Source organism: Euphorbia lathyris, chromosome 1, assembly GCF_963576675.1.
Source record: "Euphorbia lathyris chromosome 1, ddEupLath1.1, whole genome shotgun sequence".
NCBI lineage: Eukaryota > Viridiplantae > Streptophyta > Magnoliopsida > Malpighiales > Euphorbiaceae > Euphorbia > Euphorbia lathyris.
Window position 1 is genome coordinate 13,792,006 of NC_088910.1, and position 144,179 is coordinate 13,936,184.

At 36.5% G+C, this 144,179-nt stretch overlaps 3 protein-coding genes and 2 non-coding genes across 14 annotated transcripts; 2 read left to right on the forward strand and 3 right to left on the reverse strand.

Annotated features, from left to right (window-relative positions):
• Positions 1-37,918: 37,918 nt before the first annotated feature.
• On the forward strand, positions 37,919-60,853 carry LOC136222335 (uncharacterized). 5 transcript variants are annotated; one of them, XR_010685602.1, is made up of 12 exons: positions 37,919-38,375; positions 39,789-40,151; positions 41,176-41,354; positions 41,760-44,744; positions 45,949-48,481; positions 49,471-49,761; positions 49,861-50,200; positions 50,289-50,389; positions 59,372-59,486; positions 59,611-59,839; positions 59,927-60,267; positions 60,728-60,853. XR_010685602.1 is itself a non-coding variant. In XM_066009991.1 (5 exons), exons 1-5 carry the CDS (start codon positions 38,084-38,086, stop codon positions 48,535-48,537), a joined length of 6,408 nt encoding a protein of 2,135 aa, XP_065866063.1. In that variant the 5' UTR covers positions 37,919-38,083; the 3' UTR covers positions 48,538-49,447. The 5 variants fall into 5 exon arrangements, 1 of the variants encoding a protein (XP_065866063.1); XR_010685601.1 differs by having other exon boundaries at positions 49,471-50,200; XR_010685603.1 differs by lacking the exon at positions 59,927-60,267 and having other exon boundaries at positions 49,471-50,200; positions 60,828-60,852.
• LOC136222360 (putative UPF0481 protein At3g02645) lies at positions 57,076-60,962 on the reverse strand. Of its 3 annotated transcripts, none has more exons than XM_066010040.1 (3): positions 60,754-60,962; positions 59,402-59,917; positions 57,076-58,524 (listed from the first exon to the last, which is right to left on the reverse strand). In XM_066010040.1, the coding sequence occupies exons 1-3, from the start codon at positions 60,864-60,866 to the stop codon at positions 57,702-57,704; spliced, it is 1,452 nt and encodes a 483-aa protein (XP_065866112.1). In that variant the 5' UTR covers positions 60,867-60,962; the 3' UTR covers positions 57,076-57,701. The 3 variants fall into 3 exon arrangements, with proteins under 3 accessions (XP_065866112.1, XP_065866130.1, XP_065866119.1); XM_066010058.1 differs by having other exon boundaries at positions 59,402-59,910; positions 60,754-60,894; XM_066010047.1 differs by having other exon boundaries at positions 59,402-59,932; positions 60,754-60,869.
• An 8,183-nt stretch (positions 60,963-69,145) lies between these two features.
• On the reverse strand, positions 69,146-69,252 carry LOC136216234 (small nucleolar RNA R71). The gene has a single exon (XR_010683228.1). It is a non-coding gene; the product is annotated as a small nucleolar RNA R71 (small nucleolar RNA).
• A 14,242-nt stretch (positions 69,253-83,494) lies between these two features.
• LOC136217063 (putative UPF0481 protein At3g02645) lies at positions 83,495-86,512 on the reverse strand. Of its 4 annotated transcripts, none has more exons than XM_066003865.1 (3): positions 86,379-86,512; positions 84,931-85,418; positions 83,495-84,327 (listed from the first exon to the last, which is right to left on the reverse strand). In XM_066003865.1, the coding sequence occupies exons 2-3, from the start codon at positions 85,413-85,415 to the stop codon at positions 83,520-83,522; spliced, it is 1,293 nt and encodes a 430-aa protein (XP_065859937.1). In that variant the 5' UTR covers positions 85,416-85,418; positions 86,379-86,512; the 3' UTR covers positions 83,495-83,519. The 4 variants fall into 4 exon arrangements, with proteins under 4 accessions (XP_065859937.1, XP_065859812.1, XP_065859749.1 ...); XM_066003740.1 differs by having other exon boundaries at positions 84,931-85,421; XM_066003677.1 differs by having other exon boundaries at positions 84,931-85,428.
• A 44,989-nt stretch (positions 86,513-131,501) lies between these two features.
• Positions 131,502-131,608, forward strand: LOC136216183 (small nucleolar RNA R71). Its single transcript, XR_010683173.1, has one exon. It is a non-coding gene; the product is annotated as a small nucleolar RNA R71 (small nucleolar RNA).
• Positions 131,609-144,179: the final 12,571 nt, after the last annotated feature.

The following is a 144,179-nucleotide window of genomic DNA, read 5'->3' on the forward strand; positions in this document are numbered from 1 at the left end:
CACCCAAAACGGTGGAGCTGCCCTATTTTTGGTGGTGGTTGAAGGTGGAGGAGAAAGGAGAGAAAATGGAGAAAGAACAATGTAGAAGCTCAATGTTTATGATCTAAATGATCATAATTCACAAAATAAGGCTTTATATAGCCCACTATAATGATTGTAAAATATCATTTTTGGTCCCCCAAAGTCTAATTTCTTTTTAAAATTCACTTTAAACTTATAATCACTTCTAAAAATATGCAATTACCCTCTAAACTATACCCGTAACATCCAATTAATCGACTAATCCTAAAACGAATATAATATAACTTAGGTTTCGGGGTATAATAAATAACAAATTAAGGACACGGACGTGACAATTCTCCCCACCTTAGAGAATTTCGTCCTCGAAATTTTACTTACCCGAAGAAGTCAACAAATGAGGGTATTGGTGTTTCATATCCGCTTCTCTTTCCCACGTTGCTTCCTCCCGAGAATGTCTGTGCCATAATACTTTCACTAGTGGTACTGTTTTATTCCTTAACACTTTTTTCTCTCTAGCCAAGATTGCTACTAGTTCTTCTTTATAAGTCAAATCCTCTGAAAGTTCGATTGGTTGCTCCTGGATAATGTGATTTGGATCACTTCTATATCTCCGCAACATTGACATGTGAAATACATCATGAATGTTTGAAAGATTTTGAGGCAACTTCAAACGATATGCAACAGGTCCAATTATTTCCACAATTTCATACGGACCAATAAATCTAGGGCTCAACTTTCCTTTCTTGCCAAATCGGAGTAAACCTTTCCACGGTGATACTTTCAGAAATACTTTATCTCCCACACTGTACTCAATCGGTCTACGTTTCAAATCTGCATAACTCTTTTGTCTGTCTTGAGCTTCTTTCAGTTTTTGTTGGATAATTTGTACCTTTTCAGTCGTCAATTGCACTATCTCAGGGCCCAATAACTGTCTTTCACCCATTTCAGACCAACATAGCGGAGTCCTACACCTTCTTCCATACAATGCCTCATAAGGTGCCATATCAATGCTAGACTGATAACTGTTATTATATGCAAACTCCATCAAAGGCAAATGCACATCCCAACTACTTTGGAAATTCAGAATACTAGCTCTTAACATATCCTCCAAAGTTTGAATGGTACGCTCACTTTGACCGTCTGATTGTGGATGGAAGGCAGTACTGAAGTTCAATTTAGTTCCCAATGCATCTTGAAAACTAGGCCAAAATCTTGATGTAAAATAAGGATCCCTATCAGACACAATAGAAACTGGCACACCATGAAGTCTCACAATTTCTTTGACATACAATTGTACCAACTTTTCTAAAGAGAAAGTTACCTTTACTGGCAGAAAATGGGCTGATTTCGTCAATCTATCTACAATTACTCATATAGCATCATTACCATGTTGCGTACGAGGCAATCCACTAACAAAATCCATTGTAATATGCTCCCACTTCCATTCCGGAATAGGAAGTGGTTGCAAAGTACCAGCAGGTCGTTGATGTTCGGCTTTGACTTGTTGGCAACTCAAACATCTGCTCACATATTCAGCTATCTCTCTTTTCATCCCTTTCCACCAAAAATGATCACGGAGGTTTCTGTACATCTTTGTACTCCCAGGGTGAATTGCATAGGAGGAATCATGAGCTTCTTCTAATATCTCCTTCTTAATATCACTAATATTTGGAACACACATTCTATCTCCAAACATTAGCATGCCATCTATTGAAATCTTGTAATCAGCACACCTTCCTTGCACAACTTCATCTTTAATCCGCTCCAAGAACTCATCTTGACTCTGAGCTTCTCTGATTGTATCCATAAGAATTGGTCTCACTTTCAACATTGCACATAACACTCCTTCATTTTCACAATTCAACTCTACATTCAAAGCCCTCATTTCAAGTAACAAAGGCATTTTTACAGATTTAATATAACTCAAACTTCCAACATTCTTGCGACTCAAAGCATCAGCTACAACATTAGCTTTACCAGGATGATATTCAACTGTCAGATCATAATCTTTCAGTAGCTCAATCCATCTTCTTTGCCTCAAATTTAATTCCTTCTGACTCATTATGTACTTTAAACTCTTGTGATCAGTGAAAATGCGACATTTCTCACCATAAAGATAGTGTCTCCAAATCTTCAAAGCAAACACAACAGCAACTAATTCAAGATCATGTGTCGGGTAATTCAATTCATGCGGTCTTAACTGTCGTGATGCATAAGCAATTACTTTATCATTCTTCATCAACACAATTCCAAGACCTTGCCTTGAAGCATCACTATATATTGTATACCCTTCACCCACTACAGGTAGTGTCAACACTGGAGCACTAATAAGTCTTGACTTCAAAGTATCAAAACTGTTCTGACACTTGGGTGTCCACTTGAATTTTACTCCCTTTCTCAGCAACTGCGTCATTGGAGAAGCTATAAGTGAGAATCCATTCACAAACCTTCTGTAATACCCTGCTAACCCCAGAAAACTGCGCACTTCATGTACATTCGATGGTGCTTTCCAATTAGCTACAACTTCAACTTTCTTAGGATCCACTAGAATTCCCTTAGCCGATACCACATGCCCCAAGAACATAATTTCATCAAGCCAAAACTCACATTTACTAAATTTGGCATACAACTGCTTCTCTCTCAGAATCTGCAAAACTGTTCTCAAATGCTTACTGTGGTCTTCCTTACTCTTAGAGTACACAAGAATATCATCAATAAACACAATTACAAATGTATCTAAGTAAGGTTTAAATATTCGGTTCATCAGATCCATAAATGCAGCAGGTGCATTAGTTAACCCGAATGGCATTACCAAAAACTCATAATGCCCATACCGAGTTCTAAAAGCCGTTTTCTGAACATCTCCTTCTCTGATCTTCAACTGATGATATCCGGTTCTCAGATCAATTTTTGAAAATATTGTTGCCCCTTGCAGCTGATCAAACAAATCATCGATTCTAGGCAACGGATACTTATTACGGATTGTAACCTTATTCAACTGACGGTAATCTATACACAACCGCATTGTTCCATCCTTTTTCTTCACAAACAACACTGGAGCTCCCCAGGGTGATACACTAGGTCGTATATATCCCTTATCTAACAACTCTTGCAACTGTATCTTTAATTCTTTCATTTCTGCCGGTGCCATTCTATATGGTGCTAAGGATATAGGAGCAGTACCCGGTTGTAAGTCAATTGCAAACTCTACTTCTCTTTCTGGTGGTAACCCTGGTATCTCATCTGGGAACACATCTGGATATTCATTCACAATTGGCACATCTTCTAATTTAGGAGGTTTTTCCCTGCTGTCTATCACATACGCCAAGAAAGATTCACACCCCTTCCTTAACATTTTTAAAGCTGTCATAACCGAGACTATATTTCTATGTACACCTCTCTCACCTTGAAACACATATTTTTCCCCATTAGCTAATAACATATTAACTTTCTTCCTACAACAGTCTACCAAGGCTTGACACTTAGATAATGAATCCATGCCTAATATCACATCAAATGTTTGAACCATTAAAGGTACCAAATCAGCATGTATAAAGGACTCTCCTAATTTTACTTCACAATCAGGATAGACATGTGTACATACTAAAGATTCTTCCATAGGCATGCTAACAACTAAACATTCAGGCATCAATTTTGACTCCCACATTACATCAGACATAAATAAAGGCGACACAAAGGAATGCGTAGCACCAGGATCAATAAGCACATAAGCATCTTTTCCAAATAAAGAAATCATACCAGTGATAACTTCTGCAGATGCAACAGCTTCTTGTGGAGTCATAGCAAAAACTCGAGGTTGAGTTGCAGCTCTATCCGACTGAGTACCCTGATTTCTAGCTCCCTGAGAAGTATTACCAGCTCCTCTAGCCATATTGGTACCTCTACCATTACCACGACCATTTCCCCTTCCAACTGAATTACCTCCACTTGTTCTGTCACCCTGTGATCCTCGACCTCTCCCAACAGTGTTCAATTTAGGACAATTAGTACGTACATGCCCTTCTTCACCACACTCATAACATGAAATTCTTCTTTTAGATTCTGTTATCCTCCTTGATGACAGGCAATCCTTTTTCAAGTGACCCCTTCCTTCACACTGATAACATCCCAGAGATCTTTTCCTACATTCTCCAGAATGAAATTTCCCACACTGAACACATTTTGGACCATTACCACTACTAGCAATGGAAGGACTATACGAAGCTTGGCTAATAGTATCAGATGCTCGGAAATTAGTATGGCTCACATGTGCTCCTCTTGTGTTCTGACTCTGGGTTTGACCACCTTGAAACTGAGATGATCCCCCTTTCACAAACTTGGATCTCATAATATCCCCTGACTGCTTCTGACTATTCTCAGATTCTAACTTGCCTTTCAGCTTTTCTTTCTGCAATGCTTTTTCCACCCAGCCTCGGTAATGTGTACCTTCATACAAACTCAGTTCATTCTGATAAAATGCACTCAGACCATCTTTGAACCTTTCACATTTAACTTCCTTAGTAGGAAACCACTGACTTGCATAACGGTATAAATCATCGAACTTGTCCACATACTCCCTCACAGTCATAGTTCCCTGTTTCAAATTAAAGAACTCATTCCTCTTCGCTTTCTAAAATGATTCAGTCAGATATTCTTTCATGAATTCACGTTTGAAAACATCCCAGTTCAAACCTTCAGGATACAAACCCCTAACTCTAGTTAACCATGTATCTGCTGGCCCATGTAATAAACCAAACACGGTCTTTACTTTATCTTCAGTACTTAACTGCATAGTACTAAAGGCTTTTTCTATAGCTTTTAGCCAATTATCAGCTTCCTCAAGTTCAATTGTGCCCCTGAAATCAAATGCCCCACAGTTTTTGGCATCTTCAATTAACTCACTAGGCCTTCGACGTGCCTCACGTGTTTCCATCATAGTTACTAAAGCTTCAACCAATGTTCGGGGTTCAAGCTGCAAAATTTGTGCAACTTGTGGCATTGCAGCTTGTGGAGCCACATGTGGTACACGATGTTCAGGTTCGGGTGGTATTGGTGGGGGATTAACAGGTTGATTTTTTGGTGGTTGTCTTTGAGGTTGGGAAACAGGTGGAACCCTAGCATCAGAGGCTACACTATCCTCTGTGCTTTCTGGACCCCATCGCAATTCTCTCTCTTCTGCATTTCTACCTCTACCCCTATTTAGAGGTGGTCGGCCACGTCGTCATCTTGGATGCATCTATATGATAAACAAACTATTACAATTATATTTTTAATATGTGTTATGCATGAATACTATTTGTTGGCCTTATCAATGTACTTTAGTAAGTTATATACTTGACACATATATACCTATATTCATATACCTATGGACCAACCTATGGCTCTGATACCAAAATGTCAAACCCGATCCAAAATAGAATCGGATATGACAGTGAGACATTACCACAGACATGAACGAGTCGGAAGTAACATCTCACAATCAAATGTTAAGAATTACAAATCATGTTTGAACTTAAAAACATTTTCTACATATACTTTTACATTTGTAAAAGGTCGAAAATCATTTATAATTTCCAATTACGAATCATTTTCTCGTGCGTTTTACCAAAACGAGTTCGAAACATAGAAAATTACTCCAATTCTAACATGTTAACTTTTAATTTGCCTAATCTCATAAATTAACACCATAATTGGACATTCAAACCAAAATCCGGCATACCACAACTTCTTTATCCTTCCAAAATTGGCAACTCGGGTGCCTAAACATTCACAAGCACAAAACAAATCTATATCTACATGTACAAAATGGTATGCAATACCCTAGAAGATGACTTGGACAATCATGGCCGTATCCAATCCTCGTCCTAGTGTCGAACACTTCCCTCAGTAACTCGTACTTCTTCGCCTAAAAACATTAAAATATTTAAAAATATGAGACAAAAATTTCAGTAAGCAACTATCAACTATAGAAACTAGTTTTTACGTAAAATAGCTATATGTATACATTTGTGAAAACATTTAACCAAACCAAACCTTAAACTTATTAACTTGTAAACAACATCGAATTAAAACGGAATCTTGATCAATAATCTCAAATCAAACTTAATAAAAATGTAATGATTCTTATATAAACGTTTACTAAAAATCAAAGTTCGAATCAAATTCAACATCGTACCCATCACCGAGTATCCCCTCGTAAATCGATCCACAACACGTAAACATAATCGAGACGTCTCTTTAACCATGCCTAATCCCGTATTGGTCTTACCCAACACTTCGCTGCCAATACCCGACTAGGTCTTTAGACTGTGTATATAGGTCATGTTCCTCACTGAACATGGTCTTCAAATATCAAACCACCCGTCCGGACTACTCCTGATGGATACAAACTTTACCCAAAATCCAACCAAACTTCAATTGTATACATTTTCTCATCAAATAGATCAAACTTTACTTCAATCATCAATAAATTGAAATCCAACGTTTACTGAACCAAAATAGCAATTGAACCCCTGAAGAAATCCAATTTAACACTAATTGACCAAAATATCATTAAAACCCTTAAAGAAATCCAATTGAACACTAATTGAACCAAAATAACATTAAAACCCTTAAACAAATCCAATTGAACACTAATTGAACCAAAATAACATTCAAACTCTTAAAGAAATTCAAATCAACATCAATTGAACCCAAATAGCACTTAAACCCTTAGAGAAACCAATTTCAACATCAATTGAACTAAATCATAATCAAACTCTTAAGAAAACCAATTCAACATCAAGGTATGAATCAAAATAGTCCAAAAATTACCATTGTGAACTCATTTTCTTCAAACTTGAACACAAACTCAAATCAATAACCAATACTCAAATCATTTCTAGAAAAACCCTTAGAAGACAAATTCAAGAAAATTTATAGCTCAATATACATATATTTATACATGCAAACCAAAAACTAGTTGATAGTTACTTACCTTAGCCTAAATTTGAGAACAACACCACTAAAACCCTAAATCTGCCTAGCCCTTATTCTTTGTACACTACTCCAACTCAAAATCCCTCCAGTCAGAAGTTGCTTCTATGTGTCTAGAGTCTCCAGTTAAAATTTGAGGTGATTTGGACGGTTAGATCTCCGGCAACACCCAAAACGGTGGAGCTGCCCTATTTTTGGTGGTGGTTGAAGGTGGAGGAGAAAGGAGAGAAAATGGAGAAAGAACAATGTAGAAGCTCAATGTTTATGATCTAAATGATCATAATTCACAAAATAAGGCTTTATATAGCCCACTATAATGATTGTAAAATATCATTTTTGGTCCCCCAAAGTCTAATTTCTTTTTAAAATTCACTCTAAACTTATAATCACTTCTAAAAATATGCAATTACCCTCTAAACTATACCCGTAACATCCAATTAATCGACTAATCCTAAAACGAATATAATATAACTTAGGTTTCGGGGTATAATAAATAACAAATTAAGGACACGGACGTGACAGTATGGGCTATCCGTTCGGACCTAGATCCGAACGGGTAGTTCATACTACCGGTCCATGGACCGGACCGTATGGCCCATCCGTTTAGAGCAAATTCAACGAAAAAAAATTTCGTTTCAATTTAAATTCGTTAAATTTTAAATTATTGGTAAATACGAAACTTAGATGTTCAAGTATTTTTCCTTTTCCTTTTACTTGTTTTGGAGGCATGATTTTTCTTGGTGTTGTTCTTCGGGGTTTTTGAATTCTTTTGATATTTGAGAGAATTTGACTTTTTTAAATGAAAAATGAAAAAGGCAAAAGTGTCAAAGAGGAGGCGACAATAAGTAAAATAGGGGCGACATATAGCAAAACCCTTAATTTATTAGGCTTGAAATGAGTTAAGGAAAAAAAAATCAATGCCTTGGAGCATTTAAACCCGTTATGCTATCTTTATATCAAACTTATCATTTTTCAAACATTAAATCTTATTTTTCATTCTCTAAAAAAAAAATTATTTTTCTTTCAATCCGCTACACTATTTATTAGAGCATCTTTATTGGGTATAATGAACTACTCATTATGCTTCATTGCACTATACAGTTAAATCTCGATGAATAAATGTTCGATAAAGTAATAACCTCGTTTATATAATAAATCCTTCCGGTTCCGACTTGGACCAATGGATTAAAGTAATAACCTCCCTAAATGCATTAAGTAATAAAAATATTTAAATCCTTAAGGGCCCAATAAAAATATAAATTAATAATTATTGAATTTTATATATATATATATACCAAAACATTTCAATAAATTAACTAGAAGTAATTTTTTCTGAAAAATGCAAATGCATTAAGTATCAATTAATTATAGTTGATTGTTTTTTCTTTCCACCTAAACCAAAATGAACACCATCCTTAACTTTTTGTAGTGCAAACACAACTTCTGATATATTTTGCTCATGTTGTAGTAAGTAGTTGTTTAAGGTGACCATTGCTTGAAATGCCCTTTTTGACGATACATTTGCGACAATGCAACTATCATCTGGCTCTGGATCATTTCCATCATACAATGTATGCATTTTACAATGAAAAATTATCTATAAAATAATAAATATTGATTTATCAATAAATAAATAATTTATTCATTTATCGATAAATAAATAATCTCGTTTAATGAATATTTTTTTCGGTTCCAAGGATATGCATTTATCGAGGTTTTACTGTACTCTCATATTGGGGAGAGTATAATGCAAAACAAATTTTATCAATCAGCTAATAAATAACTTTTTGCTGTTTACGGCAGTTTTTTTAAGTGCGGATGGCAGCAAAAAAAAATAACAATTTACTTTTTTTTTTTTAATCTCATGTTACGGTTTATTAATAGAGGAAATAACATCAAAAGTCAGATTTTAATTTTTATTTATAATTATGAAAATCGTTTTTATGTATTTTATTATTATATGATTTTAAATCTTAAAATATTATAATATCAAAACTTTATTTTTGTTTTTGTTAGATTTTCAGTTAATTAGTTGTAGAAAAAAAACAGTTTTCTTTAAAAAAAAAACAGTTTTAGAAAAACCACTAAATTTGACATTTAAATAGAATTTATTTTAGAGTTTGAGACGTATTGTGTAATTTACCCTTATTAGTATGATACCCAACATTACAGGCAATGGACCGTTTGTGGTTTGATTTGCCTAGATGGGCTTCTTCTTTGAGTGAGAGTGAGCCCATCCGTAACACTAAATTATTATTTTTAGGACAAAGCAATTATTTGTTGGGAAATTTATATATAAATTCTTAAAAAACTATCTATAGTTATATAGTTATATGAAGTAATGATTTTAAATTATGTCAAACTAGCAAAATCAGTATTTTTAATATATTTTAAGAATTAAAATTTATAAATTAGAAGTCTAGAATATATTTTCTAGGATTTATAATTTATGAATTTAAATTATGGTATACAATCATAAAATATAGAAAATAATGACATATTAAAAATTAAGTTTGGTGATATGATTTAGTTGTAATTTTGTAGTTAATTATGATATTCATGTATTTGACCTTTATTTGTAATGGTTGTTATGAAATAGGCCCTAAATTTACATAGAAATTCAGTTTTAAAAATTTATTTATAATTATATCAAATAATAATTTAAATTATATCAAATTAAATAAATTATTAAATATTAAAATTTATAAATTAAATATCTAAAATATTTTTTTAGAGTTTGGGATTTATGAATTAGGATTTGCGATTTACAAAGTATATTTTATTTATGATATTTGTGATATTTTTAATATAAAAAAAATAGTGAGATATTATAACTTATTTTTGATAATATGATATAATTGTAATTTTATAATTAATTATGACTTTTGTATGTAAAAAGCTAAAATTAATTTTTTTAGGAAAAAACAATTATTTGTATGGTTGCTATAAAACATGCCAAAATTTATTAAGTAACAATTTCATCTCATTAGTTTTCATCTAATTAGTGATTAATTAAATAAATGTATTCGATAATAGTTAGATTTAGGTTTATTAAAATATTAGAATGTAGATTAAAATTTAAATCTAACAAGCATAAATCTAACAAAGACTGAACATGTCAACATCACTGCTCGTCAGTGTACATCAGTTCTAACATGTTTTTTTTGTTAACATTTGTCGCCCAGAACAAATAAAAAAAACCAATTACTTAATTTAGTTAAGGGTTAATACACATATTTGCCCCTATGTTTTCGCGGAAAAACAGATTTGCCCTTAAATCAAATAAACCTACAAAACTATCCCTGAATTTTCCATAAACCTGCAATTATACCCTAATCTAACAGAACTGCTAAACGGCGATGACCTCAAACCTTCTTGTCTCCAAAAAAATTGGATGACGACAATCAAAATTCATTTGGTTTCTTATTGTTTTCTATTGCTATTGCTTTTGGATTAATTAGGAGGTTTAGACGCCGTTTTATTAGATTGATTGAGCTTTTATGAAAATGAAATTTGACCAATCTGTTCTTCTAACTTGCTTTTAATCGAAATTGAATGTGCATATTTTTTTCTGTTTGTGATTGGTTGTTCTTTTTTGAAGTTTTTCTGGAGACAAGCAGGTTTGATGTGAACGCTGTTTAACAGCTCTGTTAGATTAGGGTATAATTATAGGTTTGTGAAAAATTCAGGAATAGTTTTGTGGGTTTATTTGATTTAAGGGCAAATCTGTTTTTCCGAGAAAATACAGGGGCAAATATGTGTATTAACCCATTTAGTTAACCAGCACATGGCACAAGTCACATGTCTAAGGTACTATTCGATAAAACTGAGTGAATTTTATGTGTTGAATATTATAAATGCTGAAAGTATTAAACGATTTAACTGTTTAATAAATATTAAAAATATATATTACATGTCTTTCTAGAGATTTGTTTTTGTTTCATGATACATGTCATTTTCATATGATCATGACACATTATGTCACTTTCTTTCTGCTATAAAACTTGAGTTTATGTAGAGTAATTAGAATAATTAACTTATTAGTGGAATCAATAAATAAGAGTAGCAAAGTCGTTTTCTTAATATTTTTAATTTCTGTGAAAATATCTAGAAAGATATAAAATATGAAACGGAAGGAGTAGTTGATAATGTTTAACTTAAAATGTTAAGTTAAATATTTTGATTTATTAAAATAAATGACTAAAAATTTAAGGGTAAATTCTAAAAACAACCACTGTGGTTTCATGTATTTCACAAAAAAACCTATGTGGTTTGTTTTTACCAAAAAAAAAGGACCGTATTATACGCCGTTACCCAAAAAACAGAAGATGACTTAACAGTGTTAAAAGTGATGATGTGGCAAAGGGTAAAACGGAAAAACCATTTTTTTTTATTTTTCTTTCTCCCTCTATTCCTTCTCTCTCCTCCTCCTTTCTTCTTCTTCTTCCTCTCTCTTCCTGAGCATTCTTCTTCTTCTTCTTCTTCTATCAAAATTAGAAGTGATGATGTGGCAAAGGGTAAAACGGGAAAAACCATTTTTTTATTTTTTTATTTTTCTTTCTCCTTCTCTTCCTTCTCTCTCCTCCTCCTTTCTTCTTCTTCTTCCTCTCTCTTCCTGAGCATTCTTCTTCTTCTTCTATCAAGAAGAAGAAGAAGAAGAAGAAGAAAAAGAAGAATTAATTTTTCCTGGTTTTACCTTTTGCCACGTCATCCAATTTAACGGTGTTAAGCTATTTTTAGTTTTTCGGGTAACGGCGTATAACACGGTCCTTTTTTTGGTAAACTAAGTCATAATTAAGTATAAAATTACAACTAAGTCATATCACCAAACTTAATTCTTAATATGTCATTATTCTCTATATATTATGATTTCAAACCATAATTTAAAAATTCTAGACTCCAATTCATAAATCATAAATCCTAGAAAATATATTCTAGACTTCTAATTTATAAATTCTAATCGTTAAAATATATTAAAAATATTGATTTTATTAGTTTGATATAATCCAAAATCATGATTTGACATAGTTGTAAATAATTTTTAAAAGATGAATTTCTATGTAATTTTCTCTTTTTATATGTCCGATTTAGCATTCATAAAAATAAAATAGCCCAATCCAGTTTATTATATCAATTAATATATTAATATCATTTATAAAATTAAAATAGCACATGCCGGTCCAGTTCGGTCCGTCTGTTGATATTAATTAATAAATATATATTTATATATTAAAAATTTATATTAAGTATAAATTTTATTTTTTATAATTAAAAATTATATATATATTTTTAGGTGAGTTTATATAAACTGAGTTTAAAATTTGATTTTTAAGTCCGTTTGGATCCACCTAAATTAATAGCGGGTCAAATACATAAATATCATAATTAAGTACAAAATTACAACTAAGTCATATCACCAAAATTAATTCTTAATATATCATTATTCTCTATATATTATGATTTTAATCCATAATTTAAAGATTCTAGACTTCAATTCATAAATCATAAACCTAGAAAATATATTAAAGACTTTTAATTTATAAATTCTAATCCTTAAAATATATTAAAAGTACCGATTTTACTAGTTTGAAATAATCCAAAATTATAATTTGATATAGTTGTAAATAGTTTTTGAAAGATGAATTTCTGTGTAATTTTCCCATTAATAGCGGACTAAACTTGAACTGAATATTTTTACATAAAAGTTCATTAAACATGGCCCGGCCCGGTCATAGACAAGTCTAACCGATAAAAAGAAGTAAGCATCTAATTTAACATTAGAAAAGATAGAAAACACTAAACAATAAGAAAATTAAATAAGAGACAAGACTCATTCCCATATAGAAAATTACTCTTTTATCTCTGTCTGAAAATGGAATATATATAATACATAACACTTGATCATCCATGACTAGTTTAGATGTGATGGTGCAACTATTACAAGTATGGTGCAACTATTACAAGTATGGTTGTATTCAAACCTCAAGTGGGAGATTTTGAAGCTTAGTCCCTCTCAAATTTGACTTGGAAATATCTAATTAAAGGAAGTTTAATTGTGTTACAAAACAACCTAATTGCCTTAGCTAACACTTTTTTTTAACAACCTTTTGTATATATATTTGAATTTATATTTCCAATTTAATTCAATTGAATCAAAATTTTTATTCAAACAATTCTGCCATTTAATTTGTTTAATTTGGATTCTTTCGTTCACTTGGACCCACATAACACTGATATAATGCTTTTAGACCCCATTTGGTACGTCGTAATGGAATGCCCATTACAATGGGAGGCCTATTACCATGTTTGGAAATACATCACTAAATTTTTCTTTACAAATTTATGTAATGAGCATTACAAACAAAATAGGTATGAATCCTCAATACGATTGACTCTTGTATTTTTATTACTAATAGCGAATGACGGAAAAAAACATGAAAATATAAAAACTGAAAAAATGTGAAAAAAGCCGAAAACGAAAAAATTCAAAAAATGAAGAAACACAAAAAGGCAAAACACATGAAAACGAGAAAAAGTGTGAAAAACACGAAAAACGGAAAATGCAAAAAACGGAAAAGACGAAAAATGAGAAAAACAACGAAAACGGAAAAACCCAAAAAATGAAAAAAAAATGGAACAAAACATGAAAAGAAAAAACGGAAAAATGCAAAAAGCGAAAAAAAAATGAAAAAACCGCAAAAAAACAGGAAAATTACATTTAACTAATATAAATTACATTTAACTAATATAAATATATGTACTTATATTCACTCCTTATTTATTATTTTATTATTAAGATTATTATTTATTGTTATATTTACAAATAGTGTGAAGAGAGACTCCTCAATAATAAATTATTAATAAAAAATGAAGTTAAAAGGCACTAAGAGGTGGAGAGAGGTTCTCTATTAATAGAGAGGATGGAGAGGCTCTTAGGGTGCGTTTGATATGCTGTAATGTAATCTAATGTAATCAAGATTGTAATGTAATCAAGGTTGTAATGGAATGAAATAACCATTACATTACCATGTTTGGTTAGTAAAATTTTACAATTGATGTAATGTAATTACCATTGCATTATCATTAGGAGGTGTGCATCAGTGCAAAATCGAACCGAACCAAACCGAAAAACCAAATACCAAAATGATCAAAATAATTCGTACCGACACCGAACCGAATAATAGGTAAAACCGAATTAAAATCGAATACAAATAAAAAACACTATATTTTCTCATTAAATTTACCTCAACAACAACAAAAATTGAAATATTTTCAAAATATATCTATATTGGGTTGTTATCTCAACAATAATAAAACAAAATTAAACTTGTATAATCAAATATATGTATATATATATATATATAAAAATGTAAAATATGTGTAATTCGGTGCGGTTCAGTTTTTTTACATTTTATGTCAAACCGAACCGAATCGAACCGAATACCGAAATAAACTTAAAATTAAAACCGATGCCGAACCGAATTGTTAAAAAACCGAACCGATAAAACGAATTCACTCGGTTCGGTATGCGGTTTAAACCGAACTGATGCACATCTCTAATTATCATGTTTGTTTTGCTATGTATAATCATAAATTTCTATTTACTCTTATAAATATATATATATATATATATATAACAATAGTAATAATAAAAAAATTAATAATAATGTGATGTAAAAAATGGAGGAAATGTTAAAGGAACTAGGAATACATATTGGAATGTAATGGGAATTCCTATTGATTTCTTTGGTAATCCTCATTACAAAACTTATTGAAGAAAATTGAAATCATGGAATTCTCATTACATTCCAATAAAACTATAAAGAGCATCCAAACATAATAATGGGCTTTTAATGTAATGAGCATTCCATTACAAAGCCCATTACGTCTTACCAAACGTACCCTTAGGGTCCGTTTGGTATGCCGTAATGCAATGTAATGTAATCAAGGTCGTAATGTAATCAAAGTTGTAATGGAATGGAATGGAATGGTAATTCCATTACCATGTTTGGTTGACAATCATGATGTAATGTAATGACCATTACAATATTTATATTTTCCTAATTCAATGTAATCATAAAATTTTATTTACATAATTAAAATCGACGAAAAACATGAAAAGCACGAAAAATGTGAAAAATCGAATCGAAATCAAATACAAAATTAGATTAACCGAAATCAATAAATTAGTATATAGTTTTCGTTTTTTCTTGTTTTTTTTTACATTTTTCTCGTTTCTTTTAATTTCCATTTTCAACAATTTTCACCGTTTTTTTAATTTTCATTTTTTGCAACATTTTTCATCGTTTTTCTATTTTCTCTTTTTTCCGGTTTTTCATTTTTCGCATTTTTTCGGTTTTTCGCATTTTTTTCATTTTTCTCGTTTTCAATTTTCATGTTTTCTACTTTTTGAGACGTGAGTAGGGGTGTGCATCGGTTCGGTTTAAACCGCATACCGAACCGAGTGAATTCGGTTTTTCGATTCGGTTTTTTAACAATTCGGTTCGCCATCGGTTTTAATTTTAAATGTATTTCGGTATTCGGTTCGGTTTGATAGAAAATGTAAAAAAACCGAACCACACCGAATTACACATATTTTACATATATATATATATTACAAGTTTATCGGTTTGAATTATTTTGATCATTTCGGTATTCGTTTTTTTTTATTCGGTTCGGTTCGGTTTTGTACCGATGCACGCCCCTAGACGTGAGATTTGAAAAATGAGAGGTTAGATGACAATGTAATGAGAATTCAAGTCATTTTTCTATGTAATGGGGATTACAAGATTTCTTCAACAAAATTTAACTCAAGGTTTTCTCATTCCATTACAATGAAATTGTAATATGCAACCAAACATGGTAATGAGCTTTCAATGTAATGGCCATTCCATTACGAAGCTCATTACGTCTTACCAAACGGCACCTTAGTGATTTGAGGAGCCACTAAAAGACTGTTGGATAGGGGTGGGCAAAAAAACCAGTCAAATCGGTAACCAAACCAAAAACCGGTAATCCGAACCGGAAAAAATAGTTAACCGAGCTGGTAGTTTTCTTAATGGTTAAAAAAATAGATAGGTACCGGTTTCGGTTTCGGTTTCGGTTTCGGGTTAGAGTGTTCAAAAACCGCGGTTAACAGTTAACCGAACCGTTTAATAAATATAAATTTAAAAAATATATATATAGGCCATTTGACGAAAAATGCAAAACAAATATAAATATAAATACATAGATTATACTGTTTTATGTTGTAATACGTATTTTGACGAAATATTATTTATATTTTTTTTTTATGTTTTAAATGTAAACTTGATGGATTGTTTTTTAATTCGGTACTTATGTTTGAATTCTAAATTTTTATATGAATTCGTTTCGTTTAAATTTTTGAAATTATGTGTATTTTAATATTGTTTAAAAATTTAGGTTTGGGTAAAAATTTAACCGTTGATTTTTGATTAACTAATGATAATTGGTTAAAAACTGTTAACCGAAAAACCTAACCAAAATTAATGGTTAACCGGTTGATGGTTAACCGATTGATATGGACCGGTTTCGGTTTGGATGGTTAAAAAACCGTTGATATTTTAACTTAAGAGTTAAGAGCCAATTTAAGAGGCTGTTGGAGATGCTGTAAGTTGGCTCTTAAGTTAAAATTTGAGGAGGGATAATGAAAAATGAGCTCAAACAGCCTTTTAGTTGCTCTTCAAATCACTAAGAGCATCTACATCATTTCTATTAATAGAGAGCCTCTTTCCATCTCTTAGTGCATCTTAATTTATTATTTATAATTTTAAAAAAAAAAATCAATTATTTATATTATTTTTATAAAGTACACTAAAAGTTTTAGAGATGCTCTTAACATTTGAAATTTAGATTTAACTCATCTAAAAAACACATTTGCTTTACACATATGAAAGACCTATTACCTTTATAACTAGCCATAGTGGGATATTCAATGGACCCCATACCTCTAGAGCTGAATATATGAAGCGCGAAGTTTGTTGGACAAGATATCTATAGATACCGCTGTTTAACAATAGACGAAGATATCTATAGATACCACTGTTTAACAATAGACTAGTAGACTTTGATATTATTTTATACCCACTGTAGGATGTGATTAACCAAAAACAAAAAAAATACGGAAAAATATATTAACAGTAAATAGAAAATCAAAAGAATGGAGTTAGACAAATCTGAGGCCTGTATTAACAGTTTCCTTAAGACAGATGTCGTCGCTATTGACGATCGTCTCCCAGGATACAACAGATTATGCAAGCGAACTCAAACCGTGTGTAGCCTAGTTATCACCGGAGTAGGAAAACAAGACACTGTGAACAGACAGAGAGTTTTTTCATAAACTTTTTCAACAACTTTCAACTTACTGTGAATTTGACAATCCATTCTATATAAATAGAACTCGAAAGGATATGTCTTTTCACGAACGAACACGACTGTACACTGACAGACACGACTGTTCACATACGAACACGACTGTTCACAACGGACACGACTGTTCATGAAAGGAGGTGTTTGTTGGTATTTAAATTACTAAATAATTTTATTCAAAATTTTCCAACAATCCCCCACATGAATAAAATTAGAAACGGGACGATTAAAATGTGGTGATAACTTTCTACAGAAGGTATCTGCATAGGATAGGTAGCTAATGTGCCTTGAACCTTCCCTTGTGAAGGTATATTTACTTTACTGGCTGATTAGTAGACGCGATGCTTTGAACTATTCTGCCGTTTGTGTAAACAGTGATATACCCCCACACAGATATCAACATAACACGGTATGGTTCTCATGGTTATGTTCGTTATGGTCATGAACATCGCCTGGTTCTGCGAGAGTTTAAGATAACTAGGCCCCACTAGTCTCCATCGAAGCGACCCCACTTCACTCTAACATAGGTGATTTATTTACTCAGAATACCTGACGCACAATGTATCATTAAAAGCGTATAGCTTAACCTTTTCCCGTTGGTGTCACTGTTTACATCTAGGAATGGACTTGGGTTTAACCCCCAGAATGAACGCATAAGGTTTATGCAATTAGGTTGTCCCTTTGAACCTAGATCTTGGGATCTCCAGTCAACTAGGTAGGGTTTTCCTTCACATAACGCCTCTTCTCTATGGGCTTTAGTCCCATTCCTTTCGATGGTTTTTCAATTTGATCTTGGTTTAACCTCTAGGTTAGCGGATCCGCTGTGTTATTATTTGATTCTACAAAATCAACAAGGATGACACTCCGTTGAGATCAATTGACTAACGGTGTTATCACACGAAAGCTTTTCTACCTGTAACTCATCATACAGAAGCTTTTTATACCGTATATTCACCGACTGATATGATATTTTTCTTCGATTCCAACATTGAGACGTACTTATTTTAAGGCGGTTTGATTTCTACATTTTTAGTTACTTTCATAAATTAAATCTAGCCAACTAATGTTCATCTACCAGTAGCTAACTCGGCTAGATAACATCATTGCTCAGATTTGTCGATTTATGAAATTTCACATTTCTAATGTAAATCCACCTTACGCGCGAGAATATCAAATATGGAATTTTCGCATATCATCATCATTTCTAAAGAAAACATATTTTCTTTTATCTCCAAGTCTTTAAAGTTCATATCAATGAATTTTTCTAGACTTTTAATGTGGCTTACACGTTGCCACTGGTACAAGTAGGCCTAAAGCCTCTGGAGTGACCGTGTTCTTAAAACCGGATCCATCTTCAATTAACACATGTACCAACATATGCCAAAAGGCAATTAATCTGTTTAGAAACCAGACAATAATTGACAACTTTTTCTTCCTGGAATTCCAAACAAACCAAGTTAGAATCAGAAAATTATAATCTGTTTAAACAAACAGATATATAACAAATAATTAACAACAAAATATAAACTATATATATTAAGTTGTCCTCCAATTTGTCCGAATACAATTTCAAATTATAATCTGTTCATCAAGACAATTGATCATGAACGTATTCCTGTTCGTCAAAACAATCCATCAACATATTTCTGTACATCAAATCAACTATAAAAGTTGCAGGGATAAAAAAAAAAAAACACAAAGCAATAATAACTTTAGAAATAACAAGTCTTCTCCACATCCTGTGTATTTGGAAAAGATTATATATCATTTTCTGCACAGATACAAGTTCCTTTTCCTTGTAAGTACACTTCCCATAAATATGAAAATATATACATTAAGTATATAACCATTAAAATTAAATATTTACCAAACTAAACATGAGACCTTATTAAACTTTTCAAAAGGAGAATAACCAATTTAATAAAAGGTTAATAACCTGTTGCCATAATCACACGGCATAGTTGAAAGAATAATATCAAGAATATCAACTATAACTTGAATGTATGTGCCAGCAAAGGTACTTATAATAATTCGTTATAAATAATCAAATTCCTGATACTCCAGGAGACATAAAACAAACTTGCTAACAATAATAAAAACACTTAGCTTTGTTAATCTCTTCTGTCTTTCCTGATCGATATTGTATCCATTTTAAATGAACAGCTATCTTCTTTTTCTTGTGTATTTTTTAAAATCACAAACAATGATGTCGTCGCTATTGACGATCGTTTCCCAGAATACAACAGACTACGCAAGTGAACTCAAACCGTGTGTAGCCTAGTTATCACCGGAGTAGGAAAACAAGACACTGTGAACAGACAGAGAGTTTTTTCATAAACTTTTTCAACAACTTTCAACTTACTTTGAATTTGACAATCCATTCTATATAAATAGAACTCGAAAGGATATGTCTTTTCACGAATGAACACGACTGTACACTGACAGACACGACTGTTCACATACGAACACGACTGTTCACAACGGACACGACTGTTCATGAAAGGAGGTGTTTGTTGGTATTTAAATTACTAAATAATTTTATTCAAAATTTTCCAACACATACACTAGTTTTTTATCCGTGCGATGCACGGATTCATCTTAATATATAAATATTAGCAAAAATATAATTTAATAATTACAATTAATAATATAAAGGTGCTATATAAATTAAATATTATTATTTTATTTTCACATTTAATTTAAATAATCTTTTTATAGATAAGTATAATAATATAATTAAAATTAATATATTATATTTTTTATCAGTAAAAAAACAATGAAGTGACACTTCAGCTCCATCGTTACTGTTTTATATTATATATAGATATATAGATATGCAGAGAATTAGATAGATTTTAGGGATTAATTTAAATTATGTAGAACTTTTAGATATAGATATGCAGAGAATTAGAGAGATTTTAGGGATTAATTTAAATTTTGTAGAACTCTTAGATATAGTACGGATAAAATAATCTTGTTATAAATAAATATAATAATATAACTAAAGTTAATATATTATATTTTATATTATATTTTTTATCAGTAAAAAAGGAGTAAGTGACACCTCAGCTCCATCGTTACTGTTTTATATTATATATAGATATATAGATATTCAGAGAATTAGAGAGATTTTAGGGATTAATTTAAATTATGTAGAACTTTTAGATATAGATATGCAGAGAATTAGAGAGATTTTAGGGATTAATTTAAATTCTGTAGAACTCTTAGATATAGTACGGATAAAATAATCTTTTTATAAATAAATATAATAATATAACTAAAGTTAATATATTATATTTTATATTATATTTTTTATCAGTAAAAAAGGAGGAAGTGACACATCAGCTCCATCGTTACTGCTTTATATTATATATAAATGGATATGCAGAGAATTAGAGAGATTTTAGGGATTAATTTGAATTATGTAGAACTTTTAGATATAGATATGCAGAGAATTAGAGAGATTTTAGAGATTAATTTAAATTCTGTAGAACTCTTAGATATAGTATGGATAAAATAATCTTTTTATAAATAAATATAATAATATAACTAAAGTTAATATATTATATTTTTTATCAGTAAAAAAGGAGGAAGTGACACCCAAGCTCCATCGTTACTGTTTTATATTATATATAGATGACCAGGGGCAGAACCAGGGGAGTTGGGGTGGGCTCGAGCCTCGGCAGGCCGCCGGAGAATTGGGAAATTTTTTTTTTATTAATACTGTCTAGTAATATTTTGTAGAGAATTATATGGGTATTGCTATATACCGCCCCTAAATTCCGGTTCACCGCACCGTTTTGACCATTTTACCCTTCTCTTTTTTTTCCCCAAAACCTTCAAAACTCTCTCTACTTTTCTCTCCCGAGCACAAATCCCGGATTTGACAAAAATGGATCAAAGCATTCCCGAAGACAATGAGTTCGAACACGAGGTAATATTACGATTATTAAAAACGTTATTTAGGTTTTTTTTTTTTAATTCGGTTTTTGCCTGGGCGAGTGGCGCATACCACCATTTCCTTAGGCCGAACGGATGAACTACCCGTTCGGCCTAAGGAACGGGTGGTACGCGCCACCCGCTCCACCCATGGAACGGGTGGTACGCGCCACCCGCTCCACCTTTGGAACGGGCAGTACACGCTGCCCATTTCCACCTATGGTGAAACGGGCAGCCTGCCCGTTCAGGCCAAAATGGGCAGAAATTGCCCCGAATTAATTTTGAACGGGAGAAATAGCCCCGAAGTATTTTTTTTTAATTTTAATGTCAATTTTTCTTATATTCAGGTACCGATAGAAGATTGGAACCCCGATAACATTGATTATAGTTCGCGTTTCATAACGGATACCGTTTTTCCCTCAAGTCAGGATGCTATTGATTGGGCAAAAAAGATAGCTATTCAGAATGGGTTTGAGATTGTAATATCTTCGCACAAACATGGGGGAAAACAGAAGTTGTTGCGATGTTCACGGGGTGAACGATATAGAGGTGTTGTGAAAATTGATGAAGATCCTGCAATTAGGAAAAGTAAAACTAAAGCGTGCCGCTGTAAATTTTAGATTAAAGCCTATCAACATGCAGACCTTTCTGGATGGGGGATAAAGGCTAAGGCTGAGTTAACTGGAATGCATAACCATACAATGCGTATGTATCCAGAGGGAAGTCGGCAAATGAGCGGACTCAGTATCGCATCTAAACAAATTGTGCGTGATATGACTTCAGCTCAAGCAAAGCCTTGTGCTATTTTAGCAGCAGTTAAAGAAAAACACCCAGAGGACAACTCAGTAATTAAACACATATATAATTACAGGGACAAAATAAGGAGGGACGCGTTTGAAGGTAGAGACCTGGCTAGTCAATTCTACCATATTGCTGTGGAGAAAAAATATGTCAATTACACACAGGCTGATTCAGGTGTGATAACGCATGTGTTCATGGGACATCCAGAGTCAGTTGATATGTTCAGGACTTACCACTGGTACATCGGCATTGATTCAACGTACAAAACAAACAAGTACAAAATGCCGTTTGTTGAGATTGTTGGGATGACGCCATGCAATAATAACTTCAAGATAGCGTATGCTATTGTTAAAGACGAGACCGAAGGGAGCTATCGTTGGATTTTGCAAAGGCTGAAGATTTTGCTTGGGGATGATCTTAACCCGAACGTTGTTGTTAGTGACAGGGAGCTTGGGTTATTAAAGCCGATCCAAGAAGTTTTTCCACAAGCAGCGCACTTGCTATGCACTTGGCATATAAATAAGGATGTGGAAGATCGTGTGTATAGAATCATTGGAGATAAAGGCCTTGCCTCTAAATTCAAGAATGGCAAATGGAGAACAATATTAGAATCATTAACCATTGAGGAGTACGAGACCAATCTTATGATGATGAAGGAAAAAATGAGCAGGTTCAAAGGAGTTATCTCGTATGTTGAGGAGACGTGGTTGGTGCATAAGGAGAAGTTTGTTGTTGCTTGGACAAAGGAGTTCCTAAATTTTGGCAACATAACCACTTGTCGAGTGGAGAGCGAACATGCTAGTCTAAAGCAATGGCTCAATACGGCAACTGGGTCCCTTGACACGGTATGGCAGAAGGTTCACAAGCAACCAATATAAGGTATTTGCAATTTCTTCTACTGCAATTTTGGAATTTGCATTTATGGTTGTATCATTTCACTAACTAATAATAATTTTGTCTTCGTATCAGGTACATGCTTGAGCAGTCCCGGCTTCGTCAAGCAGTCACTTTCGCCGGACGCCCATTAAGCCAACTTGTATTCAAAGTCTCTCACTACTGTCTGCAGTTGTTGAATCAAGAGTTAGAGCGCATGAGAGGGTTGAGCCATGAAGTGTACGTGCGTTGCGGTTGTGTATTGAGAACATCGCATCAGATACCATGTGCATGTGAGCTGAAACGAGCTTGTGATCTGGAACAAATGATCAGTACTGAGAGTGTTCACGTGTTTTGGAGAACACTTTTAATCAATCATGGTCACACTGATGAAAATGACGGGCGTAATGATCTGAACGAGGAGCAGCGATATTTTAAGTCCTTAGTGGACCAAGTCTCTAAAGCCGACCCATCCTTAATGCGTAATATTTCAATGTTTATCTATGATCAACTACACCCTGATCAAGCTCAGTACACCGAACCCGATGTCAAAATTAACGTGTGAGGGAGACCTAAGGTGAGCAAATCCATAAAACGTATGCCGAGTTCTTGGGAATACAATGAAACTCGTCGTGGATGGGCTCGTTCTACTAGTTCATTTAGGAGTCGTGGTAGAAGTGGCAAAATTAGCTCGTCATCCTCGGTACATAATGCTGCCTCATCAGGTAATGTTTATCTGATAAACCTAACTTTTTTTATAACTATTTTGCAATATAGAGTTGTTTTACACTAATATACATGAATGCAGATGGAAAAACGTATTATGGTTCTGACTTCGTACATTCCGATAAAATAGTTGGCATAATTAAACCATACGTCGAATCATACTACGACGTTGTAGGTGATGGAAATTGTGGTTTCCATACGGTAGCAACTTACATTTTTGGTGACGAAGAAGCGTGGCAGACAGTTAGGCATCACATTCGAAATGAAGTAATTGTTAACCGTTGTCTGTATCAAAGAGTGTTTGTTGATACTGTTGATGCAGCTCTTCGTAGAGTAAGTTGGGACGGTGCAGGTTGTACGCCGGATTATTGGATGATCGTTTGGGATGACTTGTGGCCGGTTGCTACAATGTACAATTCTGCTATCATGTTATTTGGTTTCTCAGGTGGGGACACATTAGCGTTGTGTGGTACTATCTTACCATTGTATGCCGCATCCACTGCTACAAGACCATCACGTGAGATTTGTATAGCTCATTTAGGGAATCACTGCCAGTACTACATACGTTTAAATTTATCGCCTAACTTTCCGGTGCCCCCTATAGTACACTGGTGGTTTGTGCACCGAGGCCAAAGCGTTGTAGGATGAGAGCGCTTCTATCAGGATAGGGTGACACAGTGGACCAGATTGTCCAAACTTAGGGGATATTAGTATTTGATATTGTGTGGTTCTGTAATGTTACAGGTGAATTTTGATTAATTCTGTGTGGTTCTGTAATGTTACAGGTTGAATTCTGATTAATTCTGTGTGGTTCTGTAATATTACAGGTTGAATTCTGATTAATTCTGTATGGTTCTGTAATGTTACAGGTTGAATTCTGATTAATTCTGTGTGGTTCTGTAATGTTATAGGTGAATTCTGATTAATTCTGTGTGGTTCTGTAATGTTACAGGTTGAATTCTGATTAATTCCGTGTGGTTCTGTAATGTTACAGGTTAATTCTGATTAATTATGTGTGGTTCTGTAATGTTACAGGTGAATTCTGATTAATTCTGTGTGGTTCTGTAATGTTACAGGTTGAATTCTGATTAATTCTGTGTGATTCTGTAATGTTACAGGTTAATTCTGATTAATTCTGTGTGGTTCTGTAATGTTATAGATTAATTCTGATTAATTCTGTGTGGTTCTGTAATGTTACAGGTTAATTCTGATTAATTTTGTGTGGTTCTGTAATGTTACAGGTTGAATTTTGATAAATTCTGTGTGGTTCTGTAATGTTACAGGTTAATTCTGATTAATTCTGTGTGGTTCTGTAATGTTACAGGTTAATTCTGATTAATTCTGTGTGGTTTTGTAATGTTATAGGTTAATTCTGATTAATTCTGTGTGGTTCTGTAATGTTACAGGTTAATTCTGATTAATTCTGTGTGGTTTTGTAATGTTACAGGTTAATTCTGATTAATTCTGTGTGGTTCTGTAATGTTACAGGTTAATTCTGATTAATTCTGTGTGGTTCTGTAATGTTACAGGTTGAATTCTGATTAATTCTGTGTGGTTCTGTAATGTTACAGGTGAATTCTGATTAATTCTGTGTTGTTCTGTAATGTTACAGGTTAATTCTGATTAATATATTCGAACAGCATAGTATTCCAACGGCTATATTCAAACGGATATATTCCAACGGCTATATTCTCCATCTATAAAATTAAACAATTTTTCTACTTCAGTTATCCACATTTACTCTTTAAATTCATTTCAACGAAAACTCTCAAACATAAATGGCTTCATCTGATTTTACCAATGAGTTCCCTAATTTTCCTCCCGAGAAAAGCATAGTGTCAACTTTGAATAAGTCTGATTGCACGACGAAGATGCTTGATTACCAATACTACGCAATCCGTGTATATGGAGAGACATTTGCGAGTCCAGCAATGTTCCATCCTGAAACTCCATTTATGTTTTGCTTCAAGCTTCCGTCTGCTGGTGAGTTTCCAATATACTCACTACACATGCTATGGTTCTTATGTTATATGTATTACATGCCTTTTGAATTTGCTCTAGAGGAATGGTTGAACACTTTGAATGAAGGAAATATTCCTAGTCATATTCAAACATTTCTGAAGTGGTTTATGCCTATTGATGACTGGAAAGCTATGTTCGCCAGACTACTGCGTGATAATCAGAGCGGAATTATCCCTAAAAAAAATTTCAAGTCCATCATCTTTTTAAGATGGACAGAGTCTGAAATTTCTCATGAGGTTCATCGAACTTATCCTTACTCAATCGTGAAAAATTGGGATCGCTATAAATTAGAGGTTCGAGTACTACAGAGTATCAGCGCTTCAAAGAACGATTACCTTCCAGAACGAGCTTGGCCAAGAAATAGAGGAAATGCTCCATGGAACATTTTTCCTGTGGAATATGAGACGAATATTGCAGAGGAGAAAGAGATATACCTTGCAATACAGTCAGGTGTACCAGCGACATCTTCACCAAACATTGACGAGTACGAAGAAGATAGTGACTAATGTATTTTTTTTTTCCGTTTATGTCGTTGTAATGTATTTTTTCAGTTTATGTCGTTGTAATGTATTTTTCCAGTTTATGCCGTTTATGTCGTTCTAATGTATTCTTAAATTTGCAATAATAACAAAACGTACCACAAAAAAAACGATAATATCAAAATACCAAATTCAGTCATAATAGTACTAAAATACTTCAAAATACAGTCATAACTCACTTGGCCAAATGCCAAGCACCCATAATCTGCTCTAACGACTGCCTATATACAATCGCAACATCCTCGTCCAGATGACTCATGTGATCCAACACAGTTTCACCCCAGCCAGCTAATCGACTAACCCACTGTAAAAAGTAAGGAACAAAAAACAAAGTTAATATCACTTCACATTTCAGTAAATATCATTTCACATTAGTAGACCAGTAAAGAAAAACCAAAAATAACTTACAATCTCACTGTTCGAGCGAGTATAAACAGTCGGTCCGGGTGCAACAATCTCCGGAAGTAGACGAGGGTGTGAGTGACGGGTGTACCAATGCATGTACTGATCCTCACAATCTGATGGAGTATGTGCTGGAGTGAATACAGACAATATAAGGACGGACAACTGGGGAAAAGAGTCCCAAATACCCTGCACCATCACAGCTGGCACCTCTACACGATACTTCAAACTGGTCCACGGGCGAACAACCTTAGAAGGCTGCAATATCGGTCTAGGAATGGTCTGCACATGTCCAAGCTGTCGAAGGCATCGCCCCGGCATGTACGGCTCGATCACATCCCGATACCGTATCCATCCAGCGTATAGAGTCATCGGGGTCTCCGTAATGGCATCAGGGCTATACGGCATCCACATGACCTACAGATGTATAAAATTACATTAACACATACCAGTAATACAAATTTGTTTTAATTGAACAGTATTTATAATTATATAGCAAGTATACCTCATCTGCTGTCAACACATCAAGCCGGGCACGAAATGCTCTCAGCCGCTCATCGCTCTTCTCCATCGATATAGATGGCCACAACGAAGCCCTAGGAAGATCCGGGTCAACTGTAACTGCCTCTCGATGTGGCCTGAAGCAAGGAAAATACTCGTAAATCCAGGACTGGAGCAATGTCATACAACCCGTCATCTGCCCGCAATCTCCTCTGGTAGCAATACCAAGATGACGGTATAGATATGCTAGTGCAGCTGATCCCCAAGAAAGTCCAACGGCTCCAGCCGCCGAGTCCTGCACCTCTAACAAACAAGAAGGTCGGATGCGGTCACCACTCTTGTCTACGAACAAGGTGGAACCGAGCATCAACCACGTCCAAGCTATAGCCTGGGTCTCAGGAATCCGATCACCTCCACAGTGCTCCATGACGGAAGCGGCTCGTATACCACCAGAAGAATAATGACGGGCATCTAACTGAACCCGAGTCATCCCAAACAAATCCATCACGCACTCCTTAAGCTCATCAATAGTCGCATCAGTAGTCACCATGTCACCATCTACGGGGATGCGCAATATCTCCCACACATCATGCATCAAAATGGTCATCTCGCCAAATGGCATGTGAAATGATGACGTGTCTGGCTGCCACCGCTCTACAAATGCCGTGATCAGAGTAGCATCTATGTGACTGTGCATAATACCAGGTAAATGGAACATGCCAGATGACTCGATACGCGACTGAATCGTCCTGGAAGAACCACTGTACCATGATCTCAGCTTCGAGCAATACCCTGATCTGGTATGACACCTAAGGACGCCCCTATCCTGACCGGCCCAGATAGCACATGCAATATGTCCCAGAAAGCTCGGGATCACAGCACCATCAAATGGACCCCCGGGTACGGGGTCCTTCACAACCCAGTCATCCTCTACACTCCTCGATCGTTTGCTGCTACCTGAAATTACAGCAAACGGTTTACATTAAATTTTTGGTATATTTTTCAATAATCACGATTAAAACAAATACAAATAAACACATTTTTAAATTTCTCTTACCAGAAGAAGATGCTGCGGTAGAAGAAAATCGTCCGTCTCGACCCCTCGTCACGATGCCACGATGTATGGGGATAGTATCAAAACTAGGACGATGCCTAGAGGTATCCCCGTCCATGTCTATATCAGCCGCCTCATCCTGTCCCCCAGCACGCTCCGCCTGTGCTGCATGTGCCCTCCGGGCGTCCGCCATGAACCGCTGCTGCTCCGCCCGCTCCCGCCGAGCAGATGCAGTAACAGGACGTGAAGACGTGTGTCTGGGGTCAGATCCCTCATGATCCTGTAATATTATTTATTTATTATATTCAATTTACCATATTTTTTTTATATATGTTCGGGTCTGCCTACGCCCGGTCCGTACAAATTTAAAAAAAAAAAATCAAAATTTGGCCCTTTTTGGCCTGGGCGGGTGGCTTACACCACCTGCCCTAAGGCCCAAACGGGTGCGACGCACCAGTCAGCCTTAGGGCCGACTAGTGCGCCGTAAACGTTTGGCCCGTAGGCCAAACGGGCGCGACGTGTGCTCCACCACAAGGTGGAGCGCACGTCTTGTACGCGTTCCACCTTAGGTGGAACGCGTACGACGAGCGATCCACCATATGGTGGAGCGCGTGCGCCACGCGATCCACCTTACGGTGGAGCGCGTGCGCCGTGCGATCCACCATACGGTGGAGCGCGTGCGCCGTGCGATCCACCATACGGTGGATCGCTCGTTGCGCACATGTTCCACCTACGGTGGAACGCATAGTTCATGCGTTCCACCGTAGGTGGAACATGTGCATCGCACCCGCCTGGTTGAAAATCTGGGATTTTAATCCCGATTTTCAGCCCTTAAAATCACTAATTCGTTAAATGTTTGAACGGAAAAACTTACCGTAATACCCATGTATCCTTTACCGATGCCTACTTTTCGTGCCATCTCGTTTTAGGTCGGTTTTTTGAAAACGGAAAGGAAGTAGAGAGGATTTGGAATTTTCAAAATTCTTGTTTGAAATAATGAGAAGGGCAAAATGGTCAATAGGGTGCGGTGAACCGGAATTTAAGGGCGGTATATAGTCGCTCACGAATTATATTGACTCTATGTAGTATTATTTTAATGTTTAAAGGTAGATGAGATGGTTAATGATGTTTATTTTTATTTGAGAGGTTCTATGTTCAATCCTGTTCAACCTCATTTTCTTTTAAAAAGTTTTTATTTATCAATTTCGAATTTTTTTTTCGACGTTTTGAAATTTTGGCACCATCGAATAACGGCCTTGTTTGTATTAAAATGGACAATCCAAATTTCCGAGTCGGATCTATCTATCTATCTATCTATACTAAATCTGTAACTCTCAAAGCTGATGTGTCATCTTTAGTACTCTTCAAACTGACGTGTAATTTTCTCTTAGTTTTTTCAAAAATACATTTAAATTTTCGTGTTCACGTTCACATAGGAAGCAACTGCTCCTCTTCCTCCATCTAAATCCCTAATAAACTGCTAATCTTTCATCTTCCTCAACTGCTTCTTTTCTATCCATACCTCAAGTGCGGATCAAGTTATTTGCGCTTCAATCTCACCATTACCTGCTATTGAGATATTTCAGGCAATATAGTTTTGGATTTCTTCCGATCTACATCTCCTCAAGAGGTAATTCTTAGCGAAGAAAACTGCGACGATTGGAGTGTTGATTAGAGTTCAAATGAGAGTATCAGAGCAGATGAATTCGAGGATTAGAAGGGCTATGTTGAGGTTTGCTGCTGGTCATGTTCATGCTTTACTTTTTTATGTTTTCTGTTTGGATTGACAAGAAAGTTGAAAAAACAAAATGAAGTTTCATTTGTTAATTTCGATGTTCTTTGCAGCGGTCTTTGACACCGGCGGCTGCAAGTAAGGTGAAGAAGGCGCTCAAAATTCGATTGGGTTCAACCAAGAGGAGAAATGGCGAATCGGTAAGTGATGGGAGAGCAAAGAAAACTGCGATGGTTGGACAGTTAATTAGATTCATATGAGAGTATCCAAGCAGACGGATTCAAGGATTAGAAGGGCTATGTTGAGGATTGCTGCTGGTCAGGTTCATGTTTGACTTTTACTCTATGTTTTACATTTTTTTTCATATAGGGCATTCAAGATCTCTCTCAATTAGTCAGTGAATCAGGTTATCAGATGTAATGGTATTAAGCTGTATATGGTGAAATAATGGCAAAAGTTAGGGGTAGAACCCAAGGATTTTAAAGATTTGGTGAGGCACACTGCTGTTTCTTTGGGATTCATTGAGTTAATCTTTGAACCTTCTGAAATTGTTTTATCTGTAATTTACTTTTTCAATTTATGTGAAATTTAAAACATTGTAGAGTTGAATTTGATCATATCTTTCTAATGTTCTGTTAAACATAATATTTACTGATACATGAATTATGGGTGTCATAACATTTTGGTTGCTGATTACCCTATATATTAATTGTGTTTTAATGATTAGGTTATTTCTTGCTTAATTCACATAAAACTTTGAGTTGCAATGAGATCCAATCTGACTGTAATTATGTTGAACCTAATGCAATTGTTTAATTTGTAAGTCTTTGATTGCCACTTAACTCCGAACCCATATGAACTAGAGAGCGAGAGCCCTCAATTTTATTGACATTACATTTTTTTAAATTGATTTGTCTGTCATATTTGTGCATATTTGGACAATTGGAGTTACAAACTTATTGTTTGTTGAGGTAAAGTGCATATGAACTTCATTTATTTCGCATCAATTAATTGATGTTGATTCGTTCTTCGTCTATCCTTTGGCCACCCTATTTCTTCTCTTCATTCAAATATGAGTTTGTGATTAAGGTGAGTTTGATTTTCTTTTACGGATTTTTCAGAGTTTGGGTTTTGAGAATTTTCACTATTCGTTTATTAGTGTTGGTCAATTAATTCGGGCTGAGAGCTGGTTGTCTAATCTTTCCTTTAATTTGTACTTAGGTAGGCTTTTATTCATTAGACGACATTTGGTTCGTGCTTGGTAACTGTTTTTTCGATATTGTCTATATTTTTGTTTTTGGTTTTGATTCTCCGTTTAGTTTTGTTCTCATCCGAATGTTATTCTGAATTCAATGATTTCCAAGTAGCTCTTAAACATTGAAGAGCATTTGGATCTCTTAGACATTTGCTTTGTTCTATTTTAATTGTTGTTGTTTGCATTTGGTTTCTTCTATTCTTTTTAAAAATTGAAGTTCAATGCTTATTTCTTTAGATTACTTTCTCTTTTGAGTGAATCATTATATTAATTCTTTCTACACCGATTAGAACTTTGTGTGTCCCTGTTTTGATTAAAATTTGTATGGTCTAATTGCTCTGCTATATGTTGCTGCACTTCCAATCACACTTTCTCCTATACTCAACTAAACCTCTTTTTGCAAGCCTTAAAAACTCATCACTTAGTTACTGTCTGTACGATGAGATTTGTGTAGAATTGATAACTCATTTGTGATGAGATTTGTGTAGAATTGATAACTCATTTGTAATTGTAATGTGATGAGTTAAAATTACTTTCACTGCTACTATTACCTATTTTACCATTATTTTTAATTTTGCTTAATGTTTTGTTTTCCTGTTGTTAATCTCATTATCATGTGATTTCAATATGGTTGAAGAGACAATGGATGTCTGATGTTGCTACCATTGAAGTTATAATTTTTTTGACTTATTTTATTAATTTTTTTTTGAGGGAAAATTGCATTTGCATTAAATAGAGGATAAGTTACATTGGTCTGCCAAACAAATAGTATCGACGCCCGTAGGCACATTTTCGATCAAAATTAAAGGCTCATTGAGGAGACGGGCACGTCGAGCAAGCTCATACGCAACACAATTTCCTTGCCGACAAACATGTGACAGCAAAACTTCCTCAAACAGGCTCATTTCGTATCTCAAATCGTCAAGGATCATTGATCCCGCACCCAATGGCAGTCCGTTACCTTCAAGAGCGTCAATCATGAGCTTGCAGTCCGCTTCTAGCACGATCCTTCTCCATCCCCCGTCCCAAGCAAGACGGAGCCCTTGAATAGCCGTCATGAATTCTGCAATTTCTGCGCTCTGCACCAGTAAACCAGGAACAACAGCAACTAGAAGAACTTATTTTATTAATTTTGATTGTGTATATACCAACAATTTTCTTTAGTTTTATCCTTTTCATTTCTCTTTAACATGACATGAAGCCACAAAATTGAGATTGTAATCACATATGCTAAGGAACCTTATATGCATGGTAATTTTTTTATCAATTTTATCCTTGAATAACTGACAATGTACCATTATTATAAATTAAATTGCTATAATTGAAATCATAATTTAAATTATCAGTCTTTAGTATCCATTTCCATTTCCATATGCTCATCATTCAATATATTCATATATAGGATTATGACTCTAACAACAAGATCTATAAACCTTTATTGGTAGTTATCTTCGAAATTATAATATAAGAATGACTTTTACTAATTGAAATATCACAAATTCTATGAAAAAAATGAAAAGGGAATTAGTTATTACTTGAATTGGGAATGAGAAATAGAGAGGTACATATAAAAGGGCATACAAATAGAAACAGAAAGCGTTGTGTTCTTGGCAGTTATATATTTATAGGGATAATGACCAAATAAGTTTAAGCAGTTTGTTGATAAATTGAAGCAGTTTTCTACATTTTTTTTGTTGGTTTTTGTAACTATATTAATAACACAGTAAATATTTTAAACAATTTAACAAAAAAAGTTGTAATTAACTTATATATAGTAGATTTGGTTTTTAGCATTTTAACAGATTTTTTAAAAATTTGTTAGTAATACACTAAATATCTTAGATATAATTGATATTTGGAAAGTCTGAAATGATAGTTAAATATTAGTCAAACCTTTTTTTTTTAATTTTTAATTACGTATGACTAAAATTGATCTTGCTTGAAAACGTTAAGGTTAAATTTGCACAATTTCATACGTTAAGGTTAAATTTGCACAATTTCATACGTTAAGGTTAAATTTACACAATTTCATACGTTAAGGTTAAATCATTTTTTAAAAACGTTCAGATTAAATTTGATCTTTACCCTAATATTTATAGTGATTAGGAAATAAATAAGAGTGAAACCATAAATGAAATCTAAAAGACATTCAATTTGTTCATGCAATTATTATTATTATTGATTATCATACTACATGATGCATTTTTGCTACGAATAACACTAAATTTGCTATGCATGATGCCTAAATTTCTAGCTCTTTATTTCATTTTCTTCCCAATATTGTAGATTCCGACCAAAAAAAATAATGCAATAAAACAACAAAAATAAATCATCTTTACCCAAACCTCTGCCATAATTCTAAACTCGGTAACTCATTAAGTTGTCCAAAATTAGATTAAAAAAAATCAAAAAAATCAATACTTTAATACGCTATAAATTAAAAAATTATTGTACTAAATTTTAATACATATTTTTTAAAGCAAATAATTTATATATTTCTTAAAATTTTAATATGTAAATTTGTAGATATTTACACAATAGTAGCGAAACCAAATAAAAAAACCGTGCTTTGCACGGGTCTAAAACTAGTTGTAATGAAAAATTCAATACAACTCAATCCAAAGATTTTTTTTCTTTTCAAAACAATTCAGAACACTCAATTTGTAAAATTTCCATAATTGCAGAGATTTTCAAATCCCCAAACTAAACCAAAACCGATGGATTCCATATCACCCTAATCAAATTCACATTTTTATATATAAACAGCTAGAAAGCAGAAAACAAGAAAAAACAATGTAATTATGAAAAAATTAATCTTTTAACTTTACTCACTTAATCTGCCTTAATTAAACCGAAGATTAATTAAAACTAATATCCTCGAATCCAATCCAAATCAATAGATTTAGATTCCAAAGATATCCCTGTGCCACATTGAATCCTTAACAGTGTCACTAATTAAATTATTTATAATTAATTACACTTTGTAGACTTGATCAGCAAAAATAATTATGATTTGCACACGTAATTATCCATTGTTTAACAACGACGGAGATACCATGATGAATGATTCGAGCATAAACCTGGAATATATCTCAAATTTGGAAACATTATTCGGAGTTATCGAGAGATGTTTCCATTTTTGTCTTATTCTTTCTGGAATATTAAGGAATCTATTTCTTATAAATTCTCACATGATATCATTATTTTTCACAGTAGTTATTTCTTTCTTGCCATTTGGCACTTAATTATAGTTTATTCAGCAATTGCCCATTTGGGCAATTTCAGCTCCCAGGTTTGTTTTTATTAATTAAGTGCATAAAATGTTAATAAGTTCATGTTCAGTTTTGCTTTGTTTACTAATTGTGGAGATAATGGAATTACAGGAATTGCAGCAGCAGATTCTTACAAGGAGTTGAGTTTTTTCTGCATTGTGTTTTGTCTAAAGGTTTGTTTCCTGATCTTGTGAATCGGGTTTTGTTGCGTTTTGATGGTTGCCGGTATTGATACATTTGTGGTCGATTCTAAATTATTTCTGTGTTTGTGGTGGATTTGAAACTATTTCCGGTTTTATGGTGTTTTTAGTTTACTTCCCCTGTTATAGTGATGTTCGAAAGTTTTTTTTATCAAATATTTCAAGGAGTATGGCTGTCAAACAGGAGCACTGCTTTTTGTGACCGTCTACCGGCCTAGTGCCCGGTGGACTTTCGGGTACAAATCTTGGTTAGTGAAGACTTGAACAAAAGATCTTAGAACAAATTGTTCGTTTTTCTTGTAAATTGAAGTGTAATTGTGGTCGATTCCTAAACTATTTATCTGTTTGTGGTGGATTTAAAACTATTTCCGATTTTATGGTGTTTTTAGTTTGCTCCGTCTGTTATAATGACGTTCAAAAGATTTTTTTCAAACGTTTAAAGCATCATGCTTGTCAAACAGGAGCACTGCCTTTTGTGACGGTCTACCGGCCTAGTGTTTGGTGGCGAGTTTTCTTGATCTTTGAGCAACTCTCACCACCCGTCCATTAGTGGACTTTCGGGTACAAATCTTTGGAATGTCATTATGATTATAGGAGTTAAAATATAAACTATATGGTGCAAAAGTCGACTACGATAGTGGTTAGTGAAGGCGTGAACAAAAGAGCTTAGAACAAACCGTTTGTTTTCTCGTAAATTGAAGTGTAATTGAGCGTACATTAGATTCGGTTTAGATAAAACTTAAGTTTGATCTTTTTAATTTTCTTATCCTATCCGGTGGTCGGGATGCATAGGACTCCTCGTGCGCCTCTTCCCTCCATCTCTGCCTGTATTCAAGGCAAAAACTAGGACAAACTTCTTGAGATTGTTAAAGCAGACCCCGAGGGAGGGGTCACGGAGAGCGTTAACCCAATTCAAGAAAGAAATAAAGAAAAAAAAAATAGACTTACATAATTTTAGCCTATTTACAATAATGTTACAGATTTAGCATCAAAGCAAAATTAACGACAAAAAAACCCGTTCCCAATACTTAGCTTAAAAAAGCTGTGTAATTTCTAACACATTTCCATCCATTAACTGCCGAATATTTTGTTCTAGCTCCGCTAATGTATCTAAGGTCGGAACCTCAGCCGGTATAACACCTTCTAAGTGTGTTGCCGGCAAAATGGGGTCAACGGACCTAGTGACTTTTCTGGTTCCGCCACTATATCTACTTAATAATAAATACATTTATCATCATCATGTCTCGTCCTCTATGCTGGCATATCCTATTTAACCGCGTTTGTACCAAATGATAATTGTTGTTATTATATATATCAGAGAAAGTGGAGCCATGGACCCAACAGAACCACTAGAAGAGCAATTTTCCAAGCTTCATCCATGTCTACCTATAAACACAAGAATTGGGATATTAGGAGCAGGCCCAAGTGGCATATCGGCAGCTTACGCTCTAACTCGGCTCGGTTACTGCAATGTAACTGTGATCGAAAAGCATCACACTGTAGGTGGAATGTGTGAATCAGTTGAAATTCAAGGTACATAAATCCATGAATAAAGAATAATCCGATAAAATTGCATCAATGAAGTCCAGTTCATTTATGTACAAAGACTCATCGAACATTGATGTAACACACATAGATTATATGTCCACTAAGCACCATGTCGGATAAAAATGTGATTTAAAAAAAAATTGTGGTTTAAGATGTGCCACGTGGCACACACAAGCGACACATGTAGCATGGTGCTTAGTTAGTTGGCATATGATCAATTGTTTTCCGTGCTAGTGAGTTTTTGGGCATGAATTGGTCCGATTGTATTTATTGAAATTAAATGTAAAATTCGATGATTTTATTGAAAGAAAATAAAATTTATGAAAAACATATCTCAAACTTTTGTGACCGCGGTTGCAATTTACTCGAAAATAATGTCTTCTGTTTGAGCTTGTTTAGATTCTAATTACTGTTATGTGAGTTGCAGGAAAAATTTATGATCTGGGTGGTCAAGTTGTTGCTAAAAATAGTGCACCAACCATCTTTGAACTTGCAAAGGAAGCTGAGTTAAAATTAGAAGAAATGGACTCTCACAAACTTGCTCTGATTGATAGCTCTACTGGAAAATATGATGATGCAAAAGTTGCAAATGATTATGTTTCTGTGATTTCACTCACTTTAGAACTTCAGGTCAGTTCCCGTTTGGTTCACCAGTTGCTGTTTGACATTTGTTGCGGTTAGTTGTTTAGTGTTACAGATAGATAGCAGATATTAGTTGATTTGAGAAAAATGAAACAGACACTTATTCTAGAAATTGTATCATCATTCCCGTACATTATATCCGATCCACTGTAGAAATTCTTCGGTTATTCGTTGCCAAATTAAGATCTAATGAACAAGTGTTTAATGTTGGATCTAATATTGTATAGATGGCATAATTTTAGGCCTAACTAAACGCACGGCAATGCCTTTTCTTTTGCCAAGAATGATTTTATTAAGAGGACTCGATTTTTATAAAGACTTTCATACATTTTGCGATACATGTTAGAAACGATACGTGTCACAAAATGCATGGAGTCTTACGAGAACCGAATCTTCCGTAAAAAAACACGCTGTAACTTCTTGCTACATTGTGCCACGTTCGCTCCTTTTATTATATCTAACCATTGATTGACTTTCACGTGGTGTTGTTGTGCCACTTAGCGAAATCGAAAAAAAAGGACAATGATGAACAATAGCCTTGACAATTGATGTTGATGTTCACTACGTGTGTGTCACATGTTTTTTTTATCCCTAATTGAGTGTCACATTATCGTCAAGTAGTTTAGCTGATGGATGTTTGACGAGAGGAACCAACCTAACACATAGGTAGTAAAGGGTTTTCGAAAAATAGATTTCAGCTTATTGTGTTGTTAGTTGGATAAATTACACCAATAATTACTGAAGTTTGCAGTTTATTTCATAAATATCACCGAGCTTCATTTTCTTTCAACAAAATCTTTTAACATTTCAATTTATTTCAATAAAGTTATTCTCGCCCATTTCGACTAGAAAATTCATCAGAATTGTGATATAATAGTCACGTTATAATTCTTTTATGTTTATATATGTTAAATATAATTATATACAATAAAAATGAACAATGTATAATAATAATAATAATAAAAAACCTTCCTAAAAGAAAAAAAAAAACAAAGAAAAATAATATATTGTTCCCTGTATTTTCTTTTTAATTCAGGATGAGGCAAAGAATTCAGGCTGTATCGGAGTTCATGCAGTTAGCGAATTCGCATCAGATTTAACTCTCGATTATCTCGAACATCGAGGATTGAAAGCTATTCCGAAATCTGTAGCTTATGGCTACACTGCTTCTGGTTATGGCTTCCCTCAAGACATGGCCTATGCATATATTCATGAGTTCACTCGGACTTCTATGGCTGGAAAGATCCGTCGTTTTAAAGGCGGATACACCAGTCTCTGGGAGAAGATTATCAAGTCAATTCCTGTTCAACTTCATTGTCAGACTGAAGTACTTGCAGTCCGACGAAATTCCGATCGTGTTAAAGTCGATGTCAAAAATAGCAATGGAGAAGTCCAGGCAATGGAATTCGATAAGATTATTATCTCTGGTTCTTTTCCTTTCAAGAATGGGAAGACTTACAGATCACCCATTGCGGATTTGACAGGTTTCTTCACTGCCTCATTTCTGAATTTCCATTGTTTTTTCTGCAGTAAATAGCACCGGTTATTGAAATTTGGGGACTATTGTATAGGAAGGTCACCGAAACTCCATTCACATTGAATTTTAATAAAACTATTGTGGCTCATTCGTTTGCAAAAACTCACCAGATGTGGCACAGAACAATAATTGACTATATCACAACTAATCACCATGTAGGGCAATGATTGCAATTTTTTTTTCCTAATGCAACCTTAGTCTCTAAATGTCGAAAAAAGTCTAATGACCCCTCTAATTTTGAAAACCAAGTTGCTTAAAATGATCCTATTAACTCCTAAATCCCTCCTTGGAAGGGAGGAAGTCAGGTGCAGATTTGGACAAGTTGAAACATATCATTTTAAACAAATTGAGTTTAAACAAATTGAGGAGGCTACACTGTATATATCTGGCCTTCATTTTTAAAGGATATGCCCACAGTTATTAAAGGCGCCCCTCCGTTAAGGCTCCAGCCTTAGCGCCTCTGGAGCCTGGAGGCAGGTGCGGTCAGCCAGATGCGCGCCTTAAGCCAGGCGCTAGGTGCGCGCCTCGGCTACCTTAGGGTAATTTAGGGTATTTTAGGGTTGAGGAGTAGGAAAAATTGTTGCAAATGCATCTAGTTCAAGTGTTATGTCTGAGGGCTAAGGCGAAAGATAAGGGTAAAAGGCCTCTTATAGATGTTGAACCCGACTTTGTAGATGATGAGTACATTGATGAGGAAGGTGACAATAATGATGAGATTGAGAACCTTATTCAAGAAGCATATGATGATGGAAGTGATGATGATGATGATTATGGTTCCGATGAAGATTAGGAAGTTAAAGATTAGTTGATTTCTAGAGTCAAGACTATTAGTGTTTCCTTTAGTTTTAACTTTTAAGTCGGAATTATGAGCTTATGATTATGCCTTAGTTGTTAACTAGAACTTAACTCATGCATTTTATGTTTTATTATTGGTATTTGACTATTTGTGACTAGTATTATGGATTTATGATTTTTTTTTTGTGCGCCTCGAGTCGCTCGGGCACGCGCCTTAAGTTGCTCCTTGCGCCAAGGCTCCAGGACCCCCTTCCGCCTTAGTGCGCCTTGCGTCTTTAATAACTATGGATATGCCACTGTAACTGCCACATAAGCCACATTAGCCATAACAAATCAGACATGTCACACTTGACGTTTAATAGACATATAGCCTTTTGTGCCAGGTCAATATTCCAGCCGGAATGACTATATTGGAATCAAATGTGAAATTTAGTGATTTTATTGAAAGAAAATGAAGTTGACTGATTTTTCTAAATCAAACTCCAAACTTCAGTGTTCATAGGTGCATTTCACCCTTCTTTTTCTTGTCATCCTGGAAATGTCTAATTTGGGATTCTTACTGCAGAAACTGGGACTAATCAAGTGATGAATCTGTGTGAGCTTGAAATGGAGTTATTCAGCAAAGTTCAGGCAATTGATTACTATACCACAGTTCTAAAGATTAAAGGGCTAGAAGATTTTCCAATTGGGTTTTACTACTTCAGTGAATACATGGAAGATCCTGCAACAATCGGGCATCCAGTTGCTATGCAGAAATTCTATGCAGACACTGACATTTTCTTGTTCTGGTCATACGGAAACTCTGCTGATATTATGGGACCAACTGTCACTGACCTTGCCATCAAAGTGGTTAAGCAATGGGGGGTACAAGTTGAGGAGGTGGTTCTACAAAGAAGATTCAGATACTTTCCTCATGTTACTAGCCAAGGTATTGCCTTTACCCAACTTAGACTCGGACGATTAACTTATCCTGAAATGAACTTTGATATTACTTTTATCCATAACTTGTCATTTTTAGTTAAATCAGTCTAAGAATGACGTGTGTCAATAATATATATCATTCGTCTTTTTCGACATTTGTCAATTTCTGATGTGTTGTTTTGGACCAATCTAATAAAAAATACCAAGTTGATTGAAGAATTTGGAATGAGGGGTCAAATGACCCTAAAGTTGAGAGGCCAGATCAATTTATCTCAAATTGAAGTTTAGGTATAAACGCAGCCCTAAATTTGGAAATATTTAACAAATTAATCCAATTACAATCTGCTTCTCTCTGTGTTAGTTGTGCTCTTGACTGTGAGAAACAAAACATAAGTGTCTACATACTAACAAAGTGGGTTTATATGTATTTGATATTAGAAACCAATTCTTGTCCACCAAGCCTTAGATTCTTAAGAAAATCCTTAAAAGAATGGCGAATTTTGTTTCTAATGCCACAAGATTTCAAAATATTTAGAGTTAGAGGACAAGAACCGATTTCGATCATAAAATATATATACCAAGCACCAACTTTATTAGAATGTAGAGGCTTAATGGGTATTTTTCTCACAGTAAAGAGTTTGACTAATACGGAGAGGGGCTGATTGTACTTAGACTAATTTGTCAAATGCCCAAGTTTAGAGCTGAGTTGATATCTAAAACTCGATTGGGCTAAATTGATTCCGCCTGTCAAATTTAAGGACTATTTTGACCTTAATTCGAAGAATTCGATACATAAAATTTAGTTTGGTCAATTAACCCTGCGAACAAAGTTCAAGTGGACCCTTTATCTGAATTCCTTAAATGACATTGACCTATGTCACTGATTTGTGTTAGAAATGATAAAACTGTTCTTCGAGTCTTTATCCATCAGCTTAAGCTTTTGTATGTAACGTTTATTTGACACGGTATAAGAGCGGAGTCTTATGATAGAGATTGATGCATATTTTACTTTTTTGATTATTTGAAAACAGATATGAAGGATGGATTCTATGAGAGATTGGAATCTGAACTTCAAGGTCTGAGAAACACATACTATGTGGGAGGGCTTATGGCATTTGAGCTGACAGAGAGAAATTCATCATATTCCATGGCTCTAATAAGCAAGCACTTTGCAAATGACAATTCTTTGCCTATGTTTCCTTATGTAAAGGTAATTGGTATTCTAAAGGCTTAACTCATATTCAGCGGTTCAGTACCTCCAACTTGCACTCAAACGCCTAATAACCCCCTAACATTCAAAACGACCTTTTTTTCTCCCTCAACATGCTTAAACTTCCATGACTAACCTCTTATTTTCACGTGGTGGTATTGTACACTACGTGCCACTGGAAGTTTAAGCAAGTTGAGATGGCACCCCCCTTACGAAAAAGTTGTTTCAAACAAGTTATGGTGACAGAAAGGTCATTTTGAAAGTTTAGAGGATCATTAGGTTTTTGAGTGCAAGTTGGAGTGGTTGACTATTTAGTAACCCTATTTTAAGATATTGAAGTAACAAGAGAATGCATGCTTACTAATGATTTCAAACTGAACATGACTGTTACAAATGGTATTGCAGGCTTTGTTTCCATTGCAATCAGATTACTGGCAAAGAAAACCAAAAGAACTAGGAGAATTTCCAGGAGTGGAGTTTCCTCATCTTCCTACCCTTACTGGTTATATGAAACACTGGGGAGTTCACAAGGAGACCAAAAACAAGAAACTGTATACCTGGATTAATGAAGAGGGAGTTGTAGTTTGCGAGAGGACATATGGAGAACTTCTGGCCAATGCTTCTTGCATTGCTCACAAGCTTTTAACTAGCCAAAAACCAGTTATCAAGCCTGGTGACAGAGTCCTTTTGGTCCATGTACCAGGCCTTGACTTCGTCGATGCCTTCTTTGGGTGCTTAATGGCTAGAGTCTTGCCTGTCCCAGTGCTTCCACCAGATCCAATGCAAAGGGGAGGACAAGCACTTCTTAAGATTGAAAACATTGCTAAATCTAGTAATGCAGTGGCAATTCTGTCAACCCTTATTTATCACTCAGCGGTTCGTGCAGGTTCTGTGAAGAATCTAATCCAATTTACTGGAAAGAAGGCGAAATCGTCTGCTCGTTGGCCGAATCTCCCATGGATTCATACAGACTCTTGGATAAAGAACTCCAAAAACTTGCCTCTGGGAAATATGGAAGTTCAGTCTGAATCTCAGCCAGAGGATTTGTGTTTTCTGCAGTTTACATCAGGGTCAACTGGTGATGCTAAAGGTGTGATGATAACTCATGGTGGACTCATTCACAATGTGAAATTGATGCGCAAGAGATACAAGAGCACCTCAAAGACAGTTCTAGTTAGCTGGCTTCCGCAGTATCATGATATGGGGCTGATTGGCGGACTTTTTACAGCTCTAGTCAGTGGTGGAACAGCAATTCTGTTTTCGCCGATGACCTTTATAAAAAATCCACTCTTGTGGCTGCAGATTATGAGCAAATACAGGGCTACTCACAGTGCAGGCCCGAACTTTGCTTTTGAGCTAATGGTTAGAAGACTTGAGTCTGAAAAGGAGAAGCACAGGACCTTTGACCTCTCATCTATGCTTTTCCTTATGGTTGCTGCTGAACCTGTGAGGCACAAAACATTGATGAAATTCCTTAATCTTACTCGTCCTTTCGGTCTTTCTCAAGAGGTGATGGCTCCTGGTTATGGTTTGGCAGAGAATTGTGTCTTTGTCAGCTGTGCATATGGGGAAGGAAAGCCCATCTTGGTTGATTGGCAAGGAAGAGTTTGTTGTGGGTATGCCAATTCAGATGATGAAGATGTCGACATGAGAATAATCGACCCGGAAAGTGGCGAAGAGTTGGACGAAATTGGAAAGGAAGGAGAGATATGGATTAGTAGTCCAAGTTCTGGCATTGGGTATTGGGGTAAGGAAGAACAAAGCGAAAAGACATTCAGAAATTTCCTTCAAAATCACCCCGGAAGGAAATATACTAGAACCGGAGATTTGGGAAGAATCATTGATGGGAATCTGTTCATCACCGGAAGAATCAAGGATCTAATCATTGTTGCAGGAAGAAACGTTTACTCAGCTGACGTAGAAAAGACAGTTGAGAGTGCATCAGAGGTTATTCGCCCGGGTTGCTGTGCAGTTGTTGGTGTTCCAGAGGAAATGCTGTCATCAAAAGGTATTTCAGTTCCAGATGGTTCAGACCAGGTTGGCTTGGTTGTCATTGCAGAGGTTAGAGATGGCAAGTCAGTCGATAATGATGTTGTCGAAAACATTAAAAACCGCGTTACAGAAGAACATGGTGTTTCCATAGCATGTGTCAAGCTGATCAAGCCAAGGACCATTAGCAAAACAACATCAGGCAAAATCAAGAGATTTGAATGTCTCAAGAATTTCGTCGATGGAACTCTAAACATTGTGCCAGATCCAATTACATCGAGACGAAGACTGATTCGGTCATTTACCACTGCAACATGTAAGGAGGGAAGTACTCCGCGGCAGCTAACTAGCTCACCCATACAGAAACCGAAATTTGGCAAACGAGACATCGAAGAGTTCCTAACGAGACTTGTTTCCGAGCAGACAAGCATTCCTATGGAAAAAATCTCTACCACAGAGAATTTGGTATCTTATGGAATTGATTCAATAGGTGTTGTCAAAGCAGCTCAAAAGCTTTCAGATTTCCTTGGAGTTCCTATTGGAGCAGTAGACATCTTCACTGCTACCTGCATCGAAGAGCTAGCAAGCTTCTCAGAGAGTCTTGTCAGGAAATCTCAACCTGATCTCATCAACACTCCTTCAAATCATCCAGAACCTGATATCGATTCCGCTGAGTTTGTCACAGAATTAGTGACAGAAGTTTCCATGGCTGAACAAATCCAAATCTGGTTCTTTCAGCTTCTGGCTCTCACTTACATCTCCATCATCCTCAGCTTTCCTGCTTACCTCTCAGTTTCTGCTTTTACAAGCTTTACCTCAACCAACCCTGCATCAATGGATCAAATTCGCTGGTCAGGTTACTTCATTTCCATGGCTTCTGCTCCTTTAGCTTGGATCTTTTGCATGGTCTCAACCTGTTTTTCCATTGCCTTCCTTGGAAATTCTTTCTTGAAACCAAATTATGCACTGAGCCCTGAAGTTTCCATTTGGTCAATACAATTTGTGAAGTGGTGGGCACTCTATAAAGCCCAAGAAATTTCTTCAAAAGTTTTTGCACAACATTTGAGAGGAACAGTGTTCCTTAATTACTGGTTTGAGATGCTTGGAGCAAAAATTGGGTCATCAGTTTTGCTTGATACTGTTGACATAACCGACCCGTCTCTGGTTTCAATTGGAGATGGAGCTGTGATTGCAGAAGGAGCATTGATTCAAGGCCATCAAGTGAAGAATGGAGTATTGAGCTTTCTTCCTATTAGAATCAGTCAGAATTGCTCAGTTGGTCCCTATGCTGTTATCCAAAAAGGAAGTGTGTTGAGAGAAGGGGCTCATGTTCCTCCCCTGCAAAAGTGTGAAGGAGGCAAGGTTGCATTCAATTCTAGCAATGTTCACAATATTCAACAGGTAAATTCTTTCTCATTGTCTGTCCAATATCCCAATTGCTTAATTAGGGAGTTATATGGATCTTTATATGTGAGGCAATCCACCCTTTAGAGGTGTCATGGAACCATTTGAACTAAAAGCTCAAGCTGATAGTTTAAGGTCCACTTCATATTAATATCTGACACACCCCCACACGCGAATGCCCACTGGGCTTGAAGCGTGCACAACACAACACAGGCCCATATTACCATGTCATGAAACCAATTGAACTAAAAGCTCAAGCTAATAGTTAAAGGTCCACTTCATATTAATATCTGACAAGAGGTATCTTTTGAGGTGAGTTAAGAATTGATTTACATAGTATGGGAGCCTTGTATTCAATGTTAGGTTGGGTCACTTGTTGATATTTGGAGTGTGGTAAATATCCCACAATGCTTAATTACGGAGCTATATGGCTCCTTATATATATGAGACAATTCTCTTTCTTAGAGGTACCTTTTGGGGACGTTTATTTACATCGTACAATAGCTTACTACTTCTGAATTTGGAGCTATTTTAGGATAATTAGTTACTATATTACATGGAAACAGAAACCAGGAAAGGATAAAAAAAAAAAAAGGGCGGCCCGGTCGCATTACGCGTCCCCGCTGAGCGAGGGTCCGGGGAGGGGTCCCACCACAAGGGTGTATTGGGGGCAAGCCTTCCCTTGCCAATTTAATTGACAAGAGGCTGCCCCTAAGACTCGAACCCGTGACCTCTGGTCACACGACAACAACGTTTTTACGTTTTTACCAGGAAAGGATATTTGTAAAAAATATAGGAAACTAAAACAATGGAAATATGTAAATAATAAAAATACAAGGGTATATCTTTAAATTTTTAAAATTATAAGGATGCATGCTTGATTTTTTATATATAAATAATAAAAGTACATACAAGTCACATAATAGTGAGAGAAAAGAAAAAGATTTTTTCATCTTGAAAGCTTGAAGAAGAAGATGATTTAGAAAATAGTAGAGGATTTATTGATAATCAACATTGATCCACTTCTGAAAACACATTAATTTTTTGAAAATAATGGAAACATGACCTGAAACGTTTAGTACAAATTTCCAAGAGTTTCGGTTTCTGAAACAGATATAGAAACGTGAAACGCTTTAAAATCAAAGTTCCCGTGCAACATAGGTTAGTTATACTGAATATTTTCTTTGATGGTGAAATGCAGGGGAATGCCAATGGATCAAAAAATGAGTCCGTTTACCACTTCTTGGGCATCTATATGGTTGGTTTTCTCAGCACTTTGTCAGCAGCAACTGTTTATCTCCTTTTCATTTGGCTATCTCAAAAGCCAGCATCCCTTCAACACTTCTCATTTCTCTGCATCTGTGGAGCTTTTCATTGGATCCCATTCACCATTATTGCTTATATCACAATGGTTGGAACTGTAGAAACAAACCCAGTTAGCTTTGCAATCTCATTTGCCATTGCCTACTTGGCACATGGCTTGATACTTAGCTTCCTAACTGCCATTCTGAACCATTTTCTCTCTGGCAAACAAGAGAAACAACAATCCTATATCAACATTTGGCTTCGAAACCGGATCAACATTGCTTGCCACCTTAGATTTGCCAAGCTCCTATCTGGAACAGAAGCCTTCTGCATTTACTTACGGTTACTTGGTGCAAAGGTTGGGAAACATTGCTCTATCAGGGCCATTAATCCTGTTTCAGACCCTGAATTGATTCAAATCAGTGATGGCGTCCATCTCGGCGATTTCAGCAGAATCATTGGCAGGTACTACTCATCTGATGGGCTTGTTCGAGGGAAAATCGTGGTACAAGATAATGCAGTAGTTGGCAGTCAGAGTCTAGTTCTCCCTGGATCCATTGTTGAGAAAAATGTGATTCTTGGAGCTCTTTCAATTGCTCCGGTGAATTCAGTTCTTCGTAGGGGCGGTGTTTACATCGGGTCTCAGAATCCGGTGATGATCAAGAATACCATGCATGCCTTGGATGACAGAATAGAAGAAATGGACACCAAGTATAAGAAGATTGTTGGCAATCTCTCTGCAAATTTGGCTGCCACTACTTTGAAGGTTAAATCCAGATACTTCCATCGAATCGGTGTTAGCGGTAAGGGTTACTTGCAGATTTATGATAACATTAAAGGATTGCCTGAACACAAGATCTTCCAGGCTGGTACTCGGTATCCTATCATAGTCCGCCATAGCAATAGCTTAAGTGCTGATGATGATGCAAGGATAGATGCCCGAGGAGCAGCAATAAGAATCCTTTCTAATGAAAATGATCTCGGAGCTAGCTCTTCCCTCCTTGACCTAACACTGAAAACAGGCAACGCGTTCTATGCTCGTACTATTGCTGATTTTGCATCATGGCTTGTATGTGGACTTCCAGCAAGGGAGGAGTTTGTGAAAAGAGTTCCTCATGTAAGGGATGCAGTGTGGATTTCGCTTCGAAACTCTAACTCATACGCAGAGCTACACTACTATTCCAACATCTGCAGACTCCTCAGGTTCAAAGATGGACAGGAAATGTATGTGAAGTTCAAGCTGAGGCCTTATGATGAAAGCATTAGTGAAGATTCAGGCAAGGTGGAGCCTATGGGAATTCTCCCACCAGAAACCGGTGCAATCCCAAGGGACGAAAAGGACACCCGTCCTCTACTTTTCCTCGCTGAAGATTTCCAACGCCGCGTGAGTTCTGGTGGGGTTCGGTACATTTTCCAGCTTCAGATCAGAAAAGTTCCGAGTGATGAATCTGACCGAGATATTGCACTTGACTGCACTAAACCATGGGATCAGAATGAATTCCCTTGCATCGATGTTGGTGAGATCATTTTAGACCAAAATCTCAGCAGTGAAGAATCCGAAAAACTCGAGTTCAATCCTTATCTCCGGTGTCCTGAAATAGATGTCCTAACTGCTACATCTTCTTCCCAAAGTGCTTCAATCGATCACGGTCGTTCACTCATCTACGAAATCTGTCAGCATTTACGAAATAACGAACCACTCCCCGAATCTTGGAGAATCTTCATAGAGCAATCGGATGTCAAAGTAGACCTGTCAGGATGTCCAATGGCTGCTGCAGCAATGTTGGAGAAAAAAGACTCTTCAAACTTGATCACTCTGTCGAGAACATGGTACCAAACCTGCTGGGCTATTCTAGCTCAACCATTGCTTCAAACCCTCTTCCCGTTTTTCCTCATTGGTTTAGTAATCTTCTTTCCTCTCCAATGGGTACTTTTCCTGAAGAACAGCAACAAACTTTCAGTCCATTGGTTACTACCATTGTTCTGGGTTTCATCAGGGTGTCTTTCTATACTAACCTGTGTTGTAACGAAATGGATTCTCGTTGGAAAGAAGCGAGAAGGAGAAACGGTACTGATTTGGAGCAGAGGGGTTTTCATGGATACTGTGTGGCAAGCTATCAGAACTGTAGTTGGGGACTATTTCATGGAAATGACAAGTGGGTCCTTCTGGTTCAATCTGGTGTTGAAACTGATGGGTTCAGAGATTGAGTTAGATGGAGGAGTTTATGTAGACAGCATGGAAGCTGCATTGAATCCTGAAATGGTGGAGATAGAGAGAGGTGGTTGTGTGGGGAAAGAAGCTCTGCTGTTTGGACATATATATGAAGGTGAAGGAGGGAAGGTGAAGTTTGGAAAAATAAGAATAGGAGAAGGTGGGTTTGTAGGGAGCAGAGCCATTGCTATGCCTGGTGTAAGAGTGGAGAGTGGAGGTAATCTTAGTGCTTTATCACTTGCAATGAAAGAAGAAATAATTAGATCTAAGTGAAGGGTAAATGTCATTAATATCTTGTACCCATTTCACCATTTTTTTTTTGCATCTTGCTGTTCTCCATCAAGAAATAAATCAACAGCATTTTAGTTATTAAATTCAAATTTTATAGAAACACCATCTGTTTTAGCACTTTGCAGTGGATCACATGACTAGTTAATCCAATTGAGTGAACTGGGTTTAATTTAAACAATCATTAGTTGAGCAGTCTTGAAATTTACATTTCAGAAAGTAAGTACTCAAGTAAGAAAGAAAAATAATTTTTGAGGCCCTTAATCTTTTCAATTTTTGTCGATTAAGTCTGTAATCTTTTAGTTTGATAAATTGAGTGTCTGATCACTTATAACTGCATGCATTAAGCCCCCAGTGACCAGGAAAGTTGGCTTTCAATATAAAACTCGGTTAACAGTGCATTATTCATTTCATCTGAATATGGAATTTGCATTTGTGATAGTTCGAAAGAGGTTTTTTTATATATCTACTGTGGCTATAGAGAAACTGTAAAAACTTTATTTCGATTTGTAAAAAATACAATTTCTGACGTAGATGAAATGAATAACGTTCTTTTAACTTCAATAGATGTTCAAAGCTAACTAATTTAGCAACTATGGGTTTAATGTGTCCAATTATAATTGATTGATGGCTCAACGAGTCTTAATATCACGTCTTCGATCTTTTTTCAAGATATCTTTGCATATAAGTCCTTTTTGGAAGATATCTTTGCATATAATAGCTACGCAAATATTTTCCTTTGTTATGTTTTCATCAAAATTAAATTGTCACTTTGGAGCTAAAAAGGTTTAAATTTCTTTCTCAGTGCAGCTAATATTTACTACATGTATTTGACGTTTCCTCATTAATGTTTATTGAGGGTTGTGATGTTTTTCTTACATTGTTATTCTGAAACTAACATAAGAATTATGTTTGGAGATGGAGACAGAATTACGTGAAGCTGATGAGATCCATCATGTTATAGAAAAAACATTTGGAGAATGTGGTGGCTACTAGGTCACTCTTTGAATGAATATGGGTTTGAATCACTTGTTAATTAAATTCTACTAGCATAGGACCAACCCTTTTTCTTTATTCTCTCTCCCTCTCCCTCTCCCTCTCTTCTTTTCTGGTTTTAGTGTTACTGATGATGCCTGTAAATACATTCTCGGATGTATGTTATGTAACCATACTTTCACCCTGCAATCAAGGAAGCAATGTGCATTTTGGGTATGAACAATTGATTTCCAGTCTTGCGAGTTTTTCTTCCTTTTATGTGGGTAGCTTCCTCTTTAGAAATATATACTTTTCTGTGCATGGTGAATGCAGGCTTCTGGCTGAGCAAAAGATGGTATCTTGTTACAATTTCATGGAGCAATTTTGTGAATGTGTAGCTGCTATTTAATAATCTTTGGGCTATGGGTAAATAGGGGTAATTTCTCGCTATCCAGTTTTCATTCATGCATTTAAGTTGATTGTAACTTCTACTTTCAATTCCTGCTGCTTCTTTTCTTTTCTTTTTCCTGATGCAGAGAATGCCCTGAGGATTGTAGACAAGCTGCGCAATCTCTAATTTATGAGAATTTCTGAAATTCCACTACTACGAGACCTTTGAAAAGTTTTCGCTGGACATTACAGGAGCAGTCTGGAACCGTGTACTGATAAACAGGTCCAACTGATTTTCTGTTCCAATAACGATCAATAACTTCATATTTCAATTACAAGTCCCAAGGTGACATTGAATTGATATTGCGCAGCTTGTTGAAATGTTTATGCCGGTATCTGCTACCAAGGAGTTGAAACTTCAGGTTCTTCATGGAATAGCAGCAAAATTCAACATGCTCTTTCCTTTTCTAATGTAAGGAGTTGAATTCTACTTTCCTATAATGCATATGATGATTTGGTTGAGTGCACAAAATACATCTGTTAGGAAGGATACTTGTGCCAGAAAATTTATTCCATACTTTTATGTCACAAGCCGCGGTAAAATCCCCACAATGGGCCCGTGTTAGTAACCCATCTGGCTGGTCGCCTGGGTGGAGTAGTGCCTGCCCCCTATAGTAGCTGTTATACCAAATCTGGGCGTGGGAGGACCAGACAATGGTATATCTCATTCAACATTACCATTCCAAATCACTCCTAGAAGATTCTAAAAGCTTCCCTACGGTGAGAATGGGTTAGATGGGATGAGATTGGGCAAGAATGTGCGAGCATGGGCGAGAATCTTTGAGAACAGGCCAAAAGGCTCTCGCCTACTGGCCACCTGCGCCTGCCAAACTAGGCCAGAACCTTCCAGAAGTGTAGAGGCACCCCAGAATTTACCTTTACGCCTGCCAATCAACCGCCTCTAGGAAAATTCAAGGCATTTAACCTCAATCCTAGGATGAAATTGATCTTAGCCATTCAGTAGGTTGGTGCTAGGCCTATAAATAGGTTAATATTGTAATGTGATAGATGACATAGTTAAAGCCTTGCAAAGAGAGGATTTTCCTCACATCATTGTGCAAGATCCATTACATTGCTTGTCTAACTAAGCTCGTACACTTGGTTAGCATTGTTTGGGAGGCTGACTAACATATTTGGGGAGTTGTATTGCTAGTATCCTTGACATTTATCATTTAGGGATACTTTACCATTTAGATAAGCAAGAAATCTTGTGCTAGAAAATTTAATCATGCAAATATGTTTCTGTACCAATATTTAATCTTGCGCAGAAATGGAACTCAAATTCTTGCAAATAGTTTATTTTTCATACAAATCTTATAAGAGTGAACTAGTGTTAAAAAATGGTTGGGTTATTATAACCCACCAAATTTCAACCCATCTAACCCATGAAAGGTAGAGTTAAGTGGGTTACAATGGGTTAGAAGGGTTGAATGGGTTATAAATCTTATTTTTGATGGTTTATCATAACCCATCTAACAACCCGTCTAACCCACTCAACCCATATAATTCTCTATACTCTCACTTTGTCTTTTATTTGTCTCTTTTAAATTTAAAAAAAAAACATGGTTATTAATAATATGATATTTTTTAAATTGAAAAAATGAAAATTGTAAAACCGGACAATTGAGAAAACAATAAAAAATTTTCTAAAAAGGATAAAAAAGCGTACATGAATCAGACATGATGCCCGAATCGGTGGTGAATTGAGTGAGTACACCGATTCTGACGATTCATGTACTCCATTAAAAAAAATGTGTTTAAAATTTTAAATAGATAAAAGGACAATGTTGGCCTAATTAAAAAAGAGTTTTGCAAAAAACTATGAGACTTTTTTTTATTACGTTGTAAGTAAAGACTCTAAAATTTTTATTACTTCCGATTCCTAACTCTCTTCTTTTTTTTCTCTCAAAAAATTTCTTTCTCCACTTGAGGCTCTTAACCACTCAAGTCAACTTTAATTGGTCATATGTAACAAACTTAGTTATTAAAATTTTAATATGTTTTTTGTAGTTATGTTTGTAACGCACTATATATCTTAGACATAATTAAAATTTAAAAAGTTCGATATAACATTTAAATAACAGTCAAATCAGGATTTTCAAATTTTCAGTAATGTAAGAATAAAATTGATATTGCTTAGAATCGTTAGAGATAAAATTATATTATTTCATATATTAGAATCAAATCTACACTTTTCTGTAAACGTTGGGGTCAAATTTAATCTTTATCCTTATATTTTATTATTACTTTTTATTATTTGAGATTTGTGGTTCGATAAAAGTAAAAAGAACAAAAATATATTTTAAACCACATAATGTCAATTTAACTTTTTTAGTATTTAACCTACACTATTTGAAATAAAAAAATAGTAAAGAAACAAAATAAGTTTGAACCCACTATAACCCATATAACCCAACCCACCCAAACCATCTAAAAAGGAATTATTCCAACCCACATAACCCACCACAACCCATCCAACCCATGAAGTAGTATCCTTACATGGGTTGGGTAAAAATCTAATTGTAACCCACCCAATCCAAGTTTGAACACCCCTAGAGTGAACATAAATATATATAGAACTAATCCAGGGTGAATTATGACAAATTTAGAGAGAGAGAATCTGGATACAGTTCTTAGAGAGAAGAAATCTGCCATTCATTGAAAGGTTTAACCTATTTATACAAAATGATTGCTAGCAAATTTGAACGGGGTTGCTACTTTCTAAGAGCTAATTAAGAGGGCTAATTAAGGAGAGCCAACTACCACCTAATTATAGAGATTATTAATTTACAGCAGTAATTATAGTTGTCTATCATTAATATACCGTTGTACACACTGATATCCCCCCTCAAATTGATGTTGGCCGGTCCAAAAGCATCAATTTGTGAAGAAGAAACTGATGTCGTCCACTATAAAGACCCTTAGTAAATATATCTGCAGTTTGGTGCTTAGTAGAGATGTGCGGAAGAGAAATAAATTGTGAATCGTATGCCTCACGAATAGAATGACAATCGCGCTCATGAAAGACTGGGTTAGCTGTAATGTGAATAACACTTGTGTTATCGGCATGGAGAGGTGTAGAATCAGTTTGACAGAAGCCAATCTCAGCCAATAGTCCGCGAAACCAAAGAATTTCCGAACAAGCAGATGACATAGCTCTATACTCAGACTCAGTGGAGGATTTAGATACACGATCTTGCTTTTTGCTCTTCCAAGAAATTAATGAAGGACCAAGAAACAGGCACCAACCAGTAATGGATCGGCAAGTATCAGGACACGCGGCCCAATCAACATCACTATAAGCAACAAGGCGAATTGGAGAGTTGGTTGGAAAGAACAAGCCTCGTGCAGAACTGCCAAGCAAATAACGAATGATTCGACGGACAGCAGCCAAATGAAGATGTCTAGGAGCTTGCATGAATTGGCTAACCTGTTGAACAACAAATGAAATATCTGGACGAGTAATAGTTAGATAGTTAAGGCTTCCTACAAGTCGCCAATACAAAGAAGGATCAGAAAGAAAATCACCCTCATCACGACCATATTTAACATTCACTTCCATCGGTGTATTAGAAGAACGACCATCCTGAAGACCAGCCAAAAAAATAAGCTCTTGAGTATACTTATGTTGATCTAAAAGTACCAGCAGAGGTAGAACACACTTCAAGTCCTAAAAAATAGTGTAAAGGGTCCAAGTCTTTCATATGAAATGCATCGTAATGTCATCAACATAAACAAGAAGCAAGACGATTCCCCGAGAAGTTTGGCACAGAAACAAGGAGGAATCATATTGACTTTGAACAAAAGTGAAACTAAGAAGAGCATCATGAAATTTAGTGAACTAAGCTCGAGGGGTCTGTTTCAAACCATAGAGAGACTTTTTTAACTTACAAACATCAGAAGAGGGAGTAGAAAATAACCCAAGTGGTGGAGTCATGTACACATCTTCTTGAAAATCTCCATGTAAAAAGGCATTTTTAACATCCATTTATCGTAAAGGCCATCCTTTTGAAGCAACAAGAGCAAGAACAAGTCGGACATTTGTCATCTTTGCGACCGGAGTGAGCCTTCAGAGCGGAGCTTAACGGAAAACACCCATCTAAAACTAATGGGTTGAATACCAGTAGGACAAGGAACTAGATCCCATGTATGATTCTCTTGAAGAGACATAAGTTCTTCTTGCATTGCTTTAGCCCAACATGGTTGTGTAGCTGCCTGAGAATAAGAAGTTGGCACTGTAGTATGAGATAAAGTGGCAGAGTAACCATACCTAGCAGGAAGATGACGGACACGCGTGCTTCGTCAAGGAACCATTGAGGTTGAAGGTGGATCAGGGTCGGGAAGGACATGTGAGGATGGAGGGGACTGTCTTCACTGATAGACCATACCTGGTTTAAAACGCTCAATGGACCGAGAGATGTCATCAAAGTGAGGAAGAAGAACAGAGGGTGAAGGAGAAACATATTGTTCAAAATAGTACTCATGTTCGAAGAAAATTACATTTCTAGAAACACGCATGCGATTGACAGCAACATCATAGCATAGAAACCCCTTATGAGCAGTACTATAACCCATAAAAGCACACCGAACCGATTCAGCGGTAAGCTTGTGACACTCATGAGAAGGCAAGTGAACAAAACACACAACCAAATGTACGGAGTGTATGATAATTAGGGTGCATACCAAGTAAGCGATAATAAGGAGAATCAAAATTCAACTGTGGAGAAGGAAGGCGATTAATTAAATAAACTACAGTAGACAAAGCTTCCACCCAAAATTTAGATGGAATTAAAGACTGGAAAAGCAATGTGCGAACCATATCTAACAAGTGACGGTTCTTTCGCTCAGCCACTCCATTTTGTTGAGGAGTGTAAGGACATGCCCGCTGAGATACAATACCTTTTTGTTGCAAAAAATCTTGAAACTCATGTGACATATATTCTCCACCATTGTCAAAGCGTAAAACTTTGATACATGTTGAAAATTGTGTCTCAACAAAGGCCACAAAAGCACGAAAGGAAGTTAGAACCTCAGCTTTGGAATGTAAAAAGTATATCCAAGTAAAGCGGCTATAATCATCGATGAATGTTACGAAGTATTTATACTGCCCATGTGAAAGTATAGGAGTAATACCCCAAACATCACTATGTATTGCAAAACAAGTTGTAGCACGACTACCACAAACAGGAACAGGCAATGTCTTACTTTTTCCCAATTTACAAGTAGAACAATCAAAAGACAATATATGGCTAGAAGACTGAGCTGTATTTCCAAGAAACCCACGTTGCATCAAATTTTTCAGTATCACATTATTTGGGTGGCCTAACCGCTTATGCCAAAATTCAGCCTTACTTTCAACAACATGAGAAACTAAAGATAAAGTGCTAGGAATAGAAAATTGCAATGGAAATAATCTGCCCACTTTAGGTCCCCTCGCGATCACCTTCCCCGACACCTGATGCACAAGACAACCATCACGAGAGAAATGCACGTTACAATTATTATCCACCAATTGACCGACTGAAATTAAATTAGTAGATAATTCAGGAGAAACAAACGCATTGCGAAAAGAAGGTCCAATATCACCAACCAATATCACCAACAACGGTAATGGGAATATCATTGCCATTAGCAACCTGTATATTTTGTGTCCCAGTATATTTTCGAAGATTTTGTAAAAAATGGGAAGAGCCAATCATGTAATTAGATACGCCAAAATCAACAAGCCAAGAAGAAAGAACATTTTTACCTTGCCCTTGAAGATTTAGAGCAGAAAATGCAGATAAAATCATTTGTTGGGCCATCTCTGGAGTGATAGTAGATTGGTTAACAGTGGGATATGGTGCAGATGGAGGTATAGCTCCACGATCACCCGGAACAACAACTTGTAAACCTCTAATTCGACGGTTTTCTGTACGAGTGGAACAATCCTTTATAATATGCCCGGTCTGTTTACAATAATTGCAAAATTTCTTACTACAATTACAAGCAATATTCCCATATTCCTTGCAACTGTAGCACTGCAGATGTCTCTTTCCTCGATTCTTTCCTTGAGCAGCAATCTCTGTTCCTCACGTAATAATTCACCAACACACAGATCTAATGAGGGAACTGGGTTTCTATTTAGCAATCCAGCCCGAGCAGGTCTCAATTTCATCAAGAACTGATCACGACGACTATCTTCATGAATGGATTGAAGACTAGCTAGAACCTCGCTAGGAACCTTTGCACAAATAATTCCAGAATATTCGCTCCATAGGTTAAGAAATCCAGAATAATACTGCTCAATAGAAAGATTACCTTCACTGAAATTGTTAATCTCAAGTTCCAATTGAAAACGACGAGCTGTGTTATCTTGATGATATATATGCTTTAGATAATCCCACATATCCTTGACAGTAGAAAAGGAGCTCAAACTATTCACCATATGAACTTCAACAGAGCCTATGATCCAGGAATCCAGGATAAAATTCGGGCATCCTTTATCTACCATTCATTGCGTGCTTTATCTTCCTCAGGGGAAGGAGAAGACCCGTCAATATGACCCCAAAGCTCTTTCCCCTTCAAAAACATCCGGAGCTGAAACTCCCATGCTGAATAATTCTTGCCCGAAGTCTGATTGGTCTGTGAAGACGACATAACTCAATGCCAAATAGAAAACAAGAAGATGGCCAACCAAAACAAATAACCCAAAAAATCGCAAAGAACCAGAATTCCAAATAACCCAAGAAAGAAAAACACAGTAAAGAAACCAAAAATTCAAAATAGCCTAAATGGCTCTGATACCATGACAAATTTAGAGAGAGAGAATCTGGATACAGTTGTTAGAGAGAAGAAATCTGTTATCTCATTGAAAGGTTTAACCTATTTATACAAAATGATTGCTAGCAAATTTGAACTGGATTGCTACTTTCTAGGAGCTAATCGTTAGCATTGTTTGGGAGGCTGGTAGCAACATATTTGGGAAGTTGTATTGCTAGTATCCTTGACATTTATCATTTAGGGATACTTTACCACTTAGATAAGCAAGAAATCTTGTGCAAGAAAATTTAATCATGCAAACATGTTTCTGTACCAATATTTAACCTTGCGCAGAAATGGAACTCAAATTCTTGCGAATAGTTTATTTTTCATACAAATCTTATAAGAGTGAACATAAATATATATAGAACGAATCCAGGATGAATTACACTCATGATGGCACCTCCACTTTGCTCTTCTCTGAACTTCAAAACAAAACATAACATAAAAGCCCTTGAAGTTTGCTCTTTTTACTAACATAGAAGCTTCTTTTACCATTGACCAAGTCAACATCATCAATGACGATCTCAAAATTGAAAAGTCCAAGAATTAAAGTTGTTTAGAACCCCATTTCCTATGGAACCACCATTTTCGATTATCCAAATCACCATTTTTGGAGCTTCTCTCTAAACAATTTTCTCTCTTTTAACTAAACAACACCTAAATGACTTCAAAACCAAAAAGTGCAAGAATTAAAATTGTTTAGAATATCATTTCTATCAGCTCTACAATGAAGTACCTTCTATTGAAGTGTTCACCTTGGTCAACGGGTATAGGGGCTTTTATGTTAGTAAAGGCAAAGTTTAGAGGCTTTTATGTATGGTTTTGAAGTTCAGGGACCATAAAGAAAGTGAGAGAAAAGTTGAGGGGCAATGGGTGTAATTTACCCAATAAATCCATGTCGAAAATTTGAATAGCTAAAGCTAAACAATCTGAAGGGTGGACATTACTGTTTGTATTATAGCAAGAAGCAAGAGAAAAGCAGCAGCAATAACAGAGATGACAGTCCATGGACTACTGAAATACTTTTCCTTCAATGTGGCCTTCCACTTATTCCAAGGCTTCTTGTAGTAGGCATTGAGATCTTGAATAAGACCAGCAAAATGGAGATCGTAACTCGTTACTAAGCATCCTTTGCCAAGATCATTGATCATAGCCGCCGCGGCACGGTTATCGTGCAACCAATTTTCTACAATTCCATTTTTAACCAGTAATTCCACATCCTCCTCATTGTTAATAAGCATATCAATAATGTAAGTATAAGCATTCATATACTTGTAAGTAAAATGCCCCTGCTCAAATGCCTGTAAATTACTCATAACTATTGTCTGCCCATCTCCCAATTTTAGGTTTGGAATTTCTAGAATCCCATTATTGAACTTCACATCATACAACCACTTGCTTGAACTGGGTTTAAACTTCACTCCTGCTCGGTGTAGCTCTGAGATGGTGGGTGTAGTTAGACTTTCACATTCTCTTCTCTCATCCGATGCTACATATGAGTGTTGCTGGCAAATGTCTAGAAAGTCAATAAGATGCTCTGCTTCCATATCTCTATTTACTTCCATATCTCCATTTATGATATTATCGATCGCTAACCATTCCCATCCGGTTGCATCCTTTAAACCTTTGACCACTATTTTTGTCAAGGAAAGTCCACCATCTGGTTGAGGCTTTTTAAGGAGCTCAAACAAGAACTCAAGCAAGAAGAAGGGAAGTTGATTTTCAATCATCAGTATGTCATACCTGTTAGATATTAACATGTTAGGAATTGCTAAGGAAAAAACTTAAATATTTTAAGAGTGAAATGAAAAATTATGAAATAATTGAAGAACAATTAGCACAAGTTAAGAGGGCCGGTCATGAAATGGATATAGGTACATTGTGCCTAGTTGTGAACGAGGCATGACTGGTCCAGGTTGAGATCGTCAAACATACCACATTTACGAGCAAAATGCTTGTACAAGACATGACCGCCCAAAGTTAGGAGCGCCAAATCATGCCATGGTTACAAGCATTGCAAAAGTCACGACCGGCCTAAGTTAAGAGGGTCCGTGTCATGAAATGGATCTAGGCAAAGCGTGCCCAATTGTGAACGAGGCATGACCGGTCCAGGTTGAGAGCAGTCAATCATGCCACGATCATAAGCAAAATGCTTGCAAAAGTCACAACTGTCCCAAGTTAAGAGGGCCGGTAATGAAATGGATCTAGGCAAAATGTGCCTAGTTGTGAACTTGGCATGACCGATCCAGGTTGAGAGCGTCAATCATATCATGGTTACGAGCAAAATGCTTGTAAAAGACACGACCGGCCTAGATTAGGAGCGCCAAATCATGCCACGGTTGCAAGCAAAATGCTTGCAAAAGACATGACTGGCCCAGGGCCGATTGTAAAATGAATGTGAAGAGGTTGCACCTGTTCATGAACTAACATGCTCTTTCACTATGCAATTTGATTTTCAATGACTAGTAATCACTCTAAACGGTCATATAATGTTGTCAAAGTCGAATTAAGATGTATATTTACATGTATATATTTATTTATTATCTTATATCTTGTTTTCTTTATCACTAATGTTTGAGTATTTCTACAGTATTTTTATGGCATGAAGTTCTAACAATACCTTACATCAAGAGCCAACCGTTGTCTATTCGGTATGTGATCATTACTAGAGCAGTCTCCAGAAAAACCTTTCAGAAAGTACTCAAGTAAGAAAGCACCATCTACTGCCATAATCTCAATAAATTTCACCCTGGAATGTTCAATGATTTCGGCATAAACATTACGCAAAGGTACCTCAAGTTCCTGAATGCTTTCAATGTATTCCTCCAGGCTTATCTCACATCGTTGAAGAAAATCAACTAAATACCTTCTTTTATGCTCTTCCATTACTCTGAGTTCATGCTTTCCATGATGATATGGCCCAATTGAAACTACTTCTGGGGTATATGCTTTCTTGTTTAAGTCACGTAAACGTGGGGAAACTCGATAAATGCCCCAATGTGATGACTTCCTCCTCAAGGTTTTGTTATATTTCAGCATTTCTGTCTTCCTCCTCAAGGTTTGCACTAACTTGTTTATATCATCTGAAACTTCATCACTTATTGCCTTATGCTCACTATCCATGATCTTCTGATTTCTAGGACAGATTTAACTTATCACTGATTATTAGCATGCAAAAGCAGGAGCAAATATGACAAGTACTAGGTTAATATATAGGTAAGTAGGGTTGTCGACGGGCAGCGGTGTTCACATGGACCTTAATGACCAAATGAATTTGGTCATTCACCATTAGATTTAGGCTTATTAAATCTAAGCTGTGAATCACCACCTTAGGATTTTAATAAGCCTAGATCTAACGGTGAACGACCAAATACTATATGGTCATTAAGGTCCATGTGATCAAAACCGTGTCAACAGGTCATGGATTTTCGTTTCCGCCCGTCTAGGACAGAGAATCTCCGAAAAAGATCCCATAAGGCGAGGCAGGTAAAATGTGTTTTTGAACAACTTTAATTCTTGGATTTTTCCATTTTGAGAGTGTTACTTTGAGTTCGTTTACTTTACTTTCATGTTGGTAAACGTCAAAGTTTAACAACTTTTATATCCAGTCTTACAGTTCTGGAGCTATAAAGAAAGTAAAGCCGAACTTAAAGGGCTATGAGTATAATTTACCCGACTATAATGATATATAGATATTTCTATAGCTGAACACTAACTTAGGGATAAATTAGAGTTCAGTCCTATGGTTATTGTGGGAAAACGGATTCAGTTTTCATGTACAAAACAGTTGCAATTTTAAGTCCAATGTTTAACATATGGTGCAAATCAAGCATGGTTAATGGAATATGAGTTCTTTTCGTTAATGTACGATTTCAAGTCGTATTTTATGACAATGCAATACATCACAAGTTTCTTAATTTTTAATTCGAATGGAATCACACTGCAGCAAAAGAGGAAAATGATGAAACATACCTAGATGGAGATGAAGAGTTGAGGATTGCCCTGTTTGCTAACCTCCTTGCTGGATCTGTTAATGTAATGTGCAGAGAAGCTGACCAATAAATAAACGAGTGTTTGTGCTCCATTAAATGAATGGAGAGAAAGGTTGGTGATAACCATTACATCTCTTTATTTTTCTGATCAGATGTTGTGTACTAATGTTCTAAGTGTGGATATCATAAGTAGGGGTATAAACGAGCCGAGTTGAGTCTGAACTTAGGTAAGCTCGGTATTGGCTCGTTAATATCTCGAGTGGAGCACTCTTGAACCGAGTTTTGATCAAATCTGATCGATCCGATCTTTTATCAAAATATTTTAAAAAAATCAGTCACATGTTATGGTCGAGATTCAATAATACTAAATGCTAGTCATTATTGAAAAACCAAACTCACATAAAAATTTAAAAAAGTTATAATGTATTAGAGCATCTTCGAGAGACTCTTAGTCCACTCTATAAAAAATAATATAAATAATGCGATAAGGTATCAAAATAGGTCTATAGTTTTTGGGGAATTACCAATTTAGGCTCCACGTACAGAATAGTAACAACGTAGGATTAACAAAATAGTAACAATGTAGGATTAACGTTTAAAAAAGAGTGTCATTTTAGACATCAGTAACAAACACGTCATTCATATTACTCCGTTAAGTTTTGATTTCTCTCTCCACTTACAATTGACAGAACTTAATAATATTATTAATGTGTCACATTCCGTTATCAATGCCTAAATTGGTACTCTTTTTTAAACGTTAAGTCTACATTGGTGCTATTTTGTACGTGAAACCTAAATTAGTATTTCCCAAAAAACCATAGGCCTATTTTGGTATTTTATCCCATAAATAATTGACTCTTATTGGTTTAAGAGTGACTAATATATGTTATCTCCAACAATACTCCTTATATTCACTTTTTATTTATTTATTTTATTATTAAAATTATTAATTATTATTATATTTACCAATAAATATCGGAGCAATAAATAAGGTATAATATCCATTTGGCTCCCCAAACTAACTTCAAAATCAATTATGATTTTAAACTATCAAAATCATCAATCAGGTTCCTGAACTAAAAAAGTCATCAATTGAGTCCTTATTCTAAACAAAAATCATTAATTGAAGTCTATCAATCCTTCGGTTGAATACCCTCTTTCCCAAACCCATTTTGGAACTAACACAGAGATTATTACAGTTTATATTCAATTGTCACATTTTCTGATTTTAAAATACGATGAGGATCCAATTGACGATTTTTACTAGTTCAGGGATCTGATTAATAATTTTGATAGTTTAGGGTTCTAATTGATTTTGAAGCTTAGTTGAGTTGGAGAGACAAATAGTATAATGCCAATAAATAATGTAATGTACGGAGAAAAGTAGAGCAATTCCATCAAATCAGTTAATGTAATGTATGGAGATAAGAAGAGCAATAATAAACTGAGTGTGTGTTTTTTTGCTTCCATTAAATGAATGGAGATAAGGGTTGGTGATAACCATTACACCTTTTTATTTTTGGTTCAGAAATTGTGTACTAATAATTTTCTAAATGTGGATATCATAAGTAGGGTACAAATGAGTCAAGCCGTATCCGAACTTAGGTAAACTCGTTATTGGCTTGTTAATATCTAGAGTGGAACATTCTAAACTGAGTTTTGATCAAGCCGAGTTTTTATCGACCCGTTAACGAGCATGCAGAGAATAACTATTGTGGGGAAAAAAAAACAAGTCTTATAACATACTTTATATGAATTTAAAATAAGGTTAATTACATATAGATACTTTGTGGTTTTGCTGATTTGCAAATGGGTATCTATGGTATTTATTTTTTTTTTGCAAACGCAACCCTATGGTTTGTAAAATTTTGTATTTGGGTTCAATTTGTTAGAATTTGAACGATAACGACCTCAAAATGAAAAGTTTCAAGAGTTAAATGATATTTTAAGTAACTTTAATTCTTCAACTTTTTAGGTTTTAGGTCATTTAGGTGGTGTTTTTAATGAGAGAGAAAGTTAATGTTTAGAAAGAGAAAACTCCAAAAATAATAATTTTGAAAAATTAAAAATATGATTCCATGGTTGCAAAATGCAAAATTTGGTAAAGAAAAAAATGCAAAATTTTGCAAACACATGGTTGCGTTTGTAAAGAAAAATACTACAAGTACCAATCTGTAAATCTGTGTAACCACATAGCATCTGCGTGTAATTAACCTTTTAAAATATTTAAACAATCAATCACATGTTATGGTCGAGATTTAATACTATTAAACACTACTCATTATCGAAAAACCAAACTCACAAAAAAATTTAAAATAGTGAAATATATATTAAAGTTTATAATGTATTAGAGCATCTTCAAGAGATCCCTAGTCCACCCTTTAAAAATAATATAAATAATTGATTGTTAGTGATTTAAGAATGGCTAATATATGTTATCTCCAATAATATTTCTTATATTTATCCCTTATTTATTATTTTATCATTAAAATTATTAATTATTGTTATATTTACCAATAGTGAGAAGAGATCAACTCTTCAATAATAAATTGGTAATAAAAAATGAAATAAGAAGTCACTAAGAGCAGAGAGAGAGACTCACTATTAATAGAGAGGATTGAGAGATTCATAGTGATTTGAGGAGTCATTAAGAGTCCGTTGGAGCTGATTTTTAACTCTCCCTCTTCAAATTTTAACTTAAAAGACAAACTAAAAGACTTGTGGAGATGCTCTTATATTCTTTATCAATACATGATTTTCTAATTAAAGGTTAAAGGTTAAAGGTCAAAGGACAAAGCTTTTTATGTGTCATTTTTCTTATAGGTTAAATCTTATTTGAGTTATAAATTGTGGTGAATAACTAATAATAATTAATAAAAGAAAAATTTAAAATAATGATATATATATATATATATAGTAATAAAAAAATAATCGAATATGTTCATGAGCTTCCTAACCAAATCTAAGGAAGCTCAGACTCGTTAGTGCTCAAGCTGATCCTGAATTCGAGTCGAGCTTTATCGAATGGAGCTTTGACCGAATTGAACTCAAATAGTTTGCGAACTATTGAGTGATTTTATAAATTTTCAACCTTTATAAAATATCTCACTCAAATCAATAGAAGACAGAAAGAGATTTTAGTATCAGAAGTAACTTTAGTATATCGTGGCTTTTCAACACTTCTGTCTACTGAGATTGATTCTGCTCCTGAGAATTCCTAGACTCAGAGAATGGCTCTTTAACAGAGCCTCTAAGGAACTTTAAGCTAATGATAGGAATTATGCGCAGTTTAGGATGGATAATACTTGACTTCGAGGATGACTCGTTAACAAAGCCTCTAAGGAATGGAACTTCAGTATCAGATGCAATCTTCAGTCTACTAAGGCTTATCAGCACCTCTATATACTGAGATTGTTTTTGCTCTTGATAATTTCCCGACTCAGAGAATGACTCTTTAATAGAGTCTATGAGGAAAGCTTAAGCCAAATATATAGATTTATGCACAAGTCAAGTATGGCCGGAGTTATGATGTATGCGATAGATATTTAGAGTAGTTATATCAGTAGTAACTATAAGGTAAAGGGATAGAAAGATACTCAGAAGGGATTATCCTAGTTCGGTCTCCAGCCTACGTCTAGTTCTCAAAATACCGTCTTCTGAGATTTTTCACTACTGAACTCTTTAACGGATAGAGCTCAAACCTTTTACAAAAATACTAAGTCAGAAGAGAGTACCATCCTCCTTATGCACTTAACCTATTTCTACCTCAACCTAAGCTTGAGAATCCTCCACTCAACACTCCTACTGATTCTTCCCTTCTGCTACTTATAACATAAGCAACGTAAGTCTACTAATTCTAACAACTATGAGACTTTTGAAAAGTGTTCACTGGACATTACAATTTACAAGAGCAGTATGGAACCGTATACTAATAAACAGGCCCAACTGATAAAGATCAATAACTTCATATTTCAATTACAAGTCCAAAGGTGACATATTGAATTGATATTATGCAGCTTGTCGAGACGTTTATGCCAGTATCTGTTACCAAGTAGTTGAAACTTCAGCTTCTTCATGGAATAGCAACAAAATTCAACATGCTCTTTCCTTTTCTAATGTAAGGAGTTGAATTCTACTTTCTTATAATGCATATGGTGATTTGGTTGAATGCACAAATATATATGTTAGGAAGGATACTTGTGCCAGAGAATTTATTCCATACTTTATGTCAGAAACCGCGGTAAAATCCCCACAACGGGCCCGTGTTAGTAACCCATCTGGCTGGTCGCCTGAGTGGAGTAGTGCCAGCCCCCTATAGTAGTTGTTATACCAAATCTGGGCGTGGGAGGACCAGACAATGGTATATCTCATTCAACATTACCATTCCAAATCACTCCTAGAAGATCCTAAAAGCTTCCCTATGGTGAGAATGGGCTAGATGGGACGAGGTTCAGCAAGAATGTGCAAGCATGAGCGAGAATCTTTGGGAACAGGCCAAAAGGCTCTCGCCTACTGGCCACCAGCGCCTACCAAACTAGGCTAGAACCTTCCAGAAGTGTAGAGGCGCCCCAGAATTTACCTCTACGCCTGCCAATCAACCGCCTCTAGGAAAATTCAAGGCATTTAACCTCAATCCTAGGATGAAATTGATTTTATCCATTCTGTAGGTTGGTGCTTGGCCTATAAATAGGTTAATATTGTAATGTGATAGATGACATAGTTAAAGCCTTGCAAAGAGAGGATTTTCCTCACATCATTGTGCGAGATCCATTCCCTTGCTTGTCTAACTAAGCTCGTACACTTGGTTAGCATTGTTTGGGAGGCTGTCTAGCAACATATTTGGGGAGTTGTATTGCTAGTATCCTTGACATTTATCATTTAGGGATACTTTGCAATTTAGATAAGCAAGAAATCTTGTTATTCAACAAGAATCGATAGAAAGAATCGAGAGAATCAAAAGTGTCTATTTTCTCTTATCTTTGCGGTAAACATTACAATTGCTTATATAGCCTGTTACAGTGGTAAGATAGACATTTCACACTAACTAGAAATAAACCAAAATCTGTTAGTAATTAACAGCGTGGATTGACAACACAATTGCTGTGTGATCTGTTTCAACACCCCCTCTTCACAACTGCAATTGTTCTGTAAAAAAAACTTCACTTTTTGACTTTATTTATCTGCTGTAATTGAACTATGCCCATCTTCTCAATTGCTGGTAGCATCTGCTTGTAATTGAGTGGCTTAGTTACCCTGAGTCTACAAATGGAGTGCTCAGCAGTCCACTTTGTATGTGTTCTCTTACTATATGACAGTCAATGTCTAGATGCTTAGTCCTTTCATGAAAGACTGGATTCTCAGCAATGTGTATTGCTGCTGTGTTGTCACAATATAAAGGTATTGGCTTTTCTACTGCTAGCTGTAATTCTTTCAGTAAGTATGTGATCCATTTAACTTCACAAGAGGTTGTTGCCATTGCCCTGTACTCTGCCTCTGCAGATGACTTACTTATAGTAGGTTTCTTCTTGGCCTTCCAAGAGATGAGAGAATCTCCCAAGAAAATACAATACCCACCCACTGATCTTCTAGTTTCCTTACATCTTGCCCAGTCAGCATCACTAAAGCCCTTCATCCTCAAATTTTCTCTTTGTATTTGATCATCATAATCATTCTTACAGAATGCCCTTAAAGCAATATTAGATTGCTTTGGATATAGCAATCCCATAGCTGTTGTACCTTTCAGGTATTTCAAAACGTGTAGTGCTGCATTGAAATGTACCTGTGTAGGTTTTTGTAAAAACTGACTCAATTGTTGTGTTGAATAGCTAATGTCTGGTCTAGTGAATCCCAAGTACAATAGCTTCCCTATTATTCTTCTGTATTGATCACTATTAGTGATTTGTGGACTGTTGTTATCGTCGTAATTTATAGCATTTTTAGTATTTAATTACTAGTTATTTTATACCATTTTAATAAATTTTAATGATGGTTTTTGTATTTTTTTCTTCATTTTATGTATCTAAGCCACTTTGTGTGTTTTCTAAGCACTTTCGCAAGGTTTTCGGTACAAATAACCAAGTCGGGGCTTAAGGCGGCAACTCGGGAGTAAAAAGGACAAGAAAAGAGGATCTTTAGTGACACCCAGCGTGCACTTCGTCGCGGATAGGTGCTGCAAGATAAGAGTCTAATTGTTCACACTAGGACAAATTTGACACATTTTCGTATTTTCAACTTTTCTCCCTCATACGGACTCGGATTGAGGCGATTCAAAATGCGTTGGAAAGCTAAGAGAAAGATGAACAAATGTCTAATAATAATCATCTCCAAATTCGAAGTGAATCAGGCCCAGAAAATTAACCAAAGTTGATGAATATGTTGAAGCCTAAGATTCCTTTGACATTTCAACTCCTAAATTATTAAAATCTTCCCCCATGCTCTCTTAAATGCTAAATTCAGATGATAAGGAGTGGGAGGCCATAAGGATGACTTGTTCTTTGGAATTTTGTGTACCATTTTACTATAAAAGAGGCTTTGGGTGCCATTTGAAGACACACCAAGCTTAGGCTTAATTCTTCCCTCTATAATGTTATTTTGTTGATTCTTATCCTTAAGAATCAGTTGTTTGTGTTGTTCTTATTGTTGTTTGTGCAAAAGTTCATCTAATAAAAGTAAGTTTCAAGTTACCGAAGAAGTTCGTTCGGTAATCGTCACTACGGTTTCTTCTAAACTTTAATCTCTTTTATTAATATGAACTCTATTATCTATCTTTCTAAAATGTGTTTTAATCTAATGATGGGCTAAACCCCTCTTAACTAAGGCTAAAAGTGGATCTTAACCTTAATTATGTGGTAATTACGTTTAACCTATTTAAGTTATCTTTATCCTTTTGGAGAACTAACTTATGATTCTTAATGCTTGTAGGAGATGGGCCAACTCTCTACTTGGATATAATTAATCATTTATATTGACCGTGATTAAATTGATTAATCGAAATTCATAAGTTGGACCTAATGATCATTTAGTGTGGCTTATTGGTTTTCCAAGGTTTTTCATAAATCTTATTACAAATCTTTAATTTATTACTTGAGCCGGACCAAGGGAAAGTAATAAATCGAAGGTTTGGAAATAAGAAAACTTAATGCTTCTTTGGATTAATTACTTGAGCCGGACCAAGGAAAAGTAATTAATCGAAAGTTTAGAACTAATTACTTGAGCGGTTTTTCTTGAATCTTAAGTAATCACTTTAGCCGGACCAAGGTAAAGTAGGTTAAAAAGGTTTAGATTTAATCTTGTTACAAATCTTAGATTTATTACTTAAGCCGGACCAAGGGAAAGTAATAAATCGAAGGTTTGGAAATAAGAAAACTTAATGCTTCTCTTGATTAATTACTTGAGCCGGACCAAGGGAAAGTAATTAGTCGAGAGTTTAGAACCGATCTTGAGAACTATTAGTTAATAAGAAAAATCGCCATCTTAAAAAGGATAAAACAACTTAAAAGAGGTTACGTGTTATTACCAAGCAAAGAGGTTAAGTGAAGCTAGAAGCCTTAGTTTCTTTTATTATAAGTAATCTCCCACTTAATTTGTGTAATTTTTATTTCATTTCTTGCTTAAGTCTTAGCTTGGTTGTCCAGCAAACTCTACATTTCGGTTGTTTAAATAATAGATAGTAAGCAAAGAGATTAGTACTTATAATCACCATCCTCGTGGGAACGATACTCTACTTTCATTTTATTACTTGATACACGACTAAGGTACACTTGCCTTCACATGCACGTATACGTAAAACGTTCATCAAGTTTTTGGCGCCGTTGCCGGGGATAGTAGAATTATAATATTAATCTAGTCGAGCTTCTATTAATTTAGACGTTTTATTTTCTTTTATTTTTGTTGTTTTTATGAACACAAGAAGTTTAAGTTGGCCTTTATTATTGCCCGATCCTGAAATTGAGCGTACTTTTCACAGGAACTTGGCTAATCGAAGAGCAAACATGGCGCAAGAGGAACGTTCCATCATGGATCTACTCACTCCGAACCGTTTGGACATGAATTCAAGTATCGTGGAACCTACCATTGGAGCAAACAACTTCGAGATCAAGCCGGCAATGATCCAACTTATACAAAACTCCGGTCAATTTGGCGGAGATCCGAGAGAAGATCCAAACTCCCATTTAAATAAATTTGTTAAACATTGTTCTATGCTTAAGCAAAATGGGGTACCACCAGAAGCTATTAAACTAAAATTGTTTTCTTTTTCTTTAAGGGATGATGCAGCTGACTGGTTGGATTCTCTCGAGGCCGGATCCATTGGGACATGGGATGAGTTAGTTAAGAAATTCTTAGCTAAGTACTTCCCTCCATCTAAAACGGCGATGTACAAAAACGAGATAAGTTCTTTTCGCCAAACCGAGAGAGAGACATTATATGATGCGTGGGAGCGATTCTGTCGACTATTGAAGAAATGCCCACATCATGGATTTGAGAAGTGGCAACAGGTTAGTATTTTCTATAATGGTTTATCTTCCGCTAACTGTGCCACAATTGATTCCGCCGCAGGTGGAAACATCCTTAAAAAGACCCAAACGGAGGCTTATGATTTAATCCAAGAATTGGCGGAAAGGTGCTCTCATTGGCAAGCGGAGAAAAACCTGGAAACAAGAGCGGGAACATATTTGGTTGATTCGTCATCAAGATCCGGCATTGATGAGTTAAATAAAAAATTGGATCTATTAATGGCTAATTTGAACCAAAATAATTTGTGTGATTTATGTGGTTTAAATGGACATAAGAGTGAGGATTGTCAAGCGGCAAACCCATTCCTTGGGGATACCGCTAGTGCAAACTTTGTGGGAAATTTTAAGCAATCTAATCCTTATTCCAACACATACAATAATGGTTGGAGAAATCACCCTAATTTCTCATGGACTAATAATCAAAATGTGCAAAATCCGCAAAGACCTCCACCCGGATTTAATCCTAATGAAAAGAGAAATGTTGGTGATGAAGCTTCGGCTATTGTAACAATTCTTGCAAAAATGGAATCTCGTCTTGCAGGTATGGAGGAGTGGAAGAGAAATCAAGAGACGTTTACAAAAGGGCTTGAAACGAGCATAAGCCAATTAGCAAAAGCCATATCCGAACGTCCTATGGGATCCCTTCCAAGCAACACGGAAACAAACCCAAGGGAGCATGTGAAAACCATCACATTGAGAAACAACAAAGAGTTACAATCGGCTCCGAGCAAACAGGTAAAAGATACCACAGATGAGGTAAGTACTTCTAAACCTCAAGATTCATCTCCTCCAAAGCTTTTTGCGGATCCACTTGTTCAACCTTACAAAACAAAAATTCCATTTCCCCAAAGGTTGAACAAGGAGAAACAAGAAAAGCAATTCTCCAAATTTCTCGACATTTTCAAGAAATTACATATAAATATTCCGTTTGCGGAAGCCTTGGAAAATATGCCCATGTATGCTAAATTTTTAAAAGATATACTTTCCAAAAAGAGAAAATTGGAGGATAATGAAACAGTGAAATTAACGGAAGGATGTTCGGCTATCCTACTCAATAAACTACCACCCAAATTGAAGGACCCGGGAAGTTTCTCTATCCCGTGTACTATCGGTGGTATGTATTTCCAAAGAGCTCTATGTGATCTTGGAGCAAGCATAAATCTCATGCCATTAAGTATCTTTCGAAAATTGGGTTTAGGAGAGCCGAAACCCACTAAGGTTTCCTTACAATTAGCCGACCGTTCTCTTGCATACCCCAAAGGGTTTGTAGAAGATGTGTTGGTTAAAGTGGATAAATTCATCTTTCCGGCTGATTTTATTGTTCTTGATATGGAGGAGGATGATCGAGTCCCGATAATTTTGGGTCGTCCTTTTCTAGCAACCGGGAGAACACTTATAGATGTGCAACAAGGAAAATTAATTCTCCGGTTACAAGATGAGGAAGTGATTTTCAATGTTTTCAATTCTTTAAAATATCCTTCCGACAATATTGACCATTGTAACTTTCTTGATATAACAGACGAAGTTGTTAAAGATGTTTTTCAGAATGACATGTGTGAAGACCCATTGGAAAAAGTAATGTTAAATGGTCTCGGGTTAAATCAAGAGGAGGTCGTGATAGATCGAAAAATTGCCAATTTGACTTATGACCCCGAGGATTGCATGTGGATCCGTGACCAATATGAGAAAATCATTCGAGGGGACAAACCGAGGCCCAAATCATCATTGGAAGAGCCACCCGAATTAGACCTTAAACCCTTACCATCTCATTTGAAATATGCATTTTTAAGTGAAAAATCAAACTTACCTGTTGTAATTTCTTCTTCTTTGACAGGTGAAATGGAAGAGAAATTGATTAATGTGCTCAAAGATCACAAGAAAGCCTTCGGATGGACATTGGCGGGCATCAAAGGAATAAGTCCTTCTATTTGCACACACAAAATTTTCATGGAAGAACAAGTTAAACCGACGGCCCAACCTCAAAGACGCCTAAACCCAAGCATGAAGGAAGTGGTGAAAACTGAAATTCTAAAACTCCTTGATGCATGTATCATCTATCCAATCTCGGATAGTAGTTGGGTAAGTCCGGTACAAGTCGTACCTAAAAAGGGAGGTATAACTGTTCAAGCTAATGAAAAAAATGAACTAATCCCGGTAAGAAAGGTAACCGGGTGGCGCATGTGTATTGATTACCGAAAATTGAATGATGCCACTCGGAAAGACCATTTTCCTTTACCTTTCATCGATCAAATGCTTGAAAGATTGTCGGGACATGCTTATATGTGTAATTTAGATGGCTATTCCGGATACATGCAAATCCCGGTTGCTCCAAGCGACCAAGAGAAAACAACTTTTACATGTCCATATGGAACTTTTGCCTATCGTAGAATGCCTTTCGGATTATGTAATGCCCCGGCTACCTTTCAAAGGTGCATGATGGCAATTTTTGATGACATGATTGAAAACTTCATGGAGGTTTTCATGGACGATTTTTCCGTGTTTGGAAAAACATTTGATAGTTGCTTGCATAATTTGGAACTAGTGCTTAAAAGATGTGAAGATACTAATTTGATTCTAAATTGGGAAAAATGTCAGTTTATGGTTAATGAATCGATTGTTCTAGGCCATAAAGTATCATGTCAAGGCATAGAAGTAGATCCGGTGAAGGTGGAGGTGATTGCAAATTTGCCACCGCCTAATTCTGTTAAGGCTATCCGAAGCTTTCTAGGACATGTAGGATTCTATAGGCGTTTCATAAAAGATTTCTCGAAAATTTCAAAGCCATTGACCAAACTGTTGATGAAAGATGTTGAGTTCAACTTTTCTAAAGAATGCTTATCCGCCTTTGAACTATTGAAAGAAAAGTTAATTGATGCACCAATAATGATTAGTCCTGATTGGAGTTTACCTTTTGAACTAATGTGTGACGCTAGCGATTTGGCAGTTGGAGCATGTTTGGGACAGCGAAAAGATAAGAATTTTCAACCGATATACTTTGCTAGTAGGACGTTGAATGAAGCACAACAAAATTATACAACAACCGAAAAGGAGCTACTAGCAATTGTTTTCGCTTTTGATAAATTTCGTTCTTATCTTGTGCTTTCAAAAGTTATCATTTACACTGATCATTCCGCACTAAAATATCTCTTATCTAAACAGGATGAAAAACCGAGATTGATCAGATGGGTTCTCCTACTCCAGGAATTTGATTTGGAGATACGAGACACGAAAGGGGTAGCTAATGTGGTTGCCGATCACCTTTCACGATTGGAGTTTGAACCACATAGAACCGACGTGCAAAGAGAGATCAAGGAGTTCTTTCCAGATGAATCGTTGTTTAGCGTATCAACACTACCATGGTTCGCCGATTTCGCAAACTTTCAAGCAGGTAATATACTTCCTCACGGGCTCACATACCAACAAAGACGTAAGTTCTTCGCTGATGCAAAGCACTATCTATGGGATGAGCCTTTCCTTTTTAAGGTTTGTGGAGACAATGTGATTCGTAGGTGTATCCCAGAAGAAGAGGTAAAATCTATACTTGAGTTTTGTCACTCACGTGAACCCGGTGGCCACCACGGTCCAAACCGCACGGCTGCCAAAGTCTTACAGTGTGGGTTTTATTGGCCTACGATCTTTAAAGATGCATTTGAGTTCGTAAAATCTTGCGATAAGTGTCAACGAACGGGTAACATATCACGTAGACACGAAATGCCCCTATCGAGTATATTGGTTTGTGAAATTTTTGATGTGTGGGGCATTGATTTTATGGGTCCTTTTCCGAATTCATTTGGTAACCAGTTTGTGCTTGTTGCAGTAGATTACGTATCAAAATGGGTAGAGGCGATTGCTTCACCTACTAATGATGCTCGGGTGGTTACGAAGTTCCTAAAGAAAAACATTTTCACTAGATTCGGAACACCCCGAGCGATCATTAGTGATGGTGGCACGCACTTTTACAACAAGCAATTTGACCAATTGTTGGCGAAATACGGAGTCACCCATCGGGTAACCACCCCGTATCATCCCCAAACAAGTGGTCAAGTTGAAATATCAAACCGGGAATTAAAGAGTATTTTAGAAAAAACGGTAAATTCATCCCGAAATGATTGGTCGATTAAGTTAGACGATGCTTTGTGGGCTTATAGGACGGCTTTTAAAACCCCTATAGGTGCCTCACCGTATCGTCTAGTTTTCGGAAAAGCATGCCATCTACCCGTAGAGCTAGAACACAAGTCGTTTTGGGCTCTCAAGTTTTTAAATTTTGATATGTGTTCTGCAGGAGAAAAACGTTTGATGCAGCTCAACGAACTCGATGAATTCCGTCTTTCGTCATATGAAAACGCGAGATTATATAAAGAACGGACAAAACGTTGGCATGACAAGCATATCATTCCGCGAACATTCAAACCGGGGGATAAAGTTCTTCTATACAACTCTCGGTTACGACTTTTTCCCGGTAAGCTAAAGTCGAGATGGCACGGGCCGTATGAAGTAACCGAAACATCCCCTTCGGGAGTGGTCACGGTTCAACGAGAAGGTGTGGCACCATTCAAAGTAAACGGACAATGAGTGAAACTATATGAGACCGGAGACACAAGCATGAACGATTCCGTCGTATACCTCAATGCCCCGACCACGAGCAACTAGCCACTCAATAACGTCGAGCTGATCGACGTTAAACTTAGCGCTTGTCGGGAGGCAACCCGATATTTCTAACCTCTTTATCTCAACTTTCACTCTTACTTTTATAATATATATTTATTTCAATTTTATTTTCGTTTTATTTTTCATCTTAAAAAAAAAAAAAAAAGAGGCTACAGGTACACCTCGTCGAGGTGAACATCACCTCGTCGAAGTGTAAAGTTCCAGAGACTTTGCAAGTCTCTAGAACCCCTCACCTCGACGAGGTGAACATCACCTCGTCGAAGTGTAAAGTTCCAGAGACTTTGCAAGTCTCTAGAACTCATCACCTCGACGAGGTGCATCCCGACCTCGACGAGGTTGGGATCAAGCTCGACGAGGTGGGTGATTAGGAGGGCTTAATGCCCCACTTTTGTTCTCTTCCTTATTTCTAACTTCTTCTCTCTTATTTTGCAGCGCAGCCGTCCATCCATCTCCGGCGACTTTTCCAGCGATAACCTCCATTAATCATTTAATTTCTACCTCCAATCAACCCCACACACTATAATCCTCACAGTTGCCTTCGACAGGGAGTCCTTCTATCCTTTACTTTCTACGTTAGTGTTAGTTTTTATTTCGCATTTCGGGACTAAATGCTACACTAATGGGGGATGGGAGTAAAGGATAGAATGTTATTTTTATTTTCTCTTTTATTGTTATTTTCGTACTTTTGTTTCAGTCGTGTGACGTACCTCTAATTTTAATGTTGTTTTACACTTTATTTTTACTTTGGTGTTATTTTGCACCTTATTTTCACCACCTTTATTTTTCTCTTTATTTTTACTATCTTTATTTAGCTTTTAAATAAATATTTTTGTTAAATAATTTTGAATAAAAACCCCACTCTAAAGTTTTGCTTTAATCGAACAAGAAAATCAAACAAAATTTTGTTTAGAATAAATGTTAAATTTTGATAGGATGAAACTTTATTTGAAAATCTTAAATTTTGTAAACGAATTTTGGACTATTTTGAATACGTAAATTTTTTTTTTGATTTCACTCAGTATTTAACAAATCGACATTTACATTTTGAGGAATAAAATTGAGTTAATTGGCACACATTACCTTTCCAAAGTGAGTTTTTGAGCCTAATTTAAAAAGCATTCACTAATGCTTCATTTTTTTTCTCACGAGTGTTCCATTATTACACGAAACTTGAGAATTTGCATCAAATACCGGTCAAAACCTCACGCGTCTAGCTCAAAACACGACATGATTAAGGCCTTCCTTGTTTTACCCCCACATTTCATACTCAAAATGATAGCCCACCTTAAACATATTTTCCGTCGTTCACCCATTCGAACCTAGACATTCCATTCATTTCACCACGTTACAAGCCACATTTCCTTCATAAATACCATTTTTGTTCCCCCTAAATTTATGGGTAATTAGTAACCAATATGCTTGAGATGATGATTCACAATAAATACGAAATTCAGACAAACACTTCTACCGATATATAACGGTTATACCTCTCTATTTTCGTATATTTCATACTTTCTATATATATATACATATAAATAAAATTCATATTGATATTTATATATAAAGTCAAAAAAAAAGAGAAAAAAAAATATATATATAAATAAAAATATATAGTATCATATATATAAATAAAAATAAAAGAGAGATTTCCGTTACAAAATTTTGAATTTCTGAAAGAGAAAATCTCTCTTGAGAATCTATCAAATAATTACCCGTGAATTTATTTACCCACAAATTTCCTTTTCTCCATACCTTTACCCTCAACCAACGTTACAACCCGTTAAAGACCTTTTGATCGTGTTTATAGTCAGTCGTGTTTGGTAAAGATTTGGATGACCATGCAAATTTTTAATAGTTAGTGTTTTTATCGGATTTGAGCGAAAATTTAATGCCCTAAACACTTGAGCGTAAGAGTGACTTCCATGCGAGGTGTTTAAATTGGTTCAATTTTATTCAACACAGTGAAAAATGTTTGTTTGGAAAATAAGGGTGTAAAAACAAATCATTTTATCCAAAGAAATAGTCCGAGATTTGAATATAGAATTTTTGTCCATTTTCGATTAACATAATTCTTGTCTTTACGTTAACTTATTCGACGATAAAATTTGTTTTCAGCTTTTCTTTGCTTGAGGACAAGCAAAGCTTAAGTTTGGGGGTGTTGTTATCGTCGTAATTTATAGCATTTTTAGTATTTAATTACTAGTTATTTTATACCATTTTAATAAATTTTAATGATGGTTTTTGTATTTTTTTCTTCATTTTATGTATCTAAGCCACTTTGTGTGTTTTCTAGGCACTTTCGCAAGGTTTTCGATACAAATAACCAAGTCGGGGCTTAAGGCGGCAATTCAGGAGTAAAAAGGACAAGAAAAGAGGATCTTTAGTGACACCCAGCGTGCACTTCATCGCGGATAGGTGCTGCAAGATAAGAGTCTAATTGTTCACACTAGGACAGATTTGACATATTTTCGTATTTTCAACTTTTCTCCCTCATACGGACTCGGATTGAGGCGATTCAAAATGCGTTGGAAAGCTAAGAGAAAGATGAACAAATGTCTAATAATAATAATCTCCAAATTCGAAGTGAATCAGGCCCAGAAAATTAACCAAAGTTGATGAATATGTTGAAGCCTAAGATTCCTTTGACATTTCAACTCCTAAATTATTAAAATCTTCCCCCATGCTCTCTTAAATGCTAAATTCAGATGATAAGGAGTGGGAGGCCATAAGGATGACTTGTTCTTTGGAATTTTGTGTACCATTTTACTATAAAAGGAGGCTTTGGGTGCCATTTGAAGACACACCAAGCTTAGGCTTAATTCTTCCCTCTATAATGTTATTTTGTTGATTCTTATCCTTAAGAATCAGTTGTTTGTGTTGTTCTTATTGTTGTTAGAGTATTGTTTGTGCAAAAGTTCATCTAATAAAAGTAAGTTTCAAGTTACCGAAGAAGTTCGTTCGGTAATCGTCACTACGGTTTCTTCTAAACTTTAATCTCTTTTATTAATATGAACTCTATTATCTATCTTTCTAAAATGTGTTTTAATCTAATGATGGGCTAAACCCCTCTTAACTAAGGCTAAAAGTGGATCTTAACCTTAATTATGTGGTAATTACGTTTAACCTATTTAAGTTATCTTTATCCTTTTGGAGAACTAACTTATGATTCTTAATGCTTGTAGGAGATGAGCCAACTCTCTACTTGGATATAATTAATCATTTATATTGACCGTGATTAAATTGATTAATCGAAATTCATAAGTTGGACCTAATGATCATTTAGTGTGGCTTATTGGTTTTCCAAGGTTTTTCATAAATCTTATTACAAATCTTTAATTTATTACTTGAGCCGGACCAATGGAAAGTAATAAATCGAAGGTTTGGAAATAAGAAAACTTAATGCTTCTTTGGATTAATTACTTGAGCCGGACCAAGGAAAAGTAATTAATTGAAAGTTTAGAACTAATTACTTGAGCGGTTTTTCTTGAATCTTAAGTAATCACTTTAGCCGGACCAAGGTAAAGTAGGTTAAAAAGGTTTAGATTTAATTTTGTTACAAATCTTAGATTTATTACTTAAGCCGGACCAAGGGAAAGTAATAAATCGAAGGTTTGGAAATAAGAAAACTTAATGCTTCTCTTGATTAATTACTTGAGCCGGACCAAGGGAAAGTAATTAGTCGAGAGTTTAGAACCGATCTCGAGAACTATTAGTTAATAAGAAAAATCGCCATCTTAAAAAGGATAAAACAACTTAAAAGAGGTTACGTGTTATTACCAAGCAAAGAGGTTAAGTGAAGCTAGAAGCCTTAGTTTCTTTTATTATAAGTAATCTCTCACTTAATTTGTGTAATTTTTATTTCATTTCTTGCTTAAGTCTTAACTTGGTTGTCCAACAAACTCTACATTTCGGTTGTTTAAATAATAGATAGTAAGAAAAGAGATTAGTACTTATAATCACCATCCTCGTGGGAATGATACTCTACTTTCATTTTATTACTTGATACACGACTAAGGTACACTTGCCTTCACATGCACGTATACGTAAAACGTTCATCAACTGTCTTCCAGGAAATCCACCCCATTTGGCAAAGGACTTGCAACTGCTTCAGCATTGTGTAGTCCTGCCTCCTTGATCATGTCAACTATGTATTTTTGTTGAGACAAAACAAAGCCTCTTTCTGATCTTGCTAACTCTACTCCCAAAAAGTATTTAGCAATTCCCAGATCCTTAATCGTGAATGCCTTATCTAGTGCCCTCTTCACTTCTTCAATCATTTTTGTTGAAGTTCCAGTCATAAGAACATCATCTACATAGACAACCAACACAATCAAGTCTTCACCAACCCTCTTAGTGAACATACAGTAGTCATGAATAGACCTATGAAAACCCATGTTCACAAGAATATCTGTGAACATCTTATTCCACTGTCTCCCAGCTTGTTTCAAGCCATAAATTGACTTTCTTAACCTGCAAACTTCTCCTGGCTTGGCATTGTAACCTTCTGGTGGCTCCATGTAGAGTTCCTCCTCAATGTAACCATGCAAATAAGCATTGTTTACATCAATTTGGTAAATTTCCCATTGAAAGTTTGCAGCTAAAGCAATAAGCATCCTTACTGTGACTACTTTTGCCACTGGTGCAAAACTGTCATGATAATCAATGCCTAACTTCTGATTGTACCCTTTTGCCCCTAATCTTGCCTTGTACTTATCCAAGATCCCATCTGCTTTATACTTCACCTTTAGTACCCACATGGAAGAAATTGCCTTCTTGTCTGCTGGCAATTTGCACATACTCCATGTCTCATTCTTCTCTAATGCTTCTATCTCCATCTTCATAGTATGTACCCAGTTTGTATCTTTGCTAGCTTCAGCATATGAACCAGATTCTGGTATCTTGGATACATTGAGCAAAAAAACAGCATGGTTGTCACTAAAATCTGGCATCTCCATCATTCTTTTTACTAGGACCAGCATTAGTAGTGATTTTGGCAACAAAATCTGATGTCCATGCTGGTGGTTTAGTGCTCCTACTGGATCTTCTCAACACTGGCTGCTGAATGTTTTCATGAACTTCCTGAGGAATAATTACTTCATCTTCTGGTGTCTCTTCCACTGTTGGAGTTATGTTTTCTTCTTGAGGATGCACACCATTCTCCTCTCTGTATGCAAACTCCCCTGCTTCTGTTATGGGAATTAAAAATTCCTCAGCTCCAGCACTATTATTAGTACTAGATTCATTATTTTGTTCTTCTAAACCTGAAGACATAAAAGAAGGATTAGAAATACAAAGTCGGTTTCAACAAAATGTACATCTCTGGATACACATAGTTTGTGTGTTTTGAGATTGTATAACTTCCACCCCTTTTGTCCTGGTGAATCTCCCAAATACACACATTTGACTGATCTGTCATCCAATTTCCCTCTTTTGGCATCTGTATCTACTGCATATGCAGCACAACCAAATACTCTCAGTTTGTTATAATCGGGCTCCTTTTGATACATCATCTCATAGGGAGTTTTCCAGTTCAAAACCTTGGTTGGATAAAGATTTATCAAACAAGTTGCATGTAGCATGGCTTCTCCCCAAAATTTCTGAGGTAACCTGCCTTGCTTCAATAGAGCTCTTGCTACTGTTGTGAGACTTCTATGTCTTCTTTCAACTACTCCATTCTGCTGTGGAGTATGAATGCAAGATTTTTGATGAAATATCCCCAACTTTTTGAACAACAACCGTGTACCTTGACAAGTGAACTCTGTCCCATTGTCACTTCTAACTGCCTTGATCCTTGTTTCAAATTGAGTTTCCACCAATTTTGTGAAATTCTCAATCAGCTTGGTAACCTGATCCTTAGACTTAAACAACACAATCCACAAAGCTCGAGAATAATCATCAACAATTGTTAACATATATCTACCTCCGGTTAAAGAAACCTGTTTGTAAGGACCCCACACATCCATGTGTACTAAATCAAACAATTTTATTGATCTTGTTGGGCTGTTACAAAAAGGCTTCCTAACTGCTTTACTTCTTAAGCATATATCACAATGCTCAAAATCTAAAGCTTTATTCATATCACCATCTTGTATGAGCTTTACATGCTTCATACCACTACTAGACAAATCCCCAATCTGTGATGCCAAACAGTTGCATCCAGTACAAAAGTAACATTCATGCTACAATTTATTTGTCTACTACATATACTATATGCCTTTATCACATCTTTATTGAAAGATTTCTTTGTGAGAACATAAAGTCCTTGTTCCATGAACCCCACAGCTAGTACTCTCTTACTTGTTTGGTCCTGCAAAATACAGAATTTAGCAAAAAAACTAATGCTAATATTCTGATCTTGTAATAATCTTCCCACTGACAGTAAATGATAATTAAATTCAGGTATATAAAGCACATTCTTTAACATGAGATTAGCATCCACTGCAATATCTCCTTTTTTAGACACTAGCTGTGATGCACCTGTAGGTAAAAATACCTTCCTGTGTTGTGTTGTGTTGGTAGTTTTGAAACATTACTCATCATGCTATCATTATAAGACATGTGAGTAGTAGCTCCCGAATCTATGATCCAGGTAACATCATTGTTCTTCATCACAGAACTAAGTTTAAGTGCAATACCTGCAGAACTCATTCCAGCAAAAGCAGAAAATTCATGATTCTTGCTATTCTTGCTGTCTGAGGTTCCTTTGTTCTTCAGTGCCTTCTGCACCTCTCTCTGCACCATCATTTGCATAGATTCTTCTTCTTCACTTTCAGAATCAGAATTTTCCAATGGAGTTGATGCTTCCTTAGACATATTTGCCTGTTGCTTGTAATCAGTGGTGATCTTCTTCCCCCTATACCACTCAGGATATCCAACAAGCTTGAAACAATAAGCTTTTTCATGTCCAGACTTTCTGCAGTGTTTGCAAAACTTATCTTCTTTGTTACTGTCATTAGATTGTCCTCTATTCTGATACTTCTTTCCCCCATTCTTGTGGCTAGAACCACCAGACTTGTGAATCTGAGACTTTGACACTGAAACATTCACAAACTCCTCATTTGCATCACTAGCAACACTCCTTTGCCTCTCAATTCTCATCAACATTGAGTAAGCTTTGTTGACTGTAGGTAAAGGCTCCTGTAACAAGATCTGTTCTCTCACATTGTCAAAATCAATGTGTAAACCTGAGAGAAATTGCATCAACTGTTCTTCTTCTAGTTGATCCTGAGCTCGTTTCCTAGCTTCTCCACAAGTGCAACTCAGTAATGGTTTGATCTTAGCCAATTCATCCCATTTTCTCTTGATTTTGTTAAAATAATCCACAAGACTCAGATTTCCTTGAGATAAACTGCTAATCTCCTTCCTCAATTGATAGATCAGAGGTCCATTACTCTCACCGTACCTCTGTTCTATCTCTTTCCATAAGGAAAATGAGGATTTAGTAAACAAAAATACATCTGCTAACTCCTTAGTCAAAGAACTTCTAATCCATGAGAAAACCAGATCATCATCCCATTTCCATTTTGCATAATCATCTGCAGGTTTAGTGTCTTCTTGAACAAACTTTAATTTTCTCTTAGCGCTTAGGGCTAGCACCATAGATCTCTTCCAGGCTATGTAATTGTTGCCATTTAACAACGTACTACCTAAAATTAAACTAGGATTATCAATACTGGTTACCTGAACAGTTCCAGTTCCTGCCATTGTTGAATCCTCTGTTTGTTGATTTTCGCGATTTGAAGATCTACTGCGATCGCTTCTTGAATCCTCTACCAGTTGTTGTTGATTTGCGCGATTTGAAGATCTATTGCGATTGCGTCGAGTATATTGAAGTAACTCCGATCTTCGGTCTACGTTTCTCTCACCACTGTCACCGGAATCCTCTGAATCAGAGTGCAACACTGAATCTCTCAATATTTCTGCATATGATCTTGATTTCGATTTCTCTGGACGCATTACTTCCAGAAATCGATCAATTGATCACCTCGTGGATTGACAACACAATTGCTGTGTGATCTGTTTCAACACTTGTGCTAGAAAATTTAATCATGCAATTATGCTTCTGTACCAATATTTAATCTTGCGCAGAAATGGAACTCAAATTCTTGTAAATAGCTTATTTTCATACAAATCTTATAAAAGTGAACATAAATACATATAGAACAAATCCAAGGTGAATTACACTCATGATGGCAGCTCCACTTCGCTCATACATGTTAAATCTTATGTGAGTTATGAATTGTGATGAATAAATAATAATTAATGAAAGAAAAATTTAAAATAATAAAAAAATATATATAATAAAACTAATGAAATATATACAGTAATTAAAAAATAGTTTCCGAGTCGAACCTAAGGAAGTTCAGACTCGTTAGTACTCGAGCAGATCCTGAATTCGAGTCGAGCTTTGACTGAATCAAACTCGAATAGTTTGCGAACTGTTGAGTGATTTTAAAACTTTTCAACCTTTATAAAATATTTCACTCAAATCAATAGAACACAGATGGAGATTTCAATATAGAGGTAACTTTAGTATACTTTGGGTTAAGCTAATGATAGGAATTATGCTCTATGGAACTTTAAGCTAATGATAGGAATTATGAGCAGTTTAGGATGGATAATACTTGACTTAGAGGATGACTCGTTAACAAAGCCTCTAAGGAATGGAACTTCAGTACCAGTTGCAATCTTCAGTCTACTCAGAATTCCTGAAATTCAACTACTTCGACACCCTTGAAAAGTGTGCAATTTCTGTGGTGATAGGGAGGATTCAAGAATGTTTGAATGTTTTTGTGGGAATGGAATGAAACCAGAGGTTGGTTGAATTAGTTTGGCTAGGGTGGATATGGATTTATGCATCACATCCTCTAAAGCTTGATGAGAAGCCATTTGATCCTTCCTAAGCCGGTTCTGTTCTTGGATTATAGAATCCATTCTCTTGTGATACGCAGATTGAGCATCGTTGAGTTGAACTTGCATTTTTTCCAACTTCTCCGTCGTCGCCTCTTAACGGTCGTGAAGCTGACTATAAGCTCCTTCAATTGTTGTTCAAGTGTTTCCATGGCTGCCTTGGCTCGTTTCTTCTGCGCATGAGTTTTTCTATAAGAGTTGTTTAACATTCATGAAATGGCCGGAGGTCGAGTATCTCTAATACCAATTTCAGGAATTAAGAATTTTGGCAGATTAGAATGGAAAGAATAGAAGAAATATAAGAGCTAGAAAGAAAGAAAGAAAGAAAGTAGAAAGATGAAGAGGATAATGTTTAGATATTTCTCATTGATGGTTGTAGCATAGCAAAGCATGACCTTTATATAGTAAGCTGAGTCTGCCAAACGGTTACACACCAGCTCTGTGTGTTATAACAAATTCAAGACAAATTAGCTAGCCCACTAAAATAACGAGTTCTACTAACAGAAATAACTACCAATAACCATATCTTGTAAATGTCTAATTTAGTCCTTCAACTTCTTACGACGCATGTATGTGACAAAAGTGAGAGAAAAGTTGAGGGACAATGGGTATAATTTACCCAATAAATCCATGTCGAAAATTTGAATAGCTAAAGCTAAACAATCTGAAGGGTGGACATTACTGTTTGTATTATAGCAAGAAGCAAGAGAAAAGCAGCAGCAATAACAGAGATGACAGTCCATGGATTGCTGAAATACTTTTGCTTCAATGTGGCCTTCCTCTTATTCCAAGGCTTCTTGTAGTAGGCAGTGAGATCATGACTAAGACCAGCAAAATGGAAATTGTCACTCGTTACTATGCATCCGTTGCCAAGATCATTGATCATAGCCGCCACGGCAAGGTTATCCTGCAACCAATTTTCTATAATTCCATTTTGAACCAGTAATTCCACATCCTCCTCATTGTTAATAAGCATATCCATAATGCAAGTATAATCATTCATATATTTGTAAGGAAAATGGCACTGCTCAAATGCCTGTAAATTACGCATAACTATGTCATCATTATCTGCCAATGTAATTTTTGGAATTTCTAGAATCCCATTATTGAACTTCAAGTCATACAAACACTTGCTTGAACTGGGTTTAAACTTCACTCCTGCTCGGTGTAGCTCCGAGATGGTGGGTGTAGTTAGACTTTCACATTCCCTTCTCATAACCAATGGTACATCTGATGATGGCTGCAGGCAAATTCCTATAAAGTCAACAAGATGCTTTACTTCCCTATCTCCATTCATGATATAGTTGACCTTTAACCAGCCCCATCCCGTTGCATCCATTAAACCTTTTGCCACTATTGCTTTCAAGGAAAGTCCAGCATATACTTGAGACTTTTTAAGTAGCTCAAACAAGAACTCAAGCAAGAAGAAGGGAAGTTGATTTTCAATCATCAGTATGTCAAACCTGTTAGATATTAACATGTTAGGAATTGCTATGAAGAAAACTAACACATATAAGAGTGGAAGTGCATGAATGAAAAATCATCAGTTAGCACAAGACATGAAATAATTGAAGCACAATTAGCACAAGTTAAGAGGGCCGGTCATGAATGGATCTTGGAAAAACTTGTCCAATTGTGAACGAGGTATGACTGGTCCGGGTTGAGAACATCAATCATACCACGGTAAGAAAAATGCTTGTACAAGACATGACCAGCCAAGGTTAGGAGCGCCAAATCATGCCATGGTTACAAGCAAAATGCCTGTAAAAGACATGACCAGTCTAGGTTAGGAGCGCCAAATCATGCCATGGTTACAAGCAAAATGCTTGTAAAAGACATGACCAGCCTAGGTTAGGAGCGCCAAATCATGCCACGGTTACAAGCAAAATACTTGCATAAGTCAGGACTGGCCTAGGTTGAGAGGGCCGATTGTAAAATAAATGTGAACAGGTTGCACCTGTTCATGAATATGCAACTTGATTTTCAACTAGTAATCACTCTAAACAGTCAAAATTGAATAAAAGGTGTATTTACATGTATTTTAACATATATAGTTCTAACAATACCTTACATCATTAGCCAACCGTTGTCTATGCCATATGCGATCATTACTAGAGCAGTCTCCAGAAAAACCTTTCAGAAAGTACTCAAGTAAGAAAGCACCATCTACTGCCATAATTTCCATAAATTCTTCCCTGGAATGTTCAGTGATTTCGGCATAACTATCACGCAAAGGTTCCTCAAGTTTCTGAATATTTCCAATGTATTCCTCCAGGTTTATCTTGCATCGTTTAAGAAAATCAACTAAATACCTTCTTTTATGGTCTTCCATTACTCTGAGTTCATGCTTTCCATGATGAAATGGCCCAATTGAAACTACTTGTGGGGTATATGCTTTCTTGTTTAACTCACGAAAGCGTGGGGAAACTCTGTAAATACAGCAATCTGATGACAATGATCCCAACATTTCTGTCTTCGTCTTCAAGGTCTGCACTAACTTGTTTATATCAACTGAAACTTCATCACTTTTTGTCTTTTGCTCACCCTCCATGATCTTCTGATTTCTAGGACAGAATTGACTTAGCACTGATTATTAGCATGCAAAAGCAGGAGCAAATATGACAAGTACTAGGTTAATATATATAGGTAAGTAGGGTTGTATTTACAGTTAGATCTAGGCTTATTAAATCCAAGCGATACTTAGAATCTCCACCTTAGAATTCTAATAAGCCAAGATCTAACGGTGAATGACCAAATACTATATGGTCATTAAGGTCTAGGTGATCGAAACCGTGTCAACTGGTCATGGATTCCCGTTTCCGCCCATCTAGGACAGAGAATCTCTGAAAAAGTTCCCATAAGGTGAGGCAGGGAAATGTGTTTCTGAACAACTTTAATCCTTGGATTTTTTTCATTGAGAGTGTTATATTGAGTTCGTTTACTTTACTTTCATGTTGGTAAACATCAAAGTTCAACAACAGTTCTGGAGCTATAAAGAAAGTAAAGCCGAAGTTAAAGGGCTGTAAGTATAATTTACCCGACTATAATGATATATAGATATTTCTATAGCAAAACACTAACTTAGGGATAAACTAGAGTTCAGTCCTATGGTTATTGTGGGAAAAGGGATTTCATGTACAAAACAATTGCAATTTTATGTCTAATGTTTAACATATGATGCAATTTCAAGCATCAGTTAATGGAATATGAGTTCTTTTCATTAACGTACAATTTCAAGTCGTATTTCATGACTAGAACGCTAGAGGTTGGAAGGTAATTAGAACATGAAATTGCATCTAAAAGAACTCATTTTTAATGGTATCACTCCATGTAATTCTGAAATGTTCCATTATATAATATTCCCTTGAAATCTAAGTGAGTTCATCAGGGCAGGTAAGGGAGAGAATCTGATATCTTATTGTCTCTCCAGATTTTCTCATTACATTTTTGGGAAAATTACAAATCATCTTAATCTTATGTCGTTGCTATATTGAAAAGAGAAAAATATACACACCTTCGTTGAAATTTGTTAAGCCTTGGACTGAAAGAGGTACTGATATTAGTTTGATTTTGAAGTTGTAAAGCGTTTGAGGCACCTCCTCCAATTTACAGAGGCAGATAAAAAAAAAATCTTCAAATGAAAAAAACTAAATAAGAAACCACACTGAAAGAACATAGGAAGGTTGATCCTATATACTGATCTCAGACATAGGAAGGATATTCTCACGTAGCTTCCATGGCAATGCTCTACTTAACTAGTTTTTGTTTTTATTCTCATGGAGACTTCTTCAAATTCCTTTTCACACATGGTTATAATTTACATTTATTATTAGACAACTAATCTTTTAGCAGCCCACCTAATTATCTTCTCTAATTACACTAGATCTTGTGTTAGTCAATCTCCTATCAGACGTGAAGTCTCGGGGTCAAAATAAGCCCTAAAAACATACCTCCTTTTTTTTCCCTCTAATTACACTAGATCTTGTGTTAGTCAATCTCCTCATTTGAGATTCTAGAAAGTATTATTGGTTACAAGAACTATGATTAGATATTACTTTTTTAATTAAATAATAATTAATACCACAATCTCTCACTTGAAGATTTGATTCATGATCAATAAATTTTCACACCATTATTTCTTCCTTGCCATTCGTGCTAATATGTCTATACTAAGCCACTAGAAGATCAACACCAAATAAATGTGTTAGTGCTGACTGTATTTGTCATAAAATATGCCAGATTCTCTTTAGTTTGAATATTTTTCATATCTATGTTCATTCTTCAACTTTCTTACAAGTGAAGTAGTACCGAACCTGAATATGTTTTGTATTGGAATGAAATGTTGGATTCCTTGCTAGATAAAAGACACTTAGAATAAAGGAATATTCTCTTGTTGGTGCCCCAGTTCCACCAATGTCATCTGTACTGATTGTAGTTTTGAAATCTAGCTTACAACTCTGCCAATAAAAGTGAGCATTATATCATATGATGGATTTGCTTTTATCGCGATCACTTTCATAATCCAAGTCGACGTAAGATCTAATTCTTTTGACAAAGCCAAATCTTTCTATTATTTCAATCTTAGTGTATTTGGGCACCTAAAATCATGTTTGTTGTCCCAAGTTCTTCATTTCTTTAATTTTTTCATACAATCTTTGTTTAGGCTTGCTACCAACATGTCGTCTATATATAATATCAAAATGATATAATCACTTCATCGAATCTCTTGAAATATGAATAAGATCACCTGCATAATCCAGTCGATGTAAGATCTAATTCTTTTGACAAAGCCAAATCTTTCTATTATTTCAATCTTAGTGTATTTGGGTACCTAAAATCATGTTTGTTGTCCCAAGTTCTTCATTTCTTTAATTTTTTTATACAATCTTTGTTTAGGCCTGCTACCAACATGTCGCCTATATATAATATCAAAATGATATAATCACTTCATCGAATCTCTTGAAATATGAATAAGATCACCTGCATAATCCAGTCGACGTAAGATCTAATTCTTTTGACAAACCCAAATCTTTCTATTATTTCAATCTTAGTGTATTTGGGCACCTAAAATCATGTTTGTTGTCCTAAGTTCTTCATTTCTTTAATTTTTTCATACAATCTTTGTTTAGGCATGCTACCAACATGTCGTCTATATATAATATCAAAATGATATAATCACTTCATCGAATCTCTTGAAATATGAATAAGATCACCTGCATAATCCAGTCGATGTAAGATCTAATTCTTTTGACAAAGCCAAATCTTTCTATTATTTCAATCTTAGTGTATTTGGGCACCTAAAATCATGTTTGTTGTCCCAAGTTCTTCATTTCTTTAATTTTTTCATACAATCTTTGTTTAGGCCTGCTACCAACATGTCGCCTATATATAATATCAAAATGATATAATCACTTCATCGAATCTCTTGAAATATGAATAAGATCACCTGCATAATCCAGTCGACGTAAGATCTAATTCTTTTGACAAACCCAAATCTTTTTATTATTTCAATCTTAGTGTATTTGGGCACCTAAAATCATGTTTGTTGTCCCAAGTTCTTCATTTCTTTAATTTTTTCATACAATCTTTGTTTAGGCCTGCTACCAACATGTCGTCTATATATAATATCAAAATGATATAATCACTTTGTTGGTCCCTAGTAATTAGTTCCAAGGGAGGGGGGGGGGGGGGTAGGAACTAATGTAACTTTTTTCGCGTTTAATTAAGCTGACTTAGAGTTATTTTAAGAGTTTGATAACTCAGCGTGTTGGTCAGCACGGCCGGTTGATTAGTCAGACAGTTTTAGTACTATGCTGACTAAGACTGCTTGACTCGAGAATTGGGAATTGACACTTGAAAGGTCAGCTTCCAGCTTAGCACTCAGATTTACTCAGTTTCAGTTTTAGCAATTTATAAGTTGAGTAAATTTCACAAGCAACACATGCACATATATATATATATTGAGAGAAAGAGTTTAGAAGTTACTCAGCACGACTTATCCTGGTTCGGCCTCTCTGCCTACGTCCAGTCCCCAGTTCCTCCTGGGATTTTCAATCCAATACTGAGCTCTTTCAAGGTAGAGCACAAACCCTTTACAAGGCAGTGAGTATGCAAGAGTACGTCCTCTATTCGTCTACTCAGCTCCTACTAAGTACTACAACCCAGCACTTAGATTTTTCTACCACTGAATACTTACAACCAAGTACTCAGCTCAACGCTCTCAATATACTTATTGATTACACACTTGCTCTTTTCAACTAAAGAACACCTTAGATGATTACAAAACAATCAATCTAGCATTTACACAAAGAATGGAAGATTCGGTATAAGATCTTTTGTATTTGAGTGCTTTGAAGATTTTCTCTCTTGTATTTTTCTTTTAATACTTCGGTAAATGATCCAAGAACTACCATTGTCCTTTTATAGATGAAATTCTGAAGATTTGATCATTTGAGATGAGTTAGCCGTTAAGTCCAAAACGGCTCTTTTAGCAGACAGCTTCTGGTCAGCTTCAGTCTGTTCCGCCATTCCCTTCCTCTGTTTTCTTCAGGCGTCAGGTTTTGTCTTCTTGCATCAGACTTGTCTTTTTGTGCCAGTTGTCTTTTACCAATAATCCATTAACCCATGATTCTTGGAATTAGTCTTCTTTGTATTTTCGAGGCTTCAATTATTGGTGTAGAAGATTGGCAGACTTTGTCTTTTAGTAAACGGATCCTTTATGTTGTCCTGACTGTTACTCAACTTCATTTGTTATTTTCGAATGTTCAACTTCCATGCTGAGTTCCTTCTTAGTCAGCTCCGTTCTGTTTGTATAATTCTGAAGGAGTCTTTTGATTTAGTCAGCTTCGTTCAGGCAACTTTGAAGGAAGCTTCTGATGCTGAGTTCTACTTTACTCAGCTTCTATTCTTTCATTCTGAGTTTCGTTCCACTCAGCTTTGGCTTATGCTGACTTTTGAGCTGTCTAACTTTATATATATTTTTGTACTCAATATTGAACAAACACATTAGTACAATTAAATCAAAGCATTTAAATTTAATTGCCTCTTAATCATGGATGATTTTGTCAAATCAAAATCTTGTGGAAAGGCGTTTCAACAAACTCCCCCATTTTGATGTTGGCAAAATACATAATTATGGAACTCAGTTATAAGTTACCCCATGATTGATATATTTTTGAAATGACTCCCCCGTAAGGGTTGCACATATTGTCTTAACTTAATTCTAAACCTTCCAAGATTTAATTGAATTATCTTTAAGACATTTGTGTATACTGACTTAGTTTAATGTTGGATTTTTCAAGATCTGAACTTTTTGATTTTTAAGTCAGCTTCCAAAAATATTAGAAGTATGTTGTTACTCAGTTTAATACCTAAGTGTTTTAGTGTTAATGTATACTGAGTATGTTTTACTTCTTAATTTGTTTGTTCAATTTTATCGACTATATTGAGAAAATAGTACTTGGCATAGATTGAACAGGAAAAATAAGGCAAACACATATATAAAGATTTCTATGCTGAGTTCTAAACATTTACTAGACTATATCTAGTTCTTCTTCTTCTGGGCTTGGTGGTCAGCTTTAGCTATTCCTTTAGCTATTCCTTTGCCTTTGTCTTTGCTTCCTGAGGCTTTACCTGCAAGCTGAGTTCCTCCTTGACTTGTCTCCCCCGTTTTGCCATCATCGGGTTTATAAATGAATGTGTTAGTGCGAGCATGAGCAGAGAGGTAAGTGGAATAACGCTGGAGCCTCCTAGTACTTTCTCGCAAGCCATCAATTATAGGAACACTGTCATCTTGGACATGGCGAGGAACCCGAAGAGAACTGCTAATCATGCTAAGCAGGCATTCATGAGATTTGCTAAGCCAGGTGAGCGAGCTGGTGAGCTGACCAAAAGATTGGTGGTACATCTTGAGCAAGGCAGAGTCATAAAATATGCGCTGGGCATTGTTGATGCGCATAGCCTTCATTATCGCCTGGGAAAAGCTCAAGAGTTCACTGTTGGAGACTGGATCAACATCCATCTGTGCTTTGTTGATGTTGAGTAGGCTGACTGCTTCACTCAGTTGGTCAATTGTACACTGAGAGGAGGAAGATACTAAGTCACGCGTACTGGTCAGCTCCGCATTAAGCTTGGTAAAGCATTGTTGAAGTTCAGCAGAGGTGGCAAACTCAGCATTGCCAGGTGCGCTTGATTTGGTCAGTTCTGCACTTATCTTGGCAAAATATCCTTGAAGTTCAGCGGAAGTGGCATACCCTGGATTGACTTCAGATGGTTGTTGAATTTTACCTTCAAGCGAATTCAGATGATTCACCATTGTGAGAACCAGTTCAGTCAGCTTTGTGATTTGGTCTTGCCGCGGTTGCTGAGTTTGAATGGTGGTCATAACACTTACTAGATCCTTGAGTCCTCTGAGTTTATTGAGAAGCTGAGTGATTCCATGTAGTTGAGAGGACTCAGTATTAGAAGATCTAGCAGCATCAGCTTGAGGGGGGTTCAATTCTTGAAGCAAGGACTGAACAGAAGCAATGATATGGCGTCCTGACTCAGTAGCATTCAAGTACGTGAATTGAGCAGCATTAGACTCAGAGGCTGGTATTGAGCTTGATGGTGGTGGAGAAGTGGGCTCTTTACCAGGTTGAGTACCTTGATTGGTACCTGGACTTTGATTGACTTCAGGAGCTGAGTCATCAACATGCTGAGTTGGAGGTGGAGTTTGGGTAGTCACGTTGACCTGCTCAACTTGAATGGGTGAAGTTGAGGCAGGATTTGATCCATCTTGAGCAGCTTGGATTGGATCTTCAGGGGTTTTGGCTTGTTCCTCATCCTGAGTAACAGAGGCTTGTTTTTGTACAGGATCTGCTGGAGGTAACTCAGTCTCAGCATCATTCGAGAAATACTGGAACTGGATTTTGGAGAGGTCAGTCTCAATATCATCAACAGGAAAGTCGTCCATAAGATCAATTTGCTTTTGTGCCTTATTTTTAAGTCTCCGTCGTGTCGGAGCTTTTGGGGATGAAGGGTCAGCTGGAATACCTTCACTAGACTCAGTAGCAACTGTCTCCTCTTCTACATATGGATTCTCAAGTTGCTCAGCATGATCCTCAACAGCAACACTTTCTTCTTCTTCAACTCTCTGTTCAGCCTCATCCTGAGGTTGCTCAACATTTGTTTGCTCAGCTTGTTGCTCAGTTTCTTTCTCAGTTTCCTTTTCTAGGTCAGTTCCATGACCTTGGGAGGATACAACCCAATCTAGGGGATCAGCTTCAACTGTCTTTAAGGTATTAACCTTCTTCCTTTTCATCAAGGGGGATTCTGGAGTTTCCTCTTCTTCATCTTCAGGCCCTTCTGGCCTCTTTCTCTTTTCTGCTGACTCAGCTTTTTCCTTAGCCTTGTCAGCTTTAACTTTTTCTTGAGACAATAGCCTCACTTTCTTTAGGACAGTATGAATGTCTTTGGAGCAAGTTTCAAGAGCCTTCCTCTTCTTCTTCTTCTTCTCAGACTGAGCTGTCTTAGGAGACTCAGCATGAGCCTCCACTTCTTTTTCAGGCTCATTTTCAAGCTCAACTTCTAGTTGCTCAGCTTCTTCATTTTCCTCAGCATCTCCAACTTCTTCATAGCCTTTCAAGGGTTGATTGTACAACAATCCATCCAGCAGAACTGCAGTGATTTCACTCCCCAAGCTACTTGTTTCATTTATCGTCTCGATCTGCTTGTCCTCGAGAATTTTTGTGATCAGAGAGCCCAAACGGAGTTTCTTACCACCTCGTTGAAGAGCTCCAACTAAGAAGACGGGAAGATTGAGCGGAGTGTAGGTCAGCATGTGCCATATGAAGCACTGCTCAAAGTTAGAGGCGGATGAAGCTGAGCTGAGTTTGGGGAAGATAAAGTTGGTCAGCATGTAGTGGGCCATCTTCTGTTCTTGCCCCATACAGGTGCTGGGTATTTCACCTTTATGATCCTTGGGTTTGTAGAACCCCTTGATCTTGTCAAGCTTGTCTTTTGGTACCTTCTCCTTTGTTGTCCTAAATTCTATTCCTTCGTCTGGTAAATCTAATAAAGTGGCTAGATAGGCAGGAGTTATGGTAATTTTCTGACCTTTGACCGTGGTCTCCAAATAATCAGAATCATCTTCATCAACATGTAGATTCGAATAGAATTCCCGTACTAACCTAGGGTAGGTTGTTCCTGAGAGAGAGAAGAGACTAGTCCATTTGTTCTTCTCGATCCAGTCACAGAACGGTTTCTCAGAGGTGACGAATCCTGGAGAGAACCATCTGCACTTTAGAACCTCCAAATTGTTGACCTTCTTGTGGACTTTGATCATATTTCTTTCTATTCGTGTCGAAGGACCGCCGGGGTCAGCCTGAGTGGGTTTGCCAGAGGTTTGGTCAAGTTGAGTGGTGAGGTTAGGTTTTTCGTTCTTGCCGGAAGCCATTGTTACAGATGAAGGTTTTGAGTTTTTAGGGAGAGAGAAGAGTTCAATTTCAGAAAATCGTAGGCGTAAAGAGTAATAAGTGGGGATCCTTCCACTTTTTATATAGATTTATGGCGGCCCTATTCATTTAACTACCCGTTTTGCCTAGGGACGTTCAACCGACAAAGCTACTGTCATTTATGACATCTTCGGCGCATGGGATTTGCCATTAATGTGCGTCTTTCCAAGGTGCCAGAAGTTACACGTGTAGGTATTTATTTTAAGCGAGTGGATTTCTTTTTGGTTTTGCTAGAATTCGAAGCATTCGCGATGTTGAGTGCCTAGTTTTTGTTAACATGATTTTTATATCTCTAAATAACTCAACATACGTTGATCACTCAGCATGTACATCTACTCAGTATAATGTGATTACTCAATATTTGTATCTACTCAGTATAATCACACAATGTATATGTCAACTCAGCATAGGGTGATCATTTCAAACTTGGTGAGTAGAAGTTTCTTATTGTTAATTTACTCAGCATGGCATTTGCACAAACATTCAACTTTCCACTCAACATGGCAATCACTCAACATTCAATTTTTCATATAGATTTATTTAGAGTGGATTTGACATACCGATGGCTTCCCTTAGTGTATTGAATTGTTCTCGTGCCAAGGGCTTAGTGAAGATATCTGCAAGTTGTTCATTTGTTGGCACATAGGTCAGCTTGATCTCATCTTTTAGTACGTGATATGAAGTGATGTCTTATGCTAACATGCTTTATCCTGCTGTGTTGGACTGGATTCTTAGATAAATCAATGGCACTCTTGTTGTCACATTTGATCTCTATCGTCTTTGTTTTAACTCCATAATCCTCAAGCTGTTGCTTTATCCATAGGACTTGTGCAACACAGCTTCCAGCAGCCACGTACTCAGCTTCGGTTGTAGACAGGGCTATGGATGATTGCTTCTTGCTGAACCAAGATACTAGACAGCTTCCGAGGAAATGACATCCTCCCGAAGTACTTTTTCGTTCTAGCTTATCTCGTCCATAGTCAGCATCAGTGTATCCGATGAGTGTGAAGTCATTTGAAGTTGGATACCATAGACCTGCATCAACTGAGCTTTGCAAGTATCTAAAAATTCTTTTCACAGCAGTTAGATGAGATTCCCTTGGGTCAGCTTGATATCTAGCACAATAGCATACTGAGTACTGAATATCAGGTCTACTAGCTATGAGATAGAGTAAGGAACCTATCATACCTCGATAGAGTTTACTATCAATTGACTTACTCTTCTCATCCTTGCATAGGACAGTATCAGTACCCATGGGGGTTGATATTGGTTTGCAATCTACCATGCTGAATTTCTTTAACATTTCCTTGGTGTACTTAGACTGACTTATAAAGATGTCATTCTTACCTTGCTTGATTTGAAGTCCAAGGAAGAAGTTGAGTTCACCCATCATGGACATTTCAAACTCAGTTTGCATCTGTTGGCTAAATTCTTTGCACAAAGATTCGTCAGTAGCACCAAATATTATATCATCTACATATATCTGTGCAAGTAGGGTATGTTTACCCTTTTTCTTAATAAACAAGGTTGTGTCAGCTTTTCCCCTGACATAGTTCCTGGTCAGCAGGAAATTGGTCAACCTCTCATACCAAGCTCTTGGAGCTTGCTTTAGGCCGTACAAGGCCTTTTTAAGTTTATAAACGTGGCTTGGAAACTTTGAATCTTCAAACCCAGGAGGTTGATTAACATATACCTCTTCGTTTATAAAACCATTAAGAAATGCACTTTTTACATCCATTTGGCATAGTTTAAAATTCATAAAACTAGCATAGGCACACAATATACGTATAGCTTCTAGCCTAGCAACTGGTGCAAACGTTTCTCCATAGTCTATACCCTCTTGCTGACTATAGCCTTGGGCTACAAGTCGAGCTTTGTTTCTAATTACATTTCCATGCTCATCTAGTTTATTTCTAAAGACCCACTTGGTTCCTATGGGCTTTTGATTCCTAGGTCTAGGTACTAGATCCCATACCTCGTTTCTGGTGAATTGGTCAAGTTCTTCTTGCATGGCATTTATCCAATATTCATCTTGCTCAGCATCAGCAAAATTCTTTGGCTCAAGCATTGAGACGAAGGCAACATTGCTAAGGTATTTTCTAAGCTGATCTCTGGTCATCAACTTGTTGTTGGCAGCATCAAGAATGGCCTGTTCTGTGTGTCCTCTTGGGATCTTTATTTCCTTTGGCAATGTTGAGTCGCTTGGAAGAGGTGTTTCTACAATCTCTACAGGAATAGATTGGTCAGCAAATGATATTTCAGTTTCTTGCTTACCTTGGGTCAGCCCTTGTATAGATGACACAGAGGCTTCTGGTTGATCAGTGGAAGCTGAGCTTGGTTCATCTTCTTCGAGCTGAGCTGACTTACCTGTAGGGTCAGTTTCATCGAACTCAACATGTACAGACTCTTCTACAACTTGAGTTCTTTTATTAAATACTCTATATGCTTTACTGTTTGTTGAGTACCCTAAAAAGACCGCTTCGTCAGCTTTAGCATCAAACTTAGCAAGGTTGTCTTTTGTATTAAGTATAAAGTATTTACACCCAAAGGCACGAAAGTATCCAATGTTGGGCTTTCGTCCTTTCCAAAGTTCATAGGGAGTTTTCTTTAATATAGGTCTAACTAAAGCCATATTCAATATATAACATGCTGTGTTGTCAGCTTCTCCCCAAAAATACTTTGGAAGCCTATTTTCACTCAGCATTGTCCTAGCAATTTCTACTATTGTCCTATTCTTCCTTTCAACAACTCCATTCTGTTGTGGAGTTCTAGGAGCAGAGAAATTGTGGTCAATACCATTGGTTTCGCAGAATTCATCAAACATTTGGTTTTTGAATTCTCCACCATTATCACTTCTAATGTGAGCTACTCTTAGGTCTTTGTCATTTTCAAGCTTTTTGACTAATGTAGAAAACATCTCAAATGTTTCATCTTTGCTACTCAGCAGGATGATCCATGTATACCTAGAAAAATCATCTACAATAACCAAGGAAAATTTCTTACCTCCCAAGCTGAGTGGCTGGATGGGTCCGAAAAGATCCAAGTGTAGTAATTCCAATGGTCTTTTGGTTGAGACAATATTTTTGGTATGAAATGACTTTTTAGTTTGTTTGCCTTGCTGACAAGCTTTACACAATTGATCTTTTTCAAACTTTAATTTGGGTAATCCCTCAACTAATTGCTTTCTAGCTAATTTGGCAAGAAGGTCCATACTGACATGCCCAAGTCTTCTATGCCATAGCCAGGAGTTGTCCTCTTTAGACACTAAGCATATGTTTCTAGAAAACTGTTTTTCTAAGTTCAACATGTATACATTTTCTACACGAGGGGCAGTTAAAATCAATTCATTTGTATTTCCCTCGAGTATTTGACACTTAGTATCATCAAATACAACCTTTCTGCCGCTCTTGCAAAGCTGAGCTACACTCAGCAGATTGTATTTGAGACCTTTAACTAAGGAGACAGACTCAATGGTTGGGTTACCTCCGATAGTACCTGAGCCGACTATCTTACCCTTCTTGTTGTCTCCAAAGCTTACGCTTCCACCTCGTTTAAGCTCTAGTGTGATGAACTGAGTTTCATCACCTGTCATGTGTCTTGAACATGCGCTGTCTATATACCAAAGTTTTGATTTCTCCACGCATGTCAAGCTGACCTGCATTTTAAACTATTCGTTTTTAGGTACCCAATTCTTTTTGGGTCCTTTCTTGTTAGTGTAAACAGGTGCAAAGTCATATTTTAACTTGTGACGACATACTTTTGTAGTATGGCCACTTTTACCACAAAAGCCACACATAGTTACCCTTTGAGGGCGATGTTGAGTGTGGTCAGCATTGTTGTGCTGAGCATGCTAGTATACTTTGGTAGTATGACCTTTCTTACCACAGAAGTCACATTGGACAGTCTGTTTGTTATGCCAGCACACAGCTTTTGTGTGTCCTTTCTTCCCACAACAGCTACATTGAGTAAACTGTTTATGCTGACCAGTACCTGAGTACTCAGCATAGGGTTTATTCTTAGTTGAACCTTTTATTTGGTTCTGTAAAGTTGTGACATCCTTTCTAAGTTTCTTTGACTCAGTTTGAACCTCTGTGACAAGCTTATGTAAGATTTGCATGTTGGTATGTAAATCAGAGTTGTCCTGGAGGAGATATCGGAGGTCACTCAACTTGACCTCTTCAATCTCGTCACATCGCCTGCTGAGTGCCTTAATCTTTTTGTTACACTTCTTAGTTAGCGTATATAAGTCACTCAGGGCATTTACCATTTCGTTTCTAAGCAAAAGTAAGGATGTTACCTCATTGTTGTTTTCCTCCTGCTCAGAATCTCCAGAGAGGTCAACTTGCTCAGACTGAGATTGGTCAGCTCGATCATCTGCCATGAAACATATGTTGGCTGTTTCATTTTGCTCAGCTTCATATGATGTCGACTCATCACTGTCACTCCACGTGGCCACCATTGCCTTTTTGGTTCCATTCTTGTCTTTCTTTAGATTAGGACAGCTTGACTTAATGTGCCCAGTTTGATGGCACTCATAACACGTGACAGGCTTGGAGCTGTCCTTCTTGTATCTGGTGTCACTCGACTCAGCTTTATATCTGTCTCCTCTCTTGTATGGCCGCTTACCATTTCTTTCACTTCTTCTGAACAGCGTTTTCATTTTTCTGGTGAACATGGCCATTTCCTCATCATCAGTTGACTCAGCTTCTGTGGAGTCAGCTTTCATCACTAGTGATTTCTGTTTCTTGTCCTCAGATTTTTCTTTAGCTTCAAAGTTTTTCATTGAAATTTCATGGGTCAGCAAGGAACCGATCAGCTCATCATATTTGTATGTGGTCAGGTCCTGAGCTTCCTCTATAGCTGTCTTCTTGGCTTGCCAGCTTTTGGGAAGACTTCGTAAGATCTTCTTCACTTGTTCTTCTTCAGTGAAATTCTTACCAAGTCTTTTAAGCTCATTTATTATGTTGGTGAACCTGGCATTCATTGCTGAGATGTCTTCATTGTCAGTCATCTCGAACAGCTCATACAATCGCATGTGTTGGTTCACTTTGGATTCCTTGACCTTGCTGGTGCCTTCATAAGTTACTTCCAGCTTCTTCCAGATCTCCTGTGCTGACTCACAACCTGAAATCTTATTGTATTCTGCAGCATCTAAAGCACAGTGAAGCATATTGATAGCCGAAACATTATTTTGTAATTTTCTGAGGTCATCCTCTGTCCACTCAGTCTCACTTTTAACAATTTTCTCATTGTTAACAGTTTTGTATAGCACATGTGGACCTTGAACTATTGCAAGCCATGCACTCATGTTTGTGGCTTGTATAAAGTTCTTCATCCTATTCTTCCAGAATGTATAATTTGACCCAAAGAATAGGGGAGGTCTAGTGATTGATAATCCCTCAGGGAGTATCTGTGTTGTTTGGTTTCCTGGAAGGAACCGAGTGCTATTCTCACCCATTTTTAGGGATCAGCTCAAGATTATTAGATCTTTGAGTAGAGAGCTTAGGCTCTGATACCACTTGTTGGTCCCTAGTAATTAGTTCCAAAGGGGGGGGGGGGTAGGAACTAATGTAACTTTTTTCGCGTTTAATTAAGCTGACTTAGAGTTATTTTAAGAGTTTGATAACTCAGCGTGTTGGTCAGCACGGCCGGTTGATTAGTCAGACAGTTTTAGTACTATGCTGACTAAGACTGCTTGACTCGAGAATTGGGAATTGACACTTGAAAGGTCAGCTTCCAGCTTAGCACTCAGATTTACTCAGTTTCAGTTTTAGCAATTTATAAGTTGAGTAAATTTCACAAGCAACACATGCACATATATATATATATATATTGAGAGAAAGAGTTTAGAAGTTACTCAGCACGACTTATCCTGGTTCGGCCTCTCTGCCTACGTCCAGTCCCCAGTTCCTCCTGGGATTTTCAATCCAATACTGAGCTCTTTCAAGGTAGAGCACAAACCCTTTACAAGGCAGTGAGTATGCAAGAGTACGTTCACTATTCGTCTACTCAGCTCCTACTAAGTACTACAACCCAGCACTTAGATTTTTCTACCACTGAATACTTACAACCAAGTACTCAGCTCAACACTCTCAATATACTTATTGATTACACACTTGTTCTTTTCAACTAAAGAACACCTTAGATGATTACAAAACAATCAATCTAGCATTTACACAAAGAAGGGAAGATTCGGTGTAAGATCTTTTGTATTTGAGTGCTTTGAAGATTTTCTCTCTTGTATTTTTCTTTTGATACTTCGGCAAATGATCCAAGAACTACCATTGTCCTTTTATAGATGAAATTCTGAAGATTTGATCATTTGAGATGAGTTAGCCGTTAAGTCCAAAACGGCTCTTTTAGTAGACAGCTTCTGGTCAGCTTCAGTCTGTTCCGCCATTCCCTTCCTCAGTTTTCTTCAGGCGTCAGGTTTTGTCTTTTTGCATCAGACTTGTCTTTTTGTGCCAGTTGTCTTTTACCAATAATCCATTAACCCATGATTCTTGGAATTAGTCTTCTTTGTATTTTCGAGGCTTCAATTATTGGTGTAGAAGATTGGCAGACTTTGTCTTTTAGTAAACGGATCCTTTATGATGTCCTGACTGTTACTTAGCTTCATTTGTTATTTTCGAATGTTCAACTTCCATGCTGAGTTCCTTCTTAGTCAGCTCCGTTCTGTTTGTATAATTCTGAAGGAGTCTTTTGATTTAGTCAGCTTCGTTCAGGCAACTTTGAAGGAAGCTTCTGATGCTGAGTTCTAGTTTACTCAGCTTCTATTCTTTCATGCTGAGTTTCGTTCCACTCAGCTTTGGCTTATGCTGACTTTTGACCTGTCTAACTTTATATATATTTTTGCACTCAATATTGAACAAACACATTAGTACAATTAAATCAAAGCATTTAAATTTAATTACCTCTTAATCATGGATGATTTTGTCAAATCAAAATCTTGTGGAAAGGTGTTTCAACACACTTCACCGAATCTCTTGAAATATGAACAAGGGTGTGAATTGAGAAAAATGGGTATCAGTGAGAAAAAGTTAAAGAGAATACAAAATATTGTCATTAAAATCATAATTTTAATAAGTTTAATGAGAATAAATTATATGTTTTATTATTAATGATAAAATAATTTATTTATGAAATTTTATTTTATTCTCATTAATATCAATTTCTTACCAATTTATTATATTTCATTTTTTTATTATTCTTAATATTTTATTTAAAGATAGTATTAATAAGACATTTAATTCTCACTATTTCATCTAAAAAATTACCTAAAAAAATATGTTTCCCTCCCTCCAAATATTGAGTTATTGCGATCTCTCTCTAAATAATCCCTCCAAATTTTTTTGCCCAAAATCAAAAGCTTAGACAAAGCCCTACTTTCCCCAAATTGAAAGCTTAGACAATCCATTTCGCAAAAGCTCAAATAAAATCTTACCTCAGATGAAATTCATATCGACCAAAATTGTTACTGGTCTCCGCCATCTTCTCTGAGATCTCGACTCCTCTCTAATTGCAGCTACTTCTCTTTTGCGATTGCGCGATCTTCAATGTATGATGTTTTTATTCGACCTATAACAATTTTGTGAACTCTAGATATGTCTATTGTCTCCCGTTGCTATTTAAGCCTTGAGAATTGCGAGTCTTTGTAGCATCTGTTTGTGGATTGTCGGTTTGCTAAGGCGCTTTGGTAGAGTCTACCTTTGCAGTTTGGCTGGTGAATTTTCACATCGTCTGTTGTGGAGCTGCTTAGCTGGATTGCGGATCAAAGGTTTAGCTCCCAGTTTTCGACTTTTTGGTGTAGTGCAGTCATACATATGCTTTGGGTAATTTGGAAGACCCGCAATGACTCCATTTTTTCAAATGTGTCCCCGAATATTCATACCGCGCTAAGACTTTTTTGGATTCAAATTCATCGGACTGATCTTATGTTATTCGGCTCTGTTTGGAACTCAATTGTTGAACTTGATCTGCTTCACACGCAACAGTTGTTGTCTCGCCCGTCCCGGGCGCCTAGGATTCTGTCGGTCCGCTGGTTTGCTCCTCCATCTGGATGGATTAAAATTAATTTGGATGTCTCGGTTACCATTGTCAATACCGGCTGCGGAGGTGTGTTTCGAGAATCTGTTGGACACTCAGTGGGTTCTTTTGCTTTTCTGTCTACTTGCTCCCTAGTGCACATTGCGGAACTCTCTTATGCGCTCTATGCAATTCACATGCATACAATAAGGGCTGACACCACTTTGTCTTAAAAGTGACTCGACCTATGTGGTATCTCTCCTTCGTCATGCTGACTTATTGGCCCACTAGGAGCAGCATCATGAGTGTTGAGCGATTTTCGCAAGTGCACGGTATACGCTTGTAGTAATAAAAGATATCGAACCCACAGGGAACGCTTTTTAACGAAAACTTATTTTAAATCGGTTTGATTTACTTTCAAGGTTTATAATATGGAATATCGTTTAATTGGATTTGGTTTTGAAATTGCTAGAATAAGAATTAGACTATAGTATGTAGAATGTTAGAAATCACTTTTGATTTAAGGATGAATTTACAAAACAGAAACGTTTAGTGCTTTAGAAAAGTGAATAAATGTATTCGTTTGCATTAAGCAAAGAAAACAACTTTAAACTTTGTATACAAATTATATAAATGTAATAACGTGAACTCATTCAATTAAAAGGCTTTGAACGCAACAATCCCCTAACTGGTTAGATTGCTTCCTTAACCGAATTGATACTTTTATCCAAGATAACAATTTGTCTAAGTGTTCAACAAAGTTTCCTTGCAAAGATTTTGAATTCAACTACGTATTAATGAAAACACCATAACTCACTTCGGATCATTTACCATAAGTGCTACATAAAAATCTATCGAATAGAATAAACTTTATTAGATGAAGTATGAATTTGATACAAGTTTACAGAGAACAAGAAGCATGTAAGCTTTCGACGACTTTCAAGTGAACGGGTTATCAATCCTTTCCTTGAACCTCGTTTAGAGTTTATCAGGCTCCTGGGGCGAATCCTCTACTAAATCTTTGATAGCGCAACGCCTAGTGGTAGAGTTTCTTACGACGACTAAATGTGTATTGCGGTGAATGTGCTACTAATGTGGATGTGATCTTTTTAATGCTCTAACTCTACTAGACGCAACGACTACTTAGGGGCAAGTGTACCCCATCGTATCAAGTAATAATCCGGTTAAGACCGGGTATCGAATCCACGGGATTTATAATTACAAGTACTAGACGACTTGATTTCGTATGTTATTTAAGCGGTAATTACTTTGGGGTGAAGTAAGACACAACTACACACTATTCCTCACTATTGGCGACACATATTCATGTAGCTAAAACTCTATGAGGTGGGATGAATATGATAAGTTATAGCTATGATAAATAATGACTCTAAATGTATACGGATAATAGTTTACTCTTGCAAAGACGACCAAGTGTAGTAGAACCGACCCGTGAAGTACTTAGACTACGTGATTCCTAGTCAAGGCGTGTCTAATGCGGGAGAATCAGGAACTAGGGCCCGTAAGTTCCGTGGCTTGTCAATTCCTACGGTTTCCGGTTTGTCACTTCTGGTAAGGCAACACCTATATAACTCCCTAAAGATAGCCCGAATGGCGGCGGTAATCACGTTCTCCTACACAATAATCAATTATCAATATCAAAACAAGCAATAAACATTAACACATGAAGGGAAATAGAGATTATAAATCATAAATTATAAATGTGGAAAGTGATTAGATGAAATACAACCAAACCTAGTACATAGGAAGAGTACAAGCTAATTAGCAAGTAAAAGGGAGAATCCGCCCTTGGAACAAGCTAACCGGACTCAAAGTCGTCTCCTAGGTCATGGAGGTGGAACTCTTGAGCTTGGTGACGAATGGTGGAACGGAACTTCGATGGAACGCCGGAACAACCGAACAAGCTCTCGAGGGGGAGAGTTTAACTACAAAATCTGAATCTAAATTACAAGGAAAGAAAAGAGTATCGTGTAGCTCTCTAATATGTAATTGGTATCAAATGAAGTTCAAGAGCTTCCTATTTATAGACATCAAGCAAGGGCAAGTTTGTAATTTCACAAAGCACAAGTATGGAGCAACATTATTTGGTGCAGAAATCCCATGATACGCCCCACGTAAATTGGTCTACGCCCCGCGTAAATGCCCATTCCGTCAGAAATCTCCTGCATGTGGACCAATTCCGTGTCTAATTGTCTCAAACACGCCCTGTGTAAGGGATTGTACGCCCCGCATGTTTGAGTCTCTGAAGTTTTATTGCTTGAATTGGTGCTTTTACGCCGTGCGTAGCTGAAGTACGCCCCGCGTAAAAGAGTCTCTGATCTTTTTACGTTGAAGAACTGCCTTTTACGCCCCGCGTATATGGTGGTACGCCCCGCGTAAGGAGAGTTGACTCTGGGAGACAATGCAGTCTGACTTTCAGGATTAGGCCAATTATTGCCGATATGTGTCATACGCCCCGCGTAGAGTGGCATACGCCTCGCGTATGCTGAGTCAGTTCCACATGGCTTCTGCGGATAAGGCAATCATTACCGACACCATGTTTCACGCCCCGCGTATGGAGTGGATTTTTGCTCCTTTCTCGTACCTGAAATACAAAACTTGAGAGCCGAGTTAGCTTGACGTTTTTATTTCCTAAACTAATCAAAAACAAGGAAAATTAACTGATAGTACGAGATTTATTTTTATTTCTTTATTTTATCAAAACACTTCATTTTTGTAATTAAACTTATTTATTTTATCCAAAATCAACCCGTAAATCACGCTAAAAGGTAGGGGTAAAATACCCCTATCAAACCTCCTCGGACTTTAAAGTTTTACTTGTCCTCAAGTAAAAGAAATCGAAAGACAAGGGATTGAGAAAATTAAGAAACAAACCGAAGGTTGGTTTTACCAAGTGCGTGATTTCAAAGTTATGGTTTTGTGCAAAGGTTTCGGTAAGTACCTACGCAAACAATTGAGTACAAAAACTTATTTGAAACCTCCATGATCAAGATTTAATAGGCAATATTAACGGGGGTTGATTATCTTTTGAGAACCCGATAGTACCTCACCAAGGGATTTCGCTCTTACGCTCAATTTTTGGTGGGTCGGTGTTTTAGCACTCTTCTTTGCACTTACTCGAGATCATGTTGAATTTGCATTTTTATCCGGGTTTTTCCTCCTAAAATATGGTTAGGCAATATTAAAAATGAACCCGGAGGGGGGTTGTGATGTGGGTGGCTTCTTTAGTGGTTAGTTTAAAGAAACTCGAGTTCAAAAATACCGTTTTGTGATTGCACCGTATCATTGCTTATTTTGGCCTTGGCGAATTTTACAAGACGTACTTCAAAATTGCTCGGGTGGAGCTTTGAGAATGCCTTATTATTTATTGTATCCTTTGTTTTGATAGAGGCACAAAAACAATATTTTGAGAGCTAATGGTGCTCATTTGCTAAGGCCGTGACTTATTTCGGGTAATTCGGGTGCAACTTGATTATGTCGGTAATTGAACAAGAGGAAAAAGGGTTAAATGTTAAAAGGGTGTTAACAAAAAAGTTGGTTAATAGGCTCGAGGGGGTTTCCTAATGTTTAATGAAAACGAGAAAAATAAATTAAGAAAAATTAGCCTAAGTGGGTTCGGTTTATCATCTATTGCCTTTTTACCACCATAAGTGTACTTAACCCGGTATTAGATGCAAATTCTATGCGTCGAGTGAAGTCAAAGCTCTCGAAAAATTGTGAAAGAATTAGAGTTCTCGTATGAACTCTTTTAGGCTCAAATATACCTCACAAAGATTCGGGTTCAAATTGTGTACTATCAAGTTTTCGCTAAATTCTCAACTATCCCGTTTTTATTGCCTTTTTAAAGTTTATTATGGAGGTAACATTTGGGTTAAGACTCAATGCTTTTGTTTGGTACGAATCTAGGCTTTGCATAAATTCTAAAACTTCAAAATTAAGACTAAAATTTCTTATTAAAACTGATCCTTTGTGCTCCGACGGTATTTACATTTAAGGACAAACAACGGAACATTTAAATTGATTCCGAGGGCGGTGAGTGTGTCGGGAAAAATTTAAGACTCGATAAATTAGTTTAATCATTTTGTTGTTTATTTTATTTTTATTTTTGTTTTTGTTAGTGCAAAACAAACGATGAGTGCGGGGTTGCACGGCCCTCCGCGTTATTAAAATGACGTCTATTCTAAGAACGTCGCAAAAGAAAAGAAAACAAAAACAAAAAGAAAGATAGAATTTAAATTGAAAGATAGAGGGGTATCTACCCTATCCCTCCTCACACTTAAAAACGCAATAAGTTCCAATATTGCGAAATAAATTTGAAGCACAAAGTGTAAAGAAAAAGAGTAAGGTAGAGAAGACTCCCTCAAACATCTTCCGATGGTGGTGGATATGACATGTTCCGCTTCCGATAGTAATGACGTGTGAAGTGTTCGAGGTATCAATTCTCGAACTCGGTTGGCATTTATTAAAATTTAAAATTTAAATTGGATTGAAAGATTATTAATGTATATATATATATATATATTTATTATTATTATTATTATTTTTTTTTTTACTTTTTTTTATTTATTTTATTTATTTATATATATATATATGTTTTTTTGTGTTAAAAAGAAAAATTAATAAAGAAAATAAAATTTCAACCCGTTGCGGCCGGCGGGCGTCGCGCAGCGGCGGTGCCCAGCGCTGGGCAACACTGCGTGCGGGGCGTGCTGCCGCGCGCGCCCCGCGTGCCGCAGCTCCTGGAACTGTGGCAATGCTGCGCGCGGGGCGTGCTGCCGCGCGCCCTGCGTGCCACAACTCCTGGAGCTGTGGCAGCGCTAGCGCGTGGGGCGTGCTGCCGCGCGCCCCGCGTGCCACAGCGGCCAGCAGCATTTTTTTTTTTTAAAAAATTTTATAAAATCAACATAAAAATATTATATATAAAAAAAATAAAAATAAAATAACATAAAAAATAAAATAAAATAATTTTTTCATTTTTTCCATTTTTGTTTTATTTTTGCCAACGTCAATACTTACAATTCTCTTCCAAATCGTCCCACCGAATTGACACAAAATTACACGAACACCTAATAAAATGTAAGAAAAAAAAGAAAAAAAAATAATTAAGCACACAATAACAACTTAAATGTAAAAACTTAAAAGTAAATTAAAGACATAAAATTAAACTTTATTCGAGCTTGGGTTGCCTCCCAAGAAGCGCTACGTTATAGTCGGTGAGCTCGACTTAGCATTTCCTCCTAGGTGTATGCTTCCATTCGCGTTAGAAATGCAAATTCTTGAATAAACAATCCGTACCTACAAAACAGATTGTTAGCTTCAAAAAAATTTAACAAAAACCAAAAACTATATTTACAGAAATTATTGAAGAGTTTCGTTTGCTCCCTTTTTGACTCTTTTGGTAGTTCAAAAAGAGTGAAATATTCCGAGTTAGAATAAGCCTCAAACTCTTCTAGCTTTGGATACTTTTCCATAGGTTCACACGCAACCGGTGCATCGATTAGGATCTCCGGTTCCTCGCAGTTGAGACAACCAACATCAGTTGGGGATTCCTCTTGAGAGAGCTCAATTAACTCGAGCTCCACATTTTGATCACCCGGATTGGTGTCTCTAATTGATTCGTCCGCGGTTGAATCGATACGAGACTTCAATCTAGCGATTTGATTTCCCAAATCCCTACAAAATACCTCAGTGTTAGATAATCTCACATGAATATCTTTAAGCATAGAGATTACCACATCGAGTTGCGAGGGTGATTGTTGGTGCGAACATCCATCATCCTTGTGGTCGTCCCACAGATGACGAGTATATGGCATCATATCATGGAAAAAATCATTAGTAACGATGAGATAAATTATTCACAAAAATAGAAAATAATATTTACAAATGCTTAAACTAACAGTAAAACGTTTTTGTCTAATATTGCAAGAAATTATAAATCCCTGGCAACGGTGCCAAAAACTTGATAGCGCGGCGCCTAGTGGTAGAGTTTCTTACGACGACTAAATGTGTATTGCGGTGAATGTGCTACTAATGTGGATGTGATCTTTTTAATGCTCTAACTCTACTAGACGCAACGACTACTTAGGGGCAAGTGTACCCCGTCGTATCAAGTAATAATCCGGTTAAGACCGGGTATCGAATCCACGGGATTTATAATTACAAGTACTAGACGACTTGATTTCGTATGTTATTTAAGCGGTAATTACTTTGGGGTGAAGTAAGACACAACTACACACTATTCCTCACTATTGGCGACACAGATTCATGTAGCTAAAACTCTATGAGGTGGGATGAATATGATAAGTTATAGCTATGATAAATAATGACTCTAAATGTATACGGATTATAGTTTACTCTTGCAAAGACGACCAAGTGTAGTAGAACCAACCCGTGAAGTACTTAGACTACGTGATTCCTAGTCAAGGCGTGTCTAATGCGGGGGAATTAGGAACTAGGGCCCGTAAGTTCCGTGGCTTGTCAATTCCTACAGTTTCCGGTTTGTCACTTCCGGTAAGGCAACACCTATATAACTCCCTAAAGATAGCCCGAATGGCGGCGGTAATCGCGTTCTCCTACACAATAATCAATTATCAATATCAAAACAAGCAATAAACATTAACACGTGAAGGGAAATAGAGATTATAAATCATAAATTATAAATGTGGAAAGTGATTAGATGAAATACAACCAAGCCTAGTACATAGGAAGAGTACAAGCTAATTAGCAAGTAAAAGGGAGAATCCGCCCTTGGAACTAGCTAACCGGACTCAAAGCCGTCTCCTAGGTCGTGGAGGTGGAACTCTCGAGCTTGGTGATGAATGGTGGAACGGAACTTCGATGGAACGCCGGAACAACCGAACAAGCTCTCGAGGGGGAGAGTTTAACTACAAAATCTGAATCTAAATTACAAGGAAAGAAAAGAGTATAGTGTAGCTCTCTAATATGTAATTGGTATCAAATGAAGTTCAAGAGCTTCCTATTTATAGACATCAAGTAAGGGCAAGTTTGTAATTTCACAAAGCACAAGTATGGAGCAACATTATTTGGTGCAGAAATTCCATGATACGCCCCGCGTAAATTGGTCTACGCCCCGCGTAAATGCCCATTCCGTCAGAAATCTCCTGCATGTGGACCAATTCCGTGTCTAATTGTCTCAAAAACGCCCTGCGTAAGGGATTGTACGCCCCGTGTGTTTGAGTCTTTGAAGTTTTATTGCTTGAATTGGTGCTTTTACGCCGTGCGTAGCTGAAGTACGCCCTGCGTAAAAGAGTCTCTGATCTTTTTACGTTGAAGAACTGCCTTTTACGCCCCGCGTATATGGTGGTACGCCCCGCGTAAGGAGAGTTGACTCTGGGAGACAATGCAGTCTGACTTTCAGGATTAGGCCAATTATTGCTGACATGTGTCATACGCCCCGCGTAGAGTGGCATACGCCCCGCGTATGCTGAGTCAGTTCCACATGGCTTCTGCAGATAAGGCAATCATTACCGACACCATGTTTCACGCCCCGCGTATGGAGTGGATTTTTGCTCCTTTCTCGTACCTGAAATACAAAACTTGAGAGCCGAGTTAGCTTGACGTTTTTATTTCCTAAACTAATCAAAAACAAGGAAAATTAACTGATAGTACGAGATTTATTTTTATTTCTTTATTTTATCAAAACACTTCATTTTTGTAATTAAACTTATTTATTTTATCCAAAATCAACCCGTAAATCACGCTAAAAGGTAGGGTTAAAATACCCCTATCAATCTTCTCGCTGAATCTTCGGAATAGAGATTGGTCTATCTACTACCAAAATGTAAACTAATATGAACAAATCTAAACGCTACTGTGTTTGTAATTATTTGATAAACAATGTGTGTACATCATATTTCTTTTTACAAAATCGAACTTCTAACTCTGAATCGCTTGACTCAGAATTTCTGCATTAATTCTATAGTAATCTTCTCTTCAATATATATTCAACTCTGAAATCAACTCTTTATTTATAGATGTTGAAGAGTCGGGTTTAAGGAACGTGTCTGCTGCGAAGAGGCGTTCTTATCCAATCGAACGGACGCGTTTCTTTGAAAACGAATGTGTACAAATAGCCCTTCTGGAAATTCTGATCTTACCGAGAATAATTAATTCTCGGCCGAGAATTGGGGAGCAGGTTTTAGCCTTTGAAAAGAAGGGAGAAGTTGCTGGTCAAAGCGTGTCACGACCGAGAATGGAGGATTCTCGGTCGCGACACGGAGGTTTTTACTCCATTTCTGACTTTGTCCTCGTCCTCGTTTCGGTGCGTTTGATTTTCGTCGTCTTTGACTCCTTTTGTAGGGTTTTTGTTCTGTTTTTATCCTCTTTTCGTTCCTATTTGGATTTTACCAAATATTCAGGTACCTTGCATGAAAGAAACATATTCGGAAGTAAAAGTACGCTAAACATATATAAATAGTACGAATTCGTAGCAAAACTGATGTAAATATTAATGATATTTTAGGTATATTTTGGGCTTAACAAATCTCCACACTTAATCTTTTGCTAGTCCCGAGCAAAATTTCACTGAATTTATCCTTTAACTAATCTCTTTATAAAAATAAAACATATATCTCTATATTCCTTTTTGAATTAGTTAAGCCGAAAAGACTAACTTCGCATGGCAAATTTATACGCAAAATATCAAACTAACTAGTATAAAGGTGATATATCATTCGTCTTGTATTTTGTAATTTTAAATTGAAGTATTCGGGACGATATAAGCACGCATGTTATTGAGTCTTTCGTCTGAAGGCATTTCAAAGCACAAAAATTCATTTCCCAAAACCTAAACTATTACATGAGATGAGTAAGTATTTGGGTTAATTATTTGCTTAGTTACGCCCGAGATAAGGGTGGTCTCGATCGTAACTTTATATGCATTTATTTGCTTTGTGTTCGCTTAAGAGGTACCGACCATGCCATGGGTGGACGCAATCGTTACGTTAAACTTAAACACGCTTAATTTTTTTGCTTTTAAACGTTCCTTCCATACCTCGATTGTGATAAGGGTGGTCACAATCGTGGCCAAAAGTAAACGATACTTAATTTTCTTCCCTTTCATACCTCGATTGTGATAAGGTTGGTCTCAATCGTGGCCAAAAGTTAAGATTTCAACTAATTGATTAATTAATATGAATTATAAAATTGTAACTTGGGAAAAAGAAAGATAGCACATTCATCCTATATTGACTTAAAATTCAACATGAATTATGGCTAAAGTCTCCTTAAAAACTTCAATTGGTGTTAATGTAAGACGAAATCGAACCGAGCTAAAAATTGTTAGTTCAATTTAATGCCTATAAACCTAATTGAAAATTTTAAAATAAGATTTATTGTATCATGGATTTCACGATATAAAATAGAGATCGAAAATAAAGAATTTATTACTTAAAATCATTCACTCGAGACGTTTTTACTTAAAATCGTATCGAAGATTTGTGAAAAATTTCAAAAATATTGCTCGTATAGAAATATTATTTCTAACGATAAAAATGACCTAAAAATAATCATAAGTTAAAATTTTGAAATTTGAGCTATTTATATTCATATGAAAATGTAAATTTATATGAAAACTAATGTTAAATAATTTGTGTTGCAATATATGTTGTATTTGAATAAAACAAGTGTTGCATTTAAAAATATTGTTTATAAATATTAATATGTTTTTTTATGGTAAAACGGATGACATTTATTCTTACTCCTTGCATTTATTCGTACGTGTAAAAATGATATATGTATATCTCCTCCCACACTTAATTTGGACCATGTCCTCATTGGTGCAAAAATGGATAAAACACAAAAAATTAGTACGAAATAAATCACACGAAATAATAAAGAAAATTAGCAAATTAAAATCATCCAACATAAAAATAAAATTGTACCAAACTTAAGAAGAAAGATAAATATTGTACCAAACGGAAATTGAAAAACAACATAACAAGATAAGGAAATGAAGAAAAGACTTGATAAAGCCTAAGCATGTGGAGGCGAATTCGTCGGAGATGGTGAGGTTTCAACATTTTGACGACAGAAAAAGGAAAGCATCCGACGACGAGTAGATTTGTGCTCTCTCCTTAAATTGTTGAGGTTGTCATTTAGCACCATATTATTCTCCACCAAATCATCAATCCGCAAATTCATGTTACGATTATTTTCATTGATTTGGTTCAAAATCCTCCGCAAATCAACCGGATCATCATCTTGAGGTGCTTAGGGTTGTGGTTGTGGTTGTGGTGCAATGTCCGGGTCCTCCTCCTCTTCGCCTCCTTCGGTACCTACAAATTGGGAACTAGAAGCTCCTCCACCCATAGTGCCACGAAGATGGGCAATACGGGACTCATATGAAATAAAAATGGGTGGAACTGAAGTAAGCAACAAGTGAGCCCGCTCAAGAGCCGAAATGTTCAAAATTGGCACATATCCATGGTAGGTAGACATGTCATAATCGGCTAGCTCTCCACGCGCACCCAAAACAATGGCAGTGATAAAATTACCGAGAGGTACTTGAATGGTAGTAGCCCTCGAAGCACGATACAAATTATAAAATAGCATACCTATGCTATCAACCCTCAAACCTTTAAACAAGCAATCAAGAACGAACAAATCCCTAACTTGAATCTTCGAGCTCTCAACACGACCAAATAAGGAAAAACTCAGAAATTTGTGAAAGAAGAATACACAATTGTCTCTTATCACCTTACTTGAAGTGTTTTTCGAGTTGAAATAATCTTGACCCGAAAGAGTGTTCCATATTGTGTCGTTATCAAAATCCTTAGGCTTGTCATGGAAATCACTAGTACGAAAACCAAACATACTACCCATAGCCTCATAATCTATGATGTAAGTCACACCATTATTCCTAAAGGAGATTGATGTTTTCTTCTTATTCATTGTCAAAGTGACCAAAAATTCTACTATATACTCCGTAATGCTAGGAAAACGCATAGAAACAAAAGCTTGCCAACCCAAAGTCTCAATGAAAGCATTAATTCGAGTAGAGAAATTTAACTCTCTTACCGAATCAAAGTCAAGGAAGTGCATATCCACAAACTCCCTCTTTGAGTTCGAAAAATGAATGAAACGAGCGACTTCCTCCTCCGTTTCTATGTCGAAATAGGCTCCGCAATGTATACGAAGGCGATTAGCTTCCGTAACTTGTGGCTTGTGACCAACACGCTTTGTTCTAGGCATGATTTTAGTGTTTAGGGTTTGAAAAATAGATGAAGAAAAGATGAAAAGAGAGAAGAGCAAAGGTTGAAGATGAGTTGGGAGTTGTAATGTGTAATGAGAAATTTGGTAGTTGAAAAGGGTTAAGTGATTAGAAAGGGTAATGAATAAATTGGGAAGAGGAAAAGTAAGATATTGGGAAGAGTTTAGAGTAGGGGATTGGGTAAAAAGTGAGGTGATGTGAGGTTTGTGTAAGGAATAGGTATATATAGGGTGAAATAGAGTTAAGTATAGGTAGAGTAGGAATAGGAATAGGCTCAAAAATAGTGCAAAAATCCGGAATTATTGTGCCTACAGGTCGCGTGTCACGACCGAGAATCCTGATTCTCGGTCGCGACACGGCAATTTCAGAGAGCAAATTGCTCTGAATTTGGCCTGTCTTGCTGAACTTACCGAGAATCGGTCCCTGGTGACTTGTATTCTTGCATTTTCACTCTGTTTGTGTAATTTTCTGATTAATTACGTCCTGAATCTTATTAAAACTATTCATGTACTTAAAAACATAAATGTAAAGCATTAAATTTCAAGGAAAACCAAAGGTTTGTCCTTATTAATGGAAAAATAATGAATCATTAATAAATATAAATTCATGTAAGTTAAGAAAACCAAAGGTTTACTTGTTAATAAGAATTTAATGAAGCATTAATGTACATTTAATCATGTAAGTTAAATGAATCTACAATAATAAATACAAAGGCATGTACTTATTAATTCTTAATTGATTGGTACAGAACATGAATGGATTAATGTGATGAATTTATGGACATATTTTGTGAATTCAAATATAAAAATCATATTAGTTCATTACTAGCATTAGTATCTGACTATAAGTAACCTTAGTTATATTTATTCAAAATGGATTGAGGATAGATAAACCAAGATCAAAATAAGAAATTGAATCAAATGAATAGAAATGTTTATTGAATCAAATATGTACAAAATTAAACAAAACATAAAAACAAAGAAGGTATTTAAATAACACAAAACACACAAATATTTACAAATAAAAACTAATAAACTAAAACTATTCTATATACTCATCCCTATCAATCGGGATTTCTCTAGCCCTATAGCGATCAATTTTCAATTGCACGAAATCTTGACGTTCCGGTGCAGAAAAAAAATCGGGCCTGCTCTAAAAATACGCTTCACGAGGCCTTCATATTCCAAGAACTCATAATCCAAAGTCGGAAAAGATTCAGCCTCGTTCCAAGGGACAGAAATAGTTCCCTTGGTCCCGAGAATTATTCCACATATTATATTGCTGAAACCAATCTTCTTATCCTTGGATCGAGAAGCGGCAATAAGACCTTCCATCAGAATCTTGGAGGTATCAACTGTATTGCCTTGGAATATATCTCCAAGGACATATAAGTCGGTGTCTTTGACCACACTACTAAATGTGCGACCGAAAAAACTGTGACATAGAAATTTGTGTAGATACAACATCGAGTTGGAGTTGATGGATTGGTTGTAGGCGAGTAGAGGATTGAAACGCCAAATCCCATTAGCATCCTCCATATATCTGTGGATGTTATATCTCTGCCAGGATGACGTTTGATTGTATCCCTCGGGGGAAAACCAAACCAGGCATGTAATTCAGGGTATCCAAAAGTAAAGGTTTCGCCATCTCGACAAAAACTGAGACGCACCCTTCGTTTGTTCACGAAACGAACTGTACATAAAAACTCGAGAATCCAGTCTCCAATAATAGGAAACCGCATATGGGCGAACTTGGTCCATCCCAATCTCTCTAAATAGCGATTTATGTCATCGCTTATCCCGAGTTCATTATTTAAGAACTCGTCCATATACAGCATACCAATGAAGAACGTATAGCGAAATATGTAGTAGCGTCTGCCTTCGTCATGATTATAAATAGGAAACGGCGCACCGTAGCATTCTGATAAGTCAGAATGCTTATTGCGTGAAGCAGCAATCTGTTTGGGGGATTTGTGTTTGTTAGTCATGGTTTGTGAGGAACGAAAAATGTTTCTGTAACTTATTTGATAATGGTGTTTTTAGACTATCAGAAGTTTGTTCTGACAGGGATGAAAAGAAAATGATGTAACAGAAATCTGAACCTCTATGATTTATTTATAGGAATCATAGGACGAAAGGAGATGTTGTTTTGATGCAAAAAGGCATAAAATCAAACCTCTGAAAGTTGAAGAAACTCAATTTTTTGAGTTCGAAAAGTTGTGTCTGCAGGATGAAGAAGAAACAGGTCTGATGGTGCAGAAAACACCCGTGTCGCGACTGAGAATCCCAATTCTTGGTCGTGACACGCTGATTTACTTGCGGAAATCAAGCGTCGAAACCCTATATTTTTGATTCTCGACCGAGAATATAAATTCTCGGTAAGTTCAAAAAATCCCTTATCTGCTTGGACAATTCTGAAAATGTAAATTCTCAACTGAGAATTCCAAATTCTTGGCTGAGAATCACCAAATTTCTTCTAATTCGAACTATTGACCTAAAATCTGATTAAAAACATGACTTAAACATATTTTCATGTATCGAAATCTTAATATAAAGTCATCTAATAACTAAAAATCATAAAATTGACATGTGTAAAAATAAAAACAAAAATAAAACTAAAAATGAAAAATTTAAACTAATAAAAATTCAAACAAAACAAAACAAAATGAAGAAAAAGTATACGAAATTTAACGAATTAATCTTCAGGAAATTGTTTTATGAACTCAATTTCCTTAACTGGAACATTTTCGTAATAAATTTTGCATATATTACCGTTAACCTTGAAGCGAACTCCGTTAGGTCCTTCTAGTTCTAAAGATCCATAGTCGAATGTTTTAACGACTAAATATGGTCCTATCCATCTAGACTTAAGTTTACCTGGAAACAATCGGAGCCGTGAATTAAATAATAGCACATTACCCCCAATGTTAAAGCTTTTGACTTTAATCTTGGCGTCGTGCCATTTTTTCACTTTTTCTTTATATATTTTTGTATTTTTGTAAGATAAATGACGTAACTCATCTAACTCATTTAAATTGAGGAAACACTTCTTACCTGCTTGTTGTAAATCAAAGTTAAGTGTTCTAATAGCCCAATAGGCTTTATGCTCTAATTCTACTGGTAAATGACATGCTTTCCCATACACTAATCGGTATGGTGTCATTCCTATTGGTGTTTTAAATGCAGTACGGTATGCCCATAACGCATTGTTAAGTTTACAAGACCAGTCTCTTCTTGAAGACGAAACTGTTTTCTCTAGAATCCATTTGAGTTCTCTATTTGATATCTCCGCCTGACCATTCGATTGAGGATGGTATGGCGTAGATACGCGGTGGTGTACTCCATATTTTCTCATAAGTGCATCAAAACTTCGGTTTATGAAATGGGTACCTCCATCACTTATAATGATTCTAGGGCAACCAAATCTACAAAATGTATCTTCAAGAAACCTAACAACAACCTTAGAATCATTTTTCGGGGTTGCAATTGCTTCAACCCACTTTGAAACATAATCTACAGCTACTAATATGTAAGTTTTACCAAAAGAAGGGGGAAAAGGTCCCATGAAATCTATTCCCCACATGTCGAAGACTTCAACTTCTAACATGTTTGTGAGAGGCATCTCATATTTCCTTCCTAAATTCCCGGTTCTTTGACATTTGTCACAACGAATAATAAATGAACAGACGTCCTTAAACAACGTAGGCCAAAAGAATCCACATTCTAATATCCTGGCCACTGTTTTACTAACGCCGTTATGTCCTCCATAAGAGCTAGAATGACATTCTGACATTATAGACCCATATTCATTTTCACTAACGCATCTCCTAATCATCCCATCACCACAAGTTTTGAACAAGAAAGGATCTTCCCAAAAATACTGTTTAACGTCAGAAAAGAATTTTTTCTTTTGATGGAAATTTAATCCTTCTGGAACAACGTTGGCTGCAAGATAATTTTCTATATCTGCATACCATGGTGACATGACACTTTTTATTTGATAGAGATATTCATCAGGGAAATCATCTTGTATACCGATAGTTTCACTTATAGGACCGTTTTCATCTTCGAGTCTTGATAGATGATCGGCGACGAGGTTTTCTACTCCCTTTTTGTCTTTAATTTCTATATCAAATTCTTGTAATAACAAAACCCATCTAATCAGATGCGGTTTTGCATCTTTTTTAGCAAATAAATACCTTAAAGCTGCGTGATCGGTATAAATAATAACTTTAGAACCTGACCTAAACTTATCACATGCAAAAACTACCGCTGGCATTTCTTTCTCGGTTGTGGTGTAATTTAATTGTGCACCTAACAGTGTGTGACTGGCATAATAAATAACATGAAGTTTCTTATCCTTCCTTTGACCTAAAACACATCCGACGGCTAAGTCACTTGCATCACACATGATTTCAAAAGGTAAATCCCAATCGGGTTTAGCAATATTGGGTGTGTTGTCCTCAAATGAGACTCTAGCAAGTGCACTAGATACAAGTAATAAAGTGATAAGTTAAGTATCATCTCCATAGGGATTGAGATTCAAATGTATATCAGAAATTGTTGCTAAACAGCGTGTGGGTCAAACATGTTTTCTCCTTTTTAATTTGATTGTGTGATGTTGGTTTTGTAAGATGCAAGAGGGCTGACGCAGTAAGAAATAAGATAACTTGGTAATGATTTAGAAAACAGAACAGGCTCGACACTGCCGAACAGGTTGTGCAAAGCCTCACAACATTCTAATGAATACAAGATAATGCCAATGAAGCCAAAGTATCAGTTTTTATGCGAGCTTAAGTCAACTTTCGTGTGTTCTTAAGTTCCTAAGATTTACTAGAACCTTTAGCGTCCTAAAGATACGTTCTTTCTTGCATTAAGGACGAAACTGCATTTCTGATTAAGAAAACCCTTAGCACAACCATCTAGCTGGTCAGCTTCGAGGGTGGGAGATTAATAGAGATATCAGTGAAGATGTAAGCAGTGTCCTAACATCCATCTAACACATGCATAAATGCCGAGGCATGAAAGTTAAATCCTCATCAATCACAGCATTGGCAAAATACTAAATATTCATTAAAAACGATGTGAAACTTACATTACCGGCTCGGTCTGGCCGTGCCCATTCAAAATAAACTACTCACTCATATCGAGCAGTGAGTAATTGGTAGTTCTTGAGACCTTAAGAGACTCCATCCGAGCTCTCTTTTCTTTCTTTCTACAGACAACTATTCTACTTCTAAAAATTACTAAAATTCCGAACTCCCTATCTTTCCATTGCTACGCCTACTTAAAGGAGAAAGACAGGGGAAAAATTGGTACAACCTTCGTACCCTTCCAGAAAAATAAGTCAACTAAAAACTAAAACAAAATAAACTAAAATGATTAAAGATCCTTTTTGACCCTTGAACACTCAAGGATTGATACTTCTTGTCATCATGCTTCTTTCGGTGATACCGCCTCTACACTTCTGCCACCTCTGATCTATCGATGTCCATCATTGGATAATCCGGCGTTTGACCGCTGGACATAAGGAAGGCTCCACTCCTCTTTGGACGTAGCGAAACAAGCTGTTTCCAGCATGTTTAGCATTTATCTTTACTAATCTGCATAAAGACATTAATCAGTCCTTATTCTTTGCAATATAGCATAAATAACACCCAAATCCCTTGTAAATATTAAGTTAAACTTAGTCAATTTCATGCCTAACAAATACCCCCAAATTGAACCTTTGCTTGTCCTCAAGCAACAAATTGTAAGAAGGAATCAGAAGAAGAGTTAGGAATGAAATTTGTTTCAGAGAATGAAGAAGGGAAACAGAGATTGTTTTGTGCAATGAGGAAATGAACAGATGCATGCTAAGATTTCATCGACGAATTAAAGCTTGTCGTAAACATTGTGTCCTTTTTGCTTAAGACTTTCCTTAAATCTTAAAATTTAGACTTCCTCCTTCACAAAGAGTTACCTACTTGCCAGACATGCCTCACTAAGGAATGGAATAATTCACTCACTCTCGCATGACATTTACTTACCACAGGAAAAAGAATGCGATTTCACTCCTCAGCACAGACACCACACCCTCAGGGTGCGAGTTTGCCTATTGGTCCCGAATCTAAGGGTCAAAGTTCCTCCAGACATAGTCCAAAGGTCTTTATAAAGGTTGTAATGTTAGGCTTAGGTTCAGGTTTGACAGTGAAAGGTTATTTTAGTGTATGAACTCTGTCTTTTTGCAATTTATTTAACCCACATAGCCTACATTGATTACTGTTATTCATCCTTTTTGCTTATCTACACAACCTGTTTCCTCATAACCCAGTACTCTTTTTGTTATTTTATTAAGGTTCCTTCCTCCCCACATTATATTCCCAAGTCTTTTCAGTCTTTTCCTAAGCAATATTTGCTCAACCGCTTATTTCTGCATAACTTAAGCACGTGATTCTATTTTAAACGATTGGCTTTTCGAAGCATAAGACAGAACTCGGGGTGTTTTAGAGTTTTAAGTGAAGGGAGAGGGCTATCATTCGTGGATTTTCAGAAAGAGCAGGTCATGGCTCGACTTGGTTATCCTAATAATTGGAGTGCAAAGCACATGTGTCTTTTTGTGTAGCGGAGAGGGTAACTAAATGCCTTTTTCCTCCTATGAGAGTCAGAACCAATCACCATTTCAACAGGGCACCAAGGCAAATTCTCCCTAAAGATAGTGAGCGCTGGCCCACTCAGAAAAGAATCAATGCATACCATAGATGCAATCTTAGGATCAAGTTCTCACTATATTTGGGAAAATGCAGTAAGGCAAGGGTTACTAATTTTGAAAGAGGAATTAAAAATTTGAAAATTTTTGGAACTTCCTGATTTGGGGACACAAAGTGCAAACAAGCAAGTAACACTAAACTACTACATCAAAACATGCACAGTCTGTTCTTTGATTCCCGCTGAACACAAAACAATTTACTAGATGGTGAATAAATAGGCAGAAGAGAAAATGAACACAAGCATCACAATAATTGCCAAGGACATATGCAACAGAGATTCTCAAGGGATATTTGTTCTACATCAAATTACTAATTAAACAAACAAAATTTAAAGCATTTATCATGTCATGCTTGCATAAATTGTGATACACAATCCTCCCCACCCCTAAATGAAAACCAAACATTGTCCTCAATGTTATTAACACGGTAGTAGATGGCAGATAAATGAAAACATAATAATACAGGCAGAGCATAACGTGATAGAGTAAGGGTGTTAGAGGTTACCAGATGCTAGGACAACGACAATTTGGACAGATCAGGCGGGTTGGGAGAGAGAGGAGTTAACCTCTCTATCCACAGTGGCAGGAATGCCATCCTCTTTCGAGGGCGTACCAGCATTAGCATTAACACGAGCACTAGCAGGAGTTTCAGGCACTTTTTTTACCGGACTCTTTTCAAAAAAACCAGAAGGACTTTCCTTTCCATGCTCCTCAATACAAATGGTTTTGAGCATATCGATCGACCCCTGTTGAGACTCGTATTTCTGCTCCAGGGCGAATATCATTTCACGGTTCTCCTGATTTTGGGCAAACAGGGCGTTGAATCGATCCATTATATCCTCGCTGGAAAGCTTTGCACACTTCTGATAAAATGCCAGGTCCTTTGGTTTCTCGACCTGTTTAGAATCTGATGAGACCGACACTGTTGGTTCGTTTTTCCTTCTACGGCTTTCTGTTTGCCTTGATGTGACAAAGTCCGACATCCATACCCACTTCCCATTTACCATCTTTCCGAACAACATCTTCTGTAGGCTCCGGAGGTCAATCTGGTCCGGGTGGTTCACAATCGTGAGATGAGAGTGGTCTTCGGGTTTAAAAACTCCGATTGATTCAGCAATCCTGGTGACGATGCTCCCACAACAGATGAGTGAAGAGTTCTTCTTGCAGAAAGCGTTGATGTATTCTCCGAACCAGTAGCCTAGATTCATTCTCGGACCAACTGCCATACTCCATAAGGCGGTGAGATCTGCATGTAGCATGGTGGCTTGATTTTCTCGGGCAAATATTGTGTCGGAAATTAGCTTGTGCAAATAGCGGATTGCATAGTCATCAACATTGGAAGCCTTGGACACGCTACCATCATAGTATTTCTGTCTCGAAATTGACTCCCAGAAAGCCGTAGGGTCAAAGACATCTGGCGTCTTGGTGAATGCCTCTTTGTAGCTTTCCGATTCAAGGTCATCGTCATCGGCAGCACCTAACATCTGGTTGAATAGGTTGAGCGACGGCCTCTGGGAGTGACCCATGAGTCGAAAGCTGAACTTTCCCTCTTCCTCAGGATCGGTTATCTCCACGTTGTGCTTAAAAGTGGCCAAGAACTCGAGTGTCAGTTCCCGATAGGCAGGTTCCTTCATCTCAAAGAAGCATCCAAAGTGGCCTGCCTCCATGAGTGCACGCACGCGAGTATCAAACTTTAGCCGCTTTAGGGTTTCCCAACAAACTGTTCGGATGGGTCCGAACTCCAGCTTAGCCAGCTCCTCGTAGTAAGCCTGTACGGTTGCGTCTTTGAATTGGGACAGTTTCTTCACCAGTTTCTCGTCTGGAACGAAGGCTACAGTATTGGGCTCCGTCATCTTCCCCTTCGCTTTTTCTTTCTTGGATGAGCCCTCAACTTTTACGTGTTTTCCTGAACCACGGGTTCTCATGATGTGCTCGAGTTTAAATAATGTTTCCCAGTGGTAAAGGGCACAGAGCATGGAATGTCTAAATGAAAAGATCAAACGAAGAAAAGAAAAGGAAAAGAAAGAAAGAAAAATACAGTGAGCGAATGACCGTAATGAAGTAGAGCTCTTAAGTAGGGAGAGCAGAAATGTCCGGTTGCCAATCTGTCATTATGAGGTCGATTCAGAGGACGCCACCTGGACAGATTGGCAAAACGGCATGTTCATTCGAAATAGGATCAAGGGTGACGAATGGTCACGATTTAAATTTCGAATTAATTGCTCCATATCCGTTTGATTTCATCGAGGAAGACAGGCGAGATGAGTGCCTATGGGGATAGGATTGGACGTCTCTACTTTTTCTGATTTATATTATTTTTTTCTTTTTGTTTTTGCCGCCCAATTTTCCCAAGATACTGCTCCCCTACGGAACAGGTACATTTGTAAAACTACACCTTTAGGAAAAGGTTTGAGTTTTACCCATGTGCCTGTTCATGAGATACCTATTACGAATCACAGTTCTACGTTAAATGACTCTACTACAATTGACACTATTTAACTAAATTAAAATAATTAAAATGCAAAATTACTTGTGCTACAATTGGTGTTTGTAGCGAACACCCTGTTTGTGCTTTTACTGGCTTGGGGGGTCCTGGAAATGAACAGTATCAATCTTCCTTGTGTGATCATTCTCTAGATATGGTTTTAATCTCTGCCCGTTCACTTTGAAAGGTTCCTGACCTTCCCTGCCAATCTCAACCGCTCCATGATTAAACACCTTGTGCACCGTATAAGGTCCCGTCCATCTTGACTTTAGCTTCCCAAGAAACAACCTGAGTCTTGAGTTGTACAGGAGGACTCTCTGACCTTCTTAGAATGTTTTTGTATGGAGTTTTTTTTATCATGCCACAGCTTTGTCTTGTTTTTGTAATTCACGGCATTCTCATATGAGAACAACCTGAACTCTTCCATATCGCAGAGTTGAAGTCTTCTCTGATCTCCAACAGCCTGTTGCTCAAAATTTAAGAAAGTTAACGCCCAGAAGGCCCTTTGTTCCATTTCAACAGAAAGGTGACAAGATTTTCCATATAACAGTCTAAACGGAGACATTCCAATTGGTGTTTTATAGGCAGTCCTATATGCCCAAAGAGCATCGTCAAGCTTGTTCGCCCAGTCTCTCCTAGAATTGCCAACAGTTTTTTCTAAAATTCTTTTGATTTCACGATTGGAAATCTCTACCTGTCCACTTGTTTGTGGATGGTAAGGTGTGGCAATTCTGTGAGAGACTCCAAGCTTTCCCATCAGCTTTTCGAATTTGGCATTGCAAAAGTGGGTTCCTTGATCACTAATGATCGCTCGTGGGACACCGAATCTGGCAAAAAGCCTTTTCAGGAATTTTACTACCACACGGGCATCATTGGTGGGACTAGCCATTGCTTCAACCCACTTGCTCATGTAATCCACAGCAACTAAGATATATTTATTTCCTAAGGATGTAGGGAATGGACCCATAAAATCTATGCCCCAGATGTCAAAAATTTCGCATACAACTATGTTGTTGAGGGGCATAGCATTCCTAGCTGAGATGTTGCCTGTTCGCTGGCACTCATTGCAAGTGCTAACGAATAGATAGGCATCTTTGAAAAGTGTTGGCCAGAAAAAACCTGACTGAAGAACCTTAGTTGCAGTTCTGCTAGCGCTATGGTGTCCTCCAGCTTCACGGTCATGACAGTGGCTTAGAACATCCTGTCCCTCTTCTTGCGATATACATCTTCGAATAATTTGATCCGCGCACAACCTGAAAAGATAAAGGTCATCCCAAAAGTAATATTTAATTTCAGCAAAAAAATTTCTCCTCTGATTAGTGGACAGTTTGTGAGGCTTGAGCGAACTTGCTTGGTAATTGGCAATATCGACAAACCATGGCGTAGACTGTGCAGTGTATAGATGTTTGTCTGGAAACCTTTCAACAATCTCTGGTTGTTCCTGACTGCCTTGGTGATCAATCCTTGACAAATGATCAGCTGCGACATTCTCCGTTCCCTTTTTATCTCTTATTTCTAGATCAAACTCTTGAAGCAATAATAACCATCGGATCAGCCTCGTCTTAGCATCCTTTTTAGCAAACAAGTATCGCAACGCAGCGTGGTCTGTATGAACAACAACCTTGGATAGCACTAAGTAGGGTCTGAATTTGTCGAAGGCATACACAACTGCAAGAAGTTCCTTCTTGGTAGTTGTATAATTCTGTTGGGCCTCGTTTAATGTCTTGCTTGCATAGTAAATAGGCCGGAACTTCTTCTCAATCCTTTGTCCAAGAACAGCTCCCACACAAGTATCACTTGCGTCGCACATCATTTCAAAAGGTTGCTCCCAGTCAGGTCCTGCCAGTATAGGCGAGTTGATCAGCTTGGTCTTTAAGAGCTCAAACGCCTTCACACAGTTTGCATCGAAAGAGAATTCAGCTTCCTTATGAAGTAAAGCCGACAAAGGAAGCGCAATCTTTGAAAAGTCTTTGATGAACCTGCGATAAAACCCTGCGTGCCCCAAAAAACTTCGCACATCTTTTACATTGGTAGGCACAGCTAGCTTTTCTATCACCTCTACCTTAGCTTTGTCCACTTCCATCCCTTTCTCTGAAATTTTATGCCCAAGGACAATTCCTCCCATGACCATGAAGTGGCACTTCTCCCAATTTAAGACCAAGTTAGTTTCCTTGCATCGCACAAGCACAACTTCGAGGTTGTTTAGACAGCTATCAAAAGAGTTTCCATAAACCGAGAAGTCGTCCATGAATATTTCTACGGCCCACTCCACCATGTCATGAAAAATGGACATCATACATCGCTGAAAAGTGGCTGGAGCGTTGCACAACCCGAACGGCATTCTTCTGTAAGCATAAGTCCCATATGGACATGTGAACATTGTCTTTTCTTGGTCCTCACTACGAATTGCGATTTGGTTGTATCCTGAATATCCGTCGAGAAAACAATAGAAAGCATATCCTGCTAACCGCTCCAGCATCTGATCAATGAAGGGCAAAGGGAAATGATCCTTCCTCGTGGCTTCATTGAGCTTTCTGTAATCAACACAAACTCTCCACCCTGTAATCGTTCTTGTGGGCACTAACTCGTCTTTCTCATTGAGGACTACTGTTGTTCCTCCCTTCTTTGGCACAACGTGAACAGGGCTTGTCCACACACTATCAGATATTGGGTAAATAATGCCAGCATCGAGAAGCTTGATCACTTCTTTTCTCACAACCTCCTTCATGTGGGGATTTAGCCTTCGTTGCGGTTGGACAGTTGGTTTGTGCTCCTTTTCCATCAAGATTCTGTGAACACAGACTGCAGGACTAATTCCTTTTATGTCATCGATTTTCCATGCGATTGCATCCTTGTTTCTTCGCAAAACCGCCATGAGTTGCGCCTTTTGATCAGGAGTTAACTTTGAGGATATGATGACCGGACTTCCGCTGGGTGGTTCAAGGAATGCATACTCGAGGTGTGCAGGCAATGGTTTCAATTCCGGTTTAGTCACCGGCACAGTTGGTATCTCCGGTGGTTCTTGATGAGTAGGAACAGTAGGATCGAAAGGAGGTTCCGGTAAGCTGGATTCAATGGAACAACCTGTTCCTTCGCATATGTTCACCTCTTCTCCCAATAAGTTTCTAAAGTGTCCTGTTCCTGCAAAGTAGAAAGACTTTGAAAATCATCCAAGAAACAACATGTGTCATCATTATTATTTGCACGTCTCATTGCCTCGTTCATCTTAAAGATGACTTCTTCCCCATTAATCCTTAAAAATAATTGTCCCTCGCCTACGTCTATCAATGCCCTGCCTGTGGCTAAAAATGGTCTACCTAGGATGATAGGAACATGCAAGTCTTCATCAATGTCCATTATAATGAAATCAACGGGCAAAATAAATTTCCCTACTTTGACTAGCACGTCTTCCACAACCCCCCTAGGATAGCATACTGAACGATCAGCTAATTGAATAGACATACGAGTAGGTTGGGGTTCCCCTAATCCAAGTTTTGCATATACAGAATACGGCATGAGGTTTATGCTAGCTCCTAGATCACATAGTGCATTTTCAATATTTAGCTTTCCAATTGAACAAGGAATCGAAAAACTCCCTGTATCTTTTAGTTTCTTGGGCAGCTGCTGCTTGTTTTGGAGTATTGATGAACAATCTCTGTTGAGTTGTATCATGGAAATGTTCTCCAGCTTCTTTTTGTTCGACAAAATGTCTTTGAGGAATTTGGCGTATGTCGGCATCTGTGCCAGTGCTTCTATGAAAGGAATGTTGATGTGTAACTTCCTTAAGGTATCCAACACTTTCGAATTCTGCTCTTCCAGCTTTTTGTTGATTAGACGCGTTGGATATGGCACAGGTGGAACATACGGTGGTGGTGGTTTATACATTCTTTCTCCCTCCTCTTGGTCCGGCTTACTTGTGCAGTTTGCCTTCCTTGTTTCATCATTACTGGGAACGGCCTCTTCCTGCTCCCCTTCAGCTTCCTTGGACGTTCCTACACACTCAGCATTCTTATCAGTCAAAACAATTGGTTGAGTTTCCTTACCAGACCTAAGGGTTATTCCCTTTCCTTTTGACGTGGATGCAGCTATCTGGTGAACTTGTGTCTCCAGATTCTTGATCGACGCCTGTGTCTGTTTCATGAACTGCATCATCATTGTTTTCATATCTGGTTCGACATCTTCCTTTTGTGGCACAGGTTGCTTGTATTGCTGCTGAGGTTGTCGTTGGTACTGTCCTCCTTGCTGTTGTTGATACCTTGGCTGGTCTTGATACCGTGGTTGTCCCAGCTGGTCTGGTTGTCCTTTCCATCCAAAATTTGGATGGTTCCTGGTTTCAGAGTTGTACGTGTTTGAATAACGGTTAGGCTGGTTCCTTTGATTATACCCTGCGTAGTCACATTCAGCCTGTGTGCCCTTTCCTTGCTTAACTCCGGGACAATTTATATTGAAATGAGCTCCTCCGCAAAAATCACAAATGTCATTGAATGGTGGTTCATTGTGGATTGAAGACACGTTGATCTTTCCCAGTTGTCGAGCAAGCTGTTCTACCTGACTTGTTAGTTTCGACACAACATCATCATCTCCCATCTTCTTCCCTTCACTTCTGGCTGAGTGCCAGTTGTAACTTGTGCTGACTACCTTCTCAATAAGGTCATACAAAGCCTGTGGCTCAAGATCTTCTGGATTATCGTTAGCAATGGATTCGATTTGAATTTTGTAAATGTTGGTCACACCATTGTAGAAATTTTGCACTTGCATCCACATAGGGGTACCATGATTTGGCACCCTTCTCAATAACTCTTTATACCTTTCCCAGGCTTCTGCCAGCGACTCATCCTCTTCTTGTATGAACCGAGACACTTCATTTCTCAGTTTGATGGCTTGTCGTGGTGGGAAATATTTCATCAGAAAAGCTCGCGCCATTTCTTCCCAATTTGTGATTGTTCCTGGCTGTAAATTTCTTAGCCAGTTCTTAGCTTTATCCCTCAGGGAAAAAGGAAACAGCTTCAATCTGATTACATCGTCAGAAACACCTCTGTTCGATCTGAATGTGTTACACAACGTGATGAATTCTTGAATATGCCCATTTGGATCTTCAGATTGAAACCCATTAAATTGTACGGAGGCCTGAATCATTTGTATCATGGACCCCTTTACTTCGAACATGTTGTTCCCCTCGTTGGGTAACACAATACATGAGGAATGTCCCTCTGTGGTTGGCCTTGAATAATCTCTGATTCACATAACAGGAGGGTTGTTATTTTCTCCTTCTTCTTCTTGGTTTGGTTGAACTGGTTGTTCGGGTGGTACCCTTCCAGCCATTCTTCTCTCTCGTTGTCTTTCTCTCTGTCTAGCACGTCGAGCTCCCGCTCTATTGCGTCTACACGTTCTCTCTAACTCGAGATCGATAGGAAAAACAGGAGGTCCAGTTCTACGCATAAACAGGTTAAGAACTTCTTTGTTTCCTGCACGCCTTAGCAAACGGATTAAAAACACCCTGTTTCACATAAATTTCAGATAAATTTTTTTTTTTGCTTTCAATCCCCAACAACGGCCCAAAAACTTGTTGTCCTCAAATGAGACTCTAGCAAGTGCACTAGATACAAGTAATAAAGTGATAAGTTAAGTATCGTCTCCACAGGGATTGAGATTCAAATGTATATCAGAAATTGTTGCTAAACAGCGTGTGGGTCAAACATGTTTTCTCCTTTTTAATTTGATTGTGTGATGTTGGTTTTGTAAGATGCAAGAGGGCTGACGCAGTAAGAAATAAGATAACTTGGTAATGATTTAGAAAACAGAACAGGCTCGACACTGCTGAACAGGTTGTGCAAAGCCTCACAACATTCTAATGAATACAAGATAATGCCAATGAAGCCAAAGTATCAGTTTTTATGCGAGCTTAAGTCAACTTTCGTATGTTCTTAAGTTCCTAAGATTTACTAGAACCTTTAGCGTCCTAAAGATACGTTCTTTCTTGCATTAAGGACGAAACTGCATTTCTGATTAAGAAAACCCTTGGCACAACCATCTAGCTGGTCTGCTTCGAGGGTGGGAGATTAATAGAGATATCGGTGAAGATGTAAGTAGTATCCTAACAGCCATCTAACACATGCATAAATGCCGAGGCATGAAAGTTAAATCCTCATCAATCACAGCATTGGCAAAATACTAAATATTCATTAAAAACGATGTGAAACTTACATTACCGGCTCGGTCTGGCCGTGCCCATTCAAATAGACTACTCACTCATATCGAGCAGTGAGTAATCGGTAGTTCTTGAGACCTTAAGAGACTCCATCCGAGCTGTCTTTTCTTTCTTTCTACAGACAACTATTCTACTTCTAAAAATTACTAAAATTTCGAACTCCCTATCTTTCCATTGCTACGCCTACTTAAAGGAGAAAGAAAGGGGCAAAATTGGTACAACCTTCATACCCTTCCAGAAAAATAAGTCAACTAAAAACTAAAACAAAATAAACTAAAATGATTAAAGATCCTTTTTGACCCTTGAACACTCAAGGGTTGATACTTCTTGTCATCATGCTTCTTTCGGTGATACCGCCTCTACACTTCTCCACCTGCTGCTCTGTCTCTGCCTCTGCCACCTCTGATCTATCACTGTCCATCATTGGATAATCCGGCGTTTGACCGCTGGACATAAGGAAGGCTCCACTTCTCTTTGGCCGTAGCGAAACAAGCTGTTTCCAGCATGTTTAGCATTTATCTTTACTAATCTGCATAAAGACATTAATCAGACCTTATTCTTTGCAATATAGCATAAATAACACCCAAATCCCTTGTAAATATTAAGTTAAACTTAGTCAATTTCACGCCTAACAGGGTGCACTGACTAAAGCTGTTTTCTATGTTTCGAAAGCCTTAACACAATCTTCATTGAAATCAAAGGTTGAGTCTTTCATGAGTAAATTAGTAAGTGGTTTGGAAATTACAGAGAAGTTTTTAATAAATCGTCTGTAAAAACCTGCATGTCCTTTTTTCAGATATTTTATAACCTAAAACAATTCCTTCGTCGACCATGAAATGACATTTTTCCCAGTTTAACACTAAATTCGTTTCTTCACATCTAGATAAAACTTTATCCAAGTTCTGTAAACATGCATCGAAAGAATCTCCATAAACGGAAAAATCATCCATAAAAACTTCCATGATGTCTTCAATGAAATCGTTAAAAATTGCAGTCATACAACGTTGAAATGTTGTTGGTGCATTACATAGACCAAAAGGCATTCTCCTATATACAAATGTTCCATAAGGACATGTGAAGGTTGTTTTATCTTGGTCATCCGGGTGAATATAAATTTGAAAGAATCCAGAGTAACCATCTAGAAAACAATAGAAAGCATGACCAGCTATCCTTTCGATCATTTGATAAATGAAAGGTAGAGGAAAATGATCTTTCCTAGTTGATTTGTTAAGGTTCCTATAATCTATACAAACCCTCCAACCGGTGGTGGTTCGTGTAGGTATTAATTCACCTTCGTCATTCCTTACAACAGTTATGCCTCATTTTTTAGGAACACAATGGATTGGACTAACCCCATTCACTATCCGAAATGGGATAAATGATTCCATTGTCTAAAAGTTTAGTAATCTCATTTTTTCTACTTCTTTCATATTCGGATTTAAGCGTCTTTGCCTATCCGCTTTAGGTGGCTTATCTTCTTCTAAGTGAATTCTGTGCATTACAATACTAGGATTATTTCCTTTCAAGTTTGAAATTTGACATCCCATACTTCCTATTCTATTTCTAACAACTTCTTTCAATTTTTCTAATTGAACATGTGTTAATTTGTTAGAGATAATTATAGGTAGAGAATCACCTTCGCCTAAGAAAGCGTACCTCAAATGGTTTGGTAACTCTTTAAGTTCTAATTTAGGGGGAATTACAATTGAAGGCGGAACTGGTCCATCTTCTCGAATCAAAGGCTCTAGGTCCTTATCTTCTAATTCTTCACCCATTATTGGTCTATTATTTCTTCTTTTTGAATAATGTCATTAACACATTCTTCAACTAAATCAAGTTTCATACAGGCGAATTCCTCCATAGGATATTTCATTGCTTTGTTCATATCAAACTCGATCTTATCTTCTCATATCCTTAAAACTACTTTCCCTTCCGACACATCGACTAGAGCACGTCCCGTGTTCATAAACGGTCTGCCAAAAATTAGTGGACAATTAACGTCATATGCAAAATCTATTATAACGAAATCGGTAGGAAAAATAAATTTGTCGACTTTAACTAAAACATCTTCAATTATACCATATGGTCTTTTAGTGGTTTGATCCGCTAATTGCAAAACCATATTGGTACGTTTGATATCTTCTTCTAAACCTAACTTATTAAAAATAGACAACGGCATTAAGTTTATACTTGCTCCTAAATCATAAAGACAACTTGGGAATTCAATATCTCCCAATTTACACGGAATAGTAAAACATTCGGGATCTTTGAGTTTAGTAGGCAAATTACTCGACACTATCGAACTACAGTCTTCAGTTAGTGAAATGGATGAAAACCCTTCCCAACTAATTTTCTTTGAAATTAAATCTTTTAAGAACTTACCATAATTGGGAATTTGTGTAATCGCATCCATAAATGTCAAATTAATGTGCAAATTTTTAAGTTTGTCTAAAAATGTTAAAAGTTGTTTGTCATAGTTCTTATTTCGGACTTTGTGTGGAAAAGGTGGTTTGGGTACAAAAGTTTTTGTACTCGAGTCAATTGGTGAACTTTTAGTGTTTGATATATCTTCTTTGGATTTTGGTAAATCAGTTCATGGTAAAGTTGAATCTCCGGGCATTTCCGGTCCTAAATAATTTTTCCATGAACGAAGAGTGATAGCCTTTACCTGCTCTTTCGGATTTTCTTCCGTATGGCTGGGAAGACTTCCCTCTTTTCGGGATGGAATTGATTTAGCAAGTTGTCCAATTTGGACCTCCAAATTATGGATGCTAGATGAGTGCTTTTTAATAAGCTGATCGAATTTATTCTCGATCCGTTTAAAACCATCGTCGTGATTACTTATTTTTCCACTCATAGCATCTATAAATTTGTCGATTTTAGAAGATAAAGTGCTAATCGTATCTCTTGATTGATTTTGATAATTATTGGTACGATTTTGATTAGCATTTGCATTATTATTGTTATCTCTCTAGTTAAAGTTAGGATGATTTCTCCATCTAGGATTATAAGTATTGGAATAAGGGTTATTAGTTTGGTTTTTCCATTGGACAAAATTTACCTGTTCAATCTTGCTCATACCTTCATAATCCACATCCGTTTAGATTGGATTACCATTAGAGTCGCACGGTGCCATAAACCTATCAATTTTGTGCGATAAGGCAGAAAATTGGGCTTGTAACATCGCAACTGGATCAAGATTCACTATACCTTTAACCGATGATGTGTTTGAGGATGATGGTTTCGCCACTAGTATATGTCCACGATCTGCGGGCCACATACTGCTGTTAATCGCCATTTCCTCCAAAAGCTCTCTTGCTTGGGCAGATGTCTTTTTCATAAATAACCCTCCCGACATAGCATCTAATGAACCTCTAGTTGTAGGATTTAATCCATTATAAAATGTTTGCATTAAAAGTGCATCGAGCAATTGGTGGTGTGGGCATAAACGTTGAAGTTCTTTAAAACATTCCCAAGCCTCATAAAGAGTTTCGTTATCATGTTGAGAAAAAGATGTTAACTCTTTTATGACTCTTGCAGTTTTTGCTAAAGGAAAATATTTTGATAAAAATGCTTGGGCAAGTTGGTCCCAAGTTTCAAACGTTGCGCCTGGCATAGAAGTTAACCACTCTTTGGCTCTGTCCTTCAAAGTGAAAGGAAAGAGGTGAAGTTTGATTGTTTCGGCAGTCACATCACTTATTTTAAAAGTGTCACAAATTTCAAGGAAATTTGTCAAATGGGTGTTAGGATTTTCGTTAGGCAACCCGTAAAATGTTACATTATTTTGCAACATATTAAGCAGTGTTGGCTTAATTTCAATTTGGTTTGCATTTATTTGGGGTCTAACTATGCTGTTGGTTACACCGGCCACTCCTTGCCTAGCGTAATCCATAAGTGTAGCCATAGTTTCTGGCTCGGTATCTCTAGTTTTTAATGGAGTTTTGTTTTTGTTTTTCTTGTTTTTCTTGTTCTTTTTAAGGGTTCTTTCAATTTCTGGGTCAATAGGGTCTGGTGTAGTGCCTGAACTTCGAGAACTGTGCATGTACCTGAAATCTTGCACAAACCAAAACTACCTTCAAAACAGAATTTGAAAAATAAATATGTTAGTAATCCGAAATAAATAAAATATAAAAGTTTGAATAAGTATGTGTAAACCTAGATTCGAAATAAAACACGAAAAATCTAAATTTTTGTTAAAAATTTTGGCGTTCCCCGGCAACGGCGCCAAAAACTTGTTGAGCGATTTCCGTAAGTGCACGGCATACGCTTGTAGTAATAAAAGATATCGAACCCACAGGGAACGCATTTTAACGAAAACTTATTTTAAATCGGTTTGATTTACTTTCAAGGTTTATAATATGGAAAATCGTTTAATTGGATTTGGTTTTGAAATTGCTAGAATAAGAATTAGACTATAGTATGTAGAATGTTAGAAATCACTTCTGATTTAAGGATGAATTTACAAAACAGAAACGTTTAGTGCTTTAAAAAAGTGAATAAATTTATTCGTTTGCATTAAGCAAAGAAAACAACTTTAAACTTTGTATACAAATTATATAAATGTAATAACGTGAACTCATTCAATTAAAAGGCTTTGAACGCAACAATCCCCTAACTGGTTAGATTGCTTCCTTAACCGAATTGATACTTTTATCCAAGATACCAATTTGTCTAAGTGTTCAACAAAGTTTCCTTGTAAAGATTTTGAATTCAACTACGTATTAATGAAAACACCAGAACTCACTTCGAATCATTTACCATAAGTGCTACATAAAAATCTATCGAATAGAATAAACTTTATTAGATGAAGTATGAATTTGATACAAGTTTACAGAGAACAAGAAGCATGGAAGCTTTCGACGACTTTCAAGCGAACGGGTTGTCAATCCTTTCCTTGAACCTCGTTTAGAGTTTGTCAGGCTCTTGGGGCGAATCCTCTACTAAATCTTCTCGCTGAATCTTCGGAATAGAGATTGGTCTATCTACTACCAAAATGTAAACTAATATGAACAAATCTAAATGCTACTGTGTTTGTAATTATTTGATAAACAATATGTGTACATCATATTGCTTTTTACAAAATCGAACTTCTAACTCTGAATCGTTTGACTCAGAATTTCTGCACTAACTCTATACTAATCTTCTCTTCAATATATATTCAACTTTGAAATCAACTCTTTATTTATAGATGTTGAAGAGTCGGGTTTAAGGAACGTGTCTGCTGAGAAGAGGCGTTCTTATCCAATCGAACGGTCGTGTTTCTTTGAAAATGAATGTGTACAAATAGCCCTTCTGGAAATTCTGATCTTACCGAGAATAATTAATTCTCGGCCGAGAATGGGGGAGCGGGTTTTAGCCTTTAAAAAGAAGGGAGAAGTTGCTGGTCGACGCGTGTCGCGACCGAGAATGGAGGATTCTCGGTCGCGACATGGAGGTTTTTACTCCGTTTCTGACTTCGTCCTCGTCCTCGTTTCGGTGCGTTTGATTTTCCTCGTCTTTGACTCCTTTTGTAGTGTTTTTCTTCTGTTTTTATCCTCTTTTTGTTCCTATTTGGATTTTACCAAATATTCAGGTACCTTGCATGAAAGAAACATATTCGGAAGTAAAAGTACGCTAAACAGATATAAATAGTATGAATTCGTAGCAAAACTGATGTAAATATTAATGATATTTTAGGTATATTTTGGGCTTAACAATGAGCATCTGGAGTGTCGCGTCTTGCTTCGTGAAATTCATTTGATTGTGTCACACGTTTTCGAAAAGGTAATCAGGTTGCAGATGCAATGGCCAACTTTGGCAGGATCAGTTCAGAGCCTCACTGACTCGCATCCTCAATTTTGTTCTAGTTTTATTTGAGATAATTGTAACGGTCGGAACTTGTATCAGTTTGCTTAGATTTTCCTATTCACTCTTTGATATTGATTGTATTTTTTTTCTTTTTTATTGATTTGGGTTCGGGGGTGGTCGTCTGAGGGGTGCCAACCTACTTGGGATGTTTCGGGCTTCCTTTCCTGGCCCTCAACCTCTTAATAATAAAAACTCAGTAATATGAGTAAATTAGTGAAAATTAATTGTGTTATAAATATATTGTAACAAGTGAATCAATATATATTAGTCATTTTAGATTGAATATATATTAATAATTTGATTTAAGGAAAAATTAAGATTATAAAAAAATAATTATTAAAATTATATAATAATAATAAAAAGAAAAACAAAACATATATGAAAAATAAAAGAAAAGAATTTTATATAATAATAATAAGAAGAAATACCTACTCTCATAAATACATCAACTATGTTTTTACCATTTAGTCTAGCACTACATTTTGTTATAAATCCAAGTCTGCATACTTTTTAATCATAACAATCTTAATAATTATCAAATTTGAAACAAATTCTGATCGGAGGCTCTAGGCGGCCGCCTATGCAGCCTGTTCCTAGAAGCCGACCCTGCTTATATGTTTGTTTCGTTCTTTTCTTCGTTTTCTGCTTTGTTTTTAACAAAATAAGCTCTTATGTTAATAAAACGTAAAATTCAAAAATTATAATATCTAATTTTGAAGATTAGAGATTATAGGAAAAGGAAAAAATTAAAGTACTATAGATATAATTTAGGATTAAAGCACTATTTTGACCATGATCTATTATTTGATAACATCTGGCCTCTGGTAAGGCTACACGTATTCTTGCTCCTTATATCGACGGCTGAGGAATTACAACGAATGCTGAATTCGTTTTGGTGGGTGATAAAAAGTCAGGTGAGAGAGGACTGAATTGGATGACATGGGATAGATTATGTGCTCCAAAATTGATGGGAGGACCGAGTTTCCAAAATTTCACAGCCTTTAATCTTGCTATGTTGGAAAAACAGCGATGTCGGTTATTTACCAATCCATCTTCGCTTGTTAGTAAAGTTTTCAAAGCTAAATATTATCCAAGAGGGGATTTTATGGGGGTCTCATTGAGGCATTCACCAAGTTTTATATGGCGAAGTATCTGGAGTTCTCAACTAATCATTAGAGAAGAAATCAGATGGAAAATTGGAAACGGTCAATCAATAAATGTGTGGAGTGAGAGATGGTTGCGTAATGAGGATGATAGCTATATACGAACCCCTATGGTGGAAGGGTTGGAGTATTTGAAAGTTAATGATTTGTTTATCCATAATTCCAGGGATTGGGATGAAGAGTTGTTGGAGGAAATTTTCGAGCATAGAGATATTACAGAAATTCATAAACTGGTCGTTGGTACTTTGAGTAGTGAGAATCGGTTAATAGGGAAATTCCATTTTTCGGGACGTTACACAGTGAACAGTGCTTACCGATTGGCTACAACGTTGGAAGCAGGTGAAGGATTTCATGTTCAGGGAGCTTGGAAAAAATTATGGTATGCTGAAATTCCACAAAAGGTTCGGCATTTTGGTTGGCAATTAGCACGCAATTGTCTCCCAACGCGTGTGAATCTTCAATTTCGTGGGTTACAGGTATGTAGTACTTGTGTGATATGTAACGAACCTTGGGAGTATGGATGGCATCTTTTTATTGAATGTGCAGGAGCTATAAGAGTATGGTAGAAGGCGGGACTTCTAGAACGAATTAATGCGGAGGCGGCAGTGGCTGAGAACCTGACATCATAGTTTCATAATATGATTAGAGCAGCACCGGAACAAATTGTAAAAACATTTTTGATGCACCTCTGGAGTTTATGGCAGGCTAAAAATACTCGTCTTTGGCAGTATGAGATTCGCACAACAGATCAAATAGTGGCTCAAGCGTGCACAGTACTTAATGATTGGTCAGAAGCAAATGCCTTGAGGAATCAGACTGATACAGAAGAACAACGGATCGGGAATACAGTAGCAGGAAATATTTCATCTACTGGTTGCACGGCTTGGCACCCGCCATCGGAAGTATTTCTCTCATGTTGTGTTGATGTTGCATGCTTTAACGCTGATGGTCGTGCAGGGATGGAAGTAGCAGTATGAGATGCAAATGGGCAGTTTGTAATAGGGAGATGTGCGGGGTTGTTATGTTGTCCGACAACATGAGAATGTGAGGCCGAAACTCTATTACATTTTATGCAATGGCTAGAAACTGATGGAATAAGGAATGTGGTTTTCGAATCTCATGCTAAACAAGTGATTGACGCAATAAATTCTAGTTCTATTGATGATTCTGAATTTGGGGATAGAATTATTCAAATACGATCGATTCTAACATCAAATTACTCTTACTGAGTCAAATGGATATGGGGGCAAGCGAATGGGATGACACATGTGTTAGCACAGTCTTATCATTTATCCACTTGCCCTTCTTTTTTTAATTTATTACCGAGTTATGTTTCTGATTCATTGTTACAATTTTGCCATGATTTGGCTCATTAATTCATTGTTTTTTATTCAAAAATATATATATATATAAAATAAAATTTTAAACTCTTAATAAATTTTATAATTTAAATGAAATTAATATATATATATATATTATTTATAATATTATCCAGTTCAACCAATTTGAATCAACCAGTTGAATAAATTGACCCTTAACCTAGTTATCAATCCGATTCGATTATTTAAGTGAATTACTATACCTAGCCACACATAGCCCCGAGAATAGACCGAAATACCTTTTGGCTAAAGTTTCAAAAATCTCAAAATCTCTCAAACACCTTAAACTCTATTCGATCAAATCTGAACTAATTTCTCAACCAAAGCATGGATCGTGAGAGGGGCGGTTGTTAGACAAGGTGCCGAATGGCCTCGCCCGGGCGGACCGGGGGGTGGACACCTCATGGCGACGTAAGCGGTGATTAGCGCCGAAAGCAACCAATCGTGGAATCAAGCTGCTCGGCAGGACCGGAGCTCGAAGTATGGAAGAGTCGCCACCCACGAATGGGAAAATGAACACTGATCCCTTACGGGAGACCGGTGAGGGTTCAGGAAACTTAGGTACGAGCCAAGAAGGCTAGCTCCTTTCCGGAGAAAGGTTACTAGGCGTCCCGACATCGCCCGGTTATGAACCACCAGCATCCTACTCAGCGTGTTAGGCGATAACGGACTAATCGCATATTTCTTTAAGTTTAAAATTCATTTGAAACCTTTTCTTTCTCGTTTTGAAAACCGTTTTGAGCATGTCATTAAAAGCCATTTTAGTAAAGAATCACCCATTTTGCATAAATTTAAAGTATTTAGGGGAGATAGGGGGAGAAGAAAGAATTGATTTATTCACAGTGTGGTTTATGCTTTATATTGTATATTACATCTATGCTAATCTCACTCCCAAAAAACGAGTTTATTTACATGGTTCGTACCTTAATCGCCGTTGGAACGATTTAGGTACGTTTCAAAGCCCTGTTAATGATGATTACTCGAATCGCCGTTGGAACGACTTGAGCATTTGAAAACGTTGAGCAAACAGTTTTAATCTAAAAACGTGATTAAGCATACAAGTCAATTTATTTTGTACAAAACCATTTAGTTAGGAAAGCAATTCAAAACTTCATTATTTACAACAAAACAATTTACGATGTTCGCTTAATCCGTCGTTGGAACGGATTAAGGTTTCAACACGTGATGTTTTGGAAACGGTTTAAAAATGACAAAAAAAAGTTATTTACACTTTAGGAATATCTAGAAAAACTTTTAATTTAAACAAACAACTTGAAATCTCTTTTTGTCTTTTATTTTCCCCTTTTCACTCAATTAACCTTTACTTGAACATAATTACAACACTTACTAATTAAACCCAAATTCACCCAACCCAAATACTTTTTAAAACATATATATATATATATATATATATATATATAGGAAATTAAAAAAAGAGGAAATAAATATACTTATTTATATGAATATACACTATGGAAAAATAATAATAATACTTATATACAAAAGGTAAAATAATAATGTATATATGAATTAATAAGTAAAAATGGTAGTAAGTATAATACTAGATATGATACACATTTTATTTTAACTTGAGAATATGTAAAAAGTAATGGATAAAGTTTATAAATAAGAAAACCATATTTAAACTAAAATAGTTTTTATACATAATAAATATATGGAGGATAACCCACCCAAAACAATAAAAGGAAAATATACATATATACATATAGCTTTTATAAAACCAAATTAATAAAAATCATACCCAAATATACAAAAATAGGTATTCAATAGTAAGTTATTACTAGTCATATACTTTGAAAATAATTTTAATAATCCTATTACATATTTATACATATACCTATACAAGAATAAATGTAAAAAAAGATGAGAAAAAGGTTGGGAAAATGGATTTTTTAAGTTCCAGCAGCTTTACCGACGGAAAATCCGTCGGTAACCCGCTTTTAGTGACAGAAAACGGCAATTTACAGAAATAGTCCAACAGTTTCCAGATTTTATCAAAAACATTAGATCTACTCTATTTTGTCATTTTAGCCTCCAAACTACCTCAAATCGGGTCATGGTTTGTAACGGAGGATTCTAAAACGACGTTTTATTGAAAATAACGGTTCAAAACATTTATAAAACAACGGATCTACGACGTTTGGATCCCGAACTACCCTTGAATCGGGTCACGGTTCGTATTGGGATCCAAAACGAAGTTTTATTTCAAAACTAAAACCAAATACTTGTTCAAATGCAAAACAAAAAATTAACTTAACAAATCTAAACAATAAAAGTGTAAAAAACAAATAAATAAATAGATTCAAACAATAAAAAGAGATGAATAAATAAACGGGTCTAGTTCCTCGGATTATTACCTCTCAATCGGTAATAGGAATGCCAAATCAAGTCGATTGATAGTGTTTTGAGTCGGATTTTTTTTGTGTTTTTGCTTTGTTCGGGTCTCGGGGAATTTTTCCAGGGGTTCGGGTTTTTTTCCTCCTCCTGAATGCATTAGGCTCCATCTTATTTATAGGCATGGAGCCTAAGGGTAGGCTCCAAGCAAAGCTAAATTAGCTTACTCTTGACTTGGAGCCAAGGTAAGCTAATTTGGCTTAATATATATCATTATAATTATTATTATTATTAATGTTATCATTATTATTTTTTTTATTATTATTATTTTTTTTTAATAAACCCTATGTAACATTGCACTTGGCATTGGCCAAGTGCACCAAAATGCACTTGGCCGAATGCCAAGTGCAGGGGCTGGGCCTGGGCGGCCTAGTCCCCGTCACGGGCCGTCCAACGGCCCGTGACGTAAATACCGGCCCCGTCAGGGGTCGTGTTTATACCTATATTGGAAAATAAATATAAAATACTCCTAAAATTAACCAAAACTAAAAAATGATTTTTATCAAAAATATTTTTACCAAAACCGATTTTATAAAATTAGCTTTTATAAAATTGGTCTTTTTACAAAACTCTCTTTTTATTTTCGAGTTTTAAAACAAAACCCTTATTGACCCGAAATTTTATTAATAATAGAATTAATAAGAAAATGACACGAAATACTCCGAACTTGGCGAGACGGTTTAAGATTTCATTCGCGGAACCGATTCGCCCGTCATCTCGATTCGATTTCCGAATTCAATCAAACCGGTCTCCACGGTTCCTTTGAACAACGTTTTTTTATTTATTATTTTTATTGACTCATCATTTATTTTAATCGACTGATTCAGATCCCTTTTTATAATTTTTCTTCATCAGTCCTCCGACCCCGGTGTCTACAGCGGTAAAGGCAAAACACTAATGCTACAATTTACGGTTTTATTTTGTCGATTTTTGGTACGTTTCTGAATCTGTTCGATGAATTGTTTTTTTTTTACGGAATCGGGGGTGGGGCGTGAGCCAATCACGTCCGCACCTATGGTGCGGCGTGATGTTTATTCGATGCACCATAGGTGCGGGCATGAGGCTATCATGTCCGCACCTGTGGTGCGGCGTGATAGGCTCACATCCGTCCCTATTTCGGGTTTTTTTTATTGTTTTTAAATAAATTTTATTTAAATTAATTTTTAATAATTGTTATTTGTTTAAGTTAATTTGATTATAATTTTTATGTTATAATTGTTATTTTAATAATTGGTATAATTGTTAATTGTTTAAATTAAATTTAATTAATTTGTATTTGTAAATTTTATTTTGTTTAATTATAGTTAAATTTAGTTGTTGTAAATTTTATTTTGTTTAAATTTGTATGTTGTAAATTGTATAATGTTAATTATATGTAAATTTAGTTGTTGTAAATTATATTTTTGTTTAATTTAATTTTAGTTAAATTTTTATGTTGTAAATTGTATAATGTTAATTATAGGTAAATTTAGTTGTTGTAAATTATCTTTTTTTTTAATTTAATTTTAGTTAATTTTTATGTTGTAAATTGTATAATGTTAATTATAGGTAAATTTAGTTGTTGTAAATTATATTTGTTTTTAATTTAATTTTGTTTAATTTTTTATGTGTAGACGGAGCGGGAGACTGTCGCATGAAAATCTATCCCGTCATCAGCTCATCGTCTAGATATGGAAGTGGAGGAGGATACACCACGTTATACGAGACTGTGTGGTATTGATGTATAAGGTCGTAGACGGAGAGGGGCTGCGACGCAGCAGGTGCGGGGGGCTTCGATTGAGCAGGTTGTGTTGGATCAGCCTGAGATTAGGGGAGCGGAGGCGGAGGTGGATTATTCTGATGACTGGGATCCTGATCTTGATATTGTGGATGAGTATTTCCAAGAGGTAGCCGAGGCACAGCGACGGCCGGTATTGGGTGGTGATGGTGAGGGTGAGGGTGGCGATGTGCAGCCGACCCAGGGCTCGAGCAAACAATGCAGAGGTGGTCGCTTTGCGAGTACATGTATCATTTATAGTTTTAGTATTATTTAAATTTTTAGTATAGTATTTATAATTTTAGTATAGTATTTTAAATTTTAGTATAGTATTTAAATTTTTAGTATAGTATTAAAAATTTTAGTATAGTATCTATAATTTTAGTATTATTTAAATTTTTAGTATAGTATTTATAATTTTAGTATTATTTAAATTTTTAGTATAATATTGATAATTTTAGTATAGTATTTAGATCTGATCCTCCCTCGGATGTGTGGAAGTCGATTTGGACCCTTAAAGTTCCTTTCCGTATTAGGAGTTTCCTGTGGCTGGGCGTTAAGGACAGGCTTCTTACTAATTCGGATAGGCACAGAAGGCACTTGGCTAATTCTGGAGCTTGCAGTAGATGCAGAGGCCATGTTGAGACTTTGTGCCATGCTCTTAGAGATTGCTCTAATAGTAAAGAGGTTTGGAGGAAAATTCTCCCACACCATATTTTCTCTTCCTTCATGGCACATTCTGAGGTCGACTGGTTCTCTGATGGTGTTAGAGGAAAGTTGCTTCCATACATGGAGCATGGTGACATTTTCTTTGCTATTATCTGTCACCAAGTTTGGAAATGGAGAAACGAGGAGATTTTTGGAGATAAAACTGTTTTTATGACAAACTTAGCTGATTTCTTCTCGAAAAAACTTTTCTCTATTATCGATAGTTTCAAAGGAGAGTCCCTTGCCAGAGCCTCTCAGTGTTGTGATGTCCATCTCGTGGGATGGAGCAGGCCAAGAGAGGGGGTTGTGAAGCTGAATACTGATGGTTCCTGCCTCAGTAACAGTAAGATTGCAGCTAGAGGTGTGCTTAGAGATGCAGGGGGCGCCTGGCTTTCTGGGTTCTCCCAGAATTTAGGGTTGGGTTCTTCCTTTTCTGCGGAGCTCTGGGCTATTCTTACTGGAATCAATCTTGCTAAAAGGCTGGGTGTTAAGAGGCTCTCTGTGGAGTCTGATAATTTGGAAGCAATCAAAATGATTTCTGAGAATCATTCTATGGGTCTTAACAGTCGCAGCCTCATCAAAGCTATTAAAAGGCTTTGCTCCTCCTTTGAGTTCGTAGAGTTCAGACACATTTTTAGAGAGCAAAATCGTGTTGCTGATCGCTTGGCGGCGGCGGGCCATGAAGGGACGTTAGGCGTTACTACCCTTCCTGTTTCCCCTAGTTTCATCTCTCCTCTTCTCTTAGAAGATAGAATTGGGGTTAGCTTCCCTAGGCTAATTCCTGGGTAGTTTGTTGTTGTTCATTTTTCTTTTCCTTTTCTACCAAAAAAAAAGTATAGTATTTAGTATAGAATTATTTAAAATTTTAGTATTATTTAAAATTTCAAGGACCGGCAAACGTCCCAAAGCTAGTGAGGACCACAGCTGGCTCGTTTCTAGGCTAGTGGATGGTGACCCTATTGATGGTTCCGTGATTCCTAGTTTTCTAGGACATGTTGCCTCACAGATGCTGGGAGGGGAGCTTCGATCGTATCTGACATGCTACAATAGATCATTAACATGTCAGAATTTGGTGACGTGGTTACGTGGTGCGACAGGTAAGAATAATTTAGTCAAAAATTATTTTACTTATTATTTTTAACCCTAAACCTCATAAACATTCAGTAATTGTATAAGTGTCATTTTTACAGCTGCAGGATATGGTCGGGAGGACTGGATTGTCTCACCTCCTATCCACCATGTTCAAGAACCTAGACGCGCCACTAATATCTGCATTCGTGGAGCGGTGACAGCCCGATACGAACTCCTTCCACATGTCGTTCGGGGAGATGAGTATGTTGAAACACCTTTCCACGTGATTTTGATTTGACAAAATTATTTAAGTTAATCCATGATTAAGGAACAATTAAATTTAAGTGCTTTAATTTAATTGTACTAATATGTTTGTTCAATATTGAGTAAATATATAAATACAAATGGAAATAAAAAGTAAAACAGGTCGAAGTCAGCATGAGAATACAGCACAAGCTGAGTGGAGTGTAACTCGGCATGATAGAAGATCTTCAGAATAAAAGCCTAAAGATCAAACAAATCAACGAAGTTGAGTGGAACGCAACTCAGTATCAAAAGTAGAAAAGTCTTCTTGAGAACTGTCTTACAAAACGAAGCTGACCATGGAAGCTGAGTAAAAGAGAACAAGCTGATGACCATAGATCAGCTTAGGAAATACCTCAGCAATGTTGCGTTCGTCTCAATACATGAACCAAAGAACTTTGCTGATGTTGAGCACGATGAATATTGGATCAATGCCATGCAAGAAGAGCTCGACCAATTCACCAGAAATGAGGTATGGGATTTAGTGCCTAGACCTAGGGATCAAAAGCCTATAGGAACTAAGTGGGTTTTTAGTAACAAACTAGATGAGCATGGAAATGTGATAAGGAACAAAGCTCGACTTGTAGCCCAAGGCTATAGTCAGCAAGAGGGAATTGACTATGGGGAAACATTTGCACCTGTTGCTAGGTTAGAAGCAATACGTATATTGTGTGCCTATGCTAGTTTCATGAACTTTAAGTTATACCAAATGGATGTCAAAAGTGCATTTCTTAATGGTTTCATAAACGAATATGTTAATCAACCTCCTGGGTTTGAAGATCCAAAATTTCCAAACCACGTTTATAAACTTAAAAAGGCCCTGTACGGCCTAAAACAATCGCCAAGAGCTTGGTATGAGAGGTTGACCAACTTCCTGCTAACCAAGAACTATGTCAGGGGAAAAGCTGACACAACCTTGTTCATTAAGAAAAAGGGGAAACATACCCTACTTGCACAAATATATGTAGATGATATAATATTTGGTGCTACTGACGAATCTTTGTGCAAAGAATTTAGCAAACAGATGCAAACTGAGTTCGAGATGTCCATGATGGGGGAACTCAACTTCTTCCTTGGACTCCAAATCAAGCAAGGTAAGAATGGCATCTTCATAAGCCAGTCTAAGTACACCAAGGAAATGTTAAAGAAATTCAATATGATGGACTGCAAACCAATATCAACCCCTATGGGTACTGATATTGTCCTATGCAAAGATGAGAAAAGTAAGTCAATAGACACTAAACTCTATCGAGGTATGATAGGTTCGTTACTTTATCTCCCATCTAGTAGACCGGATATACAGTACTCAGTATGTTATTGTGCGAGATATCAAGCTGACCCCAGAGAATCTCATCTAACAGCTGTAAAAAGAATCTTTAGATATTTGCAGAGTTCAGTTGATGCAGGTCTATGGTATCCAACTTCAAATGACTTCACTCTCATTGGATATACTGATGCTGACTA

Excerpts from the sequence above, each read along its gene's own strand:
- LOC136222335 (XM_066009991.1), top strand. The coding sequence starts at position 38,084 with ATGGCCTATGCATATATTCATGAGTTCACTCGGACTTCTATGGCTGGA. Across the intron at positions 38,376-39,788 it reads ACCCATTGCGGATTTGACAG|AAACTGGGACTAATCAAGTG; the intron begins GTTTCTTCACTG and ends TTCTTACTGCAG. Across the intron at positions 41,355-41,759 it reads CTATGTTTCCTTATGTAAAG|GCTTTGTTTCCATTGCAATC; the intron begins GTAATTGGTATT and ends ATGGTATTGCAG.
- LOC136222360 (XM_066010040.1), bottom strand. The coding sequence starts at position 60,866 with ATGGAGCACAAACACTCGTTTATTTATTGGTCAGCTTCTCTGCACATT. Across the intron at positions 59,918-60,753 it reads AACTCTTCATCTCCATCTAG|AAATCAGAAGATCATGGATA; the intron begins GTATGTTTCATC and ends AATCTGTCCTAG. Across the intron at positions 58,525-59,401 it reads CGGTTGGCTCTTGATGTAAG|GTATGACATACTGATGATTG; the intron begins GTATTGTTAGAA and ends AATATCTAACAG.
- LOC136217063 (XM_066003865.1), bottom strand. The coding sequence starts at position 85,415 with ATGGAGGGTGAGCAAAAGACAAAAAGTGATGAAGTTTCAGTTGATATA. Across the intron at positions 84,328-84,930 it reads CGGTTGGCTAATGATGTAAG|GTTTGACATACTGATGATTG; the intron begins GTATTGTTAGAA and ends AATATCTAACAG.